At 49.7% G+C, this 140753-nt stretch overlaps 3 protein-coding genes and 1 non-coding gene across 7 annotated transcripts; 3 read left to right on the top strand and 1 right to left on the bottom strand.

Moving 5' to 3' along the window:
* The first annotated feature begins 33810 nt into the window (after positions 1-33810).
* On the top strand, positions 33811-89843 carry Zcchc14 (zinc finger CCHC-type containing 14). Of its 3 annotated transcripts, XR_007595866.1 has the most exons (14): positions 33812-34478; positions 57598-57721; positions 70488-70561; positions 77007-77078; positions 77853-77962; positions 78878-78972; positions 79054-79108; positions 79608-79890; positions 81300-81391; positions 81950-82077; positions 83289-83429; positions 83520-84980; positions 86128-86870; positions 86955-89843. XR_007595866.1 is itself a non-coding variant. In XM_050165238.1 (13 exons), exons 1-13 carry the CDS (start codon positions 33888-33890, stop codon positions 86226-86228), a joined length of 3246 nt encoding a protein of 1081 aa, XP_050021195.1. In that variant the 5' UTR covers positions 33811-33887; the 3' UTR covers positions 86229-89843. The 3 variants fall into 3 exon arrangements, 2 of the variants coding, with proteins under 2 accessions (XP_050021195.1, XP_050021194.1); XM_050165238.1 differs by having other exon boundaries at positions 33811-34478; positions 86209-89843; XM_050165237.1 differs by having other exon boundaries at positions 86128-89843.
* Positions 89844-90474: 631 nt separating this feature from the next.
* Map1lc3b (microtubule associated protein 1 light chain 3 beta) lies at positions 90475-99171 on the bottom strand. Its single transcript, XM_050165270.1, has 4 exons — positions 99006-99171; positions 94521-94576; positions 92493-92599; positions 90475-91941 (listed from the first exon to the last, which is right to left on the bottom strand). Exons 1-4 carry the CDS (start codon positions 99043-99045, stop codon positions 91767-91769), a joined length of 378 nt encoding a protein of 125 aa, XP_050021227.1. The 5' UTR covers positions 99046-99171; the 3' UTR covers positions 90475-91766.
* Positions 99172-107508: 8337 nt separating this feature from the next.
* Positions 107509-107581, top strand: Trnam-cau (transfer RNA methionine (anticodon CAU)). The gene has a single exon. It is a non-coding gene; the product is annotated as a tRNA-Met (tRNA).
* Positions 107582-108002: 421 nt separating this feature from the next.
* On the top strand, positions 108003-135929 carry Fbxo31 (F-box protein 31). 2 transcript variants are annotated; one of them, XM_050165169.1, is made up of 10 exons: positions 108003-108380; positions 119989-120060; positions 121689-121775; positions 125837-125913; positions 126230-126397; positions 127486-127560; positions 129007-129116; positions 129708-129861; positions 130605-130954; positions 132549-135929. In XM_050165169.1, exons 1-10 carry the CDS (start codon positions 108083-108085, stop codon positions 132769-132771), a joined length of 1614 nt encoding a protein of 537 aa, XP_050021126.1. In that variant the 5' UTR covers positions 108003-108082; the 3' UTR covers positions 132772-135929. The 2 variants fall into 2 exon arrangements, with proteins under 2 accessions (XP_050021126.1, XP_050021128.1); XM_050165171.1 differs by lacking the exon at positions 121689-121775 and having other exon boundaries at positions 108006-108380.
* Positions 135930-140753: the final 4824 nt, after the last annotated feature.

The raw sequence follows: 140753 nt of genomic DNA, 5'->3' as shown, positions 1-140753 counted from the left end.
ACATAGACACAATCCAACAACTAACAGGCCCTCAAAACTCAGGGCTCTGCGGGGAGTTCCACCCCAGGTCTCTCTGATGGTGGCTATGAGCCCAGACCTCCTGGGTAGAAATCGACCATCACCAAGGCCTCCACCAGTCCCTGAGAAGCCTGCTGCTTCTCATATCCCTGTTGCCATAGCAACAGCAGACAATGGTTTCTGTGGAGTTTGGTTCTATAAATAATTTCTAGATCGTCCAGGGTGATGTGAGTGAGGTGGGCTCTGCCAGCGGGTTCTTGGTGGCCAATGCCACAACAGGGAAGCTGAAGCGAGGTCTTGGCCTGAGAGATTAGCTCAGGCTCTGCCCTGGCTGACTGGGGCTTTTCATCCTGAAGCAGCTAGAGTTGGCTAGAGTTAGGGATGCAGCTGAGAGATCAGAGGCCGCCTTGGGCGGTACAGCCCAACCTGGAGGCTCAATATAGTAATCAGGAATTCCATGGGCTTCCTAAGGAGGCCCTGTCTGTGGCTCAGCACAAGCTCCTGGAATGGACGGCAAAGGGCAGCTGGGGAATCAGTTGCAGGAAGACGAGGGCAGAACTGCTTAGAGTTGAGTCTGGGAGTGTAGGGAGGAGCAGCTGGAAGTCCAGAGAAAGCAGGGGAAACAACAGGGGGAGAAGGTCTCTAGGTAGAGTGCTTGCTCAACAGGCACAAAGCCGCGGGTGTGGGCCCATCCCCAGGACCACACAGATGTGGCGGCTCACATTGTGTCCCAGCACTGGAGGCAACAAGACACAAGTATCAGAAGTTCAAGGTCACCCTCCAGTATACAGATGACCCTATCTCAAAAATAGGTAAATGAATAAAAAGAAGAGGGAAGAGATTGGGGAGATGACTCAGAGGTTAAGAGCACAGGCCGTTGAGCCGGGTGGTGGTGGTGCACGCCTTTGATCTCTGTGAGTTCCAGGACAGCCAAGGTTACACAGAGAAACTCTGTCTAAGACAAAACAAAACAGACAAATGAGAAAGAGCACTGGCTGTTCTTCTGGAGAACCTGGTTCAATCCCCAGCACCCACACAATAACTCACAAATGTAACTCCAGTTCCAGGGGACCCGATGCCATGTTATGGGCCCTGTGGACACCAGACATGCATGGAGTGCACAGACATACATGCAGACAAAACACTCACATGCAAGCCCTGAATGTTCCTCATATACTAGGTGAAGGCTGATCACCATGCTTTGGCAGGGGAGTGTGACCACATAAACACTGACCCCCCTGAGAAGGTCAAAAGTCAAGTGCCATAGCAACTCATAGCTGTTAACCAAGGAAACATCCCCTCTTGAAGCAGCAGAGTGGGCCTGGGCACTGTTCTTGATTTTGACTTCGAAGGTTTCAGTGTCTTGGGAAGGGACTTTGACATTGCTGGGGTCACTTGGGTGTCAGCTTGGTGACAGGGACTTGTTAGCTAAGCACTCAGAAGACCCAGAAGGCAGAGATGGTCCTGACTTTGGAGTGTCTGTGGTTGGCGGATCCCAGTGAGTCCTGAGTTTTCCCTCAAACATCAGGAACGTTTTCTTCAAATGGCAATGGATCCCAGGTGTATGGTGATGTCTCAGTGAGTAATGGCGCTTGCTGTGCCGTCCCAACGACCTGAGCTTGATCCCCAGATCCCATGATAGGAAGAGAGCACTAACTCTCAAAAGTTATCCTCTGACCTCTGGATGAAAAAATAAACAAAAAAGGAAGGCCATGACTGCTCCTAGGTATGGTGAAGAGAAGGTCTAGGGTAGCTATGCCGGAGAGCATAGCCAGAGGCGGAGACCTTTAGGAGAGTCCAGAGTGAACCTGACCATGAGCCAGGCCATGGGAGGACAGAAGGAGAGGAGGGGGAGGGCCAGGAGACCAGGAGACTGGTCTTCCAAAATGGCTGGATTATATAGGAAGGTCAGTCCAGCCCCTGGGCTGGAGAAGTTTAGGGTAGGGGACAGGGTATACTAGCCATATCCGGTAACAGGTATGGACTGAGGGATCCTGGGAGAACCTGGCAGCCAGGTCCATTTTGGTATGTTAAGTAGGTCCCTCAGTTAGCCATTTGTCCCTAGTTTGAAACCTAACAACCTCCATATGTGCTCCATGACACACGTGTACCCATGCTCACTTATCATGCACACGCAGAATGATGTTAAACAAGTAAAAAGCAGGTGTGGCAACACACAGCCGTAATCCCGGTATTTGGTCAAGTTGAGCCAGGATCGGGAGTTCAAGTCTTCAGAGTTTGAGGACAGCCTGGGCTACATGAGGCCCTGATTCAAGGGGGGGGGGGGGGACAGAACAAAACAAAAGCACAAAAAAAAAAAAAAAACAAACAAAAAACATAAGAACAAGAAAACCCTTTTCCAATACCAAGTTCCACTGGGGGTTCAGGAGAATGTATTAAGCTTGCCACAAGGGCTGAGAGGCCGTCAGGCTGGAGAACCCCGGGCTAGACCCACATGCCAATGATAGATGGAAATGCAGCTACAAATTTGGAGTCAGGATGCAAAAAGGTCAGATGAGGCCATGAGGTAGGGCCCTCGGGATGAGATTAGCGCCCTGTAACAGACGGCACCAGGGGGCGCTCTCTCCTTCTCTTCCTCGGGAATGTAAATGAAGGCAGACACAAACACACCAGGGAGGGCCCTTACCAGTCTGGCCTTGCTGCCCCTGCTGCAGATTGACAGCTCCAGGCTGGGACGCTGGGCTGGCCAGACCACCAAGTGACAACACACTATGACAGGTCACTTCTGTGGAAAGGGGAATGGCCAAAGGGTGAGGTGGGGGTTCAGGAGAGCAAGCCCCGTTGTCCTTCCGCCCACGCTGAGATTTTTACCTCTTCTCCCATTAAGAACTCCAGTCCGGCTCTCTTTTACCCAGGTCTGGGCGGCCTAGACAGGGACTGAGCTGGCTCTACATGGCGTCTCAGGACGGTCATTAGAGGGGATGTCCCAGCTACCAGGTCTGGAGTGGTTTGTTTGGCAGCCATCATCAGCAAAAATGGCAGAGGAAAAAGCGAAGGAGATGCCTCTCCCGTCAGAGCCTTTCTTTCCCAAAACGAGAAAAAAAACAAGAGGCAGAGGAGGGATCAGCCTGCCAGGCTGGAGCCAGAGTGGGGCCCAGCCACCCAAGGGTGTCTCTGCCTTGTGGATAAGAAATCCAACCTCAGGAGGTGCTGAGAGAATAGTTAAGCCACGAAGGGCTTCCCCCACCCTCTTCCAGCCTGCTCTCTCCTCAGGTAGAGCCCAGGGCACGCAGTGTCGTGTCCGTCCGTCCGTCCGTCGTCCCCCCCCCCCCCCCCCCCCCCCCCCCCCCCCCCCGCTCGTTCCTGAACCAGCGCTGGCCTTTGGTAGATGTCACTCTAGGGGTGTGGCTCTGAGAGGGACTTTTGTTTTCATTTTATCAAATGGTATTATTAGTGTGTGTGTAAGATGAGTGTGTAAGACATGTAGGTGGGTAGGCATGTGTGTGTAAGACATGTATAGGTGGGCGGGCATGTGTGTGTAAGACACATGTAAGACATCTGAGTACGTGGGCATGCACGACGCACGTGTTGATGTCAGAGGCAACTTGTGGGGGTCAGTTCCACCATTTGGGTCCCATGGACCAAACTCAGATTGCCAGGCTGGGCAGCAAGCGACTTTACCATCAGAACCAATGGCCGGCATGGAAACAAAACAACAAATAAAAAACACGAACAAAACCCAAGGGCACCCTTGGCAGCCCAGGCTGGCCTTAAGCTCACATAAACCTTGAAGCAGCCCCTCAAGTGCTGGGGTGACAGGTTTGCACCACCACACCCGACTTGGGCTCTGCTCTTACAGCAAGACACTGGGCCGTTCGTTCATCCAACTCTACTCCACTTAGCTTTGCGTCCTGGCTTTTAGATTAGGAATTACTGGACAAGGACATAAACTTGTGAAATTCTTTTATAATTTCTAGTAGTGTTTCTCCTATACAGTCAAGTTTCTTTTTAAGGCTTATTTGTGTGTGTGTGTGTTGTGTGTGTGTGTGTGTGTGTGTGGTAGCCAGAGGTCAAGGGTGTTTTCTTCATTCAATCACTGCGCCTTCTTATTCCATGAGACTGACTTGCCTAGGCTAGGCAGCCGGAGACCCTCCTGTCTTCACTACCGCAGAGGCTTCTGGGGATCTGATATCTGACTCTCACGCTTGCCCAGCAAGCACTTTGCCCACTAAGTCAGTTCCCCAGTTCTCTTTTGTGCCCCTTTCAGCCGGTGGTTTGGGTGGATAGCCCTGCCTTCCCACACCATTCTTGTCAGGTTCTGGTATCAGGGGACACTGGCCTCAGGGGGTAAGTTGAGAATGGCCCTTATTTTCTGGACCCTGGGAGGAAAGATCTGTGGCTGAGCTGTGTGTTGCCAGGAACTGTGAGCCTCTATGGCTCCGGGCTTCCTGGGGGAAGACGTCAAGCTAAGTCTGCTCCGCTGAAGACTGTAGAATCTCTCGGACTTGCTTTCTTTATCAGTGGGTTTGGGCAGGCACAGCTTTGGAACATCTCCCCATTCCTCTCCCGCTGTCCACTGAGGTACACTCTGGCCCTCACCTTCTGCTTTCTGCTTACGTCTGTGCCTTCCACTCTTCCCTTGGAATCTCTCTCTTCACGTCGGCTTCTGTGTCTGTACCCTCAGAAGTACAAGTCACATTGGACAAAAATGATCTGAGCATGTAGCTCAAGGCTTGCCTAGCATGCAGGAAGCCTTAGGTTCCACCCCAAGCACTCATATACAGGACATGGTGGTATGTGATTGTAATCCAGGCACTTAGGAGGTGGCAGCAGGACCAGAAGTTCATGGTCCTCCCCAGTTGCATAGTGGGTTTGAAACCACTATGGGCTTGCATGAAACTGTACCTCAAACAAACAAACTATATCCATACAAAAATGGTTTATTATAGTAGCAGAGAATCTTTACTGGATTACAAAAGCAGCCCAGATGCAGGCTGTCCCAGGCCAGGATAGGCATCTTAGGGCATCGATACCACTGCAAGCCCACGTTCTTCTCCACATGGTGGCATAGTAACTGCTGTGATGCTAACATCTGGGTACCCATGAAAATGTCCAAGAAGAGGGGGCGTCTCCTCCTCTGCACCCCTTCCACTAGGAAGGAAGTTTCCCCCAGCACTCCCCACACCACGCAGGCTCTATCAGGTTCTGTTGAGAGGGAGGGGTGAGCACGCACACAGCTCTCAGATATCGGATGAGGAAGCCAGCCTGGCCAGCAGAAGTGTGGTAGAGCCTGGGGCAGCAAGCCCAATGTGGCTTAACCTGGGTCATCCTGCCTGGCCCTCTAGGTCACTGGGCAGCTTGACAGAAAACACTATGGGTTGTGGTGTGCTGATAACACTATGGGTTGTGGTGTGCTGATATGCATGTAACACCTGATTCTCTGGGGAGGAGGGGAGTGGAGTGAGCTGTGATTGAAGATCTGTGGTTCTTTAAAAGTATATTGGTTGATTCCAGTCTCCTAGTGTGGACCGCCAGACGGAGTTGGATGGATACAGTGGGCTCTCTGGAGCCCTACCAGCAAGCTGCTGCAGCCCTGGCCAAACCACTGACTCTGTCTCCTGAAGTGAGGGGGTAGGACACCCTGGCTAGGAATGACTGAGGCACTGAGGGATTGCTGCAGGCAGATGAGAGGCTGCGTACTCTCCACCCTGAGTGCCAGGCACTTCCAAATACTGTCTATCCCACAGCCATCTGTGACAGGAGAGAAAACTGAAGTCAGAGGGGTCACGGTGCACAGTGACACGCTGAGTGGGGACCAGCCACAAGTCTGTACATGTCCAAAGCCTAAGTGACTTACTCATGGGCAGAGAGCCCTCAAATGAGAGAGTTGGCATGAGCAGAGGCCCACCTGATTCACAGTGCACTCTGGATCCTCTGTAAAATGGGGTGGATTCCCTGGGGGAGTCCCTCTTTCTCCTTTCCAGGGTGCTGGTTCATAAGGCTACTTAGCCTGGAAGTTCAGTGTTTCTCTTGGCCAGAAAACAGAAATCAGGTGCCAAGGGGAAGGGGCCAGGGCTAAGACGGGAGCATCCTGATCCCTTGTGTGGCCATCCTGCCAGCAACTGTGGGCTGGATGATCGGATGGCTGGATGTGGTGACACACGCTTTTAATCCCAGCATTCCAGAAGCAGAGGCAGGCGGATCTCTGTGAGTTCGAGGCCAGCCTAGTCTAAAAGGTGAGTTCCAAGACAGCCAGGGCCATTACACAGAGAAACCCTGTCTCAAAAAACAAAACAAACAAATAAATGACCGGATGACCAGGTGGTGGTGGCGCTCTTGGGAGGTACAGGCAGGTGGATCTCTCTGAGTTCAAGGCCAGCCTGGGCTACAGAATGAGTTTCAGGACAGCCAGGACAGCTAAGGCTACACAGAAAAACCCTATCTCAAAAAACCAAAAGAAGAAAAAAATGGCCAGACCAGGGACTGGAAAGATGGCTCAGTGGTTAAGAGCACTTGTTGCTCTTCTAGAGGACCTGGGTTCAATTCCCAGCACCTTATGGCACTCACAAGCATCTGTAACCCCAGTCCCAGGGACCCGATACCCTCTACTGGCCTCCTTAGGCACCAGGCATGCATGTGGTACACAGACATACATGCGTAAACACATAAAATACTTTTTAAGTGACCAGATAGGAGCTGGGGTGTGGCTCAGTGGGTAGAACGCTTGTCTAGCATGCACAAAGTCTTGGTTCAGTTCCCAACACAGCATAATCCAGATAATGATGCAAGCCTGTCAAAGCCAGCCTAGGTTACCTATGAGATGGGGGGGGGAGGAGAAGAGAGAGCAGCTAAGGATGAAGTTGCATAGCTGCTGTAATCCCAGTGCTCAGTAGACAAGAGGCAAGATGGCTGCCCCAATGTTAGGCTGGTCTAAATAGGGAGCTACAGGCCAGCCTGAGCTACATAGGGAGACTTTGTCTCAAAATAACAGATCTGGAGAGATGGCTCGGTGAGTAAGGTGCTTTTCTTCGTAAACATGAGGGTCTGAGTTTGGATTCTAGCACCTACGGAAAAGTCAAGTGTGGTGGTACACACCTTTAATCCCAGTGATGTGGGGGAGGAGACAGGAAGATGACTGGGGCTTGAAGCTTGCGGATCAGCCAGTCTAGACAAAATGCTAAGCTACAGGTTCGGTGACAGACCCTGTGTCAAAAAATAGGTGGAGAATGACATAAGACACCCGACATTGACCTCTGACTTTCACCGATGCACAGGGCCTCCGATCCCCTGGGACGGGAGTTGCAGATGGTTGTGAGCTGCCATGTGGATGCTGGGAACCTGAATCTTCTGGAAGAGCAGCCAGTGTTCTTAATTGATGAGCCATCTCTCTAGTCCCAGAGATATATTTTCTGTTAATTTCATTTCAAAATAATTGCAACATCATCCTGAAGTATTTTTAGAAGTTGCAGTGAGGTAGAAGGGGCTGAATAGATGGTCCATTGGTTAAAAGCACAAGACCCAAATTCGATTCCATGCACCCACATTGGGTGGCTCACAACCTCCTGTAACTCCAGGTTCAGAGGGACCCCACACACATCTGGCATCTGCAGGCATTTGTACATACACATGCGTGCATACACAAAATTAAAAGTAATAAAAATGAATCTTTTGTCTGTTCGTTTGTCTGAGACAGGGTCTCTCTACACAGCCCTGGCTGTCCTGGGACTCGTTATATAGATCAGGATGCCCTCAAACTCACAAAGATCCACCTTCCTCTGCCCCCTAAGTGCTGGGATTAAATGTGGACAACTCCATCCTCAGAAAAGAAGTCATTGGACAAGAGGATGGAGCGATGGCTCAGTGGTTAAGAACACCGGTTGCTTCTGCAGAGAATCCAGCTTCAGTTCCCAGCACTCATATATGATGACTCACAACTGTCTGTAACTCCAGACCTAGGGGGTCGGGTGCTCTTTCCTGGCCACTGTGGCACTGTACACAAGTGGTGTGCCGACATACCTACATGCAGGCAAAATATTCATACATATAAGTTTAAAACACTGGGGGCAGGAGATAGCTCAGTAGGGAAAGGCGCTTGCTACCAGGCCTGATATCTGAGTTTGATCTTTAGGAAGCACATGGTGCATGGAAAGAATTGACTCCTACAAGCTCTCTCTCTCTCTCTCTCTCTCTCTCTCTCTCTCTCTCCCCCTCTCTCTAAATAAATGCAACTTAAAAAAATTAGTGCCATTGTGTCAATGTGGTTCCAGGAGCTGTTGAGACAGATCATTTTATTCCTTTCAGCTTTCAAAAAAATAATGAAACTGGCCAGGCGGTGGTGGCGCACGCCTTTAATCCCAGCACTCGGGAGGCAGAGGCAGGAGGATCTCTGTGAGTTCGAGGCCAGCCTGGTCTACAGAGTGAGAACCAGGACACTGAAGGCATACACAGAGAAACCCTGTATCAAAAATAATAATAATAATAATAATAATAATAATAATAATAATAATAATAATGAAGAAGAAGAAGAAACTGGATTACAAAACAAACATTTTTCCTTGATTTCAATAGAGCAAAGTGTAGGGTGCCCTTGAAACTCACACACTCTGAGGAAGTGCATAGTGCGGCTCACAGCCAACGGAAGTTTCTGGCCCTGAGGACTCTTTGCTTGGTTTTGTTTTCTTTAAGACAGGGTCTCTGTGGGTGGCCTCAGACTCACAGAGACCCACCTGCCTCTGCCTCCTGAGTGCTGGGATTAAAGACAGGTGCTACTATGTTTGGTCCCACACCTGTTTTTTAATTGCCCAGGCGGGCGTGGAACCCACAATCCCCATCTCCACCTTCTGAACGCTGGGATGGCAGGTGAAGGCTGCCATGCCAGAAGACTCAAGAGAAGTCTCCTCGGCTGCCCTGTAAGACAACTTCACATGCCACCTTCAGCTGCTTGTTTGCCCCGTTTGTTTCCCTTTCCCTTCTGAAGGGAAGGGTGAGGGGCTGATATCCCAAACGGAAAGTCTGTCTTAGGCAATCTCAGTGCTTGACAAGTTAAACGCTTAACTGGAATGTTTTGTCGTTATTGTTTTACTGGAAGGAAAAATAAAATAAGAACCAGAGCTCCAAGGAAGTGTCTGGTAACAGATTCCCACGTGCTCATGCGGTTCAAGCCGCGTGACAGGCTCTGCTGCTCCCTGGGCTCGTCCCCCTACTAACATGCTCTCTTAACAGCAGCCCAGAAGGGCTGGCTGGGCGCTGCCTTTCCCTCAGTGCAAACAGACCGCTCATGACGGCTGGTGTCAGAGACGCCTTGCAGAACCCGCAGATGTGCCAGGGAATGGGGGGGGGGGGTAGTGTGGGGAAAGTAGACTCACCCAAACAGAGCGAGGTCCACTGCACAAAAGGGGGTGCTCAGGGCTGCACAGTGTCCTCCAAAAATCTGCAGGCAGCCCTAACCATAGCATGTTGTTTTGCTTGGAAATAGGGTCTCTCTGTTAGTGGAGTTAATTGGGGGTAAGGTCAGGCTGGATCTGGGGACCCTGGGTATGACAGGGGTGTCTCTGTAAGAAGAGCAGAAGTCAGAGGGACACATAGGGAAAGCCATGTGAAGATGGAGGTGGAGGCTGGAGTGGTGTGGCCAAAAACTACGGGACACCAAGAACTTCAGGAGTTACGGGGAGCTGAGAAGTCATGGCAAGTTCTTCCTGGAGCTGTGAGGTGCGTGCAATTGCCCACACTTAGACTAGAGACTGCTCAGTCAGACACTCTGGGAAACACATTCTTGTTAGCTTCCTCCTTGGGCATCTGCCATGGCAGGCCTGGGAAGCTCACCCAAGCCATCTGATGGAAAACAAAGGGTTATGTCTGGCAGTGGTGGAGCACACTTTTAGTCCCAGCCCATGGGAGGCAGGTGGATCTCTGTGAGTTCGAAGCCAGCCTGGTCTACAGAGTGATTTCCAGGACAGTCAGGGCTGTGACACAGAGAAATCCTGTCTTGGGAAAAATAAAGACCTATTCTTATTTGTGCGTATGCACACCTAAGTGCCGAGCCCTCAGATGACAAAAGAGGGTGTCACATCCCCCTGAGTTGGGGTTGCAATTGGTGGTGAGCCAGCCACCTGAGGCAGGTGCTAAGAACTGAATTCTGGTCCTCAGCAAGAGCAGGGATCTCTCTTAACCACCGAGCTGTCTCTCAAGTCTCTGCATTGATAAGGTTATCGATGCATAGATGTGAGCGCCACTCAGGAAGGTACCCTCCAAACAACTGCACAGTAGGTCTCGGAATATCAGGTTCGATTCATTCGCAGGGTTACATTGTTATAGATTATTTAAGGGTGGCTAGAACTCTCCTTCAAATGTGTCATTGCTTGTGAACACATCTTCGGAGCTGCTAAAGTGCAATATTAGAGTTGGAGAGATCTGGTGTTAACAGTCCCTTGCGTCATGGATGAGGAATGTGAGGCTCAAGCCAGGTAGCTGTTTCCAGGGAGAGCCAATATGGCAGCTCTAGACCTAGTGCATTGGCACTGTCTGTACCTCCTCCCTCACTCCGGAGCTTGACATCTATCCAGCGCAGAATGTCTTAGGCTGTGCAGTTATTACTATTCAGGGTCCATTCTTCCCACCTTCTTCTTTTAACATTTTAACACTGAATCTTCATTGTGGCATAGTGATCACTCACTAAAAACTACATGTCCCAGCCTCCCTTGCAGTTACATGTGGCCATGTGATAAAGTTTTAACTAACTGGATAGGATCTGAAGAGGGGAAACCTTTCAGGGCATCACCCTTTGCAAGGAAGAGAGTTCCGTTCATCTCCCCTTCCCTTTGTGCGGCTGGAATGTAGATGTGTTGTAGGAGCAGAAGCATGCAGCGTAGGTCGTAGGCTACAAACGACATGTTAGGGTTGGCAGGCAAAGCCCAGAGAGGCCTGTTGGCTAGAACTGCTTAATCCTTGTCAGTTTCACAGGAAATAATCCGCTCTTGCCTATAAGGCGCTGTGAGTTTGGCCTTTGTTCTAGCAGCAATGCAGATGAACCCACACCTTTTTATCTCCGGGGCACCCTGGGGGCTGTCCCTGTCCTCTGAGGGCAGTAGGCCTACTTACCAGGGATGAGAATCAAGTACCGAAATCAAGGTTGAGCCCAGAACCCGGACATCAATCAGCACCCTGACTGACTAGGATAGGAAACATAATTCTCCCTCTACTGCCTTGCCCTTCCCCTGTCCCTACACCCCCAATAAATAAAATGCCCTGTGCTAGGCAACCCCAGACAGGCTATCCCGTGCTATAATAGGCCCTGAGGAACATCTTCTCCCTTCCCAGTCAGACATCCCCACCGCCCCACGAGGAGACCCCTGCCCAGTTCCTCATAAGCCTGACAAGGTGGCTCTTTCTGCCCCCCTACCCTCTGTCAGGACAGGGGGTGATTTGTGAACCAACCTGGGCAGCTACCTGGAGTTTGCCATTCCTCTGTCCACAGGGGTTGTCTAGGCTTGAGGCCTTGATCACTAAAAGGAGAAATAAAAAAAACCTGTTTGTTTTGGCTTCTTGTTTCAGAGGCTTCAGTCTGTCATGGTAGGGAGGGTGTTGGAAAATTGACTCACACCATGGAGGAGAGAGAGTGTGGAAGGGAGGAGGAGAAGGGCAGGGACAGGGAGAAGAGAGAGAGAGAGAGAGAGAGAGAGAGAGAGAGAGAGAGAGAGAGAGAGAGAGAGCTCACTTGCAATCCCTAGCGGTTTCCTTCTTGCCTTTTACTCCATCCAGGCTCTCAGCCATGGGGTGGTACCACCAGCATCTCAGGGCTCCCCACACTCCCACAGACACATTGGTGTGTTACCACCCTCCTCAGCTCGTCTCAGTCCAGTCTAGTTGACAGTCAAGGTCAACCGTCCAAGGCCCTGAGCCATGGGATGAAACACTGTTGTGACCTTTCCGCTCTGCGCCATGGGGGTGGGACCTGGGGGACGCAGCCCTTAAGGCTGGAACTGTCTGGGTCCTGTGCACCCTGCAGTTGTACTGACTGCCCCAGGGGGCTCATCTGCCCCCGCCTGCTTCTTTCTGCTGAACCTAGTGTGGACTCACACCCCATCCCCACACTCACCCGTATCACAGGGCTACCTGTCACCAAAGCAAGAGTCTCAGGCAGAAGCTGTGGTTCCTTTTAAGACCCAATCGTAGAAGTCCTGTGCGGCTTCTACCTTTCCAGAGACAAGGTCAAGAAGAGAGGTCTGAAGGACCCTTGTTCACACTGTAAGGACGTTTAGGTAGACATTAAGATAGAAACCAAGTTCAGAACATACAACTGGTATGACATGTGGGACTGCCCACCGTTTTCCTTTCTCAAACAGACAAGCCTATCTACGAAACGATCCTAACACGGTAAAGACAAAGATGGACACCATCTCAGTCCCTAGACCCAGTGGGACCTGAGTCCATATTCATGCGTGGATTCCTTTCCAGTTAATAAGCCCGCAAGGGGCTTTCGTTGTGAGTTAGTCAGTGGAGTGCTCATCCAGTGTGCACGAAGCCTTGAGTTCAATGTCCAACAGTTCATGAAGTGTGCAGTAGTGCACATCTGTGCAGCAGTGCACATCTGTGCGGCAGCACACATCTGTGCTGCAGTGCACATCTGTATGGTAGTACACATCTGTAACCACTAAACTTTCAGGAGGTGAAGGTGAGAAAGTCAGAAACTTAAAGTCATACTGATACAGAGGTTTTTTTTTTTTAATTCTTATTTTGTGTGTATTGGTGTTTTGCCTAGATATATGTCTGTGCACTGTGTGTGCCTGCCCACAGAGGCAGGAAAGGGCATGATTTGTCATAGCCAGAACCTGGAAACCACCTAAATGCCTCTCGACCAAAGAATAAATAAGGAAAAGGTGGTATAGTTACACAAAGGAGGAATACTACACAGCAGAAAAAATGACATCTAGAAAATTGTGGGCAAATGGATGGATCTAGAAAACATCATATTGAGTGAGGTAACCCAGACCCAGAAAGACAAATACCATATGTACTCACTCATAAGTGGCTTTTAGACACAATGCAAAACAAAACAAACAACAACAAAAAGCCTACAATTCACATTCCCAGAGAACCTAGACAACAAAGAGGACCCTATGAGAGACATACATGGTTCTAATGTACATGGGAAGTAGAAAAGACAAGATCTCCTGAGTACATTGGGAGCATAGGGATCATGGGAGAGGGTAGAAGTGGAGAGGAAAAGAAGGGAGGGGAGCGGAAATATATATATAGCTCAATAAAAACAATTAAAAAAAAAGAAAGACGACTTTGCAGAATATAGCATTCTTGGACCACAAAAAAATTATTTGGGCCATTAAGTGCAACTCATTGTCAAAGTTTGTTGTGATGGTACAATCACACACACACACACACACACACTTAGTTGTTACAGCTGGTAGCTGGTCTTCTGCCATTGGCATTCAAGAGAGTCCGGAGGAAGACCAGGAGTGCATGGAGGTGCCCAGTCTGTACCAGGACACTGGCTAGTGCTGTTAACTTTCGTGTGTGTGTGTGTGTGTGTGTGTGTGTGTGTGTGTTTGAGATAGTATAGCCCAGGTTGGCCTTAAACTCAGTATGCAGTCCAGACTGGCCTCCAACTTGTGACCCGTCTGCCTCAGCCTCCTGATTATAGGTATGTGCCACCATGCCTAGTGTCGCTGGTGCTTCAAAGGGACAGTTCTCCTCTGCCCCTGACTGGCAGATGCTTCCCTGTCGTGCACTTTCATTCTTTATGGATACAAGCTTTTGGTCAGCCAGGTTTCATTTATTAGAATTTAATTTATCCACTTATTGTGTGTGTGTGTGTGTGTGTGTGTGTGATATGGGGAGTGACACGTGCCTGCCATGGTGCACACGTGGAGGCCAGTGGAGAACTTGAGGGTACTGGTTCCTTCCTCTCAACTTGTAGGTTTCAGGGATTGAACTCAAATTGCCAAGTTTGGCAGCAAGTGCCTTTACCTGCTGAGCCATCTTGCTAGTCTTTCATGGGGTTTTTAATACCCAGAGCATCCCCTTCTTGCTCCGAGGACAGCACAGCATCCATCTACAGCCTCTGGATGGTGCTGGGAAGCGGCCTGGTTCCAGGATGGGCAGCCCTAGGCTGAAACATTCCTCCAGCCCTGATCCCTAGGAGGCTGGAACATTCCTCTAGCCCTGGTCCCTGGGAGGAACAGCAAGTTTGCAGGACTGATACCCATTCCATGCCTGGCATCCACCTGGTGACTAACAACTGCAAAAGAGGTCTCATCCCTGGGTCACACAGGAGAAAATAAGGGGGTGGCTTGTCTTGGCTGTCAACCTGATATCAGCCTGGGCAAGGGGGACCCTCACTTGAGGAATTGGCTCTATCAGACTGACCTGTGGGCATATTTGTGAGGCATTTTCTTGATTGCTAATTGATTTAGAAGGGTTCAGCCCACTATGGGTGGTGTTGTTCCTAGACAGGAGGGCCTGGGGTGTGTATACAAAAGTAGCTGAGCAGGCCAGAGGCACCAGTAAGCAGCACTCTGTGTTTTCTGCTTCAGACTTCAGTGTTGAGTTTCTGCCTTGACTTCTTTCTATAACGAACTGTAATATGTAAGCTTAAATAAACCCTGTCCTCCCCGAATTGCTCTTTTCTTTCTTTCTCTTTCTTCTTTCTTTCTTTCTTTCTTTCTTTCTTTCTTTCTTTCTTTCTTTCTTTCTTCTTTCCCTCCCTCTCCCTCTCCCCCCCTCCCTCCCTCCCTCCCTCCCTCCCTCCCTCCCTCCCTCCCTCCCTCTCTTTCTTTGTTTCTTTCATCACAAATCAAACCAGAACATGGAGGCAGATAAAAGTGGTACACTATATCCAAGAGCCACACCTGGGAAGCTGGGAAGCCAGGCGTGAGGTCAAACTTTCTTCAACCGGGACCAAGGAGCCTGAAGGGGCATGGGAATGCAGGCTAGGGAAGAGAAACACAGAGGTGGGTGGTGATGTACAGTAAGGAGGGGGTGCTCTGCGGGAGGAAGGGAGGGACTTGGCTTCTGGGGAGTCCAGCCTAGCCAGCTGAGAGGGGGTTGAGTGGTTACAGACCGCCCCCTGCCAGTCTCTTGGCTGGGTGGCTACAAGTGAGTCACACTCCCCATGCCTGCCTGGCCCCCCTTCTGCCTGGTCCTCAGTCTCATGATCCAAAGAAACAATGTGTCTGAGGTTGCCGGATCTGGGAGGGAGCCCTGATCCGGGTATCTAGGGATGGGAACTTCATCCTCTCTAGGGAGAACCCTGGTGGCCTTAGCATTAGGAGAGCTCTACATCCACAGAGGTGACTGAGTTCTTTGTAAAATGGAAGAGTCTGGAGGAAGCAGAATTCCCCCTATGGCCTGCATGACCCACCCCCCATTCCCAGAGCAGCCTTCCTGAGACCTAGTTGTCACCTTTCCCTGGAGAAGCTCCCTGAGACCCCTGAAGCAACTGTTCTAGCCCCATCCTGGCTCTCTGGGGTCTGCTTCTGTGATTACAGCCACGGAGTCCTGGCTGGAAGATCAGTAGGGGCTCCTCCTGCTTATCAGCTCACAACCTCCAAGGTTCTAGAAGGAGCCAGCAGCACCCTGGGCCTTCAGACCCTAGTGGGCGGGGCCCTGTCTCCCGTGGTGCCAGTACAGGCTGAAGGGGGCCACGTTAGAGGGATCCAGCAAGGGAGGCAGCACCCTGTGCAGTTTGCAGGGAGGGTGCTCTTGAGTAGGGTGGGGCTACATGTGTCAGAGCTGCTGAGATGCCAGGCAGGATGTGATTAACGTTGCTGTGGGTGTGACAGCCCTCCCGCCTGCCAGCCCCCAAGCCCATTGTTCAGCAGCCCAGCAGCCCCCTTTCCTTTGCCCCACCCTGCTGCTGCGTACCCAGCCCCCCTACATGTCAGGTCCCCTCTGCTCCCTACCCAGCACTTATCCATGGTGCCAGCCCCCTAAAAATAGCAGCCAGCCTGAAATGTAGGCCTGAGGCGGAACTCCGCAAGATGAGGCAGCCTCCCCCTGGTGCCTTGGCGCAAGTCATTCATGAGCTGTCCACCCAGAAGCTGAGCTGAGGGCCTGCCTCTGCCTTCTGCTCTAGACAGATGGAAAGCCATCCGTAGGCTTCTGCTTATGGCTTGGGCACTGGTTGTGCTTCTGCCTTTCCAGGGACACTCGTTTCTCTCTAGGCATCCTCTCTCCAGGCCCTCTATATCTCCCTGGGTTCAGCCTTAGCATGAGATAGGACGGATGGAGACTGGCCATGACCTGCACCCCTCTACCTCACCTTCGTCCCACGCTTGGTCCTGGACCCTTCTGATCACATCTTGTTGATATCCTTGAAAACAGCAGAAAATGGGGCTGGAACGATGGCTCAGGGATCAAGAGCACTGGCTGCTCTTGCAGAGGAGCGGGTTCAATTCCAGTGCCCATGTGGTGGCTCACAACTGTCTGCAACTCCAGTCCTAGGGGATGCATACCTTTTCTGGTCTCCAAAGGCATAGCACACACATAGTTCACAGACGGACACTCAGGGCAAACACTCATATACATAAAATAATTTAGATTAAGAAAAAGTTAGCAGAAGAGCTGAGCATGGTGATTCAGACCTTCAGTTTCAGCACACGGGACTTAGAAGCAGGCAGACCACTGTGAGTTCAATATATATATAAAATTGAATACATATACACACATACACATATATGTTCTGGTACATATATGACCTTGGAAGAATGCTGGAAACTGGAGTGGCTGTGGAGGGAGTGACAAAGCCCTGAGGAGTCCCATGTGGCCTCTGGAAGCGTCCTCCTCTCATCCTTAGATGCCGTTGACACGTTAGTCATGACACTGCATTGGTAAGTCCATTCCAGAAGGAAAGGGAGAAATGGATGGAATGCATCTTCTGATGTTCTTCCTGCAGAACATCTGCGAGCCTGGTGCCTCGGGAGATGGAGGCAGGAGGATGATGGGTTTGAGGCCAGTCTGGGTTATATGGTGAGTTCCCGGGACGTTTCTCAGAAACAAACTATGATGGATCAGGGCGAGGTCTCTCACCTGTTGGTCCCGGCACTCTGGAGGTGCAGTCAAAGGGTCAGGATATCAAGCTCATCCTTGACTATACGGCAAGGCCCTGTTTCTAAACTAAACCTGCCAACAAACAACAGACTCACCTTTGCGTCACAAATATCAAACTGAAAAGTACACACTGGTAAATGTGGTAACTTGGGTGTATACCCCTTTTTAAAGGTTTGGTTTATGTGTTTGGGTGCTTTGCCAGCATGTGTGTCTGTGCACCACATGTGTGCCTGGTGTCCTCGGAGGCCAGAGGAGGGTTCAGATTTTCTGAAACTGGAGTGACAGGAGGTACAAAGGGTTATGAATCACTATGTAGATTCTGGGAGGAGAGGGGGGGAGGGAGAGGAAGAGGGAGGGGGAGAGAAAGGAGGAAGAAAGGGAGGGAGGGAGACAGGGGCAGAGAGATTTGAAACAGGGTAGGATTCTATTTTATTTTTTATTTTATTTTATTATTTTATGTTATTCAGACGGAGTCTCATTGTGTCATCCAGTATGGGGATGATGTAGGATTTCTCTCTGTATGCTGTGAATATGTTTTATTACCATTGGTTAATAAAGAAGCTGCTTCGGCTTATGGCAGGGCAGAAAAAAAGCCAGGCAGGATGCTGAAGGAGACAGATATCTGAAACTTACAGGTAGGCTGCAGCCTTGTGGCGGCACACAGATTAATAGAAATGGGTTAATTTAAGATATAAGAGCCAGGAATATACCTGAGCCATTGGCCAAGCAGTGTTGTAATTAATATAGTTTCTGTATGATTATTTGGGTCTGAGCAATCGGGAAACAAACGAACAGCCTCCATCTACATGGAAGTTTGAAAGAAAATAGCCCCCGATGGGAGTGGCACTATTAGGAGGTATGGCTTTGTTGGAGTGGGTGTGTCCTTGCCGGAGGAAGTGTGTCATCGTGGGGGTGGGCTTTGAGGCTCATATATGCTCAGTCCACACCTATTGTCTCAGACCACTTCCTGTTGTCTTCAGATCACGATATAGAAGTCTCATCTACTTTTCCAGCACACCACCCTATTCCCAGGGGCCCTGATGATAACAGATAAACCTCTAAAACTGTAAGCCGCCACCTCAATTAAATGTTTTCCTTTATAAGAGTTGCCATGGTCATGGTGTCGTTTCAGACCCTAAGACACCCAGGCTGGCTTTGAACTCACAGATATGCACATGGCTCTGCATCTGGAGTGTGCCTCAGGATTAGAGGTATGTGCCGCCACGCCCAGCTGACTTGAGCCTACTGTTAAGATTTAAAAAATAGCAGGGCGGTGGTGGTGCACGCCTTTAATCCCAGCACTCGGGAGGCAGAGGCAGGCGGATCTCTGTGAGTTCGAGACCAGCCTGGTCTACAAGAGCTAGTTCCAGGACAGGCTCCAAAGCCACAGAGAAACACTGTCTCGAAAAACCAAAAAAAAAAAAAAAAGATTTAAAAGATAGCGTGTTGAGGAGATAGCTCAGTTGGTAAAGTGTTCACCATGTAAGCATGAGAACCACGTTCAAATCCATAGTGAAAAAGCCAATCTTGGCGTTTCATGTTGCAATCCCAGCTGCAGGGAGGGGAAAAGAGGATCCCACGGGCTCACTGGCCGGGCAGGCTAGGTAGCTGAATTGGTAAGGTCTAGGTTCAGCAAAAGACACTGCCTCAAAAAGCACAGTGGAGAGAGATGGATGCCTGGAGACACCCAGCTGCCCCTCCAGGTTTCCTCCCGCAGCTGTGGGAGAGCAAGCGTGCACCAGCCATAGATCCATTTACCTTTGCGGAAGGACAGTTTACATACGGGTACACATACTAGCTTTTCTCAGTACTCAGCAAGCTGTCTTTGGTCTGTGTGTAGTGTGTGTACATGTCCATGTAGACAGGTTCATGTGTGTGTATGCAGGCCAGAGCTAGACATCTGGGGACTCCTGCCTCAGCCTCTGAGAGCCAGGATTACGGACGCGGCCGCCGTGCCAGGCTTTTTCCAGCTTATGATGACCTTTGACTCTCTTAGTGTTTTTTTTTTTTAAATATTTATTTATTTATTATGTATACAATATTCTGTCTGTGTGTATGTCTGCAGGCCAGAAGAGGGCACCAGACCTCATTACAGATGGTTGTGAGCCACCATGTGGTTGCCGGGAATTGAACTCAGGACCTTCAGAAGAGCAGGCAATGCTCTTAACCGCTGAGCCATCTCTCCAGCCCCTCTTAGTGCTTTTCTGCTTCTGATTTAATAATTAGACTAAAATAAGCACACCTGTCCTTCCTCCTTTCCACACACCCACTCTTCTCCCTCTGCAAGGACTAGCCCGTGGAAACTTCCTGATGGTCCATCAGGGTAGGGGTGCTGGTAGCTTCTATTTTGCAGGATAGAATATGGAGCCATTTCCCCAAAGCCACACAACTGTCAGTGACAGCATTGGGATTCAAACCTTGGGGCATTCTGGCCCCAGAAGAGGCTGTAACCATTCTATGATCGACACAAACTCAATAGGCTATTTCTTTTTCTCTTTCTTTCTTTCTTTCTTTCTTTCTTTCTTTCTTTCTTTCTTTCTTTCTTCCTTTCTTCCCCTTTCTTTCTTTCTTTCTTTCTTTTTTTTTTTTGAGATAGGGTTTCTTTGTGTAGACTTGGCTGTCCTAGAACAAACTCTGTAGACCAGGATGACCTTGAACTCGGAGAATCACCTGCCTCTGCCTTCTGAGTACTGGGATTAAAGATGTATACCACCACTGCCTGGTTGGAGGCTGTTTCTTAAAAACAGAGAAGGCCGATGACAAAACTCAAAGGGTAAAGGAGTTTACTATTCAATCCTTGTGACCCTAGCTTGGTCCCTGGAACCCACACAAAGGTAAAAGGAGAACCTGACTCCACAGAGTTGTCCTCTGACTTCACACGTGCTGTGGCACATGGCCCCTGCATAATAATAAACAAAAAATTATTACTTTTTATTTTCTTAAGACCATAGTTCAACTTGGGTGAACAGCATGCAAGAAAAATGCCTGCCGTCAGCCGTGACGCTGTGGCGGGCTTTGTGACACCAAACAGGCCCTGTGGCTTGAGCAGCTCAGCAGAAACATCAAGCGTCGGGTGTCCGGTACAGAGGTCAGGCACTGCAGCCGACAGAGCAAGGCAAATGAGGTGTGGGTACTCAGTGCACACTAGGACTGGGGCGGGCCCTGCGTGAGCTCGAGGCTGAGCTGCTTTTGCCCAAAGGAGCCACCGAGGGACAGCTGGGAGCCTTCCAAGAGCAGGCAGTGCGGGCTCACTTCCTGGAACTCAGCTGAGCTTCTTTCTCTAGGAGACCCCAGACGTTGTCCAAATAAACAAAAGGCTGCTGGGAAACGGTGGCCAGGAGGTCAGGGAGGCTGGTGGAGCCGTGGGGGGGGGGGGGGTTAGGGGGGGGGAGGAAGTCAGTGGTTCCTGGGATCCTGGGATTGTGGGCTGTGGGCTCTGTGGCTAGCAGCTGGCTCCTGGAGTCTAGGCTCTTCTTAACAAACAGCCCATGTGCTGGCAGGCCTGTCCCTACCACACAGACTCAGGGGACCATGACTGTACCAGGCTGAACACAGATGCTCGCGCTCATTCTTTAAATTCCCCTGGTCCTGCAGCATCTTGTAAAAGTTAGTCTTGCGCCTTAGAAACAGACTGGGGCTCAGGAGGTGACCGACCATAAAACTCTGTCCTTGCAAGCACGGTGACCTGAGTTTGATCCCCAGAACCACATTAAAATAAATCAATAAATAACATAAGCTGGGTGTAATGGCATACACTTGTAATCCTAGCACCGGGGAAGGCAGAAACAAAGAGTTCTAAGGTTCTCTGGCCAAGCTCCATGCCAATGAGACCTTGACCCAACTACAACAGAAAAGTCTGGAAGGTGCCTGAGGAATAATTCCTGAGGTTGACTTCTGGCCTCCAGAAGACAGAAAGGCAGGCACACACACACACACACACACACACACACACACACACACACAGAATAGGGGCCTTCACTGGGTGCAGATGTATATAAATTCAAAGTGGTTTCATCTGATGATCAGGAACACTATTGACCACTCCAAACTACTCATTTGCCTTTATCTGTGTCCATCCAGGGTCTGTGGATGTTGGGAGGATGCTTTCTCCATCAGTCTCTCTTCAAAATGACCCAGAATGATACTTTCCCTGGAGCTATATGGTGCATTTGGGACCGAATTTTAGATAGAGGCTGGAGGGGCCAGGACTGCCCTGTAGGTCTGTCTGGCTATGGGAAGCTGAAGACTCCTTCCAGCAAACTACCCAGAAGGGGGAGGTATAGGGTCTCTTCATGTCCCTTCATGTTGTGACACATCCATAAGGCCAAATAAAACCAACACTAAACACACCTGTCCCGGTCTACCCACAAGACCCCTACAGAGCTCCAGGTCTTTTGTCAGCTGCTGTGTGGGTATTCCAACACACTGCATGCTGTGTGGACATGGTCCCCAACTTATATGACTTCCACTTCACTGTGACATGAGAACAAACCCCACGTCGTGGAAGCTGTTCTTGGCTTTCTCCTGGGCGAATGCTACGAAGTCCCTCTCTGGTGGACAGGGACACCAAGTGGGAGAAACCCGTGTCGTGTGCTTGCCCAGCTGTCTAGCGGACTCAGCGTGTTGGGACATTTTCCATTGATTGCGTAAATTCAAGGATGGCTTGCTCTGGCACTCTTGTGACAAACCTCATCTAGGAGCACCCATCATCAGTCTGGAAGTTTTCAACAGGTCCTACACACAAACTTGTGGGGTTTTGTTTTTATTGTGTGTGTGTACGCGCGTGTGCGTGTGTGGCGTGTCTCTCTCCCTCTCACACACACAGGTATATGCCACCCTATCTAGCACACATCAGGTCTTTTGTAGTGTGAGGACATGATGTGGGTTGGGCATCAAGGCTTGGAAACCAGAGGATCCCTGCTTCAGGAATGCATTTATTTATGCTCCCTCATGGAGAACAAACATCCTCAAAAAAGCTGGGGCACCCTTGTGCTGGTCCAGTGCTGTTCTCCCGATTCACTGAGAGACTCAGCGGATGGTCTGCCTCACCTCATCGGCAGCCCTACCACAGAGCGTTCACAAGAGATCCCCACAGAAGTCGATTCTTCTGCCTTTCCAGGCGGGCTGACGTCCAGTGGGCTCTGCTTGTCCTTTTGACTTCTTGATGTCCTCTCCAGTCAGCACTTGGTGAGAAAACCTCTGCTGTACTCAGCTCGTGCTTCTCTTGGGTCCCCTGGCCACCCACACAATTTTGTGTGTGTGTGTGCGCGCATGCTTCTCTTGGGTCCCCTGGCCATCCACACAATGGTGTGTGTGTGTGTGTGTGCTCATGCTTCTCTTGGGTCCCCTGACCACCCACACAATGTTGTGTGTGTGTTTGTTCCTGTTACTGTCACTCCGATAAAGCCCACCTAAGGGAGAAAGGGCTTTTTCTGGCCCATAGGTCAAAGGTGAAGTTTATCATGGTGGGGAAGACAAGGTAGCAGGGGCTTGAGGCAGCTGGGCATATCGCATCCACAGTCAAGAAGCAGAAAGAGAAGCTGTTCAGCTGGCTTCCTCCATTTTATACAGCCCAGGATCCCTGCCCAGGGAATAGCCCTGCCCCCAGCAAGAAGGCTCTTACCTCGTTAATGAGTATAATCAAGACAACCCCCCCACAGGCGTGCTCAGAGGCTCACCTCCAGGTGGGGCTGGGTTCTCTCGAGCTGGCCGAGTTGACCATTGGCACCAGCCATCACCGTTGGCAAATGAGACATAAGCAAGAATTTGCTAGATGGTCTCTCAGAAGAAGAAAGATGGGTTTAGCTTTTAGCTCTGTAAGGAGGAGGTATTACACCTTTGTCTCCTGGTCCTGCGTTCACTGCACGGTGTGAGGCCGGGAGCTCTGACAGACAGACTTGGGAGTACAGAAAAGATCCAGAGACTTGTGAAGACTGTCCCGGACGTAAGTGACCAACCCTGGGCTTCCTGTCCTGTGAGAAAATAAACTCCGTGTTTATGTCACTGTTCATTGCAGCCTATGACAATCTGGCATTGCAGCTGCTACTTGTCACGGGGATAAAATGCTTGGCTAAAGGGACTTAATGGACTTATTTGGGCTCACACTTTTAGGAGGACAGTATGCCATGGCAGGGAGGCCATGGCGGAGAGCTGCTTGCTCTTTGTTCCCATCTCAGCTGATCAGGAAGAAGGAGGACTGGATGGAACCAGAGGAGGTGAAGTCAGACCCCTCAAGGCCCAGCTCCCAGCAGCCCACTTCTTCCAGTGAGGCTCCGCCTCCTCATGGGGCCACAACTTCTCTAAACAGCACCATTTGGGAGCCAGGGGTTCAAACACATGGGCCTGTGGGGGACACTTGACAGCACAGCACAGCACAGCAGTCTGGAAGCCACAGGAAGGGATCGTCGGGCTCAGAGAGAAGACATTGCGACTCCCTTCTGGTTCATGGGCATTCAACAAAGCATACACCCTGACTGCTCTTGCAGGCTAGAACCCCAGGAGCCTGCCTCTGAGAGCTTCTGGAGAGCAGGTTATATGGACATTGTCTTCTCTAGAGACACAAGAACAGCGAGCAGCATGTGTCTTTCAGAACATTGCCACAGCCAGGACATGGAAGAGTCTCGCCAAACACATCACTGATGCAAATCTGAAATTGCTAGATGGGGCTGGAAAGATAGCTCAGTGGTTAAGAGCCTGTATTGCTCTTGCAGAGGACTCGAGTTCGATTCCCAGCACCCACATCAGGCAGCTTACAACTGCTTGTACCTCTAGTTGCAAGGATGGCCCTAACCTGAGGTATATGTACATATATAGACATGCACACATGTACACTTAAATAAATATTTTTTTTAAAAAAAAAAGTTGCTGGATCAAGCCAACCAGCTCCCTAGGTCCTCAGTACAGTTAGTGATTAGTGGCTAAAAAGTCACCTGTTTGGTTTGTTTTTTGTTTATTTTGAGATGGGGGTCACATGTAGCCCAAGCTGGCCTCAAACTAAGCTAGCTAAGGATGACCCTGCACAACTGACCCTCCTGCCTCTACCTCCTGAGTAATGGGATCACAATTCGTGCTGCCATACCTGGTTTTTGCAGTGCTGGCAATAGATCTCGGGGTTTTCCTCACCATGGGCAAGGACTCTACCAACTGAGCTACAGCCCCAGCCCAAGTTGCTTCTGGGAATTCATGTTTTTCATTTGCTGACTTAACCTTGATGGCCCAGCAATTTGCTTCCAGCACAGGTCTTTCCCATCCCATTGGGGATTATTGCCAAAAGATAAGGAAATACTAACACTGCGCTGGAAAACTTCCATTCCGCAAGCATTCCAAGGGAATGCAGAGGCACTTGTGACTAGTCCTATGTGGTGGATAAGGCACAGCATTAACGAAGGAAGGGCCGAAGTCCACAGTCTGCACAGAAGCGGACTCTGTTTAGAAGAAGCATTACCAAGGCTTATACAGGAAGTTGTACTGACCACTGACAAGCACTGATTGAGTCCCTGCTGTATACACAGGATCCACCGAGCATTGGAAATCCACAGTGGCCAGGCGATGGTGGTGCACGCCTTTAATCCCAGCACTCGGGAGGCAGAGGCAGGCGGATCTCTGTGAGTTCGAGATCAGCCTGGTCTACAGAGCTAGTTCCAGGACAGGCTCCAAAGCCACAGAGAAACCCCGTCTCGAAAAACCAAAAAAACAAACAAACAAACAAAAAAGAAATCCACAGTGACAGGGTATCAGAACAGTCCTTGCCCTCTCGGATAGTGGTTCTCAACTTTCCTAATGCTGCGACCCCTTAATACAGCTCCTCATGTTGTGGTGACCACCCCCCAGCCATAAAATTATTTTTGTTGCTACTTCATAATGTAATTTTGCTACTATGAATCGTAGTTTAAATATCTGCTCTGCAGAGGGTCTTGGGTGACCCTGTGTGAAGGCATCTTGACCCGAAGGTTGAGAGCCTCTGCTCTTGGAGTTGCTGCTCTCTCCAGGTTCTGTGTTGTGTACCAGCAGCACCGACTCTCTGCCAGGACAGCACAAGCTACAGGGTGTTTGATCATATGGATGGCCGTCCTGATGGTCTGCACAGGTGTCCCTGCGCAGGAAGTCATCCCTGGAGAAAAGGATGTGTTGGGATCTCAAGGAGGATAAAGGGTTGAAAAGGACCACAGGGGTGACAGTGGAAGTGCAGGTTAAGAGCATCTAGACCCAGGGCTGGGGAGGCCGGTCAGGCAGGAAAATACTTGCCCTGCCAGCAAGAGGGTCTGAGTTCAGTTCCCAGAATCCATGCAAAAAGAGCTGGACATGATGATGTGTGCTTATAGTCAAAACACTGAGGAGACAGGTAGAGCCCTGAGGCTTGCGAGTCAGCCAGCCTAGCCTGATGGGTGGGTCAAAGGCAAGCGAGAGACGCTGTTTATAAAAAACAAAGTGGATGGTGCCTGGGAAAGGGTAGATGAGATTGTACCCTGGTCTCCATGTGCACACATGTGCAGATATACACACAAACTACAGACCCCCAAATTTTTCCAAATGGGTTGGGGCTAGATCATTCACACACACACACACACACACACACACACACACACACACACACACACACACACACACACACATTCCATAGGGGGCAGTGCTATCACAGTGGGGAGAAGAGGCACTGTAATCAGCAGACTGCTCTACTTCCTGTCTGTGCCGGGCAACTGGCCTCTCTGAGCTTCAGTTTCTCTGGCTGTAAGGGCTAAGAGGTATCACATTAGTAAAACCATGAAGAGCCACTGCAACGAGACGGTGAGCAGGGCTGAGGCATTCGCCTCCCTTGCCCACAGGATCTGAGATGCTGGCTGCCATTGTGGGTAATCAGGACCACACGCTGTCCCCACTGCCTGACCTCTACACGTGGGGACAATGATATACTGACTTCAAAGTGCACCGCAAGGGTGAAATGAGCCATGAAGGTGCTCTGCCTTCTGGCATCGCTTCCCTTCCTGTTCTTGATGCCAAAACCTTTACTCTGGTAGGCTTGACAGCCTCAGGGCCTAGCTTTGCCATTTGCTGTGTGTCCTCTGCAAGTGATTTAGCCTCTCTGTGGCCAGGTTTTTTTTTTTTTTTTTTTTTTTTTGTCTGCAAAAGTATGATATGTAGAACTGTGGTATATTAGAGTTAGCCCACAGGAAGTTGCCAATTCATGTTGGGGTGTCTGCATGCGCGCGCGAGCACATACACACACATTTGGCAAGCACAGATGTACTCACAGTCATGTAAGAGAGATGCTTGTGACTTTGAGAGCCCTAGCAGCCAAGTCTACCAAGCTACTGCAAAGAACCACCAAGCTTTGCCGCCTCTAGCCCTCCCAGTACGCTGCTGAGGCCACTTCACAGGAAGACAGACAGGTGTGCGACCAGGGGGGGCTGCTAGTTGTGAATTAGAGGCCTGCAGGGGGGTTATCCAGATGAGAGCAGAGTCTGGAGGGATGATGTATTCACAAGCCACAGGATAATAGAGAGGTCCTAGACCCCCAAGAACTGGGGGTCTAGAGCCACAGGAGGAAGCAGCTTGCTTGCCTACTTTAATGGCACACCTCTGACCTGCAGAGCCAGCAGAGAATATATTTTTATTCTTTTATATTTTAACCACCAAGCTTGTGGCCCTTTATAGCTGTCTTAACAAGCAGGGTTAGCTACTGGTGGTAAGGGGTTGGAGAAATGGCTCAGTCATTAAGAGTGCTGGCTGTTCTGGCAAAGGACCTGGGTTCAGATCCCATCACCCACACGGTGGCTCACAACTGTCTGTACCCTTAATTCCAGGGGATCTGACATCTTCTTCTGACCTCCTCCAGTACCAGGCAGGCACACGCCTGGTGCTCATACACACATGCGATTAAAAAAAAAATAAGTTTAGAAAATTTTTTTAAATAAATGCTTTAAAAATAAATTTAAAACTGGCGTGCTGAATTTTGATTAGGGGCTGAGGTATAGCTCAGTTGGTAGAGTGTCTAGAACACATGAAGCCCTTTGCTTGAACCCAACCTCAGTATCTCATAAATTGGGCACAGTGGCACATAGCAGTAATGCTGTCCCTTAGAAGATAGAGGTAGACCAGAAGTCCAGGGCCATTTTGAGGTTATATAGTGAATTTGGGGTTAGCCTAAAAAAAGATTTTACTTTAAAATTTATAATTGTAGGGCAGTGAGGGCCTTCCATAGTGCGGCTATGTGGAGATTAGCAATTTTGTGGGGTTGGGTCTTTCACTTTTATGTCAAACTCAGGTGGCTGGCTTGCACCAGCAAGGCCTTTACCCACTGAGACATCTCACCTGTCCTGCACTTTATTTTCTGTGCAGGGTCTCCCTGTGCTGCTCAAGCTGGCCTTGAATTTGCCAGGTACTCCAGACTGGCCTCAAACTCAATCCTCCTGCCTCAGCCTTGCAAGTGCTAGGATTACAAATGTGTAAAACCACACCTGTCTTGCCTTGAGTATTTTAGATGTCTACTCTCTCACTCAACTAGTGTAGTCTGAGTGTGTCTCCTGAGACTTCTATCAGAACAGCAATGGAGGCAGAAAGGCTTGACTGGGTGGCATGAGGAAGCCGGTCAATTCCTTTATCTTTCCTGTTTTTCTGGAATGTGATCTTTTTATGAACCCCAGCCCAACCCAGAGGAGCCAAAGTCCAAGGCTGGTAAAACTGTCCTCAGTATCTCCCTTAGCATGGACTTGAGTCCCCTGAATTGTGAGACTTGTCCAATAGGTCAAGGTACAGCAAAGCTCTATGCTGCCCTTGTACCACCATTGACAACAGCAGCACTGGTTTGGAGACATGCCAGGGAGCCAATTTAAAAAAATATGTATTGATGGTGGTGGCACACACCTTTGATCCCAGTACGTAGGAGGCAAAGACAGGCAGATCTCTGTGAGTTTGAGGCCAGCCAGGTCTACAGAGAGAGAGTTCCAGGATAGCCAGGGCTACACAGTGAAAAGACAAATAAATAAAATTATATATGTATATCTATATAGGAACTAGTGGTTAAGAGTCCTTACTGATCTTCCAGAGAACCTGTGTTTGGTTCTCAGCACCCATGTAGTAGGACAGCTCACAACCTCCTATAGCTCCAGCTCAGGAGATCTGAAACCTCTGACTTCTGTGAACACCCTCACTTGCAGGCACATACCTCCTCACATAGCTAAAAAAAAAAAAAAAAAATCCTTAAAAGTGTATCCTCTAAGCTGGACGGTGGTGGCACAGGCCTTTAATCCCAGCACTCGGGAGGCAGAGGCAGGCAGATCTCTGAGAGTTCGAGGCCAGCCTGGTCTACAAGAGCTAGTTCCAGGACAGGCTCCAAAACTACAGAGAAACCCTGTCTTGAAAAACTAAAAAAAAAAAAAAAAAGTGTATCCTCTATAAGCACATATATATCCATACATATTATAGAAGTGTTGAAACGTTTTTATTATACAAAAGTATAAGCAAATCTATCTTGGATGAAATCAGGACTAGGGGAGTGAGGAGTTGCTGCACCTCTCCCTACTTTGGGGTGTTTTGACATTTCCCTAATGTCTCATTGAAAGGGCGAAAACAAGCAGAACCCAACACCCTGCGAGGGAGGTGAGGTAGGCATTGGCATTAAAGCACACTGTTGTGGTATATAGGAAATACCACACAAACCTGGAAGGAGCGCGCGCACACACACACACACACACACACACACACACACACAGACCTAAGCAGCAGAAGGCATGAGAGACCCCTGAAGCCATGGACCATGTGACCTCAGCTCAGGGACCTACCATGCCAGGACTTAGTTTCCCCTTCTGGAATAAAAGAGTGCCTTTGCCAAGTGGTATGCATTTTTGAAATTTCAATAATTTTAGTTGTGCTTTTTGACTTTTTAAACCATGAATTCTGAGCTGACAGTGAACTCTCTATGTAGCCCAGGCTAGTAATCCTCTTACCTGAGAATCCTAAACGCTGAGATAACACGTGGGAGCCACTCTACCCAACAAAGGGTTTTTCATGTGGAAAAGACCCTAGAGAGGGAAAAACAATTTTGATTTCTCTTTTTAAAAGTATATGGTAAATTGTTTAAAAAAACTATTTCATTCATAATTCTCTAATCATGCTCATTTACAAGGCCACCAAGACAAAGTCAAACTTTTAAGATTAAGGACAAAGTAAAATTTGTATATTCAAACAGCTAAGCGTAACGGAAATGTCAGCGCCTTGGTTTGGTTTCAGCATTTTACCAGCGTTTTTTTTCTGCCTGTTAACCCAGAGTTAACAGTTTATGATAATGTGAAAATGTATGTACAAGATGATTTTATAATTTCATTTTGGTTTGTTTCAAAATATTGAATATATAAAAAACATGTTTCTCTTTTAAAATAAGTTTCTTGTAAGAGATGACTGAAAAAAAAAGAAAGAAGAAAAGAGAAAAAGAAAAACCCCCTAGGGACCTGGAAGCAGAAACACCACACCCCAGGAGTGCTTCCATTGTGTGTGTGCGCGTGCATGCATGCACGTGTGCGTGTGTCTGGGAGGGTGGCTACAAGCACCATGGCACACGTGTAGAAGTGGAGGACCACTGGCAGAAGTAGGCTCTCTATATTTGGGTTCTGGGTAGTGAACTTGGGTTGTCAGGCTTGGCAGCAGGTGTCTCTACCTACTGAACTACCTTGCTAGCTCCATTGTTTTTAAGACAGGGTCTCTTGATGTTTCTGATGTTTCTGTAGTGCTACATATTCAGGCCAGCTGGTCCTTGAGCCTCTGGGAGATTCTTTTTTTTTTTTTTTTTTTTTTTTGGTTTTTCGAGACAGGGTTTCTCTGTGGCTTTGGAGCCTGTCCTGGCACTAGCTCTGTAGACCAGGCTGGCCTCGAACTCACAGAGATCCGCCTGCCTCTGCCTCCCGAGTGCTGGGATTAAAGGCGTGTGCCACCACTGCCCGGCTCCTCTGGGAGATTCTGATCTCCACCTCCCTCCCATCTCCCTGTAGGAGTGAATACAATGGTACTCTGTTAGCCATTGAGCCTCTCATTGGCTTTAGGCTCCTGTATCTCTGGCTGGTGTTGATGTTTTGATCCTTCTGCCTCAGCGGCCTGAGCTGTAGGGTGACAGGTGTGTGCCACCACACCTGGAAGGACTCTCCACTTTAAATAGGAGTCCAGATGTTTTTCCTGTTTCCATGGGGAAAACAGGACATCTGACCTTGTACTAGACATTTGGGAGAACAGTTCTTCTCTGGGCAAACCTTGCCTGTGCAACTGCCAGGTCCAGAAGTTCTGGGGGCAGACACCTGCTTATGGCTCCAGGTGATCTCAGCGGTAGACATAGCATACAGAAGACAGGCTTGCTGCCTTGGGCTGGCAAAACACTGAGTCAATGAGTAGTGCCTACGATTCTTCCCTGGGAAGGGTGCCATCAGTAGGTGACTGACATGCCAGATTCCACTTCCAACATGAATAAGCTGCCCTGCCAGACTGGTGTCTGGACTGTTTCACATCTGGGAACTGTGATTTGGATGGCAGCATTAGGACCCAATGCTGAGGTGGTGGTGTTAGGAAGCTAGGTCTGACATAAGAATCGTATCAGTAGGAGCTGGAGAGATGGCTCAGAAGTTAAGGCATTTGGTGCTATTGAGGACCTGGGTTCGGTTCCTAACACCTACATGGTGGCTCACAACCATCTCTAAGTCCAGCTCCAGTAGTTCCAAAGGAAGCCATTTTGGAACAAACATACATACAGGCAGGCAGTCCAAGCTACCCTAGATCAGATTGCATTTGGATGGTTTCAGGGTCCATATGCACCAGCAGCACCCCCACACCTGCGTCTCCAGGCTTGGGGGTTTGGGACCTGAATGACAGTCAATTTACAGCAATCTCTGTTCCCTGCAAGCCTTCCCCTGTGCTGCTTCCACAGACACTCAGCAGCCCTTCTGGCTCATCCTGAGCCCTGGGGTTAGTTCCCAGCATGCCCTAGGAGCCCCCAATATTCAGTTCTCTAGTTCTTTGGAAGGAGACAGACAGGCGCAGTGAGGAAAAGATGTAAGGAAGTCTGCAAGCCCTTGAACCTAGGTAAACATAGAGTGGAGAGTTCAGGAGTCCACAGCCTGGCTGTGCCGAGGAAGGAGCCTTGAGCCCTGGGACCTGGGACCTGCCACAGACACCCAGAGCTTTGCAATATGAGGCCTGGAGTAGGGACAGCAACAGTGGCATGGACATTGGCTATTTCCTCCCAGGATGGTGTGCCCAGGACTGAGCTGAGGCTGGGAACCATGAGAAGGGAGGCTAGGGAGCAGAGACCTCTAAAGCCTGGGTGTGTGGGCTTGGGTCTTACTCATTTCTAAAGCCCCAATCTCAAAATGAGGGCTGGTCCTATAGCTGAAGCAAAGGGGGAAATAATCTCCTGGTTTCCTGTAGTTGCCCCGACCCCAGCCATAAGCTACATCCTCCTCCCTTGGAGGCCTTGATCTAGAGTCAAGGTGTGGTGGCCAACGTCCCCAAGAAGGCACAGGAGAGGATCTGGCCTGCCCAGGAAGACACGGCTTTTCTATTAGGATATTCTCATTGAATCTGGGACCTAGCCTTAATATGGCACAGTGTCTCTTGATTCTGGCAATTATTGTATCTGCAGAGACCCTATTTCTAAATAAGGCCACATTTACAGGCTCTAGGTGGACATTAACCCTTGGGGGGGTGTTATTCAACCCAGCATGGCCTTAATTAACACACCACACAGCAAGAAGGAAGATTGAACTAGAAGAACTCCATCCATCCAGGGCCTTCTATGGTTCCAGGCCCTGCTTTCCAGCTAGAAAGAGCTTTGGGTAACACCCATGACCTCCAGTGGCCCCTTCCAGGCTGGGCTCTAGGCTGCCTTTACAGATGAGGAAATTGAGGCTCAGAAGGGTTAAGTAGGTGGCCCAGGTCTCATAGCCAGTCAGAGGTGGGGCAAGGCACCAGGTGCCAATGGTTTCTGGGGCATTCCTGCAGCAAGTAGGGGGTGTGCTGTCTTCCAGGTTAGGCTTCTTTGCTTCCTGGCTCTCAGACTTAGGGGTGGATGTCTTCTCAGCAACTACAGAGAACTATGATTCATTCAGTAGTCTGCCCTAGGAAACCAGGTAGGGGACAGTGGACTCTCCAGGAACCGTACTTCCCCCTATGCCTCCAGCACATGGGGTAGTCAGAGAAATGCGCCTAAGGGGCTTGGTAGGGCCGGGGAACAGTTTACCGGCTCTTGGCAGGCAATGTCCACTCAAGGTGGGAGATGCAAGGCCAAGAATGTTCTGCCTAGAGTTTTCAGCACCTTGGACCAGACGAAATGGATCTATTTACTGGCTTCACAGACTTGGCTGCAGACTCTGCAGCGGGGCTCTGCTTGACCCCAGGTCCCCGATACCCTGTGCCAGGAAGGGACCTAGGACATCAGAGATCGCCATCCAGGAACGGGAGTGGGGTGTCTCAGTTTCTCTGTCTGCACAAGGTGGGCCCTGCATCCCATTCACTGCAAGGGGTTGGGTGTCCGCCTCCCCCTCTCCCAACTGCATCCCGGCGCCTATCAAAAGCCTGGGTTGTGGCAGTCCTTGAGCTCTGCCCCTGCCCGCGGGTTTGCATTTCTCGGCTCCAGGGCCCGAGGTTTCCCGCTGGCAGGGCGGGCTGACTGGTTGGCTGACAGACCTTGCTGACAGATGTTGGGGAGAAGGCTTGCTCTTCCCATCACCTTCGCCCTAAGCGGGCCTGCCGCCTCAAAAATGCAGGTGCTCGCCCACTGCGAGCTCACCACCTTCTCAGAAGCCCCCAGGGAGGGTATTATTACTCGCGTCTTCCCGGGGAGGCGCCTAGGGGCTTAGGGAGAAATACCGACGCCCAAGGTCACACAGCTTGACTCGGGCAGACAGCGGGAAACCCGGCGCCAGGTTCTTCTAGGCCCACCGCCACCTCCTGGCTATCACGTTCGTGAATAAAGCACGAAGGCCCAACGCCCGTCTTTTCCCAAAAACAAGGCTCCGGGCTAATCTGAGGGAACAAAAGCGCCCAAAATTCCATCCCGGGTTTTCCGTCACTCCGATTCCCGCAGACCAATCGGCTAGCACCGGTGGTCGGGGGGGCAAGTGAAGGTGGTCCCGGGGTGATCGACAGTCCCTCTCCAAGGCGGGGCCTCAGCTTCGACCAATCCTGAGAAGCTGATGGGCCGAGTCCGGGCGCAGGACAGGCGGCCGGGCCAATCGGCGTGGGGGGGCGGGTCCGGCCAGCCCGGGCTGTCGCGAGAGGCGGCCACCCCGCCCACTCCGCTGGCCGCGGCCGCCCGTGCTCGCGAGCGCGCTCTGCTCAGCTCCGACGGCCCGGGCCGCGATCCGTCCGCGGGTCCGGCTGGATCACTCCGCCACGCCAGGCCCGTCCGGGCGCCGCGCCCAGCCTCGCAGCGGGTAACGGCCGGCCTGGGCGCAAGCGCAGGAGGCGGCATGGCCGGGGCGGCTCCGTCGGGGGGCGGCCCGCACTGACAGACCCTGCGGCGCGCGGGGAGATGGGGGCGGCCGCCTCCCGGGCGACGACGACGACGACGAGGAGCGGCCGCCGCCGCTGCCGCGCACCGGCCGCCGCTGGGGACGGGCGCGGGCAGGGCGCCTCCCCGTGAGCGGCGGCCCCGAGGCCGCTCGCCGCCCCCAGCCGCCCCGGCCGCGGCCCCGGCTCCGGCCGCCGCGGGGCCCCTGGCGGGCGGCTCCCCCGGCCCGCGCGCGCCCNCGCGCCCGGCCCGCGCGCGCGCGGCCTCGCCCGGTCCCGGCGCCCGGCCGCGGCCCTGCGCGCCCCCTGGCCGCCCGCGCGCGGCTCCCGGGCCCGGCGGCGGGCGCGGCGCGGGCGGCAGCATGGTGGAGAAGCGCTGCCCGTTGCAGAGGGACGGCGTGTACCGCTGGTTCTCCGAGCTGCCGTCGCCGCAGCGCGTAGAGTTCCTGTGTGGCCTGCTGGACCTGTGCATCCCTCTCGAGCTGCGCTTCCTCGGCTCGTGCCTGGAGGACCTGGCACGCAAGGACTACCATTCCCTGCGCGACTCGGAGATTAAGGCCAACAACCCGGCGGACCTTGGCAGCCTCACCAACCTGACGGACGAGGTGGTGCGGAGCAAGCTGCTGGTGTCGCTGGCGCTGCTGGGCTCGGAGCAGCGCGAGGCGGCGGGCGTGTTGTACCGCACGCTCACGCACACTGACTCCATCATCCACAACTACGGGCTGCAGCTCAACGAGGGACGCACGGGCGATGAGTTCCTTCTGCTCTTCACCATGGCCTCCAACCACCCGGCCTTCAGCTTCCATCAGAAGCAGGTGCTGCGCCAGGAGCTCACGCAGATCCAGAGCAGCCTCAACGGCGGCGGTGGCGGTGGTGGTGGTGGCGGCGGCGGCGGCGGCAAGAGCGCGCCCGGTCCCGGCGGCGCTCTGCCCACCTGCTCGACCTGCCACAAGGTGAGCGCGCGCGTGCGATGGGGGCAGAGCGCCTGGGGTCCTTCCCTGGCCGGCAAGCAGAGACCCACTAGGGACCCGGTGGCCGGCGTCAGTGCGCGGCCCCTTTGTGTGCTCTGTGTCACAGCCCACGCTGGAGACGCGATAAGGCCTTTGTCCTGTCACCCGGTCTCTTAGGTGACAGATAAGAGTTCAGCGATGTGTCCGACTTGCTCTGACCAGATCTGGTGTTTCGGAGAAGACTCTGGAACCTTGGCACAAGAGGGCCCTGCCCCTGCCTTCCTGGCACAGGTGCCCCCGGGCCGTCAGGAGGGCGCGCGCGTGCATGGCAGGGGTACGATGTATGCGAACGTGTGTGCGCGCGCGTGTGTGTTCGGGTGGGTTGTGCACGCTAGTGAGCAGGTCTGTCTGGAGAGCCTGGCCATTGACAGGGGCTTTGCAGCCACGGCGCCTCTGTATGTTAGTTGCCACTACTGACCCGCTGTCAGGGAGAGCCTAAACCCACTGAGGTGGGATCCGGCCTTAGTTATTGATAAGTCAGCTTGCTGGACAGCGAGGGCAGGCAGCCTGACTGTTCAGAAATGCCAGCTTTGGCCCAAATGTTTGAGGATTGGTGCAGCACCTGCTTCTTATGGAAGCTGAAGGCCAGGTTTTTGGAGGCCATGGTGACAAGCAGAAGGAACTCATTCTCCTGCGCTCTCTTAGCCTATAGTTGTGGATGGGCATTTGAACCTTTGAAGGCAGCCCTGGATCCGGGAGCCCATATTTGCTGTAAGAGAAAGGCTTTTCAGTGCCAGGGGACCATTGAGGTACCACACTGTGTCCTTGGCAGTAGGAGGCCACAGTTGGGCCTTCTGCCCAGCTTCTCTGCAGCCTTTAAAAAAAATTTTTTTTTAAGTTAAAACTCTTAATAGGCTTCCCCTGCCCAAGGTGAACAAGATGGGGTGGTTAGGAAAGCAGGCTTTTTTTTGTTTTCTTTCAGCTCTCTTTGAACCTTGGATTGTGGCTTCTCCTTTTTAATGTCTTCCTCTAAGAAGTGGTTGTGGTTACTGGATGGGCTTCTATGGTGTCTTACCTTTTCAGTGACATTTATCTCTGAGACTGGTTTTTCTGTTTTGTTTTTGCCCCTCCCCATACAGTTTCCCACCTCACTTCCCTATTGTGTGCTGGGCAGCTGTCACAAGAAAGGCAGGGCCCAAGGCAATTTCAGCTCCCCAGCTGGGGAGGCTAGGTTGCTGTCATCTCCTCCCCTGCAATTAGTTTTGCTCAAGATCATGCACTTGCCATGTACTTGCTGCAGCCAGACAGCTGTGAGTGAAGCTCACAGTGCATCCAGGGGTACCACTCTTAGGTCGGAGATGGTGACACTGGGTTTAGTAGGGCAGTCAATTCAGAGTAGAAGTGTCTAGAACACATGTCTTGGGTCCTCTCCCACCTACAATGTTGGGGATGGGACCTAGAACCTTGTGCATACCAGGCAGGTGCTCTGCCCCCCGAGCTTCACCCCACTCCAGCCTGCCCTTAGAGTGTCTTGTTTAAGATAGTATTTGTCTCAGGCAAAAGTCCTTTGAGAGATGAAGGGGTTAATCTAGTGCCACAGGGTGTGGGCACTGGTCACCAGCTGTGTAACCTCAGCCTTTGTCTCCTGTGCGGGCTAAAGTACTCCAGAGGTGACAGGGCAGCTGGCAGCTGTGCCATCAACATAGCCTTCCCGACCATGCTGGCTTCCAGTGCATTTCACAGAGGTGCGCATTGTCTGGCTTAAGTATCTGTCTTGCCTTGGGCATCACAGCTGTTTCAGGAGTTATGTGGGCCTGACAGAGTTGGGGTCCTTTTTGTAAATTTAGGGACACTGCTTGACCCTGGGAACAGGGTCAAGACTTAGCAATGAAGGCTGGGTCATGTTTGCCCAGGTCCAAACAGACATTTTTCTTTTTCTTCTCCCTGGGTCTTAGAAGTCACTCCCAAAGGGACTTTAGCTCCCTTAACTGGACTTTGGGCTCACTTGCAGCTCTGCAATTGAAAGCTGATGGTGTGCTTGGAGGGGGGAATCTTTGGAGGGTGATGTCCAGCTGAGTACCTGGTTAGCACTGGACTGGACTGGACCTGGGCCTCCGTGTCATCAGGAGAAGGCAGCCCTTGCCTCCTCCGTAAGTGTCACACTTGCTCTCGAGGCTCTGCTCTCAGAAATGAAGATGTGGGTTGCTTTTGGATGTCTTTGATTTATATTTTTATTTCTCTTAACTTTCTGAAAAAACTCATTATTTGTATTCACTTCTCTAAGCCCTCACTTTTCATTTTATTTAAAAATACACAATGTTCTGAGTAATCTAGGAGATTAAAGGCGTGGTTTATTGATTTTTTTTGTTTTGTTTTTTGTTTTTTGTTTTTTCGAGACAGGGTTTCTTTGTAGCTTTGGAGCCTGTCCAGGAACTAGCTCTTGTAGACCAGGCTGGCCTCGAACTCACAAAGATCCGCCTGCCTCTGCCTCCCGAGTGCTGGGGTTAAAGGCATGCGCCACCACTGCCTGGCTATTGATTTTAAAGACCAGCATTTCACTTTATTGCTCACTCTGGGCTGGGAGTTGCTATCCTCCTGCCTCAGCCTACTGAGAGTTGAGAAGATAGGTATGCACCAAGCCCAGCTGTGAATGGCATTAAATAGGCATGACTTACTTCAGAAAACCATTTGCTGTATCATGCACACTAGTATGGGAGGATGAGGGGCTGCAGGGCTTAATTTCCTGAATGCTGCCTATGTTTTCTATCCCCTAGACATGGTCATAGGGTTCTATAGTGAGAACAGTGTTTACATTTTATTTAAATAAAAAGCCTTGGTTTTGGAAGCAGGTTAAATCAAGACCTTTGACTGGGTAAATGAGGTTCTCGATCTCAGTACTCAGGAGGCTGAGGAAAGAGGAGCTGGCGTTCGACTGCCCTGGGTGGACTTGTACACTTGTTCAAGTTGGTGATAGGGAGCTGGTGCAAGAGAACATTTACTCTGAGTTGTGCTGGTTAAGGGTGTTGTGCAGTGCTCTGTGGTCATAACATGGTTGAACTTCAGATCATCTGATCATTCTTGAAAGACACCTCTGAGCCATCACTCCCATTCTTCCTACTGGTCCCTCAACAGACAGACACTCATGATCAAATTTCTGTCTCTATGGATTTGTCTTCTGTGATCATGTCATGTAAATGAAATCACAAATACTTGCCCTTTTATGATGAATTTCTTTCACTTGGCATGCTTTTAGGCTTCTCTTGTGAGAGTTTGCACACCACTTTGCCTTTTTTTTTTTTTTCTCTTGAGACAGGGTTTCTCTGTAGCTTTGGAGCCTATCCTGGAACTAGCTCTTGTAGACCAGGCTGACCTCAAACTCACAGAGATCCACCTGCCTCACGAGTGTTGGGATTAAAAGCGTGCATCATCACTGCCTGGCTGCCCTTTTTTAATTGGCTGAGTAATATTCATTTATCATGTGGCTGAGGGTTTTTTTGGGTTGATGCTTAGTTGAGGTCTTTCAAGGTAAACTCTTGAATGCCCAACATTAATACATGCTCCTTGGCACTCTGTTATCACATGCCATTCCAAGGGACTTCATTCTTGGGGTGGACTGCCACCTGGGAGACTGCTGGACAGTGCTACATAGCTGTCAGGCCCTCTGGGCACTATGGTTACAATGGCAGGTGGAGTTGGCTGTGGGTCTGTCCTATTACGGTTGTGACCCTGGTGTCTGTTCTGGAAGCCAGAACTACTTCATAGGGAGTTTTTCTCTTAAAGGAGGTGTAGCATGAGTAATAAAAACCCAGAGACAGATACTGGGGTTCAAACTGAAAAGATAAAAGAAGCAAAGCAGCCAATCACTAAAGAGCTCTTACCTCTATGAAGTCTTCAGACTGAAAAGAGAGTGAGTTCCTGTCTCATTCTTGCCTTATATTCTTCTCTAGTGCTGGTATTAAAGGTGTGCACCACCACCACCCGGCCTCTTTGGCTAACTAGTGTAGCTATTGAGGTTAAAGGTGTGTGCCACCAGTGCCTGGCCTGTATGACTGACTAGTATGGTTAGCTTTGCACTCTGATCTTCAGGCAAGCTTTATTTGTTAGATCATAAACAAAATAGCACTATAAGGAGGTCTGAAATAGTGTGCTGCATGTGGTGTGTATTGAGGTCCTGGTCTTGCTTTCTGGAACATGTCTGTACAGTTGCAGAGCTGTCCACCTGGTTTTGGCCGTGTATATCCTAGCGTTTGCCTTGTGCAGACAGCAGTGTCCATAGACTACAGATAAAATTGTTAATAAACTCTTGTCTGAGACAGGCTACACTTCTTTTTTTTTTTTTTTTTTTTTTTTTTTTTTTTAGTTTTTTCGAGACAGGGTTTCTCTGTAGCTTTGGAGCCTATCCTGGCACTAGCTCTTGTAGACCAGGCTGGCCTCGAACTCCCAGAGATCCGCCTGCCTCTGCCTCCCGAGTGCTGGGATTAAAGGCGTGCGCCACCAACGCCTGGCCAGGCTACACTTCTGCTTGGCCACTTGTCTGTGGTAAGCTCTTGCAAGTCGTTGCAGTTCAAAGGTCAGGGATTGGGGCAGTTTGTCCTGTGGATATCATGTGAGGAGCAGATGGCTTCACTTGGTTTCTCTTATAACCCTGAACCCTTCACACTGCTGCCAAAAGCCCCCGGCATTCTAAAGAGCTAGAGTAGGTTGTGTCTTCAAGGGACCTGGGACTGAGATGCTATTTTTTTTTCTCCAGGGCAGCCGGATTTTCTCTCCTGAGTCCACTGTCTGTACACATTGCTCCTTGTGTTTCTACCTAGGTGGGAGTACTTCAGTGCATGGCCAAAGCATTTGTCCTGTTCATAGTGAAGTGCATGATGTGGGCTTTTAGACACCCTCAAACTCTGTTTTAATAGCCTTCTAAGTGGCATTATCTCCAACAGTAAGCAGAAGCCTAGTCAGGTCTTAGAGTCATGGCAGGTTCGCTTGCTGCCATGGAATGGTGTGGCTGTGTGGCTCTGAAGTGACTGCATTTCCCCCACGTTGAACTCTAAAGCTGTTGCTTTCACAGTAGTCAGTCCATGGCCACCTTGGTCACCACTTGAGCCCCATAAGCTGTGTGCTAGAACATCAGAACCTGGAAGCTGTCACAATAGGACAGGGTCTTATACATAGCATGGTGGCATTGTGTGTGTAGGTAGCCAGCAAATGCCAAGTCTTGCTGCTTTTCTGAAGCCATATTTGCTGAAGTTCCATTCTGTCCATTGTGCCTCAGTCCTGTGTGCCATATTTACCTTGCCTTTGGGTTGAGAGCACACTTACAATACACAGTTTCCAGAACATTGGCATGCAATCTGCTAAAGGTGCCGCCTAAGTGTGCTGTGTCTGTAAGCTGGTCTTGCACCAACCAGCTTGCCTATCTCTCCGTGGCCACAGATACTAAGGTACAAGCCTTTAAGAGGCTTTCTCTTGATATTTTGTCCTTGACATCTCTGTTCTCTCCCTCAGACCTCTACTTGAGTCTGTCCTCTGTTTCCTCAGGGACATTGCAGGGTCAGATGTCTGAACTTTGCTATTTCCTGTCTCCCTTCTTCCCCTTCATCACCTTTGACCTCTACTGTTTTTGTGTTTGGTTCTTAAGCATGTTCATTGGCTTTCTAAACAAAGCTAGCCATCCTTCTTTGTCCCTCCTGAACATGTGCCCGTGATGTCTACTCTCATCTTCAGATATACCCAGCCTTCTGTCACTTCCTTTGGGCCTTTCATTTCTTCAGCTAAGATGTTTGATTTTTTGTTGTTGTTGTTTGTTTGTTTTTGAGACAGTGCTTCTTGTGTAACAGCTGTGACTGTCCTGGAACTCACTCTATAGATCAGGCTGGCCTCAAACTAACAAACAAATCCACCTGCCTCTTCTTCCTGAGTGCTGAGATTAAAGGTATGTGCCACCACTGATCAGCATGCTAAGATACTTTTTTATTGGTAGGAATTTAAGTAGTTTCTTGATTTTAAGGTTTAAGTAGGTTATATAATCAGAGACAAGTGGCCAAAATGGTATAAAAAGACTCTGGATGAAGAGTTCCCTCACCAGGGCCAGATATTGCTCCTTTCTTTCCCTGGGGCTTGGGCTAGTTAGTTTTACATTTAAAGTGCTTGCTGGTCATGGTGTTTTCCAGTCAGCATTTTAGAGGCAAAGACTCTGCCTCAAAACAAAGTCCTCAAAAAACCAAAAACATAGTTTTTATCTTTTCCCCAGATACCCAATCCCTTTTGTAAAACAGTTCTTTCTAGAACTTTTGGGAGAAACTTACATGTTTCTTCCTCCTACATCCATCCCTTTAACTCTATGCAGTCTGTCAGCATCACATGTGCCTACCATACAAGTATGACTGAATTGTTCACCTTGTCCTTATAAACATGGCCATTTACCTGCCATTAGTGTCACCTGCACCATTCCAGTGATACATCTTGCTGAGTACTGACAGGCTCTGTAGTGTGTGTGTGTGTGTGTGTGTGTGTTAGTTTGTGCTCTTTAAAGCTGCAGTAGAGTATAGTGTGTGTGTGTTAAGTCTGTGCTCTTTAAAGCAGTCACAGAGCCGGGCAGTGGTGGCGAACGCCTTTAATCCCAGCACTTAGGAGGCAGAGGCAGGTGGATCTCTGTGAGTTCTAGGCCAGCCTGGTCTACAGAGTGAGTGCCTGGACAGGCTCCAAAGCTACACAGAGAAACTCTGTCTTGAAAAAAAAACACCCAAAAATAAATAAATAAAATATTAGTATGTTTATGTGTAGTCTGTGTTCTTTAAAATGGTAGCAGAGTATGCCTACCTGCTTGCTCCTTTCCCCACACCTACCAGTACAAAAGCAGACCTTGGTCATTGCCATTCAGAGAGAAGAGCCATCCTCAGGGTCCTCTCCAGGTGATGTTGCACATTTTTTCTGGTCACCAATTGTTGGTATCTCTTTGTGTTCCCTATTCTTTCCTACCAGGGAGTAAAGGGGTCTTCGTGTTCTGGAAGTAACTGGACTTCTGAGGACATTGACTCTAGGAAGAGTTGTGTTTGTTTTCCTAGCTTTGACTTTTCCACACAGTTTGGTTTGTTATATCACATATGGCATTGACCTAAGTAGAAATTTGCTATAGAACACATCTACTATAAAAGATACATATGTGACACATGCGTGTTAAGCATGACACAGCTTAAGAGAGGGTACTTCCCAGTGTCATCTGGCGAGAACTTGTTGAGTATCTTTCCGTTGAATCACCCCATCTGGAATTGATTTGGTGTGAGGGACAAAGCTCCTTGATGCTGTACGTCCAGTCCCTTTCTCAGCACTGTCTGTTGGATGGTGGTCCTTCCTCCTGAGGTGGAACTGCTGTCACCACACATCTCATCACTATCTGGATTTGCTTCTCAGCTCTCTGCATGTTTTTGAGGGTGTATGGGACTTTTTTGTTTTTGTTGTTGTTAAATTTTTAATTAATTAATTTACTTATTTTGAAATGGGGTCTCACCCTGTAGCCCAGGCTTGCCTGCCTGGAACTCATGGTCCTCCTATCTGAGCCTTGCTAGGACGAGGAATATAGCTGTGCACCACCAGGCTGGCTCCTGTGAAGGTGCTGTGGACTCCCCTGTGCCAGGCCCGCAGTTCTCAGCATGGCACGCCTGTCTCTACATACCATCTTCTCTTGCAGTTTCTGCTGTTCTCTGACTTGTCCACACCATGAGCCTGTACAGGGGCAACTGTTCCATTGCCCACTTAATGGCTCACATATTCCAGTCTTCCCATCACATCCTTTGAGATTTTCTGCCCAGTATGAGCATACACGTCTTTGTGTGTCTGTTGAAATACTCACTCACGGAAGCACAGAAATGGTGATCATCCGGCTTCCCTGCCCCACGGCTCCAGGGAACATCTGTTCTAGCCAATGAGAGAAGGGAGGGGCTGGTGCTGTGGCCAGTTCCTGATGCAGCTCCGTGGCATGGCAAGAACTGTTTTTCTCATGTACTGTGGGCTGTTCCCAGGAAATTGCATCCTCTGTGTCTTGTGTGGTGGTCTTTGACTTGTTCTTTCTCTGGTGCTGGCTGCACAGCTCTCAGGTAAATGCTGTGCCATGGTTCTGGGCTTCATGCTGTCTTCACTGCCAACATGTAGAACCCATAGAATCCTGATTAGGTACATTGAATGGTGAGGGCCCTGTGAGGCATTGGACTGTTTTCCTGTGGCAGTCTGGGGAGTTTAATTCATTTTTGCAGAGTAACTATTAGTCCCGAGAAAGGCTTGTGTGTACTGTGTTCCTTCTGTGTTCCTGCAACCCTGGCTTGTAACAAAGCTGGGTGCTGTAGTTGCTAATGATTAGAAGTAAAGGGAGGAGCCATGTCACTCTAGTGTCTAGCCTGCTTCTCTCTTAGTCTAACCAGTGATGCCAGGTTCGTCCTCAGGAGGGAGAACCATGGAATTATTCTTGATTGTTTGAGAACCACAGGGAAGTATCAGTAGAGTTCCTACAAAGGAATTAGTGTGCCCTCAGGCCTTGTACTGACCTACAGTGAGCCTCATTAAAGCTTATGCAGGTGGGAAGTCCTAGATGTGCCCAGTGCAGTCACAGGGCATTCTGCAATTTGCAGTTAAGATTTAAAAGTTTATGAAGCAGAGGCTCAACCCCCTCTGCCATCACTCTGGACATGTGAGAATGATGCTGGGCAGTCTCTTGGTGCTGTTTGGTTAAAATTGAAGGGACATTTGAAGGTGCCAAGTGGCAGCTGTGGGAAGGTTGGTGTGGTACACCCGTGTATGCCAAGCTCTAGGCTTTCTGAAATGGGGGTAGAGGCTTCTGTGCTATGCAGAGTGCTAAAGGCCGGCAGGCAAAGCACATTGGGAGGACAATCTTCTGAGTGTGTTTGAGTGTGGGTGCCTGCCCTGTAAAGAGAGTAGGAGCCATCTAGGGGTGGATGAGGAGGCTCTGACTACCCTGTCTTCCCCTTCAGGGTCATGTGAATGTGAGATAGAGAACAAGGGTCCAAGAAGGGAGGATGGATGATTTGGCTCACTTCTGCCATGTGCTCAGCTCTGCATTCCAGGGATGTTTTGAATCATCACCACAGAGTTAGTTGACCCGTGTTCCTCTTTTGGTACTAAGGAAACAAACAGGTAAGCCTAGCAGTTTGCAGAGGTGGCATCAGTTGGTGGCTATTTTTGTTATGTGAAGACAAAATGATATTTGTTTTAGTTCGTTGTTAGAAATGAAAGGAATCTCAGGAGAGTGAGATGGGAAGGCAACTTGGTGCTAGGATGCCGCAGAGGTGGGCAGGGCCATTTACACACCAGTACTTCTCTGTGATTAAATTACAGGCAAAACTTACACTGGTGAAATGCACAGTTTTCCTTTTGCCTTTTTTTTTTTTTTTTTTTTTTTTTTTTTTTTTTTTTTTTTTTTTTTTTTTTTTTTTTTTTTTTTTTTTTGTCGTTGTCGTCAGTTTGATTTGGTTCTTTTGAGACAGGGTTTTTCTGTAGCTTTAGAGTCGGTTCTAGAACTTGCTCTGTAGACCAGGCTGGCCTTGAACTCACAGAAATCCACCTGTCTCTGCCTCCCAAGTGCTGGGATTAAAGGCATGTGCCACTACCGCCTGCCTTTTGCCATGTATTTTGACAGCTGTGTGAGCCAGTTTGACACAAGCCTCTGGCAGGGTAAAGAAGGGGCCATTTTCCACTCCCTTGCTGTTTTCCACTGTGTTCCTCCTTCATCCTGTGCCCTCCTTGGGCTTTTTTGCTCTTGTTCTTTGTTCTGTTCTGCTACTTTTCTGTTATTGGTTAGTTTTGTGTTCTCTGAAGGCTTCATTTAACAGAGTCATGGAATTCGGTTTTATCTCCTGCTTCTTTTACATTGTGAGGTTTCATGGTGGGTCTTGTGGTAACTTGGTGCTGTCTTACCTCTCAAGTCTACTTTGAGTGTGCAGTATTTCACACTGTGGTGGAGGCTACCTTTGTCCGGGCGGGGGGTGGGGGTGGGGGCGTATTCCTATGCCAACCACAGAGGCCCTGAGCCTCACAGTGCATTGTGGTAGTCTGCTTCAATAGGAATTTTTTTTCTTTTTTAAATCAAAATGAAGATAGATGCTGGAGTGAAGCTCAGTGTGGCAGAGTACTTACCTAGTGTGCACAAGGCCCTTACACCTTACACACACACACACACACACACACACACACACACACACACACGAGGAGGAAGGGAGAGAGGGAGGGAGAGGCAGGAAGTGGTGCCACATACTTATAATTCCAACATTTGGAAGGCTGCAGTAGGAAGACCACAAGTTCAAGGCCAGCTTGGACTACAGGACAAAACCCCGTCCTGAGTGAGTGAGTGAGTGAGTGAGTGAGTGAGTGAGTGAGTGAGTGAATATAGATTCTTTCACATTTGCTCACATAGCAAAAATGTGATTTTTTTTTTTCTTAGAAGGCCCAGCTTGGTACTGCATCCTTTTAGCTTGTGCTGGCATACAGCTTTGCTTTCCCTGTGTCATCAGCGATATTGTTACTGAGTTCAGGACTTTTGGTTGATGGCTTTTTTTTTTCTTGCGGTACTTTGAAAATTGAAAAGTAGTGAGCCGGCTGGCTGTTTTGTACCTCCCTGTTTTCTGTGTCATCTTCTGGCTAGGCTCAGGATCTTGTATTGATGGCTCTGCTGTGTCTGTGTGCTCTCCTAAGCTTGCCTGTTGGTACTCTCTGAACATTTTGGAGCTGTGAATTTATGCCTTTTACTAAATTTGGGGGCTTCATCAGCATATCCCAGTTGTTATGTCTATTTCCTGAGGGGGTGCAGTTGCATGCATTTAACCTGCTGTTGGGACACCTCCATGAATTCATCTTCAGAGTCATTGAGATGACAGCATTTTGTTGCCTCTAGTCTGCTGCTAGGCCTTCCTGTGGGCTACTGGTTCAGAAATGTCATTTTCTTGTTCTGAAGTTTCACTGTTTTTTTTTTGTTTTGTTTTGTTTTGTTTATTTGTTTGAGACAGGGTTTTTCTGTCTAGCTTTTGGTGCCTGTCCTGGAATTCACTCTGTAGACCAGGCTGGCCTCAAATTCACAGAGATCCACCTGTCTCTGCCTCCCAAGTGCTGGGATTAAAGGTGTGCACCACCACCACCTAACTTTGAAATTTCACTTTTAAAATTCCATTTTCTTGAGGGGTATGGTCGCATACTTTTTTTTTTTTTTTTTTTTGGTTTTTCGAGACAGGGTTTCTCTGGGTCGCATACATTTTTAATCTCAGCACCCAGGAGTCAGAGGCAGGTGGATCTCTGTGAGTTCTAGATCAGCTAGAATTAGTTAGATCCTGTCTCAAAAAAACAATCAACCAACCAAACCAAAATCATCCCCCAAACCATCTCTGTTTTTTTCTTGGTGCCCTTTTGTTTTTCAGCCTGTGCTTTCCTTGTATTGCTTAATAATACTTCCCTGCTCTTCCTACCCGAGGTTCTTGACCAGCTTAGTCATTTCTAAGAGGCTTTTGCTCTGCCAGGGGTGTATTTTTGTTTCTCTGGTTGCTTCTTGGATTTTGTGAGGAAGATATTGTAGGACCTGTGGATTGCTTCTGAAGAGTAAGGATGCTTGGGTTGGCTAGGCATCCCACACATTTCTCTTCTTAGCCCATGGTCAGCTTGATTTCCCTCAGCAATTTTAGTTGCTGTGTTTTCTTGAATGTATGAGTCACAGAGAAGCAATCGACCGTCTTTCAAATCCATGGTTTATTGTTCACACACAGGGAAAGAGAAACTCTTAAGTGACACCACAGTATCCAGGGGGAGAGTTGACACAAGCCAGTCACGAATCTATTTTGTTTTCTGAGATAGGTTTTCTCTGTTTAACTGTCCTGGAACTCACTTTGTATGACTGGCCACCCGCCCACGGAGATTTGCCTGCTTCTGCCTCCTGAGTGCTGGGTTAAATGTGTGTGCCACCACTGCCTGGTCCAGTTACAAGTCTGAATGACCAATGCACAGCAAGTCACCATGTTCATATCTACAGTGAGTGGGTTCTGACTCTGCATAAGATGCTGTTTGAGAGTGACAGAGGTTAGCTAGTTACACCCAGGTCAGCCAGGATGCCAGAGACTTAGCAATCACTGAGATCAGAGCCAAGCCAGAGGCAGGAGATCCTGGTGAGAGATGTGGTCACTGAAGGGGTCCTTTGTTGCTAGTGTGTATTGGAGATCAGCATCTGCTGAACTGCTGGGAGACTTGGATTTTAGAGCCCTTCACAGCATTTTTGATCTTCCAAATAAACTTCCAATTGGTGGGGTCACCAGAGCTTGCTTCTCGTGGCAGGATGTTGAGCAGGAGTGCTTCCATCTTCCTTTATTTTTGTGTTTTAGGCATTCACTATGCATGTAAAGTGTCTTGGAACCAGCTCCATACCTGTGTTTCTCAGAACTGTGCTGAAACATGGCACAGTTGATAGGTAGGGTATGGGCATCTCTCTTGGAAGTAGCGGTGTTCTCTTTGTGTAGTTGTACTGAAACTCTACCAATAGGCTGCACCCTAGATCAGCTCATGGGTTCCTTCTCCCTTCTCTGGGCACAACGCACAGGGTGAGATACCTATCCCTTGTCTGTCTGGCGGTAGTTTTGCCAGTGTCTGTTGCCCTCAGTGCTGTTCAGCTTGTCGGTGTTTGTAAGTTTGAGCTGGTTACTGGGTAAGCCTATTGCTTTGGCGGTGTGGAGCCCGTGTTCTAAGGCTGCACTGCAGTCTCATTAGCATTCTTCTTGCTGTGGCTTGAGTTTTTAGTGGGTTTACTGTGTTTGGCCAGTTCATCACACAAAACTCCAAAGTGGACACATGCTTCTGAGCTAGACTCAGAGATACACGCCTGTGGTCACACACACCAGGGAGCCTGAGGCAAGAACATTGCTTGCTTGAGCCTAAGAGTTTGGGAGCTTAGGGCTAGCCTGAGCAGGGTAGCAAGACCCTTTCCCACTTGTTAATGAAACATATTCCTAGCCAGAATATTCACTGTAACAATATTGTGTATAATATGTTTTTAATATCAGCAGTCCTTGGGATAAACACCCACAACTTGTGCCCATTGCTGCCTCTTAGGTGTGGGATTGGGGACCTAACTTCCACTTGGAGGCACAGAGCTGAGGGTGGCAGCTGCTGCCTGGGTGTAGACATCCTGGGATTTCCTGTTGGGTGTTCCAGGAGGACAGCTGAGGAATGGTTTGTGCTTTACTTTAGATGGAATGGGCTTCTTGTACTGGGGTTCATTATGCCTTTAAACTTGGCTCCTGGGGGCTGGAGAGATGGCTTATTAGTTAAGAGCACTGGCTGCTCTTCCAGAGGACCTGGGAACTGGGTTCAATTACCTAATGGCAACTCACAGAAGGTCTGTAATTCCAGTTCCAGGGCATCTGACATCCTGTCTGGCCTCCTGGGTCCTGCACTCATGTGGTATACAGATAAACACAAAGACAAAAGACATGAATAAAATAAAAACAAATAATTGCTAAGTGTGGTGGTACACACTTTTAATTCTAGCAGTTAGGAGACAAAGGCAGGTAGGTCTCTGTGAGTTCAATGCCAGCCTGGTCTATGTAGAAAGCTCCAAGTCAGCCAAGGCCTCTGTGGGCACCTTCACTCATGTGCCCCTAGCCAGACAGCCCCTCACCACATATCATAGAGGAGACACTGAAGCCAAAGCCTGAGTCCGAGGCTGGCACGGATTGCACAGCGTTCCTTCTGCCTGTGTATGTCTTCTGACAGTGCTGGTGGCAGCTGATTCTGTGATTATGATGAGCCCCATTCTAAGCTGCTCCCGAGAGCCAGCAGCTTTAGTCTTTTTTTTTTTTTTTTTTTTTTTTTTTTTTTTTTTTTTTGAGACAGGGTTTCTCTGTGGTTTTGGAGCCTGTCCTGGAACTAGCTCTTGTAGACCAGGCTGGTCTCGAACTCACAGAGATCCGCCTGCCTCTGCCTCCCAAGTGCTGGGATTAAAGGCGTATGCCACCACCGCCCTGCTAGCAGCTTTAGTCTTAAGGTTGCTACAAGCTGTTGAAGATGCCACCTGCTTCCTCTAGCTGCATGCACAATCAGTGTATGGCTCAGGGTCCCCAACGGCATGAGTGTAAGCTATGGCTCTTGATTATAGGAGGATGATAAGGTTTAACACCCTGTTCCTCCTCCTCTCTCTCTAGTACCTGGACTCACTGTGCAAACCTCCAATGGAATGGTGTGTAGTAAGGCAGAAGCTGTAAGTGGTTAGGCAGTAGCCAGTCCCAGTCAGCAATGATGGTCCCTTGGACCTGCCTCATACCATATCAGAAAGGGCATGGTGATGAGAAGCAGGTTATTACTTTCAGGGACATCTTCTGTGTACCATCTCAGCCCTCAGTTACATCTGTGGAGACATGTTTCAGCATCATAAACTAATACCTGGTCACCAGGAAGAGCCTGTTTATACAGTTCCTAGCCTCCTTTTGGTGTCTAGCAGGGTTCTTCCAGCAGACAGGGCTCTTTTGCTGACTGTGTTGAGTAGCTTCCTGTGCAGGATGTGGGAATAGCTTGTGGTGGGGTGTCTAGGCTCTCAGAGCTGTGTCCTAGCCGACCTCACTGGATGTGGAAGAAGCCCATTCTCCCACCACCTTGAGGATTCCTCCCTGTGCCTCTGCCACAGTCGAGCAGTCTCTTCCCTTCTCTCCATTTTCTCTATCTGTCTGGTAGAAAACATTAAAAGGAATTTTTTTGTGTGTGGAAAGTGGTTTTGGTTAGCATTGGCTTTCATTTGCCTAAGTCAGCAAATAGCTTTCACTATTAAACTATTTTCTTGTTCTGGTTTAGAGACACAAAATGACTATTTTAGTTAAAGTGCTTACAAATCAGTTTTCTTTCTTTCTTTTTTTTTTTTTTTTTACATTGACTTGAAAGCATGTAGCAGATGTTACTCTTTCCTGCTTAGGCATTGCTGGTAGTTGGCTAGACTGTGTTTGGGTAGTAGTGCCAGCTTCTGTTGCCTTGGCTCGACGCATACCCTTACGCCCAAAGGCCTATCCCTAGGTTTGGTAGTTCTTCCTGCCAGTTAGGTCCCGGCTCCATGGTGGTTTCCTGACCACTGTCTCATCCTCTCCACTTGATTATCCTGAAGTTGTCATCTTCTCAGTGAGAAACAGGGCATCTGGGGTCTTGATCAGGTGTCTCTACCCATCCCACAGTCCTGGGGTAGTACCCTGGGACCTAGTTTGTGGAATGGGTATATGGAGGCTGTAGAAGGCAAGCACAGCTGTGTGTACCTTTCTGAGCTGCTTGTACCTTGTAGGAAGGCATCTATATTTAGACTGGATCTTTAGCTTCTTTTTCTAAAAGTAGTGTCTGTTCTTTGTATAAAAGCTGAAAAACAAAAAATTAGAAAATAAAGCCAGACGTGTGTGCCTATAACTTCACTACTCAAGAGACTGAGGCTAAAGGATCACTGTGAGTTTGAGGCCATTGTGGGTTATAAAGTAAGACCGTCTCAAAAACTTACCTTGTCTTTAACTGCTTCACTCTGTGGTATCTGTTGTGATACCACTGCTGCTGAAAGGCCTGACTGGCTCCACTCTGTGGCTGCCAGTGCTTATGCCCAGGACCGGTCCAGGATGCTGCTGGAGCAGCTGAGGGGCTCACTTCCTGCTTCCTGGTTGCCTCCTGCCTGTGGGCAAGGTCCTGTCACATCTGAGGACTCTTAAGAAGCAGGAGAGAAGGGATATAAGTGCTATGAACTCCTTGGTTTTTCTTTTCCTGTCTTTCCTGTGACTGTCTGCTTGTATACACATTTTCCTCTTTTCACATACCTGTGAGCATTTCCCCATACATTTTGTTTCCTCTGATTCTGTTTAAAGGACTTCTGGTCTGTTGGGTGGTGGTGGCACCTACCTGCCTTTAATCCCAGCACTCAGGAGGCAGGTGGATCTCTGTGAGTTTGAGGTCTACAAGAACTAGTTCCAGGACAGTTTCCAAAGCTTCAGAGAAACCCTGTCTTGAAACAACAGAAACAAAAAAAGGACTCCTGATCTGTAGTCAGACAGCTGTGGCTTTGTGTCACCTGTGAATTTGATGCATGTTGATGTCATTGATTTTCATCCTGTGAAGGTGAATTGTGTCTTCCTACATACAAATCCTTGGCTATATTGCTGGTTGGTGATAGTTTAGGAATCTGCTGACTTCTAGGTAGCGTCAGAAGATCAGAAGGCGCAGAAGTGTCAGTTAGCTGTGTCTTGCCTACTGGCTGTCCAGCAGTGTACCAGTCAGTACTTGCCAGCTAAGACTGAGACTGTTACCTGTCTTGTTGTGATGACTTTGTTTAACTGAAATTTGGGTAATGAAATGACTTCTCAAGCTGTCATTTCTAATTATGGATGGAATGATGACCTATCGTGATGGACATATAAGAAGGATCTGTTTGAAGGAAGAGAGACCCCCCTGTATTCTAATCCAGGGAGGTGGATGTTAGGGTAGCTATCTTCTCAAGTCATCATTGCTAGTCTTACATGGAGTGATGACCTGTTTGATGGACATATAAGAAGGGTCTGTTTGAAGGAAGAGAGACCTCCTGTATTCTAACACAGGGATGTGGATGTTAGGATGGCTGCCCAGTACTCAGGGAAAGTCCAGGAAGGCAGAGAGTCTCTGAGGATCCATGGCTTATGCCTCTCCTATGTGGTCATGTGTTTTTAATTGTGCTGTCTGTGGCAGTACTTTAGTCCATTGAGGTGACCTAACAGCCCCACTATGTGTACCACAGCAGTCGTAGTAACAGTGTCTAGTATCTGTCTTCCAGCTTGGTAAGCTTCATACATGCATTTTAATTACCATTAAAGCCCTGTGAGCTACTTACTATTATTTCCAGGTTGTAGTGAAAGAGGCTGAGACAGAATTTAGAAATGAAATCTCCTGACCAGTCTCATCAGTGAGCAAAAGGTCTGCACACTGTGCCCATGTTATCTGCTCATACTCTTGGTCCCCTTCTTTTCTTCCTTCCCTCCCTCTCATCATGTAGCTCAGGATGACCTGGAACTTGTGATTCTTCTGTCTCTGCTTCCATGAGTTCTGGGACTGTAGGTGTTTGCCACTGTGTCCACTGCTCTCCTTGATGTCATTGCTGCTGTGCTTCACTCTTTTCTTTCTAACTGGGCATGTGGCCCTAGACAAAGTGTTGGGAGTTGTGTTCCAATTTTATTTGTAATGTGGGGATAACTTGGTGTCTTGTGTGGGCTGATGTGTGTACCTACTCCGGCAGCTCACTTCCATTTCCTGTTGGAGCAGTGGCACTGGGCTATGAGAGGTCCATGCTTCCTTTGCTTGGCTTGTCTGATGCAATCTGTATTGGGGGGGGGGGGGCTCTACTTCCAGAAATACGACTGCATGTGAACATGTCCTCTTTGAAAATGGAATTGGTGTTTAAAATTAAATTTCTAAAGATTGTTTCCCTGATCTATGAATATCAAAGTGAATTTATGCATAGTTTTAAAGAAGCCTGCTGTGGCTAATGCTCTTGTACAATGTAAAGATTTGTCACTTGTATTGGTTTAATAAAACACTGATTAATCAGTAGCCAGGCAGGAAGTATAGTTGGGACAATCAGACTAAGAGAATTCTGGGAAGAGGAAAGATAAAGATGCAGTCGCAAGCCAGATACAGCAAAAGTAAGATGAGAATGCCTTACTGAGAAAAGGTACGAAGCCACGTGCCTAAACATAGACAAGAATTATGGGTTAATTTAAGTTGTAAGAGATAGTAACAAGCCTGAGCAATATGCCAAACAGGTTATAATTAATTTAAGCCTCTGTATTTCTTTTGGACTGAACGACTGTGAGACCGGGCAGGAAAGAAACTTCCATCTACAGAAGCCTATAAATATGAGCTTTTTCATAGGATATTACAGTCTAAAGAAAACCTTTTTAAAAATTGTCTATGTTTGAGGAACAGTTTTTAGCTGTCATGATAGGACCAACATCAGCCATCAAGCCACAATACCCCCATGACTTACTTCCCTGGAAGTAAGATATAAGTCCATCTGGTCTGATTATCCCCATGGCACTGGAATTCTAATGCTAATGGCCCTTCTTGTAGGAGTTACCTAGCCTTTGATCTGACCCAGGAATACTCCTTTATTTTGAAATGTGGTAGTCAGGAATGTAGAATCTTGAGGTTCACCATGGGCCCAAGTTATAATACACATGTACCATGATTTGGAAGTGCTTGTTTTATTTTGTTTTACTTGACCCTGGGGAATCCAGTCTAGGGCCTTGCATATTCCAGATGAGATTCTTGAGTGAGCTGAGGACACTCTTCCCCCTTTTCACTTTTTGAGATAGGCCATCACTAATTACTCAGGCTGACCTTGAATTTGGTCTCTAGCTTGGACTAACCCTGAACCTTCCATTCTCTTGTTATAGTCTCCTGGTTATCTGAGATTACATGCCTATTGCCACCAGGCTGGATGTACAGGTCTTTACTTAGGTATGGATGTACCAGTTCATCTTTACGTGCCTAGCAGATACACCTCAAGAGCCAGGGGTATGCTGCTTGGGGCCAGTGGCCTAAACTCCACTCCAGCAAGGTACTTCTGAGCAGGCAGCAGCACTAGAGCTCAGGTGATCTCTCCTGGGACACCAGGAGAGAGGAGTGTGTCTTGGGTTCCGGCAGGTGCTGAACATCAGATCTGCCTGCAGCCATTGCTTGTTGGTGCCTGAGCAGAGCACAGTGATGACAGCTAGGCAAGATGGGAGTACAGAGAATCACCTGGAAATTAGTGCCACTGGGGCCTTTGGAACTTGGTGCTGTAACTGAATGTCTTACAGATATCAAGTGCTTCTAAATGGAAGGCGTTGTTGTATGTTGCAGAGGATCCTTCCATGAATAGACCAACCCAAAAGGAAAAGAAGAAACAAACAAACAAAATGCAAAACAAAACCATGCCTTGCTGAATGCTGGCAATGCAGCTGTATAGAGGTGAGAGATACTAAGGGAGCCATATGGACAAGGGGAACAGAGCCCAAGGTCTTACAGAAGGGACTTTGTGTCCACTGGGCCAGGGTGAGAAGTAGGGACAGGTAAATGAGATGGTGGTGCCCACCTGAGTCCCTGTGGGCTGTGCCACAGGCCCTGATGGCCTTGGAAATGTTGACCATGATGTTGAAAGAATAGTTGGAAGGGAAAACCTATGACCTTTCCTTGGAAATAAAGTAAGGTACTCTGCTCAGAGAGAATTTGAACTCATAGGAAGAGCTGGGCAACAGAGTGCCTTGGCTTAGCCTATAGGCTTTGCACAGGATGGGAGGGCAACATGTGAACATCAGGTCCACTGGGGCTATGCTGAAAGTGAGTCAGAGTATCTGTGTTGAGCTGTGGGTCACGTGGACAAATTAACCTAACCAAAAATAACTTAAAACAGCATTTCTGGGAATTGCAGTTGAAGGCAGCATTCATTGTAAACAGAAGAGCAAGAGGTGAGAGGAGGAAGACCAGACAGACTAACAGGCAGACCATTTGACCTTGGGGTCATCACTTCTTAAGGCATTTTTTCCCCTGCATGTGTTTTCATCACACAGCTAGCTCACAGCTCTGTCCTGTCCTAGACCTGGCCACTGGCCTGGGGACAGCAGCTCTCAGCTCTGGGCTGAGTCTACATGGACATAGGAAGTGCTTCCTGTTGTTGTCATTACTGAAGTCAGCGGGTGGGCAAGCCTTACTTCCTGGGTCTCAGCACCTGGCCCCACATAAGGATAAACCCCTGCAGGACTCTGGCCTGGATGTGTAGGGGTACCCTAATGAGGCAGCACACCCCCTCACTGCCTTCATATGTACGCTGGGGGTGGAAATCTGGGTTTTGCTAGTGGGCTCTCTGGTGATGGGGGATGCTGTTTTCCTGTGACTAGTCAGAACAACTCTGGCCCCTTCTTGGAATCAGGATGTAGAGTCAGGAGCTGTGTGAGTCAAGCAACCACGATGGGTTGCTGGTGGCTGGTGGCCATATACTGAGAAGTTATATATGTGCTACTCACAAAGTTGTGTGAGAATCTTGTCTCCCCAATAAGGGTGTGTCTTGTTCTTAATGTTCAGCTATTAAAGGATGAAAACTGGTAAACTGAAGGCAGCTTGCCGTGCAGTCCAGTTTGGTTTGACTTCCAAATGCATGAATTATAGACATATGTGAAATTCCAGGTTTATAATTTAACATTTTTTTTGTGTCTTTTATTATCATATTTTATTATTAATATGTGTATATGCATGATAGGGTACATGTCTCCATGTCACTGTATGCATGGAAGTCAGAAGACAACCCTGTGGAGTCAGTTTTCCTTTTTACTTTGTTTTCAGGGATTGAACTGAGGCTTGAAAGTCAAATGTTTTCATCCACTGAGCCATTTTACCCTGCCCTCTTCATTGACCTTCCTTCCTGAGACAGAATTTCATGCAGCCCAGGTTAACATTGAACTTGCTGTACAGCCAAGGGAAACCCTGAACTTTTGATCCTTCTGCCTCTACCTTCTGGATGCTAGGATTACAGGTGTGAAATATCGTGCCGGGGGATCCAGTTTAGGGATTCATGAATGCTAGGCAGGTACTCTGCCAACACCTCCAGACCCAAATTTAACTTTCTTGATAACTTCTTGGTAATGTCTTTTTAAATTAAACGAATGACCAGGATTGTTTCCTTGAGTTCTGTTGATGTTCATAGAGACTGGCTGGTGGCACACTGCTTATAGGCATCTGTTGTGCTCTGCTGGATACTGGGATGCAGAGTAAGCCTTTTGTTGTTGAGTCAGGGTCTCCTTTATAGCTCTGGTTGGCCTGGAAATCACAATGTAGGTCAGGCTGGCCTGTAACTCAAAGAGATCCATAATCCTCTGCTTCCCAAGTACTGAGATTAAAGGCATACATCATCATGCCAGGTCAGAATAAGCTTTCTTGACTCCAGTTTGGCCAGGCTTCTACTGAGTGGCTCTGACAAACTGGGTGGTAGTCTGTTGTTGGAGGAGGCCACTTGGAAAAAATCACTCAGAAACCATATTATTTGTTATACTGTTTGGCCAATAATTTAAGCATATTTCTAGCTTGCTCTTAAATCCCAGACTAACCCATCTCCATTAATCTGTGTATTGCCACGTGGCTGTGGCTAAGCAGCAAGGTTCCGGCACATCTGTCCCCAGCTGTGGCTACATGGCTTCTCCTTGACTCCGCCTTCTTTCTCTCCCAGCATTTGGTTTAATTTTCCTACCTAGCTCTATTCTGCTGGTCAAAACAGCTTTATTCATTAACCAGTAAAAACAAAACATAGAAGGACTTCCCACACCAGTCTGTGCCTTCATTAAACTGCCTCTGTCTACTTCAGAGCCTCAGGGCCTGGCCTCTGAACAGCCAGTGCCACCTGCCACCACCAGGTAGGTAACAATGACAAGCCATGGGCACATGGCTAGAATATTAGGAGCAGGCATATCCCAATGCTCACTGCTTAAGTTACAGGCTGAACCAAGAGTAGCTGCTAGATTTTCAACTTCCTGCTCCCATGGTACACACAGTAGGCTATTAAGTCATGGAACCCACAAGTCTTTTCCCAAATTTTAAAATCTTTAATCTTTTTCTAATATTTGAAATCTTAAGGTAAGACTGAAGTGAAAACATTGCTATTTTTTATTTTATATCTAGTCTATTTGTGCTATAAATTTTACCAATACTGATAAAGGGGGGGGATGGAGGATACTGCAGTCCACCCCCTTCCCAGCGGCTAGTCAACTGCCCAGAGCTTGTGGGCATAGTTCTGTATGTGTACACAATAAGAACCTTTACCTTACACCCAGCAATGGCAGAGGCTGTCAGTCTAGCTTGGGTGTCCCATATATCAGCAAATAAAGTTTTTTTGTTTTTGTTTTTGTTTTCTTTTTTTTTTTTTTTTTGACACAGGGTTTCTCTGTGTAACAGTACTAGCTGGCCTATAACTTGCTTTTGTAGACTACGCTGCCCTTGAACTTACTGAGATCTGTCTGCCTCTGCCCCCCCAAATGCTGGGATTAAAGACGTGCACCACCACTGCCTGGTGATAATAAAGTTTTCAGTGTCTGGTCTCTTCCTGTGTAAAAAGTTAATGTGGTGAACCCTTTTCCTGGGGAGCTGCAACACGTGTCTTCTCACCCTAGATGGGGACCCCGGGGCAGACCAAAGTATGTATTTGGTTAAATTTGGTGAGCCAGTGAGTTTTACTGGGGTTACTTACATGGCTATGGTAAGGGGTTACTTACAGGAGCAGAAGTGACTCAGAAGACAATTGTATCACCAAGGCCCACCCCAGTATGGGTGACAACTCAGATCTGGGAACCTGGAGCAGACTGCACTGCACACCTGCAGGCAGCTCAGCAGGTTAAGAGAGTGCCCATTCCAGATGACTCCAGATGCCTGCTCTTGCAAGCAGCTCTGGTTGGTTTTTGCTTTTTCCAGGCAGCTGTCTTGGTCTGAGTCTTCTTGGCAACTGTTCTCCTCTGAGAGTTAACTTCACAGCTCAGCTTCACTTTCATCATCTTGGCAGCTCAGCCACAGCTGTGCTGCTCACTACCTTCCATCTGAATAGACTCTCAGCTTTCCTGTTCATTCTGGCAGGGAAGGGCCTAGTGAGTCTGGTCAGTTTCAGGAACTTCCGGAAGCTATTTTGAGTTGTTTACCTTCCTGCTCCAGAAGCTTCCCTGCAGGATGGAATGTTTCAATCTTGGAGAAAGGTATTACACAACAATCTCTAGAAGTGGAATTGCTATAGGATTCTCTTATATGTTTTTCAAATTGTACCTGGCCAGATGTGCTGTGTTCTTTTTCTGTGGCTCCCAGAGCTCTGTGGAATTTGTTATAAGGAAAGCATTTCATTTAAAGATGTAAAAACAGGCTTTTGGCACATGCTACAGTGGCTAAGACTGCTGTTCTGTCTGATGACCTAACCTAGACAAAAGCCCAGGACTGTTTATGGGTTTGGGAGAAGCAGTGGTTGGTGGTGTTTCATCTTTCTCTGGAAGAGCATTGTGTTATGGTAGGAAAACTCAAAGCTACATTTGTGTGTATAACTTTCAACAAGAGACAGTTGTGCAGAAAAAAGTAAGAGGATAATATTTTGTCTTCTCAGATGGCGCCCAGAACTGAGACCCCTGTCAGCAGCATCAGCAACAGTCTGGAGAATGCATTGCATACATCAGCACATTCCACGGAGGAATCCTTGCCCAAGAGGCCTTTGGGAAAACATGGCAAAGGTGGGTGAGTTATGCTAGATATTAGTGAGAAGTCCCAGGTGCAGGGAGACGGCATCCACAGTACAGAGCTGTGGTCTACTGGGACATAGTGTCATTAGTGAGAGAAAGAGTCAGCTCAGGACCCCCAAGACAAAGTCTTTTTTAGCACAAGGGAGATTTATTTGCCCCTGTGGGACAGAGGACAGGAAATAAGAGACAAAGATGGGAGATAGAGGATGAGAGAGAAGGGAGAGGGACAGGGATATTTATTTGTCCTGGAAGGACAAAGGACTGCCTCGCTAGAGAGGAGACAGACGTGGCATATAGGAAAATGGTGGTCTTGTAAAGGTACAAGGGGGAATCCCATGTTAGGATGAGGTCTTTAATTGATCATGTTAATTAAGTGAGCCAAAGGGAGTTTTTGATTGCTGGACCTCAATATCTTGATAGTGGGACCTTGGTAGTCAGTCTCAGGAGGAGGAAGTGGCCAAATAAGGGGTTAGACCTTGGTGGCTAGCTTTAGGGATGCAGTCTAAGGGTTTTTAGCAAGTCAGAGGGAATCGGGAAGAAAGGTAAGGCCTGCCAGAGCCATGTTTTCCACATTTGAGCTGGCCAAAGTCCCTTCAATCAGACATGCTCAGAGGGGGTTGTTGTCTTTCTAGTTCTCCCAAGGAACTCAAGACCACATTTCAATGATGTAAACTTTAAATACTGGTGTATTTAAAAATAAAAAAAAAAAAGGAAGGTTTCAATACCCTCTGCTCCTCACACCAGAACCAAACCTAGAATCTAAAGCTGCTGGGCCATAGAACACTTCTTTCCTAACTCAATGGTCTCCTGAGACTCACCCCATGCTGATGTGGTGACAGGTACTCCTATCTTCACTCACTCAGTGCCACTAGCCTCAGTGAAGTTCCACATTCCTCGTGCCACTGAACAAGTGCGATTTTTAAAAGTATATTTGCTGAGTGTAGATCTGTAGCTGATGAAACCTCTCACCACAGGCCCTGGGCCTCCTCACTTTCTGCCAAATTGATTCTGAAAGCACCTGGGCAGGCACAAAGCGATTATTTTAAATTAAATGAAGTTATTTGTGGGACCAAGTCTTAGCAGAGTTAGGCAGGGACATCTGTCCTGACTGGTCATGTCCCTTGAGGCTCCTAGGAGTCTGTCCATCCCTACTCATGATTTGCTCTGCTTTGCTACTTGTAGCTGTTTTGCCTTTTGTAAGTTGAGCTGGTCCTTCTTCGCTTCTCTGTCTCTTGTATCTCAAGCATCAGCTTTTTATCTCACAGATGCATTCCATGCTGTTGCTTTAAAGGCCTGAGCTCACTGTATGTTGAGTGCTGTCTGCTCTGCTAGGTTGCAGCTCAGGGTGTGTCTGCTTCTTTGCCACTGTGCCACATCTGTGTCTTAAGACCATGGCACAGGGGAGAGCAGTGGGTGACAGCAATGCTGGAAAGCCCGTTCTCTCACCTTGCATTAGCTGCAAGGTCACAGTTTGCATTATGCAGGCTGTTCCCAGGAGACTATGTCCCTCTGTTGATTCTCTAGCAATATGACCCTAGAATGGAGTTGACACCTAGAGTGCAGGGCTGCCTGCTGGAGAGTCAGCTGAGTGCAGGGCCTCTTGTGAGGGCTGATTGTTTTCTGTAGCACTCTCTAGACCAAGTAGGGTATCCACCCTGTGCCACAGTGCTTTTTCTTGAGACATGACCAAGATCCTGGGTTGTGGAATATAATTTCCTTTCCTTTCCTTTTCTTTTTTTCTTTTCTTTCTTTCCTTCCTTTCTTCCTTCCATTCTTTTTTAAGATTTAATTTCATGTTTATGGGTATTTTGTCTGCATGTATGTCTGCCATTTCTGTATAGTGTCTGTGGAGGTCAGAAGAGGACATTGGTTCCCTGGGACAGAAGTTACAGACAGTTGTGAGCATGGATGCTAGGAACTGAATCCAGGTTTTCTGGAAGATCAGCCAGTGCCCTAACTACTGAGAAACCTCTTCAGCCTCTGGGTATAAATTAACAACATGGCTGTTGTCTGCTGCTCTCTGATTGTATACTTTAGTGCTGAGGGGGATAAAGGTTCAGCAGCTGTAGCAATGACTATGGTGGAGAGATTGTCCTGTAAGACCATGCTGCCCACTTTTAGCCAGCCCAGCATCCCACCACTCATCAATAACCCAACACCAGGTGTTTCTTCTGTCCAGCATAGGCAGGTAAATTAGCTGAGTTTTTGGTGCCTTTCTCATGATCCCTTCTCCTGTGCTTGGCATTGGTCTGCGGTTACTGTAGCCTGAAGTTTTACCTAGTTTTCTCTTAGAAGTCTTTTTTCTTTCTTTTTTTTTTTTTTTTGAGACAGCGTTTCTTTGTAGTTTTGGAGCCTATCCTGGAACTAGCTCTTGTAAACCAGGCTAGCCTCGAACTCACAGAGATCCTGCGAGTGCTAGGATTAAAGGCGTATGCCACCACCGCCCGGCTCAGAAGTCTTATAGTAATATGATAGAGCTTGCAGAATAATCAGGCTTTGGGCAACATTCCTAAAACATGTGGTATTCCCACTCTCTCACAGTGCTCTCAGTGATCCTGAGAGCATGGAATCGAAACCCATATTCCCAGGAGTAATACACCCCATTTTCCAGAAGAGATTTAAGTCACAAGTGAGCTCCTGAGACACAAACCTGTGCTGTGGGGATGAAGAGAGTGGGAAGGAGAATGAAGGTGTTATTGCCAGAGAGCACTCATTCTTGGTGCTGTTTCTTACCTTTATATGTAGGAGCAGAGGTCTTGGTTTGATACGGAAATCCACAGGCCTGGTGATTGGTTGTTTCCCTTCTTCCCTGCCATGGTTGGGGACCATTGTACGAAAGATAACTCATCTTAGGTCCCAATCTCTGTGCCAGTTGTTACTGGTGCCAAAGGAGGTCTAAGAGGAGACATCCCCAGAGATGCTCAGTGTAGGAGGTTCTGTGCTTTCACAACTAGAACTAGAGTCTGTCTCTGGCAAGACAGGGAAGGGGCTGCTTCTGTCACCTTGATTAAACAGCAGACCTGAAGTAATCTCTGAACTCAGGTTCTTTTTATTCTTAAAAATGTTGTACTTGAAGGAGTTTATGTTTAAGTATATACTGTCTGTAGCAACTTTACACCATCAGACAAAGTGGAGTATTTCAGCCAGAGCACTGTACTGAGGCTATGGTTCTGTACTGAGGCTACGGCTTTGTTATGTACTGTTATTATGATGAAGAGCAGCTTAAGGACTGAACCTTGAGTCAGGGCACTGATGGCGCAGCCTTTAGTCCAGCACTCAGGAGGCAGAGGCAGGCAGATCTCTGTGGGTTCAAGGCTAGCCTGGTCTACGAGAGTTTCAGAGCATCCAGGGCTACACAAAGAGACCCTGTCTCAGGAAAAGCAAACAAACAAATAAAGACTGAACCTCAAAAGTCTTAGCCTTTTCTTTCTTTTTCTTTTTTCTTTTTTCTTTCTTTCTTTTTTTTTTTTTAAAGACAGGGTTTCCCTGTTGCTTTGGAACCTGTCCTGGAACTATCTACACAGACCAGACTGACCTGGCCTTGAACTCTCAGAGATGGATTTGCTTCTGCCTTCCTGTGCTGGGATTAAAGGTGTTGTGCCACCACCACCTGGCAATATTTTGTTTTCTGAGACAAGGTTTCTCTGTGTAGCCCTCGTTGACCTGGAACTCTTGTTTTAGAGCAGGCTGGCCTCAAACTCACAGAGATTCACCTGCCTCTGCCTCCTGGGATTAAAGTACTGGGATTAAAGACGAGTTGTACCACACCCAGTTTATTCTTGGACTTTAATAAAGAAACTCAAAATACGAGCATGAGTTTTAACAAGACAGGAACTGGAGATAAAAAGCTAACTTCTGAAACCACAGCTGTGTGTTGCCTCTCCTGAGGTGCACTGGGATCACAGTTGGCAGGGATAAAAAGCCTTTGGGCACGGAACATCCTGGTTCTGCATTTGATTCTCACTGTGAGTTAGCAGAGGTCAGAGCTTTGCAGTGAGTGGCTACCCCCAGATCACACAGTGTTATTTTACTGTACTTATTACTTTACTTTTTGTTTTTTAATTTATTATTGTCATTATTATTTTGCAGTGCTGGGAATCTACCCTCGGGCCTTGCACATGTGTACTAGGTCAGTGCTTTCCCCATTTCTAAGCAGGCTGCTCACAGCCTTCCTCAGCAGTTCTCCTTTGAACCAAGACACATGCAAAACTAGCCAAATGACTGCTTCCTCAGTTTCCCTAAAGAAAATGAGGCTGGGGATTTGGGATTGAGGGACATTCCTCTTATAGTTTCTATAGTCAGTTGGTGAGTTGGAGGAAGTATAGTGTATACCTTTCACTTTCAGACTCTACTTTGAGCTAATATCTCACCACTTTAGATAAATGTAAGAATCTGGGCTAGAGAGGTGGTTCAGCAGCCTAGAACACAGGCTACTCTTTAAGAGGACCCAGGTTTGATTCCAAATGATGACTCAAAACCATAGTAACTCCAATCCCAGGGAATCCATTGCTCTTTCCTGACCTCTGTGGGCATCAGACATACATGTGGTACCCATAACATACATGTAGGCAAAACATACATGCACATAAAATTAAGAAAATTAAAAAACCAAAACTCTTAAGAACCTTGCAACTATGTGTGTATATACTGACTCTTCAGAGTCAGTACTGAGCGTCCAGATGTGTCTTGGTAACAGGGTTTACACCTCTGCACGTGGCAGGTGCTGTACATGAGGGTGGTTACAGTGCTGGCATGGTTCCCCACGTGCCCTGTGTAGAGGTGCCGCATGTATCGTAGCTTAGCTGTTGTATACCTTGTGCCCAATGATATGTCCTTATGGTTTTTGCATATATTTTGAGAAGGGGAAAGAAGGATAGTCTTTGAATGCTCTGTGTGTTTACCCCCTGGCTGCCCTTTTTCTCCCAGTTGATTTTGTACAGCTCTGCGGATATGAACTCTGCCCATTGTCATTAGCCTGAAGATGTGGTTCCTGTGACTTCATTCTTGCTGACCATGGAATGCTTGACTGAGCTGGTTTTGCTCTTTAGCTTTGCCAGAGGCGTTTTGTCTGCTGGCCTCCTTTAATGAGAGTCTTCCTGCAGTGTGTGAAGTGGCTGTCTGTATGCCAATGCCGTTTTTTCTCTGGTTGTTTTTACAGTTTTCTTTGGTCCCTACATGAGGTTTTTCTTATAACTCTTTTACTTCTTATACCAAGTCTGGAGGATTTCCAGCTGTTATGGACTCACTCTTCCTCCTCCTTTTCAGCTGGCACTCCAGGGGCTGTGTGTGCTGTGCCCTCACCATGTCAGAGCCTATAAACCGTCCTCCTCTTTAGACAGGACAATTTCTATTTCTTCTTCTTCTTCTTCTTCTTCTTCTTCTTCTTCTTCTTCTTCTTCTTCTTCTTCTTCTTCTTCTTCTTCTTCTTCTTCTTCTTCTTCTTCTTCCTCCTCCTCCTCCTCCTNTCTTCTTCTTCTTCTTCTTCTTCTTCTTCTTCTTCTTCTTCTTCTTCTTCCTCCTCCTCCTCCTCCTCCTCCTCCTCCTCCTCCTCCTCCTTCTTCCTTCCTCCTTCCTCCTTCCTCCTTCCTCCTTCCTCCTTCCTTCTTCCTTCTTCCTTCTTCCTTCATGTCTGTGTGAGCCTGTCAGAAGCCCTGAAACTGGAGCTGTTGTGTGGGTGCTGAGAATTGAGCCCAGGTCCTTTTGAAGAGTAGACAGTGCTCTTAACCTTGAGCCATCTCTCCAGCTCCAGATAGGACACTTTCTTTGCTCTATAAATTCAGTTCCTCTTGTTATTCCCAGCCTGTTGTCCCACTGGATGTTCTTACATCAAATAATGTATTTCTGTCTGTCCGTCCATCTGTCCCTCCCTCCCTCCCTCCCTCCCTCCCTCCCTCCCTCCCTCCCTCCCTCTGGTTATTTTTGCTTTGCTTTATTGAGGTGGGATCTCACATAACCCAGGCTGGCTTCAAACTCAACTGCATAGCTGATGATGATGGCCCTGGACTTAGAATGTCCCTGTCCCTACCTCCCTAATGCTGGGGTTAAGATTTGGCTACCACACCCAGCAGATTGATTGTTCTGGTACTGATGGTAACTAGGGGTGCAGAGATAGTTTGTTTTCTCCACTGAGCACAGAATTAAAAGGTAGGAAAGAGGTTTGAAAAGCTCAGATACCTTGATAACAGGGCTTGAACCTGGGAGTCGCAGCAGAGCCACTGTATGATACCAGGGAACTTGGGTCTGCTTTTTTAGTCTCATTAATAAAATAATTTAAGAAGGGACACAAGCTGGGTGGTGGTGGCGGCACACGCCTTTAATCCCAGCTGTCAGGTAGCAGAGGCAGATGGATCTTTGTGAGTTTGAGGTCAGTCTGGTTTACAGAGCAAGTTCCAGGACAGGCTCCAAAGCTACACAGAGAAACCTGTCTCAAAAAAACAAAGCAAAAAAAAAAAAAACAAAAAAAAAACCCACACAGAAAAGGTGGAGGGTGGGGAGATGACACACAAATGGAAGCTTGAAGACAATTTACTAAAATCTGACAGGAAAACCCAAGGCAGGCAAGCTATAAATCTCACAGCTGCCCGGAGGAGAATAGAGGTGATAAGCTAGTATAGAGGGTAGCCACATGGCAGCAAGCGACCACACAGAGGGTACTTTTGGAAAAGATCATGGAAGCCTAAAGCATTAGTTAGGAACTTTAAGCACATAGTTAGACCCTAGCCATCTGAAAGAAAAAGAAGTCATTAAGTCAGGAGCCAGGAAGGTGAGCAGACCTAGCCAAGCCTGCCCCGTGTGGCTTAGAGGGACTGCTCTAAGGGGTGAGAATTCTAGGAAGGAAAAATATCTTACAGTGAACCTGCATTTCTAGAAATGGTCCCACTCTTTCTTTTCTTTTTCCTTTTATTGTTGTTTGTTTTGCTTTTCAAGAGAGGGTTTCTCTCTGTTGCCCTGTCTGTCCCAGAACTCACTCTGTAGACCAGGCTGGTTCTGAACTCAGATTTGCTTGCCTCTGCCTGTCAAGTTCTGGGATTAAAGGTATGTGTCTGGCTGGTCCCAGTCCTTACTTTTTTTTTTTTTTATTTGTTTTTGAGTATGTGCTGGCATGAATATGTGCACCACGTGGTGTCCACAGAGACTATAAGAGGGCATCAGATTTCCCCTAAAACTGGAGTCACAAACTGTTGTGAGCTGCCATATAGGCGCTGGGAACTGAACCCAGGTTCTTTGAATGAGAAGCAAATATTCTTAATTGCTGGGACATCTCTCCAGCCCCCCTTACTTTTCTGTTCCTGTAGTAAAACACAATGACCAAGGCAACACATAGAAGGAAGAGTTTATTTTGCTTAATATGGTTCCAGAGAGTTAGAGTTTATAATGTTAGGTCAGCGGCAGTATACAGCGTGGTAGGTGGGGCAGCACGCTGAAAGCTCACAATTTTGAACCACAGGCACAAAGAAGTGCCAGAAAACTGGAACTGTCACAAGTCTTTTAAACTTGTAAAGTCCACTGGATGGTGGTGGCACATGCTTTTAATCCCAGCATTTAGGAGGCACAGGCTGATGGATCTCTGTGAGTTTGAAACCAGCCTGGACTACAGAGCAAGTTCCAGAACATTCAGGGCTACACAAAGAAACTGCGTCTCGAAAAACAATCAAAACCAAACCAAAAGAAAAACTTTTAACACGTTTCAGTGACATACTTCCTCTAACAATACCACAAGTTCAAAACCTCCCCAAATAATGCCATCAACTGGGAACTAAGTGTTCAAGTGCCCAGACGGTGGAGGACATTTGCATTCAAACCACCATTTAGGACCAGAGTTTGATTCCCAGCACCTAAATGTTGACTCAAAACCATCTATAACTCCAGTCCTGGGAGGTTCTGTGCCTTCTTCTGACCTCCACAGGCACCAGGCACACATGTGGTACACATACATATATTTTGGCAAAACATTCATACACATAAAATAAAAAATTTGAAAAAAATTTCAAGAAAAAAGGAATTTCAGATAGCTTGTTTTTCACAGGATGGTCCTAGCCCTGTGAACCTGGTGGCCTAGTACTGTGGGACTCAGTTTTTTTTTTTGTTTGTTTGTTTGTTTGTTTTTGCTTCTTCATCATTTCCTCCTTTCCTGCCCCTCTGGTTTTATCCTCTAGGTGAGAACCATTGTTGTAGCTCACAGCCCGGCAGCATCTCAAGCCCCAGTGCTGTCTGCATTGGTCTGCTGTGCTGTAGTCCTCTGGAACTGGGCTAGGGTTTCTTTGCCAAGGTGACTACACAAGGCTTACAGGGACCCAGTAACTGCCGGTTCTATGAGCAGCAAGCCTCATACCACCAGCAGGCCATCTGGAAAGAGCTGTGAGCTGACCAGAGCCTATAGGAGAGCTCAGAATTCCTTCACATGCCATCATGGTTGTGGCCCTGGCTCTGGTCTGGTCTCTTCTGACGTCACTCTCATAGTGGTTGACAACAACTGTCCCTGTCCTGCCCCTGGACCCTGGCATGCATCAGCTGGCTTGTCTACATAGTTCTGAGTAAAATCCAGGGGACACAGTGCCAGCCCTGCACATGCTTCTCTTGAGTACCTGCTGTCAGCCTCATTTCTGTGATCGTACAATTGAGTGCAGAGCTGTGTGTGTATCTTCCCCAGAAGATAGAGGAAAGGAACAGCATTGCAAGCCAGTGCTCAGACCACCAGTAATTGTAGGAGGTAGGTATCCTTTGGTCAAAGTTGATCAAGAATCAAAATGCTGCACAGTGCAGAGGGGTGTGTGCATCTATATACCTTGCTTCAGCCTATAGGTGCCAGTGCACCAGCCAGAACATGCCCTCCTCACTCAGTGACTGATGATTAAAGGGTCCATATGTTAACTCTGACTGACTGATTTTGAACTTGAGATCTTGCATTTTTCTCTGTGTTAAGTTTTGCTCCAAAGTGCTAAAACATTCTGTGGGTGAGAGCCATACTATACATTGTGCAGGAGACAAAATTGGTTTCCTTGATTGGAATTGTATGTAATTCTTGAGTATTTATGTAGCTTGATTTCTGAATAGCATCAGAAAGCATAAATAACCCTTGGAAATGCTTTTCTGTGACTGTTATTATTTAAGGAGGCTTATTTTGAAGCTGAGCATCAAAACAGACTACTCTTGGTCTGGAGAGATGGCTTCAGCAGTTATGAGCACAGGCTGCTCTTCCAGAGGACCTGAGTCTGATTCCCAGCACCCACATGGCATCTCACACCTGTCTAATTCCAGTTCCAGGGGATGCAGTGTCCTCACACAAACACACATGCATACAAAACAGTGCACATTAAAAAAAGACACCAAGGGGCTGGAGAGATGGCTCAGAGGTTAAGAGCATTGCCTGCCCTTCCAAAGGTCCTGAGTTCAGTTCCCGGCAACCACATGGTGGCTCACAACCATCTGTCATGAGGTCTGGTGCCCTCTTCTGGCCTGCAGACATACACACAGACAGAATATTGTATACATAATAATAATAAAAAAAGACACCAGTGTACATTTTAAAAAGTTCAAAACAGACTACACAATTCACTGTCCCAAAAGCCTCATGAGATGCTGAGCCTAGATTTGATTGTGGGCAGCATGTGTTCCTGCATGGGTGTGATCTTTGGGCCTACACCCGGCACCTGTCTTGATGATAGTAAGATATTAGAATTATTTGAGGAACTTTTGACTAGCTGGTGCCCTGTTAAAACCTCTCCTTTGCCATTCCTGAAGCAGCAATGGCCGTCAGAGAGGCAGTAAGGGAAAGACGGTGAAACAAACTGGCTGGTGGTGGACACGCTTTTAATCCCAGCACTCAGAGAGACAGAGCAGGTGGATCTCTGTGAGTTTGAAGTCAGCTTGATTTACAGAGTGAGTTCCAGGACAGCCAAAGCTACACAGAGAAACCCTGTCTTGAAAACCAAAACCAAAACAAAAAAGATGGTGTAATAGTAACAACCAGGAAAAGTCAGTTCACCCCTCTCAGCAGTTATATGTATAGAATAAAAATAAAAAATATAGAAAACATATTTCTCCAGTGTAGCCAGGCCTACATAGAGAGACTCTGTCTCAAAATAAATAAATAGAAATAAATAAATCTTTTTTAAAAATGGAAAAAAAAAGGTTGAGAAAAGCATTCCCTGGTGCCCATGAAGCTTCCAAGATACCAGTTGCCCTACACTGTAGCCCTGGAAGCTGTTCAAACCAGTGGGCAGAGTTCTGGAAAGGTTCTGCCCTAAAGGCAGCTAAAAAACTGCAGCGCCCATTGTGTTTGAAGTCTCTGACCTGGTCCAGAGGAGGAGGTGGCAGCACCCTCTCGTTGCTCCAGCCAGCTCTACAGGTGTAAGGTGCCTTTGGTGTGAGAATCATAATTACCAGTTTCTAAAAGCCCAGCAGTTGCCTGGGAGTTGAGACTTTTCTTGTGCGTGGTGCTGCTTGGAGATGCCTGGCCTCTCGATCTCATACCCCTCAACTTTGTTCAGTTGTGTGAATTTTGTTTGTCTTTGTGATGTTGGGGCTGGATCTCTGGAACCTAGGCCCATAAACATACGAGGCCTGTGCTCTGCCACAGAGCCAGTCCAGTTCCTATAATCATGGCCTCTAGTGACTCCAAGTTTGAGAGTAAACTGAAACATGGTGTTTTATTAATTTATTTATTTATGCTATTTATTGTGTGTGCTGTGACGTGGCACATCTGTGGAGGTCAGAGGACTTGTGTGAGTTGGTTCTCTTCTTCATCTCTTGGGTCCTGGGGATTGAATCAGGCCATCATGCTTGGTGGTAGGTACCCTTACCTGCTAAGCTGCTGCCCCGACATTGGGAGCCTGGAAGAAGAACCTACAATGAGTTGGGTGCTGAGGCTGGCAGCAATAATGCAGTGAGATCTGTACTTGGTTTAAAACATATTTCATGGGCAGTGGGCTGGCTGTGAGTGCTTGGCCTGGCTCCAAAATGCTTTTATCTGCAAACAACTAAATGATATTCATCTACTTTGCCTGTTTTTCTGTTCAGCTCTGAGTCAATTCCCTTAGTCCAAATGGATTTTTCCTTTTTCCTTTCTCATACACCCTGATACTCTTTGGTTTGGGAACACTGGGTACAGATTGATTATCTGGGCGGGCAGGCACTGGTCCTACAGTCTGTTGCTTAGAGAAGGAGGATGGTCTAGAATGGTGTCACTGAGACTGTGTAGAGGGGTCGCTTCCTGCTGACTGTAGCTGAAGGAGTGGCTGGAGTGGCAAGGATGGCAAGAGATGATGGCACATCTCTTCCTCCATTTCTGCTGCAGCTGGTGCGTGCTAATGCTGAGTGCTCTGCTGTGGTGGGGTGCAGCGTCCAAACTGGGGCTCTATTGTAGTGTCTGTCTCCGCTCTCAAGCCCAGCTTCACTACAGTGGGTGGAGAGCAGCTGACAGTGGTACTAGAGCAAATTGTGTAGCCATGTGCCAAGAAAGCTGTTCACACAAATGGGAGGAGGTAGTTTGGTCTGTATGCTAGTCAGTTCAGACAGCACTAATAAAAGACACTTGAATACTGGGAATGTCCATTCTTCATCATCCAGAGTAGTAGCCCCACAGACATGTCTGTTCAGTACCTAGACCAGAATTTAGTCCATTTTTATTCCATTTTAATACATTTAAACAAATAGCATAGTGACTCCAGCATGGAGCACCACAGGTATAGGAACCTCCCAGTGCACCTCATAGAGCAGGGTAAGGTTACCATTGCCGAGAATTTTTTTCCTCCTCTGGGTCTTTTGTCTATAAAACTTCTGGGTTGTCCCTCAACATGTCACAGTACTGGCATTCTGGAAGGCTCTGTCTTTGCTGACCAGAAGAGTATACCTGCAGGGAGTGTAAAGCCTAGTGAGTGTGTCACCGTCCATCACTAGGGTTCAGAGTGTGCAGAAAGCTCTGCAGAATATGGAGGTGGCTTCCTGGAATCCTGGAAGCTCAACCAACCTAGCAATCCTTCTCATTTGTGGTCTTCACCAGTTGCCTGAGCAATGGGTTATGTGACTCTCATGCCCATGCAAAGTGACTGCCTGGAAGAAGCAGTCGAGTTCCTGGATGGTATCAGTCAGCACTGTTGTCTGGGGGAGGATGTGTGTGCTCAGATAGAGAACTTAATTGTGAACACATGTTTGGGCTTGCCTGGAAACAGTGCTAATAGTTTAATGGTGTCATTTCATTTCTGAGGAGAAAGGTTTGGAACATGAAGTAGAGCAAGGCTTCAGAGCTCCGTGGTGACAGCAGGTCTCCTTTAGCATGGTCAGCTCCCAGCCTCGTGGTCATGTCACAGTGCCTGGGAACCACTGTAATTCCTCCTAGACCTTGTCGTTGGAGCTTCCATTTTTGCCCTAGTGGCAAAGCTGAGCAACAGCGCACAGGTCCATGGAAAGACCCTCACGACTGTGCCAGGCTTCTTCTCATGTGGAACATTCACTGTGGGAGACATGGTTATAAATTTCTGAGAATTAGACACAGTTTTTGACTGTCTTGAAGGACAACACAAGAGCTCACAAATGTGCTGTCCAACTCAGGCTCCCTATACTCCCTTTCTTGGAATTTGGTTGGTATATGAGTATCCCTTAGTCTTCCAAGATGCCAGTACCAGCTGAGGCTGGTCCAAGTGCTACTCAGGTCTTGGTTCTGGCAGCCTTGTATGGAATAGCTACTTGTCACATGCCCAACAATCATTTGTATCTCAAAGTCTTACTGCATTCTTTAATTTTGTGTTTGTTTTTGCAGTGAGTGTTGAAAAAATAGACCTGAAGGGATTATCACACACGAAAAATGACAGAAGTGTTGAGTGTTCCTTTGAGGTAAGATGCTGTTTTCCCTCACCTTGGAGGTATGGAGGGCACACTTGTCACGAATAGCCACTTCATGTGCTAGAATAAAAGCTGTGCTTTTTGCAGAACAGTGGTGCTGAGTGAGATGGAGCCTGTCTGGGGCCGGTGTCTGGGGTGGACTAGGGTATTGGGGGACAGCCACCTTCTCAGGGAGAAGCTAAGCTCTAAAAAAACATCAATCCAGGGGACTGGAGAGATGGCTCAGAGGTTAAGAGCACTGATTGCTCTTCCGGAGGTCCTGAGTTCAATTCCCAGCAACCACATGGTGGCTCACAACCATCTGTAATGAGATCTGGTGCCCTCTTCTGGCTTGCAGGCATACATGGAAGCTGAACACTGTGTACATAATAAATAAATAAATCTTTAAAAAAAAACATCAATTCAGTCGTTGTCACTATGGGTCTGGAGGCTATGGCACTGGGCACTCCAGGATAGTAAGTCCCCTAGATGAGACACATACAAGCTGACTATGTGGCCACGACCAGTCGGTCTGTACAGGGGCATGTGCTCAAAACTAATGTACCAGAAAGGACTGGACTGTCTTGTGTGAGAGCAGCTTGCCATAACAAAGGCTTAGACAAGCCTCAAAGTTCCCTTTATTCCCTGTTACGGTGTTCAGGGAGCCAGTCCCAGGCCTCCATCAGAACACAGTCCTGGCTGACTCCAGATTTTACTGTGAGCATGTCCGCAGGATATAGTCTTTGTAGTCCAAGATGTCAGCTAGGGCTCTAGTGCTCACTTGATGGTGGGCAGGATACAGATTAGGGAGAAGGAACATGCTCAGGAGCAGCTGGAGAGGCTGGCTTCTGCTTATGTTTTGTTGACAAGACTTCAGGTTCTTGGTCTCACTTATCTTCAAAGGAAACTGGGAAATGTATTGTTGATTTGTATCAGGGTTTTGTTATCCACCCATCATGCTGGGGTAGCTGTTTCTCAGATTCTGTCTTCAGACATGGACAGATCATGAGCATATCCCCTGGCAGTGCTGGGAAGCACACTCACAAGAGACCCTTGTTTAGTATTGTGTGTGAGTCAGGGTTGCTCTTTAAGAGGTGCTATGTGGTGAGAACCCTTTGTATCACAGGTGGGATCATTTCTGAACCCCCCCCCCCAAAAAAAAACAACAAAGAGGGGGTAGGGGGAGAGGGAGAGAGAAAGCTCTGGGAAATAAACGAGTGAAAAGCTTCCGAGCCCAGTACTAAAATGTGCTCTTTAAAAGCTGCAGCTAGTAGATAGGACTGCTGTCCTCTGTAAAGCTGTTTTCTAGGCTCTGAAGAGAATGGGTGAGCTAGTCATAAGACAGAAAGGGGCATGAAGTCTACAAAGTCTACAGAGAACTCTCAGAGCATCTGGGTGGAAGCGGTGCACGCCTTTAGTCTCAGCAGTTGGGAGGCAGAGACAGACGGGTCTCTGTGAGGTTGAGGCCAGTTTGGTCTACAGAACGAGAGAGAGAAAGAGGGAGAGAGAGAGAAGAAAGAAAGAATAAATGGTTTTAAGATTTGGACAGAGTCCTAAGAAAGAGGCATGTCTGGTCGTTAGCATGTGTGGAGAGGTGTACCAGCAGCCTCATAGCTGAGGCGAGGTGTTAAGGCATTATGGAAGAGCTCTTGGTGTGGGGTTTGATTTGTGATACTGCACAGCTTTGTTTGTGATGCTTCAGGATCCAAGATGAATGGTGTGAGTGTCTGCGCTAGGAATCTGCATCACCAGGGCTGTAGTGTCCACAGGGGACACTGCGCAAGAGGGGCACAGAGAGGCACAGTGACTCAGACTCTTCCTCCAAAGGTGTATACTGTGGAAGCCAGTTATATGCAACTCTATAAAATGCAAACTACTCCAAGGTGAGGGAGCATGTCAGAAAGCTTTTATGTAAATGGTGAAAGTCTGCTGAGGGCTTAACTGTCCTGATTAAGTGATGGTTTCACAGGTGGCACAACATCCAGTCACACACTTGTGTGTGGCTCACCATCAACTATAATCAAAAGTGAACATTTTTTTTCTTACTTGTTCTTGATAGGGTCTAAAGTTTTGCTGTGTACCCCAGGCTGACTTAGAGTGTGCTTCAGCTGCCCAAGTGTGGCTTACCATACTTGGTATCAAAATCTTAAAATGTTGTTTGAGAATCATTGTACTCTACACAGACTAGTGGAGTAGAATAGAAGATAGTGAGAACACTAAGTCAGATTAATAGCTGCTTCACTGTGCCTTGAGCACTGGACAGCTTGTAGTGAGTGGGTGTGTCCACATTTGAAGTGTCTGTTGGGCTCTGTGTGCTTAGGGAGAAGCCCAGAGCTTCCTGCCCAGTAGTCGTCTTTTGTGATTCTCTAGAATTCTGATGGCTTCCACTGTTTTGTGGTTAGGATTTCTGTTGCTGTGATAACCCTGTCCAAAGGAACTTTGGGAGGAAAAGGTTTATTTCAGCTTATACTCTGAGAGAAGTCAGGACAGGAACTCAAGACAGGTTCTTAGAGGCCGGAACTGAAGCAGAGGCCGTGGAAGAATGTTGCTTTACTGGCTGCTCCCCATGGGTTGCTCAGCCTACCTTCTTAGACAACCCAGGACTATCTACCCAGGGTGACACTGCCCACAGTGGGCTGGACCCTCCCACATAGGTCATCAACCAAAATAGTGGCTACAGACTTGCCAAAGGCCATTCTGCTGGAGCCACTTCCTCAGTTGGGGTTGCCCTTCCCAAAATTACCCCAGCTCATGTAAGCTCTCCAAAGGTCTAAGGAGAACACAGTGTTTCCCTGTAAGGAGTTGCTCAGGAAGCGTCTGCTATAGACAGGTGTGAAGCTCTGTGTTCTTTTTCACAGAGTTAGTTTTAGTTTTGCTGCAGCTGGACTTGCTGGTTCCGAGGAGGCCCAGCCAGAGTCTCAGGAAGCAGATGGAGGAGTGGATCTGAAGAAAGTGATGACTGAGTCTCTCAGAAGTGTGAATTGCTCCCTACACCTGCCGGTGTGCAGGAGAAACAGTGGAGGGGTGCCATTTCTGAAGCACAGTCACTGAGAGTGTGACTTGAGTTACACGACATTACTAGTATAGTACACCCCTCCAAAGCCTGTTGTGTCTTGTCCTTAAAAGTTTGCTTTCATTTGAGAGCATTCTTTACTGATGCAAACCAGCCAATACTGAGCCTGATGCTTTTCTGTTTCACTCTGGTCAGTTCTATCAGAGTTGTGGTTTTTGTTTTGTTTTGTTTGTTTTTAAGTCACAATCTCATTGTATAGCCTAGGCTGGCCCAGAATTCTTCATTCTGTCTCAGCCTGGGGTTATAGGAATTGTCAAGATTTTGGAGTGAGGGTATGAACCACTGTCCTTACTGAGTCATCTATTTTTAGGAGTGGCAGGGTATTAAGAACTAGCTGGGCAATACCATTTTGATGCTTCCTGTTGGAGATGCCTCATCTATCCCCTCCCCCCCACTACCCTCTGGTGGTTTGGTTGGTCAGTGTTTTTTGTTTTCATTTTGTGCTTTTTGTTTGTTTGTTTTTGTTTTTTTTCAAGATAGGGTTTCTCTATAGCTTTGGAGCCTGTCCTGGAACTCGCTCTTGTAGACCAGGCTGGCCTTGAATTCACAGAGATCCACCTGCCTCTGCCTCCTAAAGGCCTGCACCACCATCGCCCAGCTTTTTTTTTTTTTTTTTTTTTTTTTTTTTGTAAACATAGGGTCTCTCTATGTAGTCCTGACTGTCCTAGAACTCTGTGTAGACCAGGCTGACCTTGAACTCACAGAGACCCTCTCTGCCTCTGCCTACTTAGTGCTGGAATTTATGGAGTATGCCATCATACCTAGCTGGGACTGGAGAGATGGCTCAGAGGTTAAGAGAACTGCCTGTTCTTCAAAAGGTCCTGAGTTTAATTACCAGCAACCACCTGGTGCCCTCTTTAGGAAGAGACTTGGTCAGTTGTCCTCATCAACTTAGACCATGAAACTCATTATGGACAAGTTCAACAGAACCGCCATATACGGCTGACCATGCCTGCTTCAGCATTGCCAGGGCAGACGTTTCATTCATTTTCTCCCATCATACCTGGCTGGGCCATGGCTTTCCTGAGGAATGTAGGAGAATGCTCACCTAGTTTCATTCCGGCTGGTTGTCTGGCAGCCTTGGTGATACCTGCCTCATCCCTCTTAGGGGATTCAATCTGCCCTGGCATCATGCTCCTGTTTGGCTTTTCTGTTTTCTACTTTGAATGTTTGGCTTTGGGCTTTCCTCCAGATCCTTCCCTGGGGCCTGTGCTGCCTGCTGTGCCAGACCATTGCTTGCCACCATTGCCTCAGCCAAGCTCTTCTTTCTGTTCTTGGCATCAAGTCCCTTGAGAATGTGGATTGCAGGCCTTCATCTTCCATGCTGTTTTTTTTTTTTTTTCCTTAAGATGGTTGGGAGTGGCCTGGAGAGATGGCTCAACCGTTAAAGGCTAGCCTCACAACCAAAAATACAAGAGTTTGGTTCCCAGCACCCACAGCTGTCCCTCCAGGTATTAAAAAAAAGAAAAGAAAAAAGAAGAAAGTTGGGAGTTTGGGAAGTGTAGGTGTTCTTATAAGGTATCTTATAGGCTGGGTGGGGCCATCTGCCCAGCACCTGGCTAGTTCAGAATAAAGCACATACCATTTTGGTGGCTCTAGACAGATGTGCTACATGTGGATAGGAAATAAGGCTGCATGTGGAACTGGCCTTATCCTGTATGTTGCTCATTTCTTGCGTGACGAAAGATTTAAGTCAGACTCAGTGTGGCTCTGCAGCTCTTGAAGGAAGTAATTGGTGCTGTGTACCTCAACTTTTCCTTCAGTGCTTGCTCCTGGAGGTGGATAGCAGATGCCAGCTCTGATGGGGTGCATTCCATTGTCGTGCTTTGGTGGTGGCCTGTCTTCCTCCAGCGCCGTGTTGAGTGGGTGGAGAGTGAGCGTGAGGCCAGTACAGGCCTGGACCTGGCCAAAAGTAGGCACCTTTGGAAGTGAAGCAGACACCTGGGATTCACAGGGCTGTGAATCCTCTGCCCTGTGTTCTTGCCTGTGATGAGGACCCCAGAAACACACAGAGGGCAAACCGTGCCATGGCAGGGGTTAGACTACTGCTTTCAACATGACTGTCCTACTTCCCTTGTTTTGCTGTGGACTTTGTGCTTTCCTTGGGTCAGATTGGGAGAAAAGACTCCTGTTAGAAACAGTTTGCCAGCTCTGGGGAACTCAAGTTTTCACCTCAGTCTGGGATGTCAGGGTTGATAGGGCACAAACTTAGGAACCCCAACTTTGTAGGATTGTTGGAAGCCAAGAAGCACTGAGGCATTTTTCTACCACGTGCACACAAATTGGGGTGGAAGCCACACTCCTAGCAGCAGGTAGCTCAGTGACTGTAGTTGCCGTACCTGTGAAGTCATGGCGCCTTCTCTCCATTTGCTGTGACTTTGTTAGTGCTATCACAGAGTGCTGAAGCACACAGATCCATGTGGATCCCACAGATGAGAGGAACGTGACTGAACCCTCCCAGGTCAAGGGTGTCTCAGCTGTGCAGAGAAGGGATTGGGCTTGGCATCTTGAGCTCTTGCCTCTATACCAGGGTAAATGTGATGTGTCCCTTTTGGGCAATGACTTGGACTTTAGACAGAATTGGTGTTTTGTATCTCCCAGTTGACCTACTCCTCATGTCACCTGTCCTTGCCTTTCTAAGTGGGCTCATGTTATCTTTTGCACAGACACCCCCCGCCCCCAAATCCCATACATATATACCTGCAGAAGTAGCTGCGTTCAGACTGCATGGCAGTGTTGTAAGGAACAGCTTGTAGGAATGACATGAGAGCTCAGCCAGTGCCAGGAGCTTTATGATGTCAGAAAATCATACAGGGGCCCTAGTGCTATGAGTTAAAACAAGTGCCAAGCCCAAAGGCATGTACAGTTTCTGACTCTTCCGGCCTGATGAAGCCCTCCTGTGGAGGACCTCTCCTGTTCCACGTTGTAGTCTGCCTGAGGGCCCAAGCCAGGCCTGGGCTCAAGTGTTGATATAGCCACAGCACCTGTGTGGTACAGACACCTGCTTCCAGGTGAAGAGGCAGATTGCTGGTGCCTTGATGCTATGTCCAGCATGCTGGTGGAACATGCTGGTGAATGGACTTGGGTTTTGTGACTGTTGTCTTCACAAGTCAGGAGTGTGAGTGTCCCATTCAGGCAGTAGTTACTAGCTGTGAGCACTGGACAGTTGGAAGCTTGTTTTGTTTTGGATTTTTAGCTGTTTTGCTTTGTTTTGTTTGAAGATGGGGTTTCTCTGTATAACAGCCCTGGCTGCCCTGGAACTCGCTCTGTAGACCAGGCTGGTCTTGAACTCACAGAGATCAGTTTGCCCTGCCTCCTAAGTGCTGTGCCATTACTGCCCAGTTGTGGTATCTGTTTTTTAAGGCTTATTTATTTGTTTTTAAGGTCCTGTGGTCTGATTCTTCAATAACATCAGTAACCAAGTCTTCCTCAGAAGTAACTGAGTTTATTTCAAAGGTAAGGTGACCAGGAGCTCTTTAAAAGTTGTCTTTCACCTAATCAGACTGTCAGCAGAGAGGGTCTGAGAGCACATGCATGAGCCACCCCACCTCTTGACAACACTGACAGTAGTCTCCCTGGCCCTATATTCTCATGTCTTTGAAATTTTTATTGAATGTTAGATGTTATGTTTAAAAGGCTGTAGAATTTGAGAAAGCAGTAATTATGCCTGTAGAGGTACTCCCCTGCCAGACCAGGAGTGAGGTCCTTGAGTCAGTGTACACAAGAGTGGCTGGCTCTGGATGTGATCACAACATCTTCGATGGGCTGCTGCTTCCTGGGTCTTGAGTGCCAGAGCCTTGCTTACCCCCAGTACACTGGTAGGACTCCTCCTGTTTGTGTCCTCTCTCAAGAATGGGCTGCCAGTGCCCATTACCCCGTGAGAGGAGGAGTCCCTGCTCTCCTGTCCTGGCCATTGTCCTAAACACAGGGGCTGTTGTGCTGGGGTACTGGAGGCTAGACTTTGTCAGAACTGCTACTCTTTGCTTTTTCTGCAGGCCTGGTCCATTTGGATTCTAGTCAGGAACTGGCCCTGTGGCTCAAACTATATTAAACTCAGGAATAGTTATGATGAGTGGGGTTTTACCTACATGTGTACAGAACCCAAGCAGCTAGAAAGGTCCAAACTGTCTTACCACAGATGTTCCAGAGACCCCTTGCCAAGCTTCTTGTAGCAAGGCAGAGTGCTGGTGTGCTGTGGAGACAGACCTTCTGCCTTGTCTTTTCTTTCAGTTATCCCAGCTCTACCCTGAAGAGAACTTAGACAAGCTCATTCCTTGCTTGGCTGGCCCAGATTCCTTCTATATGGAGCGTAACCATGTGGATTTGGAAGCAGGTCTGAGGTAAGTAAGGTTCTTGGCCAGGTGGCTGTGGCTGCTCTGGTGTGGGTGTTTCCTTTATCTCCAGGACTACCTGTTGTAAAGGTTTGAAGGATATGGATACCCTTAGGGTGAGTTAGCGATGAGGTGAAGGAACCAGAAGTTTGTGCTGTATGGGGTTTGCTGTCCTTGTGAGATGATGTGAGCAGTCAGCTATATTGTCTGGTTAACAGCTGAAGCTATGACCAGGCTGTGGTGGTGCAAGCCTTTAATCCCAGCACTCAGGAGGCAGAGGCAGGTGGATCTCTGTGAGTTCAAGGTCAGCCTGGTCTATAGAGTGAGTTCCAGACAGCCAGGGCTTCCCTATGTCAGGGAAGAAGCATCTGAAGCTTGTTAGAATGAAAATAGGTCCTGAATCAGCCATACCCTCACATATGGGACATATAGTGCTGAGGCTCACCAGTTCTGTCCTGTTGTTTTGTTTTGAGACTGAAAATAACATTGAATTTGTAATCCTCCTGCTTCGTAAGAGCTGGGATAAAAGGTCTAGTGAGGAATAGAACCAAGGGATTCATGTATAAACACTCTACCATCCGAGGCACAGCTATGGCCTCTTGCTGGTTCTCTAGTGTGTCCTCTCAGGGCCCTTGGGACCAGTGTCTTCACATTGTGACTTAGTTCCAGCAGGCTCAGGAGCGCTGGACTCTTGTAGAGGTTGATTTGTTCACTGTGAGAGATGAGAGAAGGGACTTGAGGGGAGCTATACAAATTGAATAAAAGTAAGGAGAGTATCAGGCTATGGGACTAGTTTGTTTTTTCTCTAATGTCTCATTCTCTTGGGTGAAATTTTCAGATTTTTCCCACTGTTAAGTTTGCATGCATGCGTGGGTTGTAGGGGGGGAGATTTCAGTGCTGACAAACTGCCCTGTTACTTCCCAGGTATTTGGCTTCCATACCTTCGCACACACTGAAACATGATCATGTTAGGAAGTTCTTCAGCACTTCATCTCCCACCCAACAGCTCCAAAGTCCAAGTAAGTTTGTGAAATGGTTAAAAAAAAATTAAGTTACATTATTGTTTGTAAGTTTCTATGATAGTTTTTTCTACTTTGTAGGTCCTGGCAACCCCTCCCTTCCTAAAGTAGGTGCCATGATGGGCGTGTCTGGAAGGTGAGTGGTCCTCTCTAGCCACCCTGGTCAGCACTGCTTCCCATGCGTGTATAAGCAGCTGCTGTCAGAGCTGTCTGCTTGATCTACATCTTGGATAATGTCAGGAGAGGAATTGTGTAGAGAGAATCCAGTTTTTGGCTTCCCAGTTTCATGGTTTTTTCACAGTGCTGAGTAACTTGTTTTAATCATGATCTATTGGTATCATCTCGTTCCTTAAAAGTGACAGACACCAGGTAGCTTAGCTGAATCTCTGGTGCACGTGGACATACATATTATGGACACACACAGGAGTATCCCTGTGGGCATTTCACTGTGAGGAGGGAAGTCGTGATGGGGGTGGGAGTAGACAGGACACTGATTAGCCCCAAGTATGCCATGAGCTGAACCCCAGATGCCATAAGGGAATAGGTGCCAGAATGGGATCCCTCTAACTAATCTTCTGGTGCCAGGCGGCAGTCTGTAGAGCAGCACTTATACCCCACTGTCCCCTTTGTTGCAGGCCGGTGTGTGGAGTGGCTGGGATCCCATCCTCGCAGAGCAGCACCCAGCACCACCTGCAGCACTCGGCCAGTGCATCTGCTTCCCTGCCCCACTGCTCCCACACAGGGGGTGCAGGCTCAGCGCTGGCTTACCGGACCCAAGTGGACAACTCACCTACCATCCTGATGCCCTCTAGTCTGCAGGCTCCTCAGCCCCAGGAGCAAAATGGGATTTTAGACTGGCTTAGGAAGCTACGTTTGCACAAGTATTATCCCGTCTTTAAACAGCTCACCATGGAAAAGGTATGTTGACTACTCAGATAAGAGGGCCTCTGGTAGGCTGTGCCCTGTCCTCATTACTAGAGGTGTCAAGAACTTGGGTGATGATCATATTGCTTGGTGTTAGAGGGCACCAGGATTTAATTACCAGGCTGCCTGAAGCCAAAAAAGTAGGATTTGTCATAAGCAAATAGTTTTCCTGGATGTTTCAGGTCTTGACAAACCAGGGACTCTGTGACTTGAATTGGCTCCATCCCTCAAGCTGCTGTAGGCCAGTGCTCATTCAGATACCATTTGCTCTTTGAAGCAGCTTCGGTGTAACTCATGCTGTGTGGCCAGCTTATAGAGTCATTGCCTTGGACTCAAGCAAATGGGGGCTCAGACAACCAAGGCTGCATTTAATAGTCAGACCGGGAGAACAAAAAAACAATACTGGGCGGTGGTGGCGCACGCCTTTCCCAGCAATTGGGAGGCAGAGGCAGGCGGATCTCTTGTCAGCTCGAGGTCAGCCTGATCTACAAGAGCTTATTCCAGGACAGGCTCCAAAGCTACAGAGAAACCATGTCTCGGGAAAAAAAAAACAGAAAAACAAAACAGACCTGGAGTCATGGAAGAGACCTGCTCAGAAAACAATGTTTTCATGGGCAGTTTTGACTAGGGATGCCTTTTGACATTTTCTAAGTCTCAGTGCCTCTGGCTAAGCCAAATGATACCTGCAGAAGGTGTTTGAAATCTGAACTCCCCCTGCTGGGCAAGACTGCTCTGTAACAGCTCCACACATCTCAAACTCCACTGTTAACCTAGAGATGGAGCTTTGGAGACGGCACACGCAGCACTTGTGCTTGCCATGCTGCTGCCCACAGCTCTTGAATCTTAACGACAATAGATTTTCTAACATTGATCATGATCAGTTTGAATTTTCTATCAGAATTATGATGAAATGACTGAATCCCACAGCTGTCTGTGTTGTGGTATACCAGTTGTCCTGGGGTGTCAGGCTTGTGGGTTCCTAGTTACCATTTCATCTGGATAGTGCCTTCTTTTAGATTACTTGGGTCCTCAGCAAGCTTCTGAAGGTGACTTTCCAAAAAGAACGGTCTTATGGCAACCATGCTCTGCTTCTGTGTGCAGAGATTGCTGCACACCAATGAAACCTTCCCCAGAGGACAAGGACAGCCTTCAATTGTAAATGAGGAGTGGCTAAAACTATCCAAGGTGTACATCCCTTAGTAATGACTGGGATGCAGGGACCAGAGGGCTGCAGGGTACCTGTCAGCTGCACTTGTGGTAAGGTGCAGAGGAGAGACCACAGCTCTTTAGAGCTTGGGAAATTGTGTCCATGTCTCTAGTCATCTGTTTACTAACCCTTGTTGTCCTGCACTCAGAGTCCCCAAGGTCCTCTCAGTAACTGTCTTTTGTTTCTCCTATGCAAGTTTCTGAGCCTTACTGAAGAAGATCTGAATAAATTTGAGTCCCTCACCATGGGAGCAAAGAAAAAGCTCAAGACTCAGCTGGAGCTGGAAAAGTAAGCATGAAATTATTTGATGTATGCTGAATGTTGGTGACACACATCTTTAATCCCAACACTTGGAGGCAGAGGACAGCGAATCTCTGTGAGTTTGTGACCAGCCTGGTCTACAGAGCTAGTTCCAGAACAGCAAGGACTACACAGAGGAGCCTTGTCTTGAAAATACAAAAAAAAACAACAAAAAAAAATCACTTAATAAAGAAATCACTTAATGTTTTCTGGGTGTGGACACACTCCAATCCTAACCCTGAGACTGAGGCAGGAGGATAGGGATTTGAGTTTGAGGTAGTCTGGACTACATAGTGAGACTATGTCTCAAAACACCAAATCAACAGAGAATAAGTTGTGTTCATCTTAGTTTCTCATGTGCTAAGCAGTGTTAGAACCTGCAGGTTTTAAATGTCAGGGTCTGGGTTACTTTATTTCTTACCCCGTCCTCTGGGGATGCCCAGCATCGTAGGTGGAGCTTTGGCTTCTGTGGACCTGCCTGGGAGGTGCATTGGAAACTGGAGTGTTTCGGGAGAGGAGCTGTCTGACTATGCTTGTTATTCACAGGGAGAAGTCAGAGAGACGGTGCCTCAACTCCTCAGCCCCATCCTTGGTCACCAGCAGTGGAGTGGCCCGAGTCACCCCCACCAGCCACGTGGGGCCTGTGCAGCCTGGGCGTAGCAGCCATGCTGCAGGTGTGTGAGGGCCTGTGGTTCAGATGTGTGGCATGTGTACAGGTGTGGTATGGTATTCTTCTGGATCAGAATTAGACTTCAGATCACTCTTGTTTCTCATTTACAGGTTTTAGATGTTTTACACTTAGTTTTCTTTATCCTGACTCTACAGGAAAGTGATCCCCCCCCCCCCCCCCCCACACACACACACAGGATTTCTCTGTAGCTTTGCCTGAAACTAGCTCTTATAGACAAGGCTGGCCTTGAACTCCCAGAGATCCGTCCTGCTTCTGCCTCCTGAGGCTGGGCTCAGGAAAGTGATTATATAGATGGCCTTAGGTGCCAGACACTAGTGCCCAGCCTCAGGTTATTTAGACACTAGGGCCCAGCCTCAGGTTATTTAGGCCGCAGTGTTAGACCCTGAACTCTTATGCTGTGAGGGGGAAGCAGGGTACAAGCCAGAGAGGTGAAAAGGCCCTTGCCACGCAGGTGCCTGTCATGAACTGTTGCCTGGTACCCTTTCCCAGACCACTGTTGTCATTCCTGTCTTCCCATTGGAGACTTGAGAGACAGTGTGGCATACACCTTTAGTCCCAGCATGTAGGAGGAGAAGCAGGCGAATCTCTGAGTTTGAGGCCAGCCTGGTCTACAGAGAGAGTTCTAGGACAGGCTCCAAAAGCTACAGAAGTACCGTTTCCATCTAGAAAAACAAAGAAATAAAACAAACCAAAAGTGGATTTGGGTTTTCAACCTCTGTCGTCCTCCTCTTCCCCTATTCCCTATCTGTGGAAGAGGCTGGGGACATATGATCAGTGGCTCTGTTGTCCTGCAGGAAGCACTGAGCATTGCTTTTTTCATCAGCAAGATGTGATGGATGCAAAAGCCATGGCAGATTGGTAAGAGACAAACATCTGTCTTGGACAGTTCAGTCGCCGTAGGGAGCCTTTATGACAGATAGTGTTCATGGCTTCATGGCTTTTCTGTACTCTCAAGGACTGGACAGGGTGACCCACAGTGACTGGACATTGACCTTGCAGTGCACTAGCCTGGGTCAGAAGTGCCCCTTCCTTTGATCTAACAGTATGGCCTTGAGTAGTTGGCGTAGTGTTCAGGATTCTTGGATCTTAATCTGACCATGATTTGGGACCATGTTTCCTGGTGTTACTGCCAGGGTTCTCTTGCCTATGGGCGAGTGCCACAGAGCTATTGACCTCTACCTGCCTTCTCCACAGAGCTGCGGGTGGAGGTGGAGCCACCGGCTCACCAGCTGCCCCGGGAAGGCAGCTCCTCCGAGTATTCCAGCTCCTCCTCTAGCCCCATGGGTGTGCAGGTGCGAGAGGAGAGTTCAGACAGCGCTGAGGAGAGCGATAGACGTAAGACACCTGTGCAGTGGCCTGTTTGCTGCCCCGCCTTCTGAGCTTCTGCTGGGTGCACACTGTGCTAACAGTCTTTTCTGTCCTCAGGTGTGGACATACATGTTGAGGGCACTGATAAGGAGAAGCCTGTGATGCTGCTGACTCACTTCCCATCCAGCTCTGCCAGACCCACAGCCCAGGTTCTGCCTGTGCAGAATGAGGCTGGCTCCAGCCCTGCAGGTCACCATCCCCTGCCCCCACAGCTGATGCCTGCAGCTTCACACCTGGCACCTGTCCGCATGCTGAACTCGGTGCACAAGTCGGACAGAGGCAGCACAGACGTGAAACTCCTCTCATCCTCTGTTCACTCGCTTCTGTCCCTGGAGGAAAGGAACAAGGGGCCTGGCCCTAGAAGTGGCACAAAAGTGGACAAGAGCTTTGGCGGAGCTGTGCTGGACACACTTCCCTCAGCGGCACCCCATCCGCCAGTACAGGTCCTCTCGGGCCTTGTAGAGAACAATTCTGTGTCACCCACAGTCTCCTTTGGTCCCCGGGCCAAAGTTGTGCATGCAGCCACACTGGACAGGGTGCTGAAGACGGCACAGCAGCCAGCCCTGACTGTAGAGACCAGCTCGGCCACCACAGGGACCCCAAGCACCGTCTTGCATGTGGCCCGGCCGCCCATCAAGCTGCTGCTGTCCTCCTCCGTCCCTGCTGATGCTGCCATCTCTGGGCAGACTTCTTGCCCCAACAACGGACAGATCAGTGTGCCCCCTGCAATAATCAATCCCCGGACTGCTCTGTATACAGCCAACACCAAAGTTGCCTTCTCTGCAGTGAGCAGTGTGCCTGTGGGCCCACTGCAGGGCAGCTTCTGCGCCAACAGCAACACTGCCTCCCCCAGCAGCCACCCCTCTACGTCTTTTGCAAGCATGGCCACTCTGCCCAGTTGCCCCGCCCCCAGCTCCAGCCCTGCTCTCTCCTCTGTCCCTGAAAGCAGCTTTTACAGTGGTGGTGCTGGCAGCAGCTCCCCAGGAAACATTCCTGCCTCAAGTCAGAACCACCACCACCACCACCACCATCAGCAGCCCCCCGCACCCCCACAGCCTGCGCCGCCCCCACCTGGCTGCATTGTGTGCACATCCTGTGGTTGCAGTGGCAGCTGTGGCTCCAGTGGCCTGACTGTCAGCTATGCCAACTACTTCCAGCACCCATTCTCTGGGCCATCCATGTTTACCTTCCCTTTTCTACCCTTCAGTCCCATGTGCAGCAACGGCTATGTCAGTACCCAGCAGTATGGTGGTGGCTCTGCCTTCCCTGTTGTACATGCACCCTACAGCGGCAGTGTGACTCCAGACCCTGTCCTAGGTGGGCAGTCCACTTTTGCGGTGCCACCCATGCAGAACTTCATGGCTGGGACAGCAGGGGTGTACCAAACCCAAGGCTTGGTGGGCAGCACCAATGGCTCCAGTCACAAAAAGAGTGGTAATCTGTCCTGTTACAACTGTGGGGCTACTGGCCACCGTGCTCAGGATTGCAAGCAACCGTCCATGGACTTCAACCGGCAAGGTAATCACTGGGAGGTGCTGTGTCTTCCTTGCTGTCGTGGCTCCTGGGAGAGGTACCTATGGCTGCTTGGCTTTTTGAAAACATTGTAAACTTATTTTTAAAGCCAATTTATTTAAAGGGACCTGAGTTCGGTTCATGTTAGGCCATTCAACTAATTCAGCTGTAATTTCAATTCTAAGGAATCCAGAGCCCTCTCCTGGCCTCTGTAGGCACCTGAACATATGAACACACACAGACACACACATACACACACCTTAAAAACAAAAATTATGGCCTCAGATCCTTGTTATCTAAATAAAATGAGCTGGATGGAACTTTCAGGGCTGTGAGCTGCCAGTGATTGCTGCCACCTCCTGGAAGATATGTGGAAATTAAGGGTGGGGCAGTTAGTTAAGGTTTCCCAGCCAGCACAGCCACCTCTGCTGCTCTTGGGCTCAGGGTTCAGGGCGGGTGTGTGTTGTGCCTTGTGTCCTGCTGACTAGCTGCTTCTTCCTTCCCCTTGTTTTTATCTCCTATAGTGTATCTTAGTTATTCAAATTTCAATGTCTACTGTATTATAGCAGGCTTATTATTTTGTTGTTGTTTTATTTTCTGGCTTTGAACTTGTGTTCCTCTTGTCGTGGACTCCAGAGTGCTGGGATTTTATTACCACACACCTGAATCACTAGGCTTACAATTGCTATATGTTTTGGAAAAACTACAGTAAAGTTAGGAAAATTGGTCCCACTTTGTCCGTCTCTGGGTTCCCAGCACCTCTATCTCAGGTTGTGCAGTTTCCTGTTGATCTTCACCATCTGGAGAGCTTTTAGAAGCCAAAATCTGTGACCTGAGAGATGCAGTGGTGGTACAGGTGGCTGCCTCCCTTCCCAGAGCTCATCCGCACCTTCTAAATCCAGGCCTTTCCTGCCCACCTGTGTGTACTGCCAGCCTCTGATGCAAGGTCCATGTCCAGAGAAAGAGATCCAAGGCTGTGATGAGAGCTGTGATGCTCTCCCCAAAGAGTCTTGTAAAACCGTGATAGCCAGCTATGTATGACAATTGTCAGTCCTAAGTGGCAGCTCAGGGCAGGTGGGTGATGTGTGCACTTCTACAACTGACTCAGGCTTCACCCTCTTCTCTCTCTTTCTCTCTGTGTCTTTCTCTCCAGGAACTTTTAGGTTGAAATATGCCCCTCCAGCAGAAAGTCTGGACTCCACGGACTGATCCTTTTTTTTTTTTTTGGCAACAGAACATTTTATTAAGCCATGAAAAATCCTATAGAGAACTGAAGTCAAGTTGCTGTGGAGCCATGGAGACCTAAGGAAAATCCCATGGAGAACTGAAGTCGAGTTGCTGTGGAGCTTACTATTTTTAACCCAAAGGTGCTTTACTTTACTATACTGGATAGAGAATCTAGCATAGAAGTGCGTCAAACTCGATTTCATTGCCAAAATCCTAGTTTGGAGCTTGATATAAGGATTGCCTAGTGGTTGTCTCCACAGCAGTGATGTGGCCACCACACAGTTGTTGCAACATGGAGACTTGTCTCCTGAAGATCGCTGGTCCTTCTAGGCTCACACACAAATTCCAGGGCAGCTATGCACGACCTGAGTCAAGACTGCAGGTCGGAGTTCTCTCAAGTGGAGTTCCCCCAGTCGGATCCAAGACCCCTATGGGTTAGGAAGTGCCAACTGGATTTTGCTGTTTCCTAGAGTGGGCGCCTCACGTCTGGCTTCTTAAGGATTGCACTACCTGACAAGGACCTCTTCATTCTGGGAGGCAGACTCTTCTGGGACCCGACAATGTAGGGGACTCCATCAGTGGGCATTGGAGTTGGCACCAGCAGGCTGCTCGGCCTAGTACACCCGAGGTCGCAGGGTGTCCTTCTGCAGACACTTGGAGCAGTTCCAGGTTTTTAATATTTTTTTCTGTAAACAAATTTACACAATATTAGTAGATAAGACATAGCTCACTCTTGACAACTTCGTTTCTAAGGGTCCAAGTCCCAGGGAATCCAGTCACCGAGGCTTGAGACCACCCTTCCCATTGGTGGCTTTGAGCCTGCTCTCTCCAAATAAGAACCAACTCCTGAGGACACAGGAATGACTCAACTTTGTGAGTTGACTATGACCGATGGTCCTCATTCTTCAGGAAGCTGGCAAGTTGTCGTGTCTCAAATGGTTTCCCCAGGACCCCAGCCCCAGAGCTCACTGCTGACGAATTCACACTTGAGACAGACATTCAACAGTAATACAGGCCTGTGATTTATGAACAAAAGACTGGAAACTGTCAGCTTCTTTTGTATTAGGCTGTGTGTTGATAGTTAATTCCGTTAAAAATCGCCTGGAAAACTTCAGTAGAGAGATGTAAGACTCCTCGAAACCACTCACCAGTTATAGTCCAGACCGGGGGCGGGGGGGGGGGGCGCCTCACTCCTCAACGGGGTATGAACCTGTCTACCCACCACAACGGAGGCATGAGGGGCTTAGACATTCAAGGTTAAAGGGAATTTTATGCTCAAATAATGTTATTTAAAATGCTGAAGCCTTTGGTGTTAAAAAAGAAAATTAATGGTAAGATCTTGCCAAGGATTTTCCAGCTTCATATTTATGGAGAAGAAAATCTCAGTCCTTAGACCATTCTTCAGATGGGTCAATCACCCTCACGCAAAATTAGTGTAAATCACAAAATACCCTATAACTGGAGGCGCTGTGATGCAAGGCTTCATATTCTAAGATGGGCTTTCTCTCCGTGGAGACCCACACGGAAGGCTTGAGTGTTGTCGATTCTATGCAATGCAGGATTGATAGACCTCTGTTCTGTCCATGGCACACAGTATCCCATCTGTTCTGAGGGGATGGTGATGAGGCGTTAGGGGATGCTCTGTTGATCTCTCACTCAGTAACACTACAGATGTCAATACAAGAACTGACACACTTTGCCTTAAAGAGCACCAGACTGGGATCGGTCGCATTGTGTTAATAAGGAAGACTTAGAGTGTTCATTGATGTTTACGATTTTAATATTTCTGAAGGCCGTTACAGTGGCCTGGATATGTGCTGAAAGCCAAACTTTTAAATTTTTTGGTTTTTTTAAACAAAGAAATATTTTAAATAAATCCTATTTCAACACAGAAATTGTTGGAAACTGTCTCATAGCAAAAGAAAAAAATCATATTTAAGTTTTTTGTTTTGTGGTCAGTATAGGGATTGGAAGTGTCTTGTTACCCTTTCAGCTGTTAGCCTGAAAGACAGCAGTCTGCTGTGGCAACTCCCACGTGACTTGTGCCATTCAGCTGAGGTGAGCACCATCTCAGCTGTGCAGACGACAGCAGTCTGTGTCTAGAAGCCGCCGGTTGTCTTTGGAAGAGCACATGTGTGGCATTTCTGTGAAGCCGGCAAGGATTACATCACGCAAAGGAACATGCACAACATGGAGGCGTGGGCAGATGTTTGCAGGTAGGGCTCACTCCCAGAGCCTGTAGAGGCCGTCAGCATGGCCAGCACTTAACTTCTTCACTGTTACACACTGAACAGACCAGCCCTTTCCAGTCATTTTTCTAAAACTGCTGTGTCAGATGGCAGTGGTACCCAGGTAGGCATGGCCCTGGGGCTGCGGCGTCAGTTCTGATCCTGTGTTAACATCTCAGGGTAGGAAGTGGGATAAACATAGGAAGGAGGGCACAGTGTTGGGATAAAACAGCTATGTGACCTTTTTTGTTGTTTAAGCAAACTACTCAATTTTCTACCTTACGTTCTAGTTTTTATTTCATGCTTGGTAGTGACAATTGGAAAGTGTTTTAATGCTGAAAACTCCTAACTTCTGAAGAGCACTGAGGAATGGGAGCTAGCTCTTACAGTCAAGACAAAATACTTCTTGAACATATATACGGTTGAGTATTAGAAAACCAGCGGCACGCTCATCTCCCAAAGATGATAGCAGCCTGTTAATGCAGTAGTTAGCAGCTTCCGTGTGGAATTCCAGTTAGGCTTCCAGTCCTTTCTACAAGTCAGACTGGCTTGTACTACACGCACGTGCAGAGGCAGTCGCAATGGCAGTACCTTTGCCTACATGTGTGCCATGACAGTCCCTTAAGGACAGCCCGATGGGAACTGGGTCTCACTCTCCTCACTCCGTCCCTGTCACTCTTTCTGCTTCCTGGCATTTGGTCTGATACACGCTAGTTTTACAGCCAGCTAGTGGGTGGCATTACTTGCTAAAGTCTTAAAAGTTAAAAGGATGCAGGGACTCTGTCTGCTTAACCTCATCCCCAGTGGCAGACTTGGGGAACCTGAGCAGGGATAGCTGTCCTTTCCAAGGTGCCCAAGGTGCAGGTGACGTCCATAAAGCGAGTCAGGTGGCCTAAGAAACCATGGGGTCCAGAAACCGAGCTGCTGGCCTGTCCCAGTTTGACTGAATGCAGCACCTGTAATCAACACTTGGCAATATTTCAGAAAAACCACATACTGTACTGGCAAGGCCACGTCCAGGCCGCTGTCCTACCACAAGGGGGCAGTGGCCCAGCCCTCAGCACAGGTCAGTTCTCACGCACACACAGAAGAGGTGTTGGTACCAAGACTGAAACTATCACAGATTCTATTGGGCATATTTTCTTTTTAGGAATGAAGGACAATTCTCCCCATTTTTGAGCCATTCTTTTGTCAATTCTACAAAATTGCATGTAACTTTATAAATATTTTTAAAAGATATAGTTTTGTAAATATTTAATATTCTGCTAATTTGATTTTGAATTGTAAATGTCAAGTATTGTTTTTGGGGTTTTTATGTTTTATTATACTTTGTTAAAAAGGAAAAATGTACATTTTTAGACTGTTTTTATGAGTAAATTTAATGTACGGAAAATAAAAATTTTAAAAAACTCAAGTGTTTGATGTTCCCAGATCTTTGTCACAGAGGCAGGACAGTGAGGCACCTTCTTTCTTCCCTTTCATACTTTCTGCCAAGGTCACCAGATTTGAACAGTGTCCTCCTAGTACATACAGATAGACGTGGTAAAGAAGTTCCACCTGCACCATCTTTTGGCAGTCACACCCTGAGAATGTGGTTTTCCAGGACAGCGACAGCACTGCCCAGACTGACTTGACCAGTATTTTGCCTTGTGAGGGTTGCTGAGGCAGAGCTGCACCTAGAAGGCATCTGCCACCAAAACCTCAGATCCAGAGCTGTCCAGTTTCACCTGGACAGTGTCTGCAACCCGAGTGCAGCTTCTTGGGCTGGTCAGGGGAGACTCTGCTCTAAGCTGAAGTTGCTTACACTGGCTCCCAAGTGCCAGCAGCTGTCGCCCTGTGGTGTGTGTGCCCTGGTGGGCAAGGCTATCATGTGAGTTCGCATAGCACTGACATCATCCTGACAGCTGGCAGATCAGTCAGCTATGCAGAGAGTTTAAAACCAGAGCTAGTGGCAAGGTGTTGACCAAGGACAGGAAGATGCCCTCCCCTTCAGCACACTGCAGGGCCCAGTTCCCACATTGACACCATGAGACAGACAGCTCTCAGACAGGTTCAGTTGTGCCTTTATTCACTCAGCGCATTGAAGTGTACAGGTGTCCTATAAATGAAGGCCGCCCCTCTGAGCAGCATTTTTAAAGCAGTATTACAGGAATCCTTATTGATCGCACCGTAGTTATAAAAACCAGGGACATAATGACGTACACAACCTACACAAGACAGGTAGTCAGAATATACATGATGTAAATAAAATAACATTGAAAGATTGAAAGTTAGCAAGTGGACAGCTGCATGCAGGGAAGGGGGGAGGGCTGACTGTAAGGAGCTGGGGTAGGAGGTGGCTATGTTGGCTTCCCTCCATGACAGCAGGCAGTTCTCACTGAGATTCTCAGATCACAACGTGAGTGACCAAGGGTGGTCTGAGTGTCACAGTGGACCACATGCAGGGAGCCGGAAGCAACGGTTTGCTTTAGTTGGAACTGGCCATGGGTATCTGTCAAGAGCACGTATCTCCTGCTGCTGTTGTCACAGCTGACTCTAGTGAACCGACATGGAGTGGGAGAATCTCAACAGCTGTCTGATAGAACTACCTTACAAAGACAGTTATACACTAACAAATTATCTTATAGCTGTAAGCCAAGTGCAGATGGAGTGCATTGAACTTCAGAGTTCAGGCTACCATTCGACAGCTGCTGCATCCTAATGCCAACACTGCACACCTGCTTGCTCCCTTCCCTGAAGCAGGTATGGGCCAGACAAAACCAAACCAGAAGAAAAACACTTTGCAGCCTCTTAGGAAGCTAGACCAAGCAACCCCTTGTTCAAAGCTGGAGCTGGCCTCTGAGCAGTGCTTGAATGTCTGTGGTAGCGTCTAGACAGCAGCAAGGAAGCTTCCCTGCACTGCTGAGGGTGAGCGTGATGGTGCAGCTGGGGGCCTCCGCTAGACAGCCTGGGCCAAGAGACCGCTTAGGCAGACTGCTGAGTGAAAGCCCTTTGAGAGAAGGCAGCTCCCAGGAAGACTGCGCCCCTGATGCTGTTCCATTTTAAATTTCTACTGAGAAAAGTGTCAAAATAACTTGGTCTGTTTTATTGGCAACTTAGGATGCAAAGTATTTTATTTTTAAACTTCTAAAGTTTGAACACAAGAGAGCCTAGTTTAGGTGAGTTTCCAAGCTGAATGTGCTTGCATGGAGCTCAGTTTCTGGCTGACAAACGGTTCCTAACACCCTAGGTGGGCGCCTACGTTCTGATCTGTGAGTGGTGAGCAGACCAGCATCCGCTGGTAACGTCCCTTTTTTCCTTGGTAAGGGCTTAACAAACATTAGGCATAGTTCTGGTCTTACACAGCCAGTGCTGTTCCAAATGTCTCCTGGGAGGCATACACCATGTACAGAAAGCCGTCTTCATCTTTCTCACTCTCGTACACTTCAGAGATGGGCGTGGACACGCTCACCATGCTGTGCCCGTTCACCAGGAGGAAGAAAGCTTGATTGGCGTTGAGCTGTAAGCGCCTTCTGTGGAGATAAGACAGTGGAGAGACTCAATGAGGTCTCCAATCTGTGTAGAACTTGGGCCACTAAAAAAAACCCACCGATCTGGCAAAACTAAGCAAGCCCACAGCCCTCTTCTTAGCGTGTTACAGAACTCGGCGGTGGTTGGAATCAGGGACTGGTTCTGTATCTGAGGCCAGTTACATCCTGTCATCCAAATAGCCATCAGTATTCAAAATCTACAACCGGCCAGACTTTATGTTACTGCAGCTCTGCTACACATTCTCTTACTAACGCCCACTGTCCAAGTGTTCCTGACTGTTTGCTGGGATGGGGGATCTCAGACGGGCCAGCAGCAATCCACCATGCCTAGCAATCTTTTAAAGAACCACTATCCAGTACGTGTGTCCAACCTATAGCCCTCAGATGTGACACCGTTATAAAGCTAGACCCCACTCACAGCTGCAGAGGGGACATGCCTGCCTTACAAGGACATGGAAGAAGGAGGAGGCTGACACCAAGATGGGAAAAGGAGAAGTCTCTCTCAAGGAAACAGACAGGAAGTGGCCAAATACCTAATTATCTTGATGAGCTCGCTCATGTTCACGTGATCGGGTACCAGGAACTTGGTTTTGTCCAGGACGGGCAGTTGCTTCTCACCCTTATACCGCTCTATTATCACCTGCAAAAGCCAGAGACATTTAGCCGCAGGCACGATGCTCCCCACGCTGCAGCCAGCACGTGCCCTGTAGTTAGGCCTAACCTAGTCTTCCCTGTGACACTCCTGTGACCAGCATTCATTCACAGCTCTGTGACACAGGACACAATGGCTACCAGGCACCCTTTTTTTGTTGTTAAATTGTACTAGGATTAAAGGTGTGTGTTACCATACCTGGGTGTTTTTTAAAAAATAAGTTTCACACTGTAGCCCAGGATAGCCTTTAACACTTGGCTATCCACCTGCATCACCCTCCTAAGTTCCTAAGTGCTAGGATCATAGCCATGAGCCTCATCATACCCAGCAATATATACAGTTTTATGGATCAGATGGTTATGAAGTCCTCTGTGAGAACAAGTACTCCAAGCCACTGAGTCACCTATCCAAAAAAATTAAACTATAAACACACACACACACATATAACATACACATGTTTGTTTTTGTTTTTCAAGACAGGGTTTCTCTGTAGCTTTGGAGCCTGTCCTGGAACTCGCTCTGTAGACCAGGCTGGCCTCGAACTCACAGATCTGCCTTTCTCTGCCTACCTCGTGTTGGGATTAAAGGCGTGCGCCACCACGCCCTGTCCCCTCACCAAAAATATTTTTTTAAAAAATGTTAAAAGCAGCTGGGTATGGTGGTGCAGGAGGATCTGAGTTTGATGCCAGCCTGGTCTATAGAGTGAGTTCCAGGACATTCGGGGCTATTACACTGAGAAATTCTTTCTTGGAAAAGCAAATATGGCTGGGCGGTGGTGGCGCACGCCTTTAGCAGAGGCAGGTGAATCTCTGTCAGTTTGAGGCCAGCCTGGTCTACAAGAATGAGTTCCAGGACAGGCTCCAAAGCTACAGAGAAACCCTGTCTCAAACAGTATTTGGAGGCTGAGGCAGTGAACTGCCTTGAATTTAAGACTAATCTGTATTAAAATCCAAAACTAAAGAAAAAGCTGTTACAAGATTTGAGCATTGATGGGCCTAAGAAACGACAGTTTCCAAGTGCCATGGGCATCCACCCAGAGAACAGAAATCCCTGCCTGGTCATGGCATGGCACAGAGGAACATGACCACGTGCTTCTGGAGGGAAAGCACTTGTCTGCACATGCTCCCTGGATGTGACCTGCATGTGCTTCCTCGAGAGACTGTCTCAAGCTGCCACCCCCATCCCTGCGAGATTAACAACTCCATCCTGTGGCTTGCTTAGAAGCATGGCGTCCCCGGGAAATGCCAGCTGTGGGTGCCACATACCTAGGTTCATAAGGCAGACCCTGCGCCAGCGGGGTAGTCAAGGAACATAGAAGAAAGACCTTGGCACTCTCCTAGAAGGCCAGAAGCACGGGAACACTAGAGGGCTGTCCCCGACCCCTTTCCTTGCTCACTGTCCTGAGACTGGCTCTGAGCAGGTCCCAGCCCCTTGTTGGGAATCCCCATAGCTCTATGTAAAGTCTGCAATCAGGGAACAGAGCGGGGGTGGGGGGGATACCGATGGCTGTCTATCGGCAAGACACTCAGTTAAGGGGCCAAGAATCATGTCCCTTCATCTACAAAGCAGCCATACCACCCTGAGGACTACTGATTCTGACTGACATACGCCATCCTTGTGTCCCTAGCAGTGGGGGCTGGAGTAGAGTTCAGTAGTCAATGCTCAGGCCCTTGGTTCTATCCTGGGATCACAGAGGGGGAAAAAAAAAAGCTAAGTTCTAGCCCATCTGTCCCTTTCCCCTTTGACATGCACAAGAGCAACAAGTTCCGGTCAGGAAGAAATGCACGTGGTTAGGTGGGCACACAGAGCCTGAGAGCCCCAGGGCTCCTGCGGGGGTGGGAGGAGCTGTCTTGTGGGGCCAGGGTCCCCTCTTGCCCAGAAGTATAATCACAGTCACAGCAGAACCTACCGGGATCTTGGTGGGGTGCTGCTCCCGGATGAGCCGGACATCTTCCACTCTTTGTTCTGCAAGAAAGGAAGAGACAGGGCTAAAGAGATGGCTCAGAGGTTAAGAGCACTGGCTGCTTTTCCAGAGGTACTGAGTTCAATTCCCAGCAACCACATGGTGACTACAACCATCTATAATATGAGATCTGGTGCCCTCTTCTGGTGCACAAACATAAGTCAGGTGGTAGTGGTGCACGCCTTTAATTCCAGCACGGGGGTGGTGGGGGGGTGAGCAGAGGCCAGGCTTGTCTACAGAGTGAGTTCCAGGGCAGGCTCCAAAGCTACAGAGAAACCCTGCCTCGAAAAAAAAAAAAAAAAAAAACAAAACAAAACAAATACATTCAGGCAGAATACTGTATATTTAATAAATAAATCTTATTATTATTTTTTTTTTTAAAAAGGAAGAGGCAGTGATATCAGGGGCCCCAGTTCCTGCTGGTAACAGTCCTGACTGGGGCAAGGCAGAGCAGCAAGGACACCTTTCTCTGGACTTCAGGGATGGGTCGCATCTCACCACTGAGCACTGAGGCGGTCAGTGGGCCCAACAGCAGCTCAACACAGCTCAGCGGTTAAAACCCTCATTTCATGGAGCTGCGAAGCCAGATGTATAGCCACACAGAGCAGGTTAATTGTGTATCCTGGGGGAGAAGGGGGTGTCTCCTAGTGTCTCCTCTGACAACGTCTATCATTCCTGTCAAGGCTTGTTAAGTTTTCAGTCTAATGCAATTTTCACTCAGGACTTGTGGTTAAGGGAGGGGAGCCCCTTGGCACTATTCAGGACGTGTTTTAATTATTTTCTGAAATGGTCTCTGTATCCCAGGCTGGCCTCAAACTGGAGACCCTCTTGCTCGAATCTTCCCAGTGCTGAAATTACAGCTGTGCACCTGGTCTACATGTGAAACCCTCTCTCAAAATACACCCCCAAAATCAAAACCACACCAAGCCGCCTGCTGATGAAACACGTTCCTGAGAATATCTGTTTCATTGTTGGGTTCTGGAGCTAGGGTCTCCTTCACACAGCTTGGCCTCAAACTCATCATAGCTAAGGATGACCTTGACCTCCTCAGCCTCTCTACCTCACGAGGCTGGGAGGCAAAGAGCCAGTCTTATCTTCATTTTCAACTTTGTACCAGGCTTTCTGTGCCCAGGACTCGGCCATACAGCTGGAGACACGTCATTCATAAAAGGAGGAGGTGGCGTTAAGCAAAACAAACCTAATAGAACTCTGACGCTTTGGGGGAACACTCACGGTGTGTGCAATAGCTTTGTGGAAATCTTGAGAGGGCTCCAGAACAAACGCTGCTGTCACCGCACGGAGACAAACTGGCACTGCCAACTGCACTTGGGTCAAATTTTTTTGATCATCTTTAACAAAGACCATGGAAATAACTCCTGTGTTAAATGCAACCACAGGGCTGCGTTCCCAGCCAATCCTTAACATCACCTTAAGCAGGGACTCGGAGACTAACGAGGAACACGGCTCCACAGACAAGGAAGTGTCCTAACTGGTATTTCTACCGGTGGTTCGTTCCTCTTGCAGGAACATTCAGGCAAATTCAGCTGCTCCTCATAGTAAACTCAAGAGGTTAGGGATGTGCTTGATGGCAGATTAATGCCTGGCACATGTCGGGCTCCGCAGAGCCAAGTGACCAGCACCTCTTCGCTAACCTCTGTGCCCTTCTCTACTCTGAAGAGCTGCCTTAGCTCTCTGCACACATTTCCCTGTTACCCCACAGACGGGATGGTACCATCTATACCCGGCTTCCTGCCTCTTTCCAGTAGAGCTCTCCATTGTATAGCTGCTGAATGCTCCGGGTGTAGGGTAAGTCACTGTGATGAACTCAGCATACATTCCACACTCTGGGGCTGTAGAAATGGCTTACGAGGAACACTGGCTCCTCTCAAAGAGGACCCAGGTTCAGTTCCCAGCACCCCCATGTGGCTTCAGCCACCTGTGACTCCCTTTTCTGGCCTCCAAGGGTACCAGCAATGCACATGGTACACAGACATACACGTAAGCAAAAGAATCATACACATAAAATAAGAAAAGCTTAACTCACAGGGTCCTAACCCCAGTAGGGCAAGCTCTTTCTTTTACAAAAACCAGGCGTGGTGGTTCACACCTTTAATCCCAACACTGGAAGAGTCAGAAAGATCTCCATAAATTCAAGGTCAGCCCAGTCAATGTTTAAAATAACCAGCTAACCACTACCAACAAAGAACCCTAAATTAGCACGTGTTAAGATGGGAACATCTGGGGACTGGAGAGATGGCTCAGCGTTTAAAAGCCCTGGCTGCTCTTCCAGAGATCCCAAGTTCAATTCCCAGCAACTGCATGGTGGCTCACAACCATCTATAATGGGATCCAGTGCCCTCTGTTGTTGTACAGGCAGACATGCAAATAGAACACTCATGAAACATAAATTTTTAAAAAAGATGGGAACATTCAAGCAGAGTCAGATTTCTTCAAGGAGAAATAGCTATCATCGGTAAGTGGAGAAAGAAAAGGTCAAAGGGCTACACCATCAGAAACCACGATGTCATTCTGATTTGTCCCAAAATAAGGCCCCAAAGGGAAAGACAGGAATAGTGTTTTGTTTTGTTTTATTTATTTATTTTTTTTTTGAGACAGGTTTCTCTGTGTAGCCTTGGCTGTCCCGGAACTCACTCTGTAGACCCAAGCTGGCTTGGAGCTCACAGAGATCTGCCTGCCTAAGTGCTGGAACTAAAGGCGTGTGTCACCACCATGCCCACCTAATAGCTGTCTTTTTTTAAGTAAACAAGGGACAAGACTGATGGCCCATAGGACGTGCTTAGCCTTTAGCTGGCTGCAGGGCAAATAAACTGGGGCAAACCTGGCAGTGTGGGGAACTAAGGGCATGCTGGGGCCTCTGTAAGCAGACAGCTGCTCAGAGGCCATCAGTGTGTACTGGAGGAGACTGGTCCTTTAACTGTAAGGGCGTATTTATCACTCCCGTGTCCACTTTTCTGGTGCTCAGGACCATCCTGAGGAACACGAGGGGTGTGTGGGAAACAGGTTTGTTATTAAATAAATGGATCACCCCCTGTGTGTGTGGGGGGGGGTCGCCGTAATCACTTTTGAGAAGAGTGCACCCTGAAACCACTCCATCAGTTTTCACTTGTTTTTCTCAGACAGGGTTTCGCTGTGTAGCGTGACTTTCTCTGAGTTCAAGGCCAGCCTGGTCTACTGAGTGAGTTCCAGGACAGGCTCCAAAGCTACAGAGAAATCCTGTCTCGAAAAACCAACCAACCAAACAAACAAACAAATAGAAAAGTATAAATGAAGTTGGTCCTCCTGTCTTTCTGGCCTCCAGAATGTCTTAGGCCCTTTCCAGCACTGGGGATGATGGCTACTTACTGGAAGTGCAAAAATTTATGACAGAAAGCTAATGGGATTCTGCCACTAGGCGGATCCTGAGCTTCACTGGCTTAAGCCCCACCCAAGTTCTTTAGCTACAAAGGGTCTGTTTGGGGTGAGTCCTAAATCCACCCAGTTAGCATCCCCTCAATGCAGGCAGAGAAGACTCCAGAGCTCCACCAACCCAAATACCTTAAAATGGAGATGCAAGAGTGATCTTAGCCTCCACAAAGGGGCCGCTCCAAACAAAGTCTGTATGGCAAATCTCTAAACTCTTGCCCACAGTCAGGACCACTAAATTCAAAAGCAAGGGAAGCAGCAGCCATCAGACCCCTCGCTTTCTTCAGAACGGCTTGGGGTAGGCGAAATGAAGGCGAACTCTAGGGAAACACCTAAAACGCGTTCTAAGGTAAAGACGGAGCTTTGGAGAGTTTACCCCTCAGACACACAGGGGATCCGGGTCCTGGCTAATACGCACGTCTCACCCCCCCCTTACTCCTCATCTTTCTTGACGACTGTTCCAGAATAAAGATCACTACAAGCAAATAAGCTAGCTGTCAACTTTCCGTTATGAGACAAAGGCTATTTCTCCTACCCAAACGTCCCCAGGCGACTGCTGGAGCGAAGCGGAGATGGCTGGGTACTGCCTCGGGGCTTGCGGGGCGTCCGGACCTAGAGCCCCACTGAGGACACAGCCGAGACCGCCACGGCTACGGTCCCCTCTGCCACCCGGGTCGCGTTCCCAGTCCCGGCGGGGACGCCGAGACCACCGACGACTAAGGGGACAAGCCGGGCCCGGGCAACCCAGGAGACTGAGCCGGCAGGGCTCGCTAAGCTGGGGGATGAAGAGGGAGACCCTACCGGTCCGTGCTGCATCCCGACCCCTCATGACACCACCGGGATCCCGATCGCCGCACCTCACGAAACCGCCGGGACCCCGATCGCCGCCCTTCACGACACCACCGGGACCCCGATCGCCGCCCTTCACGACACCACCGGGACCCCGATCGCCGCCCCTTACGACACCGCCCGGATCTCCCACCCCAGGGCCCCGCGCGCGGCACGCACCGAAGCTGCGGCGCTGCTTGAAGGTCTTCTCGGACGGCATGGCGCGGGGGTCCGGAATCGGAGGCTCAAGCTCCGGCGACGGCCACTTCCCTTGTGTCTCCTCAGCCCGCAGCTGAGTCAGGTGACCCGCGGCACGTCAGCCAGGGCGGGACCAAGGGCGGCCCCGACAACCGCCATGACTGGAGTGGCGGAATCCAGGGCGGTGTGCGCGTGCGTGCCTGCGGCCAAAGAACGGTCTGTCCTGCGCGTGCGCCGGCCGCGGGGTGGGAGAGGTGGGAGGGAGTGCTGGTGAGCAGCCTGGCCTGGTGCCGAGACCTGCAGACACCGGTCCCCCTCTGCCCACGCATGATCCGGTGTGTGTCCCAGTGTCTGCTCCCTTGGCTGATGTCATTTGACATCTCTAAATTCTCACAAAAAAAAAAAAAAAAAAGCGTACTTGAGTACTTGAGGTCTTGCCTGATGAATAACCTTTGTTTACGAACCCCAAGATGCCTGGAGACTTCTCTTGAATCCGATCTTGTGGCGCCTTCCCCTGCGTGCCCTGTGAGGCCACTAACACGAGTATATACTCCTAGACTAATCTTGAAGAAAAGAACTCAGGAACTCCAGACTTGTCTGTCGGGGTAGGTTAAGGTCAATTACATATTCCCTCAAAAAGTTGATGGCCCCCACCTAGTGTTCAGTTTATAGGAAGTTTTCCCTTCCTATAAAAGCCCATTTGTGTAGCGCTGAGTTCCTGAGCATGGAGTTTTGGGGGACATGGCTCCCCTAGACTTCCCAGGGTACCCATGTGTAACCCTCCTCTGCTTCCCACCACCTCTCCTCTCAAGCTCTGGTATGTGAGCCCTCAGAGTCCTGGAATACCAGCGCAAGCCTGGTCCAGCCCTGATCCGCCTCGGGAAGTCAAGGAGGACGGTTCTGTCTGGAGACCTTTATCTCAGCTGTCCCTTCACTGACAGATACTTTCACCTCAGCTGACCCCCGAGAGGCTTTTATCACAAGGCCTGTCCCCGCCTCGACTCCTGCTGCGGCAGAGCCTGGGCCTGCCCACTCCTCAGCCATGGCTGCCTAGGTCTAGCACAGGTTTCAGTCTGTGCTACACCCCAGACCTCTTCCTTTAACTTTGGAAACATCTTTCTTCACGTGCTGTTTGTCAGAGGGATTGCCTCGTACCTCAAAGGGAACAGGAAGCATTCAAAGCATGTTATTGAGGAAAATCTCGGAGGGCCTCTCCTTCTTGTTTGTTTGCACTGTTGCTTGCTTGTGGGTGGTTGTTTCATATGAAGCTGCTGCCCTGAGACCCAAGAAGCCAGACTAAAAATCAAAATGGAAGCCAGGCCTGATGGTACGAGGTATGTCATCCTAGCGCCCTGGCGACTGAAGCAGGAGTATCGCAAGTTCTAGGCCAAGTTGGGCACGGTGCAGAGACCTTTAATCCCAGCACCCAGAAGAGAGGCGGTCTGAGCTCTTTGAGTCTGAGGCAGCCTGTTCTATTAGCAAGTTCTTACTTAGTGAGAACCTGTCTCAAAAAAGGGGTAAGGTAGGATGGGACTGGTGGGGGACTCAGGCTGCTCTTGATGAGGACGGGGGTTTGCTTCCCAGCACCCATACGGCGGCTGAACTGTAACTCTAGGGGATCTGACCCCCCTATTCTGGCCTCCTTAGGCATCAGGACCTACATGGTACACATACGTACACACAGGCAAACATTCATCCATATGAAATAAAAAAATCTTTGTGTTTGTTTGGGTTATTTTTGTTGTTATTGTTTTATTTTTTGAAGACAGGGTTTCTTTGTGTAACTGCCCCTGGCTGTCCTGGAACTAGCTCTGAACTCAGAGATCAGCCTGCTTCTGCCTCCTGAGAGCCGGGACGAAAACTGTAAATCACCCAGCCCCACCCATCGTAGCCCTATCTCAAAAGATAACAAACAAACCAGTAAACAGGAAAAGAATGGACTCACCCAAGCTAAAATCTAGGTCCAAACTTAGAAAAAAAACTAGGAAGAGCTGGGTGTGGTGGCCCACACCCATAGTCCAGCTCCCAGGAGGCAGAGACGCAGAGATCTCCACCCGGCTTGTATCTATTGATTGATGGATGCTTTCTCCAGCCTTTCTCTAGCTGTAAAACTCACCTCCTGCACCTGGCTCGGGAAAAGACAGTGGAGTCTTGACTTCAGAACAAAAAATAAAGCAAATTAAAACCTTCTACATTCCAGGGAATGTAGCCAGGTGATACAGTGTTCCTAGTCTCTGCAAGACCCTGAGTTTGAGCCCTAAGATACAAGAAAAATCTTCAAGTTGTAGCTTTGCTCTCTGACAACGGAGAGGCTGCTTGTTTTTCTGGGTGTTTATGACAGTAAGCCTTCCCTGCTGAAGCTTTCCTGACTCAAATGCTACTGTGTATGTGTAAGAAATGATTTTTCTTTTGTTGTTTATCTATCTATTTATTTATTTATTTATTTAGACCCTGTGATGGTGATGCTTGTGTCTTTAATCCCAGCACTTGGGAGGCAGAAGTGGGTGGATCTCTTGACTTTGAGGCCAGCCAGGGCTAAACAGAGAAACCGTGTCAGGGAACATACACACACATACAGAGGAGGAGAAAAAAAGAAAGAAAACCAAATGGGCTTTTTGTGTTGCTGAACTGCAGAAAATACAAGAAAAGGAAATGTCTTTTCTGGCTTGTGGCAATGGGGGAAGGGAAAGATGTTTGCCTGCCCCGGGGAAACCCAAGCCTCTTACTTATCAACAAAGGGTTGCAGAAAGGGATGGCCAGGGTTGTTCTTTAGTCTTTGCAGTGCTGAAGTCTACACTTTTGGAAGCTGCTTTAATGCCACCCCAAGTTCTCAATGCCATGTGAACCTAGACTCATACATCCCACCACGATCTTGCCTTCCCCAGGAGAATGGCAGTTTATACTCACCGAGTATGGATTCTATTCAGAGCGGACTCATTTTCCTTCACACACAAACACAAGAATCAGACTCATGGAAATTTGTAAACAGGCGTGTGCCTGAGTAGATGTGAGTCACCTAGGAAATGCCAGTTCACCTGAGTCTGTTTGGTTTTCTTTAGTAGTGCAAGGAACTGAGTCAGGCCTGGCACACACTCAGCAAGTGAGCCCGGCTTCCAAAATACCCTAGGTTCCAGCCCCAGTCAAACTCAGACAAAAGATGCTTATATGATACATAGAGTGATTTATTTTGAATAGCCACTTATGTGTATTTTTTTTTAAGACAGGATTTCTCTGTAGCTTTGGAGCCTGTCCTGGAACTAGCTTTTGTAGACCAGGCTAGCCTTGAACTCACAGAGATCTGCCTGTCTCTGCCTCCCAAGTGCTGGGATTAAAGGTGTGTGCCACCACCGCCCAGCTTTGTATACATTTTTATCCAAATGTATTTCTGTATACCATGTGTGGGCAGTGGCCACAGAGGCCGGCATTGGATCCTTTGGACTGGAGTTACAGACCGTTGTGAACCCAGGTCCTCTGGATGCTCTAAACCCCTGCGACATCGCTCCGCCCTCCTCCCCCTCAGTATTATTTACTTTCAGCAATATGATTCTTCCCTCCGAGTCAGTCCATATACAGTGGCAAAGTAAGAACACAACATTTCTACAGACTCATTGTTTACTCAGAATTTTCTGGTGCTTTTAAATTTAATGCCTGCACTCTGGAGGCCGAGGCCGCAAGATCTTTGCGGGTTCCAGGCCACCCTGGTATACAACAATCAGCCCTTTTCTAAAAATACAAAGTAGAAACAGGTGTATCAACCAAACTGCTCATTCTAGAACCCAGGCGGTGGCACTTCGGGACCTCACTGGAAACCGACACCCGTTTCCAACGACGAGCCTAGGCTGAAACCTGAGTACTCCGGAACGCAGGAAAGCCAGGACACCAGAAGACCGGAGGACACTTCCGCCCTGAACACAGAGCCGAAGTGCCACACTCAACATGGAGAGCGCAGGGGCCCCAGGCGTGTACAGAACCTAGGGTCCTGCGCACGCCCCGTCCCGCCCCTATCGCTCTCTGATTGGAAGAAGCCGCCCATCAACTTTGTTGTCTGGAAAGCTATTGGCCAGCTGCGCAGTCACTCTCAGCCTCACCTGCTCTTTAGAACAAGTAAACAAGAATTGCTCAAGAACGCCGCGGGGAGCAGGGCGGTCTGTTGACCCGCGTGCGGCGGGGACAGCGGCCTCGGGGAGACCTCTGGGCCACTGGGACGGGTTTGCGTCGTCGCTCTGTCCGTTGTCGCCGTGGGCCGTTCAGGCTTGCAAGGTCTTGGTTGTGCCTTGGCCCCGTCCTGGCGCCTGGTGGGGGCCTTTCCCGCACTTTCCACCACCCTGCACTTGGCTTCTGACTCCTGGCAATGGACGAACAGATGTTTTCCCCCACTGTTTACGTTTTATTAACATTTCTCAGGGCTCGTCCTGGAGCCTGGGCTGGCCTGGAACTCTGGTTCCTCCGGCTGCCTCAGCCTTCTGACATTACAGGCGTGAGCCACCATGTTTACCCAAAGTCGACACTTATTTTAGTTTTTATTTATTTATTTAATTTATTTTTTTAAGTTTCTTTGTAGTCCAGGCTGGTCTCGAATTTAGAGATCTGCCTGCCTCGGGATTAAAGGTGTGTGCCACCACCCGGCAAAGTCTACATTTTTTGCTTGTTTTTTTTTTTTTTTTTTTTTCAGACTTGGTTTGGCGTAGTTGTGTCTGGTGGCTGGCAGCTCTACACAACCTTGCAACCCCTGCGTTCTGCCTCCGGTCTTACCCTCTGCTTTCCTTTAGGAGTCTCCTCCCCTCACGGTGCCCTTTCCGCTTTTATGTCCTCGACCACATACACACGTTGAAACCTAGGGTCCACTTAGGAGAGAAAATGTGTTATTCGTCTTTCTGGGTTTGGCTTATGTTACTTAGCAGAATCATCTCCAGTTCCATCCATTTCCTTGAAGATACTGTAACTTCGTTAATCTTTATAGCTAAATAGAATTCCCTTATGTATACGCGCATTTTCCACACTCATTCTTCGGGTTTCTGTCGCATGGCTCTTGTAAACAGAGCCAGCTGCGGTGAGCACTGTATCTCTGGCACGTGGACTTTGGAGTCCTTCAGGTTTGCGCCCAGGAGTGGCATGGCTAGATAGTTCCAATTGTAGATTTTTGGGAACCTTGATACTGATTTCCGTAGCATCTGCACCAGTTTCCATTTCCCACAGCACTGCAGGGTCCCACCATTTTCTTTCCAATGTGCCGCTTTTTATCTGAAGGTTTGTAAAAGAACTTGGTTATTGTGTGCAGTAGAGAGACCTATACATTCTATGTACTAGTTAATTTTCACCTGTGCGTATCAAACGCTCAAGCAAAACAAAATGTGTTTGTGTTCCATGAAACATAATCTTGCATGTTCATCAGCATCCCACGCTGCACTGGAAGCCTGAGCTGGCTTCCCAAAACACCACCTTCGGGATTGCATCATCCTCCTTGGTCCTGGCTGCATCTCCTGTTTCATCTGCTCAGATTCCGTTCTGGTTTGAGCCTTCCTTCCACGCCTTTGTGCCTCTCGGGCTCTGCTTCCTGGCAGACCTTTGCTTTCCTATCCTTGTGTATGTCATTGCCTGGCACCGCTCTCAGCGTCCTGGCTAAATTAGTATTTAACAAGTACCTCAAGTAGCTGCCTCCTCTTTCCAGAACACTCTACCTCTTGTGCTTTTCTCCTAGCTAGCTTCATTTCCTTATACATGTACATATTCTTTGTAACTTTTCCCCCATAGTTTTTGTTTTGTTTTTGACAGGGTCTTGATGCGGATCTCTGGCTGGAACTGATTGCTCTGTGGATCAGATTGGCTTTGAACTCACAGAGTTCTGCCTCTGCCCTCAGAGTGCTGGGATTAAAGTTGTGTGCCACTTCTGAGGTCTCACCTGTTTTCGGTGATATTTTGGTGTTGGGGATTGAATTGAGGGCCTGCGCACTTCTTGTAACCACAAATGCTGCTCCCCCAAAGATCCTTTCTCTGAGCAGAAACAACGCTGTCCTCCGACTAACAGTTACATGTTACATGTGCTGTGTAGATCTGTGTCTGCCTAATGTTTTCCAGTTGCAGAGTTTCAGAAGTAAACATAGGTACATTTATTCTTATGAAGTGGAAAACTTGGCCAAATTATTTTGTTTTAATAAGCGCTCAGTTCCTCTAGGGAAGGTTTGCTATATTAATCCCTTTCTGCCCAGCTCCTGTTATTGACATTGTGGGTGGATAGATTTGTTTTCTGTCTTTCTTGAGATAGGCCGTCACCTGCAGCCCAGTGAGTTGCCTGCCTCAACTTCTGTTATGGGTCTGGGCTCACTTAGAGATTAGCATTGACCATGAATAATTTTTTTAATTATTATTATTATTCAATTATTAGATTTAATTTATTTAATCAATTCACTCTGTACACCAGGCTGGCCTGGAACTCAGAGATCCACCTGCCTCTGCCTCCTAAGTGCTGGAATTAAAGGCGTGTGCTACCACTGCCCTGTCCATGAATAAATTTTAATAAGAGGAAGCTTTTTATTTCTGACACCTGGACTGATTGGGGTCAGTTCTGCACTTCAGAGCATTCCCAAACTGCAGCACCTAGCCATATCAGCATATAAAGGCAAAACCTTAAGATGACATGGATTCTGCCTATCTGTAGGCAGGGTCTAGTTTTAACACATAAAGGAGCAGGGTAAACAAGTTTGATTACAACAGAAGTAGCCGGATGGCTCAGTGGTTAAGAGCACCGGCTGCTAGGGTACAGCCTGTACCAGCTAGGTGCTTACATGATAGAGGCTTTTTTTTTCTTTCCCTTTTTGGTCTTTCAAGCATTAATTCTAAACTCTAAATGTAATGTTACCCACCCCACTTCCACGGTGCTGGGATTCGAGGAGCCTGCCACCAGGGCTGGCTTTGTTGTACCAGAGCGAGTAAGGTACATTGGAATGGAAAGACGCAAAGATGCACAAAGCAGTGGCGCCCAATCCGGTGAGGTGGCTACAAAAGCTGATGCAACCACCAGTCCCTCGGTTCTGGCTCAGCCTGCGTTCCTCATTCCTCGGCATGACACCTTGTTAGTTTTCATTTCGCGTACTCAGAGGGTAAATATGCATTTCCCCACGTGCTGGTTGCCACATCCAAACGGTGTTTATAATAAACAGGACCTTTGCTCTGGAATAAAGCCTGTCCCCTGAGGGACAACATAGGGTACTTCCTAGAAGGTGTGTTTTTGAGGCTGGGGAGAAGCCTGTGGGGTCCAGGCAGACTGGGAACTGCGTTTTCCGGGAGGTCACCCCTGCTCCCTTCTCACCAGGGCAGCCAATGCAGAGGTGGGCAAGGATGGAGGTGAGACAGAAGCTAGCTAGGGCTAGAATGTGAGGAGATGGTTGACCTGGTGAGGTCAGTTTGGTCAGTGGATGTTTTCCAGTTAAGTGAGAGACGCAGCAACACGCTGGTGTTTGTTTATGTGTTACCGTGCAAAGGAGCAGCATCTAGGAAGCATGCTGGCAGGAGGAATCCCAGCTCAGTGAAGGTTGTGAGTCCTGGGTACCAGAGGCTGAATTAGGACACACAGCTCACTGTTGCTCCATCGTCTCACTGAAGGCTCACGGACATAAACCCCATGAAATGATGGATCTGAGGAGGTTTAGCCTGGAGCTTAACTTTCCCTCGAGCCTTCGTACACCGGAACCAGAGCAGTGTGTGCTCAGCTGCACTCTTACACAATGCTAATATTATTATGTAACTCAAGTTTATTTATTTATTTATTTTTTGACATGAAATCTTGCTGTGTAGCTCAGGATGTCCTAAAAGTCCTCATCCTCCTGCCTCAGCTTCTGAAGGTCTGGGATTACATGCCACCAAGTGAAGCCCTTGGTTAATGTTATTATTAATCATTTAACCAATGAATTAGATAATATTTGTTTGCTTGTTGAGGGTAGTTTATTGAGTGGACTACAGGTCAGTAATAACTAAAGCCTCACGTTGGCTTTTTTTTTTTTTTTTTACATTGGCTTTTTATGAGACAGGGTCTCATGTATTCCAGGCTTGCCTCAAAAATCACTAAGTTAGTCAAGGATGACCTTAAATTTCTGATCCTCCTGCCTCGATCCTCCAATCCCAAATTGGGATTAGAGAGTACCATGCAAATGATTAATCTTAATAATTAAAAAAAAAAAAGGTGATATAGTCTCTAGGGTCATGAAGTGGAGAGAGCTGCGGAGGATAGACCTTTCCAGAGATGGAGGTTTCTAGAAGCCTTGTGCTGTGCAGGAAAACGTGAGCTGGAGCGCAGCTTGGGGAGGACACCTGAAATTCCCACCACACTGAGCAACAGACAGACCTCTTTGCGAACGAGGTGCAACCTGGGCTAGTCGGTTTAGACGTGGCGTTGTTGCTAGGCGACAGTAACCTTAATCCCCTTTGCCAGAGTTTACTCACCAGGACGCCGCCTGTGCAAAGGTCCTGGCTGAGAGTCGGTTGCTAAGGAGCCTCGTTAGCGCAGTAGGTAGCGCGTCAGTCTCATAATCTGAAGGTCGTGAGTTCGATCCTCACACGGGGCATCCTGCAACATTTTGTTGGGGCCTAGCAGGTGGCGTCAGTGTTGGGGAGGAGTGTGATCACTTCTAGGGGCTGGGCATTCCGGGCTTGAACCCGGCGACCTCTTTTAGCGAGCAGCAGCTTCAGAGGTGCGTGCGGGGAGGTGCGGGGCGGGGAGGAGGGCAAACGCTCGGGGGCGGAGCCTGGAAGTAGGGCGTGGCCGCATCCGTTGGAGAGAGCAGGAGAGAGGGTGTGGCCACACACAGGGAGGGGCGGGGTCTATCTGCTCGAGGGTCCGGTCGAAGCGTCTGGGGGAGGGCTGGAGGGAGGCGAACTCACGTCTAGGGGCGGAACCTATCGCCCTCGGGGGGCCGGGCGAAGCTCCGCGGGTGGGGCTTTGTTGGAGGGCGTGGCCACGTTTTGGGTGGAGCTTGAGGCTCCGGCTGGCCCGGCTAGAGTCGTCTCGCCTACGCAGAGCGCTGTGCGTGCACGGTCGCGTGCGCGCGTCCGCGGTGGTAGCGGGCATGGCGGTTTGCGCTCGGCTCTGCGGCGTGGGCCCCGCGCGTGGGTGCCGCCGCCGCCAGCAGCGTCGCGGCCCGGCCGAGACGGCAGCGGCGGACAGTGAGGCGGACACGGACCCCGAGGAGGAACGTATCGAGGCGGGTCCGGCGCGCTGCTCCCTGCTGGAGCTCCCGCCCGAGCTGCTGGTGGAGATCTTCGCCTCGCTGCCCGGCACCGACCTGCCCAGCCTGGCGCAGGTCTGCAGCAGGTTCCGCCGCATCCTGCACACCGACACTATCTGGAGACGGCGCTGCCGCGAGGGTGAGCGGAGACATCCCATATCCCGGGCATTCGGCCGAGATAGGAGCATGGTGCAGAGTGCAAACCAGGCCTGGCTGCAGAGTGAGACTCTTGTCTTAGAAAACTAGCCAATTAACAGGCCTGGGCTGCAGAGTGAGACCCTGTCTTTAAAAATCCCACCCCACCAACCAAACAAACAATAAAAGAAACCCAAGCCTAACCAGTCTATCAATCAGCCCACCCATCCAGTGCATTACCGCAAGAACGAGGACGCAAAAGCTGTCAGAGTCTCTTTTGGAAGGCCTTCCTTCCATATGCGTACAGCAGCACGGTACGCGCTCAGCCTGAGTGGTTTGTTGCTGTGTGCCCTAGAGCCTTCCTGGTGGAGAGAGCTTCAGGGATTCCGCTGCCTGCATCTACATGGGCTTAGTCCCGTGACCGTGGGCTTCAGCGTTTTTTGTCTTCTGGCCACAGCACTCTGAAGACTGCTTTGTGCATTTTGTAGACATTCAGGGGATTTGCATTTAATTTCGGGAACCCCTGAGGTGATCTTCGTGGGCTTGCACCTCTCAAAGTGGGATTGTGGGATGGCAGGCTGGGCGAGAAAAGCAGTTTCCCTAGGTCCTCCCCAGCGGCAGGGTTCTTTTTACCTTTGCTGTGTAATTTCGTGGTTGCCACCAGAGTTCTGGCCTTGGCTCCACTTACCCACTGTGTGGTGTTGGGCAGATTACCCCAAGTTTGAGTGGGAGCTTTTGGTGGCAGGTGCCTCTCCTGAGGGGTGGTGGAAAGAAGCATGCCAAGCCCTCAGTCCTGAGCAGTTTGGCATGTCTGTTGGCCTATGTGTAATGTCCTGTTTATCTTTTGTCTTATTTTCTCTTTGGGGGCCTGTTTTTGCCTAGAAAATTTGTGAGACTCCTCAGTAGTCAATGTAACCTTTAGTCACATAGGAACAAGTCAAGTTTGTTTTCACTTTCTGAGCGCTGCCTTTTCTTTTTATACATGGCTTCTTTGATTTAGTATTGTTATTGTGTGTGCGGCGGGTTTGTGAGTGGGGCATGTGTGTTTGTGGAGATTGGAGGGCAGCTCCTTTCTCTACGGCGGTGGTTCTCAGCCTTAACACTGTGACCCTTTAATACAGTTCCTCATGTTGTGGTGACCCCCAGCGATTATTTTCGTTGCTGCTTCATAACTGTAATTTTGCTACGGTTATGAATTGTAATGTAAACATCTGAGTTTTCCGATGGTTTTGGATGAGCCCCGTGCTAGGGTTGTTTGACCCCTAGGTTGAGAACCTCTGCTCTGTGGGCTCAGGGGATGGGCAGCAGGTGCTTTTGCCCGACGAGTTGACTGCTCTTTCATCCGGTGTTCAGTGTGTACACCGTGACACTCAGCTCCCTCCAGAGTGCTCCCTGTCTGCCAGCTGAGCCCGTGCTGGCCTTTGGGGGAACTGTAGGAGATGTGGGTAGGTCATTGCTAAGGCCAGAATCACAGACTTTTGGTTAAACTAGACATTTCAAAGGGATGTGCCAGTCATGCTAACTGACCCGGAGCTTGGGACATGCTCTGAGAGCTGTGGATAAATATGCCGTGTCCCATTGCCAGTATGGAAAGCAGTGGCAGTTTGGGAGGGTCTCTTCAGTGCTCCCTGCCCCACTGTTGCAGCTCTTTGGCAGCTCTTTGGGACTCAAGAGCTGTGACCAGAGAATAAACCATCTCACTACAGTAAAATTCCAATTTTGAGAAATTAAAGGCCTGAGAACTGAAAGTCTCCGGAGTGCTGGTGTTACAGGTGTGAGCTACCTACCACATCTAGCACTAACATTTAAAAATTTTTTTTTTTACTATTTTTATTTGTGTATATGTGTGTGTTTGTGTATGGGGTATGTGCATGTGGCTTCAGGTACCTACTGGTTCCAGAAGAGGAAATAAGATCCCCCGAGGCGGGAGTTACAAATGCTTGTGAACCTCTCCATGTGGATGCTGGGAGCTAAACTCAGGTGCCCTGTGAGACCAGTATGTGCTCCTAACCGCCAGGCAGTCTCTCCAGCCCTGCACACAATATTTTTTTTTTCCTTTTATTTGTGAGTTTTAATCAGTTTATCAGGAGGGATTTCTGTTGCAGGTGGTCTCTGACGCTCTAAGGTGCCGAGCTTGGCCTGTGACTGTGCTGTCTGGGTTCCCGGCAGCCTTTTGTGGGATGAGGTCTCCCAGTGCACACCGGACCAGTCTCCTGCTGCATCCGTGCACACACTGGGTACAGGCGCTGGGTGCTGTGTGGGCTCGGTGCACCTGGCTGTTCAGCAGGTGAGGGGTGGGTTGGCTGGCAGGCCTGGATTTGTGACTCTCCGAGGCAGTCTGTGTGTGTGTGTGTAACTTCCTGGGGAACTGCTGTGTGTGAGACATTCTTGCCCTTACTTCTTTGAGCCCCTGAGCATCTTCTTTCCTAAAATTAAGTTGGTTTTGGTGAAGAGCTGCGCCTGTTCCCGCCCCTTGAGCAGGCCTGGGTCCTCCCAGCTTTGCAGTTGCCTGGCAGGGTTGAGATGTTGGCCCAGGAAAGTGGGTGAGGCTGGTTGTAGTGGGATTTATTGTTTTTGAGACTTGGGCCATGACCGACAGTCAAGGTGTGGACCGAATATGGTGCTTTAATACATTTTTCAGTGGGGCTTGGTGGCCAGGCTTGCAATCCCAGCTCTCAGGAAGCTGCGGTAGGATCAAAACCTCAAGGCCTGCTTGGGCTTTAGACTGAGTTCCAGGCTAGCTCTTGTCTCAGAATAAAAGGTAGAGAGATCCTGGGGTGAAGCTCAGGGGATGAACACTGGCCTAGCATGTATGAGTCGCTGGGTTTCATTCTGTAACTGTTGAAAATTAACAAAGACAACAAAAAAGCCAAACTCTCTCTACGAGGGTAGGGTGGTCTGGGCCTGGGAGACAGCAGAAACCTAGGATGACATCGTCCTCCATGTTTAGACTGCTGCTAACACAGTGAGCTCCTCAGAGTCTTCTGTCCCCGTTAGTGACACATGCAGGTGCTGCCTTTGTCCCTCTGCTGCGGTGACACACATGTCAGGTTGTAGAGTGACTTGGGGCAGCTGAGCGCCATTGCAATCGTTCCTGGGCAGGTCAACGTGTGCCTCCTGGTAGCCAGCTCTGTTCTGCCTCTAGGGCTTGTGCCGAGGGCAGCGATGCTGTCCCCAGAGGAGAGGGACAGAGCCGAGTACCCAGCCACCTGGGCATAAACATTTTTTTTGATGCGTCACCCCCTTGGCCATGGGCCACTTGCAGTTATGTCATGTGGGAAGGGCTCTAATGAGTCCTGGTCTCCAGAGCACCGAGGGCGGGAGCCTCAGTGCCCGTCCTTGCTTGGCAGGCCTCTGTGGTTAATGCTTCCTCCAAACCTGCTGCTGGCCAGTTTCATATCTTGTGGCTGGATGTGGCTCCTGAAGCCAGCCCAGGGCTACTGAGTTTTGACATTTCAGGCCCTGGTTCCAGATCAAACTGTTCATGCAGGGGCTGGCAAGATGGCTTTGTCAGTAAAACCATTGGCTGCCAAGCTTGATGCCCTTAGTTCAATCCCTGATCCCACCTGGTGGAAGGAGCAAACGGATTCCACAGAGGCTCCTGCGTGTATACAAATATAAGAAAATGTGACAATTTAAAAGATGGAATTCAAAACAAGGAAACAGTCAAAGTTCGCCTTCCCCGTCAGCACCTTACTAGGACTGTAGGGCAGGCACCCTTGGTTCCCACTGTGATGCCGCTGTGGTCCTGTGCAGTGTTGTGATTGGAGTCTGCCATGGGCTTGCTCATCATGCCCCTCACTGTCTGACCCGATGGTGGCAGAGAGGAGAAGCCAGTGCCCCTCCTCTCCCAGCTTGACTGTCAGTCTGAGTGCTGTGATGTCATTAAGTCGCTGAGCTTAGAGGTGCTGTCTTAGGAGGATGTCTGGAATTGGTTTAAAATTTTTTTCCCTAGTTTTTGGAGACAGGGTTTCTCTGTGTAACAACCTTGACTGTACTAGAACTCACTCTGTACACCAGGCTGGCCTCGAACTCACAGAGATCGGCCTGCCTCTGTCTTCTGAGTGCTGGGATTAAAGGCGTGCGCCACCACTGCCCGGCTGGTTTAGGAATATTTAATGTCCAGTGGACAGTTGAGCTCACCCATCAGAGAAACAGACGGTCCAGGAAACAGGGCAGAAGGCCCAGAGTTGAGAGTCACCTCCCCACAATCCCACAGCTCCCTGCTTGAGGAAACGCTTACACATTCTTGTTTTAGGCTGGCTGGCTTGTTCCTTGTGAGGCAAGGTTGTGCTCTGTAGCCCAGGCTGTCCTCATACTGGAAAATCCTTCTGTCTCAGCCTCCTGAGTGCTCAGGTGACAGATGTGAGTCACCATGCCTGGGGAGGGGGTCGGGGTGAGGCTCAAACCCAGGCCTTGATCCCTTGATCTGGCAGACTCTCTACCATTGGACTTGACTTTGGACTCGGGCTCTTTGTGTCTGATTTTTTTTTCTTGAGGCTGATTCTTGGTTGTGGCCCTTGTTGGCTTCATCCTCCACAGTGCTGGGGTTATGGGAGTGTACCACACCAGGTTTAGACCTGTTTTACTTTCTGCTGGGCGGTGGTGACGCACACCTTTAATCCCAACACTCAAGAGGCAGAGGCAGGAGGATCTCTGTGAATTTCAGGCCAGCCTGGTCTACAGAGTGAGTTTCAGGAGAGCCTCTGAAGCTACACAGAGAAACCCTGTCTCAAAAAACCAAAAAAAATAAAATAAAATAAAAATAAATAAAAACAAAACAAAACCCTGTTTTACTTTTTTTTTAAAGATTTATTTATTTATTATGTATACAACATTCTGCCTCAATGTATGCCCACACGCCAGAGGAGGGCGCCAGACCTCAGTACAGATGGTTGTGAGCCACCATGTGGTTGCTGGGAATTGAACTCAGGACCTCTGGAAGAGCAGGCAGTGCTCTTAACCTCTGAGCCACCTCTCCAGCCCCCTGTTTTACTTTTGTAAGACCAGATCTCACTTGGTAGTCTAGGCTGGCTTTGAACTGAACTTCCTGCCTCAGCCTTTGGACCTGGGATGACAGGGCAGTACCATCACAGTCTGGTTCTGAGGTGTTCAGAAGTTGATTTCCATACACAACCGGTGTGACCTTTCTCTTGGCAGCAGATGCAGGACAAACGTGCTTCGGAGGTCTTTAAGGCTGCCCTGCCATAGGAAAACAGGCGGGGTGTGAGTCTGTTTCTGCAGGCCCAGGGGAAGGCTGGCCTCGCCACAGTGAGTGGACGGACTTGGGTGGACTGGCTCTCTGGGTGGCCACAGGGCATCTGAGAAACTGGGTGTGTCGTTCCTCTGGGCAGAGTGTAAACACAGCTAGTAGGGCTGTGCTGAGGAGACGGTCACCTCCTGAAGCCCGCACACCTTCCTCTCCAGAGATGCCTGGGCATCGTGAGTCATCGTCCTCTGGCAGATGCCCAGCTGTCCCCAGTAAACGGAGGGCAGGCCAGGACTCACAAGCCTGGCAGTGGTATACAGGAGTATCACGTCCCAAGCCTCTGAAGGGTCCAGGGCAGCCGACTCCGAATTCAGACCACCGATGAGTAGGGCCTTTGCCCACAGCGGGCCCCTGCTCTGCAGGTGTCTGGGGATGATGTGGTGGTCAGTGGTGGCTGTCGAGAGCAGAATGGGCTTCCTGAGCTGTCCCCTGGGGACTGGAAGATTGCTTGCCTTCTGCTGGCTGCTTGAGAGGCCACGCTGACCCCATGTGCATTTCAGCTGGTCTGTTTGTTAGCCGAGTGCCCAGGTGCTCATGGACAGTGTGGGCAGTAGCTGCAGGAGCGGTATTCTGAATTTGCTTTATTTAAGATTGAATGTTCAGGATGGCAAGGTGGCTCTATGCTTAGAGCACTGGCCGCTCTGGCAGAGGATCCCGGGTTCAGTTCCCAGCTCCCACCTGGTGCTGCACACCCACCTGTAACTCTAGTTTCAGGGAATTGGTGTCTTCTTCCGGCCTCCACATGCACTGTATGCTTATGCTACACATGCATGCATGCATGCCAGAGACTTCTGCATGTGAAATGAAAACAAATTAATACATATTTTAAAACAAGAAACGAGGGCTGGAGAGCTGGCTTAGCAGTCAAGAGCATTGTCTGCTCTTGCAGAGGACCCAGGCTCAATTCCTAGCACTCACATAGTGGCTCAGAACCTTCTGTAGCTCCAGGCCCAGGGGATATGACATGTTCTTCTGGCCTCCTCAGGCACTGGGCACACACATGGCATACAGACACGTGCACAGGCAAGACACCCATACACATTAAAATAAGTAAATCTTTTTTTTTTTTTAAATCAGTGTCTTCTGTAGTCACAACCATGACTGAGTCCAGCGTCTGTGGCAGGGCAGACAGACTCCAGTGTCCAGAGCTGGGTGGAGGGGTGATCAGACTGTCCGCCCTGTCACTGGTGAGCTCATCTGTCAGCACCTAGCGCCTGGCCTGGTCCCGTGACATCACTAGGAGCTTGCCTCCGAGGCCCTGAGAGTCCAGTAGCACTTGCTGGCCCCTTGTCCATGTCCAGAGCCACCCACGCTGCTTTTCTTCCTGAACTTTGTGCTGCCGCTGTTGGGCTTCCTCTGGAACTCATGCCAGGGGTTCCCAAAAGAGACATTTGGGGACAGTGACACTAAGTCCAGTGGTTGAAAGATGGACCATCTGCAGGGAGCAGCTGGGTTGTAGAGTTGGCCTTGCGGGGCCAAAGTCCGTGTCCAGAGGGCGTAGCCCTGCACTAGAGCCCCGAGGGGTGGGACCCAGTGATTTGACTGTAGTCCTGGCTGGGCCGGAACTTGCTAAGTAGACCAGGCTGCACTCCACCTCAACAGAGATTGGCTGGCACCTGCCTCCCAAGTGCTGGGGTCAAAGGTGTGTGCCACCACACTTGGCCTCAGAGTATTTTGTAAATATTTTTTTGGAAGTTTTCCTGTCAGGACATTTGGACTATTTTCCCCTTAGTAGCCCTAGCCCCCTGTGGTGCACCTCTTCTTTCTTGTAGTCCGCCCGGGCTTGCCTGGGATTCACTGTGTAGTTCTGTGCTGGCTTCGGATTCATGGTTGATCCTCCTGTTTTACCCCCGACCCTACCAGGATTATCCCCTGAGTTAGCATGTACCTGCTTTCTTTTTTTCCTTTCTCTCTCTGTTTTTTTCGAGACAGGGTTTCTCTGTGAGTAGCCCTGGCTATCCTGGAACTTGCTATGTAGACCAAGCTGGCTTCAAACTCACAGAGATCTGTTTTCCTGCCTCTGTCCCCTAGGTGCTGGGATTAAAGGTGTTCACCATCACACCTGGCCTGCCTGCCTTCCTATTTTTTTTCCTTTTTTTTGTTTTTGTTTTTGTTTTTGTTTTTGTTTTTGTTTTTGGAGACAGGGTTTCTCTGTGTAACAGCCCTTGCTGTCCTGGAACTAGCTCTGTAGACCAGGTTGGCCTCGAACTCGCAGAGATCCGCCTGCCTCTGCCTCCCCTGAGTGCTAGGATTAAAGGCTTTTGCCACAAAGAAAGCAAACTCCACGTGGGTTTGTGTGCTCCATTTTACACAGTGTCAGGTCCTCAGGGATCATCCATGTTGTAGTATGAATCAGAGATGTGGCTCATTGCATGTTTGTGTCAGAATTTGCTGACCCTCCCATCCTGTTCAGCTGTGATGGGTGTATGAACGAGGAGTGTGACATTTCTGGAGACCCTACTTTCAGTTCCTTGGGTGTAAGCCTGGCAGCAGACTCGCTGTCCCATGGCGAGTCTTGAGTTGAATTTTCTGTGGGGCCGTACAGTGCAGAGATGTACGCACCCTTTGCACGCACACACCCTCCCAGGTTTGTAGCCTGCCTGCAGTCTTTGCATGCACACTCCCTCCCAGGTTTTGTGCTGTCTTTTGTGGGGTAGATGCTTCTCACGGAGAATCACTTACACCACTTCTCTAGAGTAAGAGGAAGTGCCGACCTGCAGCACTAATTGCATTGCTCAGGAGCACTGTGCCATGGCCTGGGGATAGTGCAGGGTTTTATCTCTAGTACCATGCAGCAAACAGACAAACAAACAAAAACAAATCCAAGTCAGGTTGGCATGCAGACCTCTTGGCCGAGTCTGGTGCTGAATGATGGTGGGAGCACTTGCTAGCCTTCCCGCAAGGGAAGTTACCACCTAGCTGTTGGCTAGGGCCCAGTGTGGGAGCTAAGCTGAGGGCAGCTTCTTTAGAAGCTTGTGGGAAGATTGCAGAACAATGCCAGGATGTGAGATTGTTCTTAGCCTCATGAGGAGCTGTGAGGTCAGAATGACTCTGCTCTTCCCTGGTGGTTCTCCCAGAGTCTGTGAGAAGGAAAAACCCATTGTGGATTGCTGCCTTCATCGTACAGCGCACTGACCGGCTGCTCTCAGTTCTAATGCGGTTCCGTCAGGTTAGGCTGTAGAAAGGCGACATGAAGGAAGGGAGCTGCATGAGCGCATGTAGGGGGACAGTGGAGCAGTGTTCGTCAGGGGAGTGCAGGACAGAGGGAGCAGCACCAGCTGACTTGTCTCTGGAGCAGAGCTGGTGTCCCTGAAGGTCACCTGGTGGTGGGTGGGGTGGGTGGACCAGCTGCTGCAGTCCTCTGGCCCCCAGTGGTTAGACCTGTTTGTGGCTTTTGCCTGGGCCTTACTCTGGCACAGCCTGAGAGTCAGTGTTGCTGAGAGATAGCTGCTCGTGCTCAGAGCTTGCCAGAATTTGCCAGATCACATCACCGAGGCAACACTGGTGGGCAGCTGGAGTGTTGGGCACGTTCATCAGGCTGCCACCCACTCGTCTAGATCGGCTCCAGCTGACCCGGCATCCTCTTAAATGCCACTCTGATCTAGGAAGTCCCCGCAGAGCACTGGGGGGAGGGGGGAGCCGTTGTACCTCAGAACCCTCTCTTGGTTGTGAGGTTCTTCTGTCCCAGTCACTCTCGGGATCCTGCACAGCCCCACAGCCCGGTCTGGCTGCCACAGGCTTAGAGGGCTGTGAGAAGTTATATTTACCCTAACAGTTTTCACCGAGCCCTTTTTATCTTTAAGACCTTGTCTCACACTGTGGCCCAGACTAGCCCTGAATTCACTCGGTAGCCCAGGCTGGCCTCAGATTCACTGTGCAGCTGAGGATGACCCTGAATTCCTGGTCCTTCTGCCTCTTCCTCCCAGTGCTGGGATAGCGCCATGCCTGCTTTGTGCAGTGCTGGGAATTGAACCCTGGGCCTTGGGCATGCCAGACAGTCATGAGCTGCATCCCTAGCACAAATTGTGCTTTTCTGAGAGTAAAGAAAGCTCCAGTCAAAGCAACAGAGAGCCATATCCAGGTGTTCGTGGTCTCCCTGGGCTATGTAGTGAGTTCTGGGCCAGCCTGGTCTACAGAACGAGACTCTCACAGAAATCAAGGATAAAGTAAACCAGTTGTCTCCGTGTTAGGGTGTCTTGAGGCCCTGGCCCAGTGGTAATTGGCAGGAGGGTTTTTAGTATTGTTTTCTCCGAGATATTCAAATATTACATAGACCTTCACAATCCCACGGGACAGTCCTGCTGCCTGACCACCAGACAGGCTCTGTACAAGTACCATGGAGTGCACTACTGTAAGCCACCGCACACCTAGGTCACCTCCCTATGTCAGCCATTTGTGGGAGCCTCATAACAACTGAAATCACTGGGTAGTCTGCCTGGGGGGTAGTCTGCCCGTGGAATCTCCCCAGCCCCTGGTGCTGGGGATGAAACACGGCCTTGTGCATGGGAGGCACGTGTTCCTCCACCAAACTCCACCCCCAGCCCATGACAAGAATTTCCTGGGTTTAATTTGCAGACTTAAATCATGTTAGTGGTCAGGTTTCCTCTCTGAGGTTAGTCTGGTTCCTGGATCAAATCTGCTGGTGCTTGATTACAGAGGGCTGAAGCCTGTTACTTAGCATGTTCTTGTGATGGTCGGGTGGGCGTTCAAATGTTCTCTAGCCTGTGGTTACCCCATACAGAGCTGACCTGTGCATTGGAGCTCTCAGCTTTGAAAGGCAGTTCACACAGACTGTGGGTCTGAGGACTTGAGTAGAGGCAACTTTCCGGGGCTCAGGTTAGACTGCATTAAGACCTGGTGCCTCCCGCATTGTGTGCACCCACTGTGCAGTGAGACCCAGGGCAGCTGTATTTGGTAGTTGGTTCTGGTTCTTCCTGGCAAGGACACCTCCATGGAGGTCAGGCCCAAGGTGCTGGGTCTGGGCCACACTGCTGCCCTTGTCTCAGCCCCTTCCTCCTCAGCTGACTTTATAGGAACCACTTAGCTCCAGCAATCAATTGCAAGGATAGACTATGCTGGGTCACCATATTTGAAGTTGGAATCTGGGCTGTGGGGGGGATGGTGACTTTCCCGAAGGTGAGCCAGAGATACATGGCTAATCATCCTGGTCCAGCCGACCATGGTCTCTCCACTCCCCGTCTCTCCCGCACATCTGTTGGTGAGCATCCTTCCCTCCAGTTAGAGTTGCTGTGAGTAGGCGGGGCCTTTTACAGACAGCTGGCCTGACCCCTGTGATGTGCTGGAGAGATGAGCTCACCAGTGGGGGAGCCAGGCCATGGCCCCTGTGTGTGACTCAGTCTCTGAGCTTCGTCACCAGTAACATCCATTTACAGTTGCACACACCAGTGTGCCAGTGCTGGGACCTTGCCTGGATTGTCTCCCTGGAAGGGACGGCCAGGCACAGCTGAGAGGAGGGTGCTATGTGGGACCTGGGGTGCAGGAAGGTAGCCTAAAAGGAGCTGGTGCCTCAGGTCCCACCAGAGCCACCTAGAGAGCCTCCTCGATGCCTGCATCTGACAGCCATGAGCACTGGCAGGACCCCATCCATCCAGAGCATGGGGCGGTGACATCTGTTACTGAGGGGAAAAGACCAGCCTCTGGGGACCATCAGAACCGAAGTGCTGAGGGCATGGCATTGGAGAGATCCCCACTAGGCTGACCCATTTCAGGCAGCTGGTGTCCCACCTGTGCAAGGCTGGAGTCCTGACATGGGAGGACCCTGTGAGCATCCAATGAGGGCATGCTGTGAAGCCCAGCCTGACACTTCACAGGGTGTAAAGGAATAGGCACTAGAGAGACCTCTACCAAATCCTCAGACCAAAGTGGGCAAGACCCTGTTTCCATGAATTCTCAGACCGAATGCGGTGAGCTCCTGTCTCCTCCTGCCTTTTATTCTCTTTGCCCAGCCATATCCCTTCCTGTCTCCACCTTCCTCGTGCTGGGATTAAAGGTGTGAGCCACCACCCTGTTGGCTCTGTTTCTCTTTTAGACTGGATCAATCTCCTATAGCCCAGGGTGCCCTTGAATTCACAGAGATCCTCTGCTTCCCAAGTGCTGGGATTAAAGGTGTGTGCCACTACTGCCTGGCCTCTATGGCTAATTAGTGGCTAGTTCCGCACTCTGATCTTCAGGAAGCTTTATTTATTAGCCTGCCTGAAATATCGCCATAAAGGGCAGATTGTTATGAGTAAAGGAGTGACTGCCTGTCCTCGGCTGCTGTCACAGTCACTGTCTGCTGCTTTGTGAGTTCTCGAGTTTACTTCTGTCGTGTTTCTTGTTGCAGAGTATGGCGTTTGTGAAAACCTACGGAAGCTGGAGATCACAGGCGTGTCTTGCCGGGACGTCTATGCAAAGCGTGAGTTGGTCCCTTTGTCTTATCCACTGCCCTGTCCTTTGTACCAGAGCACAGTGGGTGGTGGTAGCCGTGACTAACAATGGTGCTGCTTTCTCCTGTCCTGGACACATCACTCTTAAATTCATAATGGCTAAAGACATCTTAACCAAGACATCCAGGGCCTGTGTTTCTGTTTACCTAATCTAGATTTTACTTTTGGTGGTGTTGGGGGTTTAGTGCTAGGTAGATGCTCTCTTTGTCTGTGACCCACATCCCAGCCCATAGGTTCTGTTATTAACATACATGACAATTGTATGTATTTGTGGGATACAGTGACCTCTCTACATATACAGAACGTATACTGGTCAGGTCAGGGTTAATGGCGTGTCTGTTACTCCAAACATTTACTCCTGTGTTGGGAGTGCTGGGTTCTGGCTCAGTATGAACACTTGTTACCAGAGGCCAGCGCTGAGCAGTGCAGGCTGGATAAGGACACTCTGGTCTTCTGGACTTGAGCCTGTTGAGATACAGACAGCATGCAGGGATTGAGAAGCGGAGCCATGTTTCCCATCAGCTCCCTCAGTTTTCAGAGTGGCTGCGCACGCACCACGCTTCATGTCCTTCGGTAGCTCTGCGTTCCCTTTCCTGTAAGCGTGTTAACCCCTGGTCTCATTTCTTATCTCACCCACTCCTTCACTTTCTAAAACCAGCACCCCTTGTCCCCAGTTAGCTTCTCTCCCGAGCCGGTGGCGCTCATATGTTCCACACGGTGGTCAAGTGGCTGCCATTCATATTTTGGGTGATGCTGTCCCCTTCTGACTGCTCTGAGCATGGCTGCCTGACCCTCATCATTACGAGCCGGTAGACACAGCCTACCTCGGGAGTTAGGAGCTCCGGGCGGCTCATCTTCACAGGGATGCAGCTGTGGACACTGCCCGGTGTCCGTGTCCTGTGGCAGCCCAGGGAGCACACGTGCATGGGGTTCCTCAGCTGCACTCCTCTGTCCCGTGGGAGAAACCACATGGGTAGAGACCTGGAGACAGTGTTGCCAAGGTGTGGTTGGAGGCAAACGGATGGCAGGCTTCTGCTGTTGGGCTCTGTGAATTTGCTGTAGCCATGGAGCCCATCCTGTCTGCCTGCTTCTAGCACCCCAGGGCTTTGGGCTGTGCAGGCCAGAGCGTACTTCAGTGGTGATTCTGCAGTGTGGGAGCTGAGATTCTGAAAGTCTGTGAACACTCCTAAACTCCGGGAGTGATGGCTGAAGAGAGTTAGCCTGAGCCCCTGAGCAGGTGGCCAGGCTGGTCAGTCTGAATTCAGCAACGACAGGGGTGATGTTGCCCTGAAACACACAGCATGAGGCCAAGGAGATGACAAAGCTGGCTGTGGGTCAGTGTCTTTTAGGGGGAAGGAGCCCTGCCCAACCTCTAGGGACCTGTCAGCCACCGAAGAGCTGTGACCAGGGAGTAAGGGGGTCACAGGGGCCACCTGAGTTTGTGGTCGCAGTGAGTTGCCTTAAACAGGGAAACCTGCCCCATAGTGTGCTCTGCAGTAGCCTGACCTCCGGCAGGAGGAAGTGGGTGCCGAGTCCCCTGGCAGCTGCTCGCATGTGAGGGGGGGGGCCCTCAGCCTTTCCTGCTGTGTCTGTTCAGGTATAAACCCTCGTGTGAAGTCAGGACGCTTCATGAAAATTCTCCCCGATTACGAGCATATGGAGTACAGAGATGTGTACACCTGCCGTACGTACCCACGTCCTGCACTGTGGCTACGCTGTCGCTGCATGGGTGACCACAGGCTCACCTCCTATCCCTGGGGGGGGGGATACTAACCCCTGGTCTTTTCTCCTTTGCTCTGCTGCAGCCGTGGTTTGTGGTTTGCTGTGGTGGGTCAGGCTGAGGGGTAGCCAGGGCTCTATATGCAGGGGATGGGATCGCACAGTAGCCTAGCCCCAGTTGTAGTGGTTTGGGCAGGCATCTCTTACCTCTGGTTGCTAAGGCGGTGAAATTCAGGTAGAACAGAGAGCAAAAGGCAGTGTAGAGGCCTTTAAAACTCCTCCATTCGAAAATAACATGCCCGTGAGCCCAGCCCTCATGAGGTCGAGGCAGGAGAGTTGCTGTGATAGCTTCCAGGATAGCTTGAGCTATAGAGTAGGATACTTTTCAAAAAACAAGAAGAGGAAGAAGAGGAGAAGAAGAAGAGAAATGTAAACCACTCTCTAAGTCTGTCAGTTAATCAAGTGAGCTTACAGAAAAATCCCCCCCCCCCCCCGCTTCACCCCCATCAGACTAAGGGAACCACTACTGCTTCTTTAGAACTGGATTCTTGGCCCAGTGGGTCAACACGCTTGCCTTGTAAGCCCGGTTACTAGAGTTGAGTTTCAGGAACCCACGGAAAGCTGGGAGGATTGACTCCATCAGATCCTTGTCCCAGCTCCCTGTTCTGACTGCGGCATGTGGACACACACAAATAAAATTATAACAAAGTCTTTAAAATGTCACCTGCCTTGGGACTCTGAGTCCTGGAAGTTTCCTTTGACACGGCAAGAGTGAACCTCAGTTGTCAAGAAAGAGATCAGAGGGGCTGGAGAGATGGCTCAGCGGTTAGGAGCACTGGCTGCTCTTCCAGAGGTTCTGAATTCAATTCCCAGCACCCACATGGCGCCCCACAACCATATATAGTGAGATCTGAGCCCTCTTCTGGCGTGCAGGTGCACATGCAGACAGAACACTCCATACATGAAAGAGATCAGAGCTGGGAGTGGTGTGGCCCTGTGTGCCACCCCAGCTCTTGGTGGAGGCAGGAGGATTAGGAGTTTAAGGCTAACTTCGCTATATAGTAAGTTTAAGGCCAGTCCTAGCTCCAATAAACCCCAAACAAAAGTTACAAATGTCCATTTCCTCCCTAACAAAAGCAGTAGAACGGATAGGCAATCTGACTGTTTCTTAACGTGCTCTCAAGGGCTGGGCACATAGCTCCTGCGGACACGAGGTTCTGACTCCCCGTGGGGACAGTCCCAGCCTTGTGAGATGCTTGCCTTTGTCTAGCATGCTCCTGGGTATTGTGTGGGCACTGCATAGCCGCTAACAAACACCTTTGCTGCATTGGCTGGCACCGAGGTGGACTAACGGCCAAGGTCATGACAGGGCATGGGAAGCCCAAGGCATGGGAGGACACGGGACCTGGGCAAGGCTGAGCTAAGGAGCGCTGTCCCTTTGCAGAGTAAAGACAGTGTTTCCAGAACACTGTGTCCCAAGCCAACCAGCCCTCCCTGCTGAGCAGAGAGCAGCAGGTCCTGCCAGCCTCACAGGGAGGAGACGGCTCTGGGAAGCCATGGGAACAGCTGACCTCGTGCAGGGCCAAGGATCTTCCCCACCCCCTGCCCTGCTGCAGCCATAGATTCTTCGGAAACAGCACAGAAGTCTAGCCATCCCAGGAGGTCTGGAGAGGTAGTGCCTTCTCCCTCACCCCTGGGAGGTGCTGCTGAGAGCCAGGGTTTTCAGCCTCCTGTTTGGTGGTCCTGCTTCTTGTCCCTGGCAGCAGAGACAGAATGGGGATTGCTGTCCTGCCAAGGTTTGAGTGCATTTGAATCACCCAGCACTTGGTGGGGGCCTGGAGAGCCTGAACTGGTGGTGAGCCCCTGCAAGCCCTAACCTCTGAGTGCTACCAGAGAAGAAAATGGGCCCTACCATGTGACCTGGAGCCTCATGCCTCTGGCTTCTAGGCACTTAGTGTCAGCTGGGCTCTAAGGTTATGTTTGTTGTTTTCTCTTCACCTGCTGTGACGTCTTGCACCGAAGGCTTTGGGACCTTGCCCTGCCTGGGCTTTAGTCACCCATAGGGCCTGAGTTGGGACTTACACACGAAGTCTCTTGGACCCCAGACTCCTGGGGTGGATAGGACGAGAAGGGTGATGGGAAGTGTCCTGATGGAGGACTGTCCCAGGCAGACACAGATCTGTGGAGTGCCAGTGATCGGCCTCTGAAGAGGTTCAGGGACATTTTTGTCCTTGTTGGTGTGGTTGTCTGTCCCTGCTTGTGTGTGTTGAGGGCGACTGCAAAGACCTCTGAACACAAGTTACGTGGAATGCCGGGCGATGGTGGCGCACGCCTTTAATCCCAGCACTCGGGAGGCAGAGGCAGGCGGATCTCTGTGAGTTCGAGACCAGCCTGGTCTACAGAGCCAGGACAGGCTCCAAAGCCACAGAGAAACCCTGTCTCGAAAAAAAAAAAAAAAAAGTTACGTGGAGTGACTGTGGGTGCCAGGTGATGCTCCAGAGCTCTGAGGCACGAGCAGGACTGAGGACATGGCCTTGCCTGTGGTCACAGGATGTGGATGGCTCCTGTGAACCCTAGCCTGCACAGTGGAACATGCTAAGAGGCCTCCCACAGAGCTCCAGACCTCCCCCCACCCCGCACAGGAGGGCTGGGGAACGCTCAGGGTGGGCTCATCTTCTCGTTGTTGTGCACTACGGCATTTCTGCCTTTGACCCCGTGACTAGGACGAGAGGCATATTAGTTGCATTTTTCCTTTTGGACAAGAGGGAAGTATGGGGCCACTCAGGCTCACCCACTGCAAACAGACCCGAAGACAGAAACTTAGCCAGTTGTTTCTGTCTTAGGTGGGGGCCATGCTTGGGCTGTTTTTCTGAATGTTGCTGAGATGTCTTTGTTCTGGGCAAGCCTAGGCTACCGCTTGGGATAGCACAGAACTCACCCTGGGAGGTAGGTTTAGTGTTTCAGTAGATCCTGTGAGCACCTAATAGACTGGCTGCTGGGAGAAGCTGCTGTTTCTTCTCCTCTGGGTGTCCGGCTCTCTTGCTGGTGTGAGCAGAGGGAGGAGGCTGGCTTCTCCTCAGGGTTTGTGTGTGAATTAATGCGCCACCAGATGGAGTCATCGGTGACGTGTCCTCCCTGTTCCCGCAGCACACAGTCACTGATCTCTGTGAGTTGCTCTGTTTTCTAAAATGGGCGATTTCTCCAGCTTTTCTATTTTTTAGCTATAAATGATGACAGACTGTTACTGTTTTCTTCTTACACCTGCCCTTTGAAGCATCCTCCTTACCCTGCAGGACGATACAGTGGCCACTCTTTGGAGTGTGTCCCCATCTCCTTGCACTCTGGCTCTGGTGTTGACTGCTGTGCTTGTGAGTTTAGAGACACAGGTAGCAAGGCGATCTTCGGAAGCTATGGTTCCTGTGGGTCGGTGTGCTGCAACCCGTGTATCCTTGTAGCTCTTTGGACATGTCTGGTGGCATCCCAGGCAGACTGACACTTGTTAGAGTTGCTGAGGATGTTGCTAGCATTAGATGCCTTCAAAGATGTCCACACACATTAGTGTGCCCTGCCCCTGGGCCCTCCCTGGGTCCTCCCCTGTGTCGAGTTGTGCATGTGTCTCTGAGCTGTGTCAGCAATCAGTCACGGCTGCTTCACTAAGCCTGGGCAGTGACCCCTGCCTGTCAACCCCCTGTGATGGTCTTGGACTGGACCTGAGGGTGGTAGCAGTTCTTCACAGTGTCAGACTGGGCTGTCCCTCTCCCTGCACCATAGGCCAAGGCCTCTGGGTCCTATTCCTTTGTGGTCCTGCCTCCACAGCCCTCACAGACCCCACGCCTCTGCACTGGACAGTCAGGACCTTCAGGGGCACCCTGCTGCATCCATATGTCGCTCTGAGCAGCAGTTATGCAGAAGCGGTGGCCACGGTGGTGGGCACGGGCTGGACTGTCATCTCTAGTGGCTCATGGTGGAGGTGTCTCCTGTGCCCCAGGAGCATGCTGGGTAATAGTGCCCCTTCTCTCCCCACAGTGCTTCACCGATACAGACACATTTTGGGGCTGTGGCAGCCAGACATCGGGCCATATGGAGGACTGCTGAATGTGGTGGTGAGTGGAGGCCTCATGGTGGATGTGGGGGGGAGGTGCCCACAGCGGAGAGCGGCAGTGCCGTTTCCTGGCTCTGTAGAGGAGACCAAAAAGCCGCCCCTAGGGTTTCCTTTCAGGGCCACATGTTACTTTCCAAGTGAACAGAGATTTGTTGTAGGCGGTCCATTAGCCCTCTGACTGTGCTCCCGGACTGTTTAAAGATGCTCAAGCAGCTATAGGGCCCTTAGCTCCTGGATGCCGAGGCTGCGGGCTGATGGGCCGTTGTTGGCTGAAGGAGAGAACAAGCCCTGGTGTGCCCACTGTCTCCTTGCTGCAGGTGGATGGCCTGTTCATCATCGGCTGGATGTACCTACCTCCTCATGACCCCCACGTTGGCGACCCCATGCGATTCAAGCCCCTGTTTAGAATCCACCTGATGGAGAGGAAGTCAGCCACGGTGGAGTGTATGTACGGCCACAAAGGGCCCCACAACGGCCACATCCAGGTAGAGGAGGGCTAGGTCCTTGGGATGGGACAGGCATGTGCAATTGAAAGGCCAGCCTCCTTCTTGTCACAGCCCCATGCCATCCTGGTGGGTGCCAGGCACGTGTGCCGTGGCACCTTTAGCTGCGGCCTGATGTGGTTCAACTATGACCCCTAGCTGTAGGCTCTGGTCTGGCTTGCCAACCTCAGTGGAGTGGGGGAGTTTTCCCCCATGGTATGTGTCCGTGTGAAGATAGAGGTTGCCAGAACTCACTGGAACTTTCTTTTGCTTGGAGCTTCACTCCTCTCTCTGTATGCTGACTTCTCCGCTTCCGTTGACTGGTGTGGCAGTGTGCAGTCACGTGCTCCACTCTGTGGCTCCCACGAGCCTGGAGGGACACGCTGTGCCTGCTTCTGGAAGTGACATGCCAGGAGGCGGGGTTCTGACTCTCCTTTCCAGTGGCCTCTTATAAATGCATTTGGGCCTTTTTTTGTTTTGAATGTTTTGAAAAAAATTACAAATCAGCCATTTTGTGTGTATGTGTGTTCCACAGCGCACATTTGAGGGTCATAGGACAACTTCTGGGAGTCAATTCTTGCCTGCCGTGCAGGCTTTGGGGCTCAAATTCAGATCTACAGGCTTGCTTGATGATAAATGCCTTTATCTGCCAAGCCATCTCACCAGTTCCTTAAAAAATCTATTTAGGTGGACATGTGTGTATGTTCACCTGTGTGTGGATGCATATGAGCGTGTGTGTGCATCCACGTGGCGATGGGACCAGCCTCAGGTGGTGTTTGTTGTTACCTGTGAGCTGTCCCTCTTGTGTTTTGAGTCAGGGTCTCTTGCTGTGACCCAGGACTAGCCAGTTATGCTAATCTGGCTAACAAGCCCGAGGGATGGGCCTGACTTTGTCTCCCAGCTCTGGGATTGCAAGCCCATGCCCCCCCCCCACTCACCCTCTTGCTCAGGCAGAACCTGGAATCTCCTCCCTTAGCCTCCCAAGTAGATGGAATTGTAGGCCCCTACCACCATTCTTGATGTATTTTGGTGAGGAGGGTGGTGGACACTGGGACTCATTGTTTCTATTGGTTCCTTTGGTCACACTGAAGATCGTGAAGAAAGATGAGTTCTCCACCAAGTGCAACCAGACAGACCACCACAGGATGTCTGGTGGGAGGCAGGAGGTGAGTCCTGGAGTCTAGGAGGGAGGCTGTGGGGAGATGTTTGCATGCCTGGCTGTCTTTTCTCCTGGGCACTGACCTGGCTCCTGCTGGTTGAAATAGAGGCCCCATCATTGGGAATTGGCATCTCATAACCGATGTCCTTGCTGAGCACTGTCCCTCCAAGCCTGCCTGTCATCCCTGTGGGCACGCGCGTGACCCTGAGCCGTCTGAAATCATTCCCCATGCTCTCCTGCACGGTCTAGTGGGGACCCGCCCACTTCAGACTGCTAGAAGCTGTGTCTAGATGTATCTGTCATTCAGGGGCCCCGAGGGCTCTTCAAGGGCTATTTTCTCCATTGGGGGATCATGGCAGCACAGTGGATACCCAAGAGTGCTTGGCTTCCCGCCACTTGCACAGTGAGTTTCTGTTGCCTTTGAGGTTTGAGGTTTGATTTTTGAGCAGCTAAGTCATGCCACCATTAAGAACAGCTAGACATTGTTGAGTGTGCGTGTCTGTTTATGATGGCTGTACATCGGTAGGCAGCTTCTGAGTTTCCAGATTCCTGGTGGCCAGAGACCCAAAGGAGAGTTCCAGCAAACAGTGCTGTTAAACTTTGGTTCCCTGCAGTCATGACTTGCCGCCCCTGAGAGATTGTTGGAGTTCCTCTCAGCTGTTAAGTTTAGAGGTTGTGGGCTCAGTTTCTGGATTGTGTGATGGGATTCGAGGGGTTCTAAAGGCTGCTGATGCTGCACTCCTGGCCGACAGGAAACAAGGGCTTTCCTGGGAGCCGGGTGTCTTGTAGGAATGAGGCCAAAGACGTCCTGTGTTCACAAGGTCTGGCTTTCCTTGGTCCTGGGCCCTGGTGACAAATGCATATCTCTGCCCACATCCCAGACAGGCATGTCTATCCCAGGTGTCCACAGACACCACCTGAACTTTTCCTTACAGCAGCTAACCAGCGCCCTTCCCTCTCTTACCTAGCCAGCCCCCTTTCCTTCTGACCAGGGCCTTCAGAGATGGCCTGGGAAGAGCAGAGTGGGGGAGAGGAGGAAGTCTGGCCATGTCATCACCCTTGGCCATCTCCTAGGGCTGTTGGGAGCATGTGATGGTGATTGCTGAGTGCCAGGCACAGTGTGTCCCCTGGATGGACATGAAAGTCACTCCTGAGCTCTGTTCAAGACCTTGTGTAGCTGGAGCTTGCCCTGGTGGGTTGACTGGCCATCACCCTGCTTCAGACCGTGGCTGGGGCTTCTGGGTGGTGTTTGTTCCAGTCAGCTCAATGTGATTCTGATGAGGTCTGTTGCTCCAATTTGGTTGCTTTTTTACAGGTGGGCTGTCCACAGACCCACATATTAGATGCTCCCCAGGAAGCCCCTTCAGCTTGGAAACATTCATTCAGTCAGATCATACATACAGTGACCTCTCTCCTTCCATTTTGGTGACTCCCTTACCCTTGTTCTCTGAAGGAATTTCGGACCTGGCTAAGGGAGGAGTGGGGCCGCACGCTGGAAGACATCTTCCACGAACACATGCAAGAGCTGATTCTGATGAAGTTCATCTACACCAGTCAGTACGAGTGAGTCAGGACCCCTGTGGTACTTACTGGGAAAGTAGTTCACCTCACGGTAGATGTGAGTACAGCCCTCTCTCTGTGCGGGTGCGGCCTGCCTACGGAGACTGTACCGTCCACAGTCTGTGGGTGCCCTCGTGTACAGGGAACACAGCTGTTTCCCCTCTTTGGATACTGTGAATTCAGTTCTCCCTTTTCTGTATGGGTATTGTGGGGACAGGTCCCCTTTCTCTATCCCTTACCTTCACCCCTACTGTGATATTACCTTTGTCACTCCAGTATAGGTACCAAGTGTCCAGTGTGTGCTGAAGCCAGGTGGCCCTGGGAAGCCTGGTCTTAGCCTCCTCCTGGCCTCTGGTTCCATGTCAGGTCATGACCCCTCATAGTCCTATGGGCATAGGCTCCTTTCGTGAGGGTCATGGTGAGCTGTGCTGTGCTCCTGGGCTTGCCCTCCTGGGCCCTGAGCGTGCACACCGGTGTCAGGAGTGCTGTGCCCCAGGGCCGGGGGCATGTGGCTTGGCCAAGGGGCTGCTAGGCATGGCGGACACCTGTCTAGTCAAGCTGAGCCCCATGCTTCTTCTGTCCATGCCCCTGCAGCAACTGCCTGACATACCGCCGGATCTACCTCCCGCCCAGCCACCCCGACGACCTCATCAAGCCAGGCCTCTTTAAGGGCACCTATGGCAGCCATGGCCTGGAAATCGTGATGCTCAGCTTCCATGGCTCACGTGCCAGGGGCACCAAGATCACGGTGAGCTATACCCTTGCCTCACAGCCACCTGGTAGGCAGGCCTGAGCCCACCATGCTCCAGGGACATAGGATTCGGCGGACAAGGATCCTGCAGTGCTGGGCGTGCTGAGTTTTAGGTCCTCTCCAGCATGGATGAGCCAGACGTCTAGGTTCTGAGTGAACTGGCACTCGGGAAAGGCACCCCAGCTAACACCCTTGTGCAGCCTTGTTGGGACCCTTTGCCTAAGCTCATGTTGGCTTGGACACTGCACACGAGGCTGCTCCTGGCCAAGGCTACTTTGCCACCACGTTTACCTGTCATTGAGTTCTGGGGTTTAGGTTGTACTAATGCGTCCTGAGCAGAGGGGCTTTTCTAGCCCACGTCCCTCTGCTGTGGGGGAAGCTCTACATGGATCAGGATAGGATCCAGAATCAGGGCCCTCGCTGATGTCAGCCTCCTCCCCTGGGCTTTTAGCATCACACCACAAAGTGGCTGGGCTGAGGTGATGGGGGCTTCCTCCAGGCAGGCAGCCTGAGCTGAACCTCTGGAATCTCTAGACACGGATGAGCACCTGTGTGGGGCTGCACTCGCAGTGGGCATCTCGTGTCACTCATTGGTGCCGTGGTTGTTCTGGGAGCCGATTTGTGAAGGAAACCTTCAGACGCTCGTGCCTTCTAGGTGGCAGAGCCTGAGCGTGCTCCGCAGGCCTGGAGGTTTCTGTGGGTTTCCCAGCCCTGCTGACTGCCACCTGTCCTCTCTACAGGGTGACCCCAACATCCCTGCGGGGCAGCAGACCGTGGAGATCGACCTGCATCGCCGCATCCAGCTGCCGGATGTGGAGAACCTCCGCAACTTCAACGAGCTCTCCAGGATTGTCTTGGAGGTCCGAGAGCAGGTGCGGCAGGAGCAGCAGGAGGCTGGCGAGGACCCTGCCCCGCCCCGGGAGCCTTCGGCCAAGGGCCCTGACGGGCCACCTGCCGAGGGCAGCAGAGAGCCTGGCAGTGGAGCTGAGGCAGCCGGGCAGTCGGCCTCATCTGGGCAGGGGCAGCCGTTTGTGTTGCCCGTGGGTGTCAGCTCAAGGAATGAGGACTATCCCCGCACTTGCCGGCTCTGGTGAGGATCGGGCCCGGCTCTCAGCCAGCACAGCTTCCGTGGCTTCTGGGAGGGTGGAGGGGCCTCTGCCTCACAGCTTAGAAGTCTGTTTTTAGATGTTTTGTCATGTGGAGGTGGGGAGTGAAAGGTAGAGAGAGGTGCCATAAGTCATGTGGGGTCAGGACAGTTGTTGGAGTCAGTCAGTTCTCTCCCACCTCTGTGTGGGCTCCAGGGATTGGGCTCAGGTTGTCAGCCTCATAGCCAGCGCCCTTACCCACTGAACCATCTTGCTGGCTCAGGGTCTGTTTTGGGCTCATGGTTTCAGCCGTTGTGGCGGGGGGCTGGGCTGTGTTCCTGCTGTAAGCGTGTGGCAGAAGCAGCTTACATATAGGCCAGGAAGCAGATTATAGGCCAGAAGCAGGGGTCTGGCTGTCCCAGTAAACTCCTTCCTACAGCTAGGCCCTGCCTGCGAGGGCGCCACTGTCTTCCAGGACAGCATCAGTAGCAATCAAACCCTAGCCTGAGGCTGGCGTGGGGTGGGACAACACTGCAGGTCAAACACTGCACCCTTTCTAGAAGGACCTAAGGTGGGATTTCTAAGAGCTTCGCGCATGGGGCCACTTCAGGTGGCACAGACTGCAAAGCTTCGCCAGTGACTCAGAAGATGACTTACTTGGCTAGCCAGGTGAAAAAGAGGCAAGGAAAATGCCCCACGGATTTGGCAAGTGGGTGGAGCAGAGGAGGATTCCTGTCCTGCAGTGGGCCTGGGTGTCCTGTAGGGGGTACCATCATACACAGCTCATATTGCGTGGTGAGTACAATTTGTGAGGTTCTTTGCTTTCTTTCATGGCTCTCTTCCCTCTACTCCCTGTCTCTCCTGCCTTTGAAGTCAGACAGCCCCTTGGTAGGTTTGTCATATGTGCTGACTGCTGGGGCGGGGCATCTCTGTCTTCCCTGTCCACCCCTGGAGATGCTGGGCCACTGACCCGCAACCTGACCAGCCGGGCAGCAGCCCACACCTTCTCAACCTTTGCCCCTTAGACTTTAGCCCTGGCCACTGTCTTCAGCTCACAATGGGCCTACCCGCATCATTCAGGCCATTCTGCAAAGATGAGTAGGGCCAGGCCCCTGCTCTCAGAGGAAGCCTTTGCAGCCCTCTCTAGGCCCTGCGGCCATTGTTTACCTGCCTGGAGAAGGACATGCTTTTCTGTTTTCGGAGCCTCTGATCCACAGTGCTGTTTTCTGCTCTCCCGAGCAGCCTCAGTCCTACGTGCTTGGGTGTGGGAAGGGGCACGGGAGAGTTCCTGGCGGGCCTGCCTGGCATTCGTACCTCAGTGGCCACAATGTTTTACAAATAGGCAAATCTTGGTCTCTTGCACACAGACTAGGTGTGCTTCTTAACAGAGTTCAGTCAGGGACCTTTGACCCTAACCCTGTAAGGTGGGGGCCCCCTTGGGTGCTGCTTACCGGGCAGTTGCTGTGGTATGACTGGAGCTATGGCAGTAGCTGGCACAGTGTGCACTGTGCATGCCCCGTGTGCACTGTGTGTGCCCCATGTGGTGCGGGCTCTGGCTCTCCAGGCGCCTTCTGACGGCTTGCTCTCTTGTGTCTCTAGTTTCTACGGCACAGGTCTCATCGCGGGCCATGGCTTTACCAGTCCTGAGCGCACTCCCGGCGTCTTTGTTCTGTTTGATGAGGACCGCTTTGGGTTCCTCTGGCTGGAACTGAAGTCCTTCAGCTTGTACAGCCGAGTCCAGGCCACTTTCCAGAATGCTGATGCCCCGTCGCCGCAGGCCTTTGATGAGATGCTCAGGAACATCCAGTCTCTCACCTCCTGACCTCCGCGTGGGTGGAGAGGCTGCACTGGGACCCGGGGTGGGGGAAGCATGCACTTTGGAAATGAACGCACACCTTCTCACTAGGGTCCTGGTTGCCCCGAGACACTTCTTGTATAGGGTGTAACATACTCTTGTATATTTGATTTGTCGGTAGCTATGAAGGAGAACTTTAAGCATGGTGGGAAAGCAGAACAGTTGAGCCAGGGTGAATCTGACTGGCTGGTGGCTGTGGCGCAGAGAAGCAGGTGGAAGGCGAATCTGTCTTCAGGGAGGGTGACACAGCCACCGTGGATCACGGATCTGCTGCACCTGTTTCCCTGGATGAGCTAAACAGGCACAGCTGGGCGGTGGCACAGTGGAATTGGTGGGGTACCAGGCACAGGGACCCCAGATGGCTTCCATTTCCTCACTTGGTTAGACGCAGGCATCCTACCATGACCTGTTTCCCGTCCTGGCTGATAGGAGCCGCCAGGGAGTGTCACTGCAGTCTCCATACTGGCCCCCTGGTGTCCTCTGTGTCACACCTGCTCCAGCGTGAGAGCCAAGCTGTCAGGCCAGCCACTAGCTTGTCCCCAGAAGCCACACACACTCCCTTGGTCTTCCACATCAATGATGGAGAGCTGGCCCAGCCTGTTGTCTGTAGGGCCTGCCCTGGCTGGACACCGCAGCCCTGTTACTTTGGTCTTGTCACTGTGCAGGTGCCTCTCACAGTGTTGACGGTGTCAGCAGAGATGCCCGTGGAGCCCTTCTTAGGTGAGAGAGGGCAGCTCTCAAGACGTCATACTTCCGTGTGGCAGTATTTTCGGGAGCGTTGCTAATTGAGGACTCGTCTGCTTAGAGATCGAGTGCTGGGCTGTACTCATGTCTGCTTTGGGAACCCTTTCTGAGGTCAACATTTGTGTCTCCCAAAGGGCTGAGACCAAGAGCTTAGACCTTTGGGAGCTCCTGCCAGCACTTCCGGGGTTTAGTAGACTTCTAGGCTGCCTCTTGCCTCTTGGGTCCTTGTCCCTGGGGGCTGCCGCAGGTCCTTGTCCTAGGTGTTCAGAACTTGTCCTATTGATGAGAGACTTTGGGAAGGTGGCAGCCACAGAGAATGGCTGTATCCTCCCTCACAGTGGCCTGCCCTTCCTGCCAGAAGGGTCTGCAGTCTCAGGAGGCAGTGTGGCAGAGGAGCCTGGCGAACTGGTTTTGGGATGCTGGCTTTCTGTCAGGCGCTGTAACAGCCTGCAGTGAGCCACCAGGGTTGGGTCCTGACCTCTACCATCTTTTGCAGGGTTGAGCCCCAGCCTTTTGTTCCTTCCTTTGTTAGCCATGAACGTTTCTATTGTGCCAAACGGGGTGGGCAGGCTCTGGGCAGTGGGGACTGTGACTAAGAAGCCGCAGGGACAGTCCAGACCGGACAGCTGGATATGCAGGTGGCCACTCTTGTGGTTTCACCGTGTTTGGAGAAACCAAGAATACATTTTATCCAGGCCCTGAGGCTTGCTGTGGGATGCTGTGGTTCAGAGTTTTAAATCTCAGGCACTTCCAGTTAAGAAGGGGTAACCACACGTATTAACCAACCACATATTAGCTTTCCTAAACACATGCCCTGTTTGCTGCAGGAGAGGGTTGATAAGGGCTGACATCACTGTTGGATGTGGATGAGACAGTGCTGCGTGGTGTGGGGAATAGCCAGGCCCAGGCACTCTGCAGGCAGCAGTTAGACACCTATGTCTCTGGGCCTCCCCATGCCAGCATGCTGGTGACCTTGTCATTTTGCGGCTCACGCTGCATAGTCTGTGGAAGTTGGAGAGAAGGCCTCTCGTGGGTTTGCACACTTGGTCTGCTCTGCTGTGTGTGGTTGGGGTCAGGTGCAAGCCTCAGGAAGCTTTTCTAGGGGGAATAGTCCTTTGGTGTGAGGATGTTGCCGATGTCTGTTCAGGCCTTGGTACAGTGTCAGGACATTGGCCACCGTTTCTCAGACTTCCAGCATCTACATGCAGTCTGTCCTTGGGAGCCCAGTGCTGGGAGTCCTGACTCACCTTGTGTCCCTCTGGCATCAGCTGCCTGACTGTGGCATGGCTTGAGACCCTGGGCCCCTCTGCTCTGGACTGTCAGCTCTGCGTCATCCCTGTACCTCCTCTTGGACCTCCCAGTCCCTGCATGTCTACCAATAGAGCGGGCACTTGACAGTGGCTTCTGGCCAGATGCTGTGCCAGCCAGATGCTGTGCCAGCCAGTCCTTCCTCACAGTGTGCAGTGAACTCAGAGGCACTTGCTTGTTAGACTTGTTCCTTCGCCGAGACGTTGGAGCTGAGCATTGTTGTGCTGGATAGCCAGAGCTCATCCCTATCCGCTGGCTGTCTATCCCAGCCCTCCAGTGACTCTCTCTGGTTGCCAGGCTTGCTTGGACAACACACCACCCATCACGTGTTCACTTTTCTGTACTTGTGGGCACTAGTGGAAAAGAACCATCCTCCTCAGCTATCAGGGTTTTGTGAACCCCAGGACACCCTTGTTCCCAACCTTGTTTGGGGCTCTTTTCCTCAAGACAGTAAGCACGGATGACATCCGCCCGATCTGTAATGTGCCGGGCAGAGCATCTGGGTATGCCGAGCTCCCTCTGCTCCCTGCCTTTCTGTCCTGACTGGGAAGAGTGTCAACCTCCTCAGGTCATCGTCCATTTGCCGTTATGGACCAGTGTGGTTCTGGGGAAGAGCGGGATAGATGTCTCCTCGGAGAAGCTGTGAGCAGGAGGGTATGGTTTAGAACTTGTGAATGCGGCACTGGCAGTCACAGCCCGTTGGCCCGTATGACCGGCCTCCAAAGAGGAGTTTAGCAGTGGGTGGTGACACTGAAGGCACCTGAAGGACAGCTGTCTGTGGCTGGATCCTCTGTGTTTGTATGGAGACCAGCAAAATCCGCCAGAATGTGCTTTCTCAGCCCGTGGCTCGTGCTCACAGCCTGTCTGGAAAACGTGGTTTGTCTCGAGTGCATCCAAGCTCTGCACAGAGGGCGGCTCTTAGAAGTCCTCTCAGGTCAGCTCAGCTTTGCCTAAGGGTCAAAGAAGGACCCTGAAAAAGTAGCTGCTGTGTTCCTGGTGTCTGCACACCTGTGACCCTGTCACCTAGGATGTGTGGTTGTTTCTCCTTTCAGTAAACCTGTTTTTGAAGCCTTGTTGTGGGCCTTGTGATTTGTTTCTCTGGGGTGTTAAAATGGAGTTGGGGGCACCCAAGGGGGTGGCTGGTGGGCGTTGTGCATTCTACACACACATACACACACTTTTAAAAAAAGATTTATATATACAGTGTTCTGCCCATGCGTGTCCTGGAAGGCCAGAAGAGGGCACCAGATAGTCCTACCACAGCCGGGGTCTGTGTTGGTGTCTGGTGGCCATGCTGAGCTGACCCCCCCGACACTGGTCCTGGGATAGCTGGCCCTACCCCTTGCTGGATATTGCAGCAGGGGAGCTGCTCCCACTGCAGTCAGGAAAGCTGGCCTCGTCCCTTTCCATGGGTGTGCACCTCACCTGGGCAGCACACTAGAGCTGACTCTGTTGTTGGGGATGCAGGTGAGCTGGCTCTGAGCTGTGAGAACAGCAGAGTTGACCCCACCCCCGCCATCTCCCGTGTGGTGGCATGGGTGAGGGAAAGATGTCCCCTGCTTCCCTGCTGCCTACAGCAGGCGAGAGAGCTGGCTCTGAGTTCACAAAAGTGAGAAAGCTAGCCACGCCCCTCACCAGCTGCAGCAGAGCCGACCCTGCACCCTGCCAGGGCAGCACACTAGAACTGGTCCTGTGTCAGGGGTGCAGGTGAGCCAGCCCTGAGCTGACCCTGCCACCTCCTCGTTTGCCTCCTACAGTAATCGAGATGGGGGGGGGGGCTGCACCTTGCCTGGGCAAGACAGGAGCTGGCCCTGGTGGGGTGAATGAGGGTGAGCTGGACCTGAGGACTGAGAGCAAGAGACCTGGCCCTGCTGCACTGGGCGGGCTGGCCGAGGCAGTGCTGCAGGGCTTATCTGGGTGGTGACTATGGGGGGAAGCTGGAGGGCTGCCCAGCCCCGCTACCACCCAAGCCCAGCCACCACCCAGGCCCAGCCACCACCCAGGCCCAGAACCAGGGCTATGGGTTGGCCCACCTCAACATCCACCAAATTTGTGACCTGTTGGAGCATGTGAAGGGGACGAACCTACAGATCCAAAACCGTGGGATTCCCATGACATAGGATAGCAGGGTCACCAAGAGAAGCCCCAGTGATAGCCCATTATCGGTGGTGTAATAGGAACCAGAGGCCTCAAACCGGACCAGTGACTCAAGGCAGCGAACACTTACAAGGGGAGATGGAAGGACAGAGGATAAACTGAGGCCACACTGCAGCTTCCACGATAAGATTCTTCTTTTTTGTTGTTTGGTTGGTTTGGTTTTTCTTTTACATTTTGTTTTGTTTTGGGGGGAGGTTGCAAGGGTAGTAAGTGGATGCAGGGGAAGGGGAGATGGGTGGGACTGGGATGCATGATGTGTGATCTGCAAGGGATCAATAAAAGTTAAAAAAAATTCATTCACATGCTATGTAAGTCTAAGTTGGCTTCTTGATGAAAATGTTTTAGATATATATTTTTTAAGAAGTGGAAAACAACAGCGTAAGACACTCAGTGTCAACCTCCGGCCTCCGCAAACATGTGCAGCCATGCACACACAGCAGGTCCATGTACACAGATGACACACATAAAAAAAGCATGCAGTTAATGCTGCCTTGTGGCCACTGTTGGGCCTCTCCCCACGCCAGGGCGGGGCCCCTGCTGCAGGTGTACCAGAAATGCAGGAGCCCCCAGTGGCCGTAGAACAAGACACTGCTGTCCGCATGGGAAAGGTGGGTCTGGTGATGGGCAGATGTCTCCACACAGCTCTCAGAAATAGCTTTGTTTTCATAGAGGTGGGCTACACTAGGCAAGTTGCCTGCCTTTGAGGCACAGCCCCAGGTCTGAAATACTTTAAAGCAAAATATCTGGTGGCCCTACTTGCCCTGAATTCCTGATTCTGAGCGTGGGCTTTTTTGTCCCATGGGAAACTGCCCCCAGCCATGAGCGTCAGGCTGGATGCTTTCTGGAGCTGAGGCTGCAGATGGGGGCTCATGGAGGGGGTCACGGCCTGTCACTCGGCACTGATGAAGCCTGTTTCTTATTTTAGGTGTCTGGGTAGCTCCAATCTTCCAAGGCACAGTGTTTTTGGTCAGTCTGATGCCCCAACCATTCCTTTCAAAGAGGCGGTGGTGTGACCTCTAGTGGGCACTCAGGGTCACTGCAGCCCACAATACCTGAGCAAAGACAGGGCTTTGTAGGGCTTTCACAGCCCTGACTGTGGCTTTCAAGTCTATAGGTGGCACAAGGCAGTGTCCTATGTCCTCGGAGGAAGCTGCTATGCAGTGAGGGCGTTCTCCACTCTCTTCCAAACAGGGAAGACCACTAACCCCTTGTCCCGCTTCACCTTGATCTGGAAAGGAAGGTGCCTCAGCTGCCACGTCCTGCCTGCTAACCCAGTGTGTGTGTCTGTCTTATTTACATTTTTGAGTTGAGGGCCACTTAAGCCTTACAGTGGGGACAGAATGTTGTCACCCCTCCAGATCCAAACTGACCTATAGTTCACTTCCCTCTTCCAGAGTGTCCAGTCTATGCACACAGTAGGGATCCATCCATTCCCTGCACACAGTAGGGAGCTCAGTTCACTTCTCAGAGCCATTTCTCAGCTTGTTTCATTACTCTTCCTTTTAAGGAGCCATTTCAGGAATTTTTTTTTTTAACAAGTGCTTCCATGTGGAATGAATATATATAATATATATTTATGTAGTATTTCATATATGTATTCATCAATATTTATGAGAGAGAGAGAGAGAGAGAGAGAGAGAGAGAGAGAGAGAGTCTCTGAACAGATGAGGCTGGCTGTAACCCATGCTCCTGATGCTTTAGAGCGTTGGGATTACAGGTGTGTACCACCACGCCTGCACATCATCAGACTCCACACTCCCAGGGTGGCCTTGAACTCGCAGAGATCCACCTGCCTCATCCCTGAGTCCTGGGATTAAAGATGTGTGCCAGGACTCAGGGATGAGCCACCCTGGGCTATGTAAGATTGAAAAGAGAAACAGAGCTCACACGAAGGAGATTCCTGCACTTGGGATCACCTGTCTTTAAACCCAGCACTAGAGAGGTAGAGTCAGGAGTGATATGGCTGGGGCGGGGGGGGGGGGGGGGGGGGGGGGGGGAAGGGGGGGGGGGGGGGGGGGGGGGGGGGGGGGGAGGAGAGGAATATAAGGGAGAAGAGGTAGGAATTCAGTGGAGTCTGAGGATTTGTAGAGACAGGATCTTGCCCTTTGGTCTGAAGATTTGGTGGAGGTAAAAGGCTGTTTTGCTTTTCTCATCTTCGGGTTGAACCCCAATATCTTCCTCTGGATTTTTATTATTCGTGCTACAGCAGCCTGGTGATAAACTCTTTACTTCTTGTAGGTCTCAGGGAGCCCAGCCTGGGTGCATCATGACAGGTGCCAGCCTCTGTCCCTCAGTGTCACCCAAAGAAGTGACTGTGGGAAAGGAAGGAAGGTAGAAAGTGCCCAGCATCTATAAACTTTACCTGTGATCACCTCTGTCACCATATGAAGCTCACACTCTGCCTTGCTCAGTCAGCTCTAAGTGAGGCTTCTTCTGTGCACCCTAAGAAGTGAAGCCCACAAACAGCTGGTGACAGCCAGAGCAATTTGGGCTGAGGGAGGAGGTGGTTTAATAAGGGGACCACACGGCACTGTGGAGCACCAAGGAGCATCATGGCACTGAAGGAGGCTGAGCTTCCCGGGGGATGGAGTCTGACAGTGTGGCTGTTTGGATGAGGGTGTGTGTGTGTGTGTGTGTGTGTGTGTGTGTGTAGTTAACTACGGCCCTGGAGGCCGTGATGAGGACCGTGGCTCTCTCAGCCCCATAGAAGCCCCCGAACTGGCTGCCTGGCTGAGAATGGCCTGCAAGTATGAAGGGCTGGGCAGCTTCTGTGAGGCCTGGAGGTATGGGTTCCTGAGTGTCAAGGTTGAGGGGCTGGAGAGGTTGGATGTGGGGCAGAGTTAAGAGGTGTAGCACGAATAATAAAAACCCAGAGACAGAATTTGGGGTTCAACCTGAAAACCAGAAAAGCAAGGCAATCAAGCCACTAGTGAAGCCTTACTTCTACCAAGGCTGGGCGCCCACAAACTAAGCAGACTAAGCCTCTCTCTCCTCCCATTTATATTCCCTATAGTGCTGGGATTAAAGACATAACTCCCTAGTACTGGGATTAAAGGGGTGAATCACCATCACCTGGATTTATTTCTGCATTGATCTTGCATAGTCCAGGGTGGCCTTGAACTCACAGAGATCCATCTGCCACTGTCTCCCAAATCCTTGGATTAAAGGTGTGTGTCACAACTGCCTGACCTCTTGTGGCTTAGCTTTGCTTCTGATCTTTGGGCAAGCTTTATTAATAAAACATAAATAAAATATCACTATAAAGAGGTGACTGTTGGGTCTGACTCCACTTGCCTGCCTGGGTCCGGCCAGTCTGTGGCTACACTCTGGAGCCTGCTGCATGGAGCTTGAGTTGACAACAGGACAGGGCAGCTGCCGCTGGCTCAGCAAAGCATCCACTGGAGTCCTGTGCTGGGTGGCCCTTTGGAAGATAAGCTGCAGAAAGCCATTGCGGAGCTCTACACACCCTGGGCCTAGCACAGTAGACCTCATTTCTGTCCACTCTTGCAGTCGCTGGGCCTCTGCTGCCCTGCTGGAGTCAACAGGGAACAAGAGCTGCCCGAGAGGGACCGTTGATCCTATCATTACCATGGAGCTTCTGTTCCCAGAATTCCATAGTTCCATTGGAAAGTCAGTTCCCACAGAGCACCATGGTCGTGGGGGACACAGAGGGTGCACAGGCAAGTAAGTAGGTGGCTGCTTCTCCCAGATATGTCACAGGGAGGCCTAGCACCATGGGG

The sequence above is a fragment of the Alexandromys fortis genome, unplaced genomic scaffold, assembly GCF_014885135.2.
Source record: "Alexandromys fortis isolate MF-2015 unplaced genomic scaffold, M_Fortis_MF-2015_v1.1 scaffold_165, whole genome shotgun sequence".
Classification (NCBI taxonomy): Eukaryota; Metazoa; Chordata; class Mammalia; order Rodentia; family Cricetidae; genus Alexandromys; species Alexandromys fortis.
This window is presented reverse-complemented; position numbering and strand designations above follow the sequence as displayed.

Coding starts and splice junctions, on each gene's coding strand:
- Zcchc14 (XM_050165237.1), top strand. CDS start 33,888: ATGGTGGAGAAGCGCTGCCCGTTGCAGAGGGACGGCGTGTACCGCTGG. Junction 77,963..78,877: donor GATTTGGAAGCAGGTCTGAG/GTAAGTAAGGTT, acceptor GTTACTTCCCAG/GTATTTGGCTTCCATACCTT. Junction 82,078..83,288: donor GCGTAGCAGCCATGCTGCAG/GTGTGTGAGGGC, acceptor CCTTCTCCACAG/AGCTGCGGGTGGAGGTGGAG.
- Map1lc3b (XM_050165270.1), bottom strand. CDS start 99,045: ATGCCGTCCGAGAAGACCTTCAAGCAGCGCCGCAGCTTCG. Junction 94,577..99,005: donor CAAGCAGCGCCGCAGCTTCG/GTGCGTGCCGCG, acceptor CCTTTCTTGCAG/AACAAAGAGTGGAAGATGTC. Junction 91,942..92,492: donor GAGCTCATCAAGATAATTAG/GTATTTGGCCAC, acceptor TTATCTCCACAG/AAGGCGCTTACAGCTCAACG.
- Fbxo31 (XM_050165169.1), top strand. CDS start 108,083: ATGGCGGTTTGCGCTCGGCTCTGCGGCGTGGGCCCCGCGCGTGGGTGC. Junction 121,776..125,836: donor CAGAGATGTGTACACCTGCC/GTACGTACCCAC, acceptor CTCTCCCCACAG/TGCTTCACCGATACAGACAC. Junction 129,862..130,604: donor CCAGGGGCACCAAGATCACG/GTGAGCTATACC, acceptor TCCTCTCTACAG/GGTGACCCCAACATCCCTGC.